The sequence below is a fragment of the Triplophysa dalaica genome, chromosome 6 (assembly GCF_015846415.1).
Source record: "Triplophysa dalaica isolate WHDGS20190420 chromosome 6, ASM1584641v1, whole genome shotgun sequence".
In the NCBI taxonomy this organism is placed as follows: domain Eukaryota; kingdom Metazoa; phylum Chordata; class Actinopteri; order Cypriniformes; family Nemacheilidae; genus Triplophysa; species Triplophysa dalaica.
Window position 1 is genome coordinate 18,029,845 of NC_079547.1, and position 110,799 is coordinate 18,140,643.

General features: G+C 37.2%; 2 protein-coding genes across 2 annotated transcripts in view; both read left to right on the forward strand.

Moving 5' to 3' along the window:
• Positions 1 to 26,383, forward strand: part of LOC130425005 (inactive tyrosine-protein kinase transmembrane receptor ROR1-like) — a 26,641-nt gene extending 258 nt beyond the window's left edge. The window contains 9 exon segments of the mRNA XM_056751035.1: positions 319 to 363; positions 365 to 528; positions 531 to 590; positions 14,388 to 14,412; positions 18,916 to 19,043; positions 19,640 to 19,957; positions 20,360 to 20,605; positions 20,868 to 21,079; positions 24,165 to 26,383. Coding sequence (XP_056607013.1) covers positions 319 to 363; positions 365 to 528; positions 531 to 590; positions 14,388 to 14,412; positions 18,916 to 19,043; positions 19,640 to 19,957; positions 20,360 to 20,605; positions 20,868 to 21,079; positions 24,165 to 25,598 — 2,632 coding nt within the window. The 3' untranslated portion in view covers positions 25,599 to 26,383.
• A 17,353-nt stretch (positions 26,384 to 43,736) lies between these two features.
• Positions 43,737 to 109,543, forward strand: LOC130424791 (VWFA and cache domain-containing protein 1). The gene is made up of 27 exons (XM_056750711.1): positions 43,737 to 44,192; positions 68,879 to 68,941; positions 74,840 to 74,988; positions 82,271 to 82,377; positions 86,419 to 86,545; positions 88,316 to 88,460; positions 88,541 to 88,757; positions 89,559 to 89,708; positions 91,148 to 91,381; positions 91,695 to 91,844; positions 93,150 to 93,273; positions 93,367 to 93,484; positions 93,583 to 93,751; positions 93,873 to 94,015; positions 94,260 to 94,441; positions 94,719 to 94,829; positions 96,210 to 96,332; positions 98,543 to 98,642; positions 98,793 to 98,909; positions 99,131 to 99,291; positions 99,749 to 99,835; positions 100,494 to 100,610; positions 100,877 to 101,028; positions 103,290 to 103,451; positions 104,320 to 104,397; positions 105,548 to 105,649; positions 108,140 to 109,543. Exons 1-27 carry the CDS (start codon positions 43,944 to 43,946, stop codon positions 108,385 to 108,387), a joined length of 3,885 nt encoding a protein of 1,294 aa, XP_056606689.1. The 5' UTR covers positions 43,737 to 43,943; the 3' UTR covers positions 108,388 to 109,543.
• The last annotated feature ends 1,256 nt before the right edge of the window (positions 109,544 to 110,799 follow it).

The window sequence follows — 110,799 nt, forward strand, 5'->3', positions numbered from 1 at the left end:
TTACACACGATATGTAGCGTCTGTAGTTGCAAATGCAGTTTGCAAATGTTTTGACCTACTGTACATGATTTTTTTTCATTAAACAACGAAGGGAAATGTATTTTAAATTATTTTTTTCATACAGTAGGTGAATGTGGGCTGACAGTCACTAATATTTGTGTTTTTTGGAAAGAGGCATACATGTTTAAAAAATGAGTCAATTATGACAGAATTTTAGGTTGCTGTCCCTTACATAATTCGGTCTCTTCTCTTTGGGTATTAAGAATGTATTTGCCACGTTATACAGTATCTCTCAACTTGTTTGTCTTGTCCTTTCAGGTCACTTTTAAGACTGGATGCACCAATGAATAACATCACTACCTCCTCGTCAGACCGCTGAGTTACATTGCCACGTTTCAGGGAACACCGCCCAATGTATGGCTAAAAAAACGATGCCCCCGTGGTCCAGGAAGCGCCGTATCTTACAGGCGACTTCGTACGGCTCACGACTGAGAATTCGGAACCTGGACACCACAGACACAGGCTATTTCAATGCGTGGCTACCGCACTTATGGCACGGTATCCCACAGGAATTCTGTTCGTCAAATTTGGTGAGTTTTACGATACTATGATGATTACATAATTATTCTTGGATGAAAAACAGATCTGCATTTTGATTGCTTAAACATGCTGTTTCATACAGTTGCTTCAATGTTATGTTGAATTATTTCATTTACATTTAGACATTTAGCAGACGTTTTATCCAAGCGACTTACAAAGAGTTTAGGAGCAATAGCGATAGTTCATACAGGAGCCATAATAATTAGGTGCCAATACAAAGTTACTGGTTCCAACAAAAGCTAGACACTACCTGTTGAGATAAAGGGTTAGTATTTTTTTTTTAATTTACAAATTGTATTAATGTTTCTCGGCATTCCTCATGTCTTCATTTAAGCGGGCGTAACACAAGGGGTTTCAGCCAATTTTTATTTATCTTGAGTACCTATAGAGTAGTATTGCATACTTTGTATCTTCGAAGAGTATTAGTTTGATCACTTTTATTATAAAGATAGATACAGCTGTACGATTATTTCCGAAAACATAAATGCGCATGCGGGGGGAGGGGTAGGCTGAACCAAAGCACGTGTGCACCCATTGTCAAAAAACACAGACATCAGTGTTGATCAGGTCCGGCATCTTGTAGCGCTTGGACGGTCCATATATCAGTTTCCAACGATCTCCAAATCCATCTTTATCCACCGTTTTTATAACATTCATCACCCAAGCAATGAACAAACAAACGCCTGAACTTTGCGAACGTATGCTCTCTCTTCTCTTCTCCTGCACACAATGGAAAGTGAAGTTGCGCATGCTCCTTCTCTCTGTGGCCGTGCCGCATGCTTTTCCGCGGAGATTGTCAATAAGGGACTAAGGAAGGTTGTTTCGAAACTGTTTTTAAGTTCCTTTACCTGTATGATCACTGGGGGAGTGTATCGAAAAAAAAATACTACGTAGTACGCCCAACTCGTTTTTGAATAGTTGAGAAGACAGCACTTTAACATTGTAAAGAAGTCAGAATACATTACACATCATTGCAGGGCCGCTTGAAGACAATGATGCCATACAGTCTGTGTATAGATGTGTAAAACTGTGAAAAGGATTGTATTTATTTTTCCGATTGGACGCTTTTATCTGCCACACCAAATTGATGCTATGTGTAGTATTGTTGCACTAATTTATGGATGCCAGCCATTAATGCATTTCAATATTAAGGCGTCAAAAGTACCACTTCCTGGTATTCCTGATCTTAAAATCTTGTTTACAATCCCTATTCTCTTTCACAGATCCAGCTCCCCCCTCTGCCTGGAAGGCCCCAATGTAAGTCCAGTTTGCTTTCCTCTGCGCTGCCCTACATTTAAACCCCCTGTTGTCTGCCATAAAATACAATAAATAAAGAAAATGATAGGAAAAAGTGTCTTTAGGGAAACTGTTAGCTTAAATTGCTCTTTAAGGCCCCGTTAGTTAAAATTGTATGTGGGAGTAAGTATGTATATGATTCCAAGAGAATTGGGTTCTGTTGTTGTTGGGGTTATGTCTCTGTACATATTTTATTTAGAATTTACAATGAGCAGTCCAGAAACCTTTAGCAGGTCTATATGAGGTTACACAGAAAGCATGTCATCTGTGTCTTGATGAAGACTTTAGTAACCATCACATTTGTCTGTTAACTTCATTTAAATCAGCCAGCACCTGTTTGTGTTAAAACTTACGACCAGACTCGCCACATGTTTCTGTTCAGCTGACAGTCGGTGCATTAATATCACACGCGGTGTTTTTTCTGTTAATGTTTGCATATTTCAATTTTAGGCCTCAACACCTATTCGCATGAAACCATATGATAACATAGAACGCTTGATACTTTTTTTAGTGACTTTGGTATGGTTATTTTCTCCTACTGGTGTTCATTTTTTCATTCATGGATTATTGTTCTTTATGTTGAATCAATCTTGTTTGTTAACGTCATGGAGTGCATTCGACTGGGGACGTTGTATTGTTTCGACCAATGTTACAAAATGCAACGTCATGGTTTACCTGATCTTTTTCTAAATCTTATGATTTTGCTATTTTATGACTAATTCTTATAAAGTGTACAAATCTCATTTATGTTTTAAGGTTTGATTTGCTGTGATGGTTAACTGTAGCGGTGAGGTCAGGGGTGGGCTTCCTTATTATTTTTTTCTCTAATATTCGTAATAATTTGCGGTTATGTATAATTTATTAGTCATCCACCTTGTAAACAGTTACAAATTGACTGGAACATACTGTACAAGTTTACATTAAATCAATAAATACGTTTTTTCAACGTAAGTGCATGTCTTCGCTGTCTTTCCAAAACCTCAGATGTCGAATTTTGCTGTTTTCAGGGAAATGTACTTTTTAAATGATTGATTTAGGGTTTGTCAAAGTTGACATACATTAATTATTTTTATTCGATTACAGGCAAAACCTTATTACAAACAAAAAGGGTGAAATAATAATAAAAATGATTTACAGCAAATATATATATATATATATATTTTGTATCTCACAAAATATGGAGATACAAGGTTTTAGAAAGAAAGCAGTAATATGTTTAAACTGCTCTTGGGCGAACTAGTCCGCTCAAAATGTTCATTTAGTTTACATAGTTAGTTTGCCTTCATTGAAATTGTTTAGCGTCATATGTCTTGTTCTATCTTAGTTATCAGTTGACCCTTCATCAACTGACATTTTCTCAAGTAATTGATAAGATTAATGGGAACGTCTGCTCATCTAATGCTCCAAAGTGGTCCAGCATTGGAAGCAAACAGTCGCGTGGTCTTTATTTAACATGCTGACGCACGTCTCAAACTGGTCCTGATTTCATTTCTCGGCACTGTGGGTATTTTCAGTGTTGTTGAGAATCAAACTCTGACCATTTGGCATGACTGGCTGCGTTCCAAATCACATTAATATTGATTATAGCCCGAACCTGCATGTCTGCCTCTGAGCTTCGTACAGACGCAGCGCAGCACGTTTCGGGCTATTTGCCTGCATCGAAGGTATGCATAGAGATCCCTTTGAGCCCCACGATGGCCTGTTGGTAGTCATTACTGTCATCATCAAAGGAAGTCTTCCTGTCAGATTCCATCAAAATGAAAAGGGGTCAGGAAGATGTCTGTTTTCTTTGCTCCCCCTCCTCTCTCCACACCTTTTTTCAGAGAATTATCAAAGTGTCAATCTCTTGTTGGTGCGGTACGTGGCAAACAGGACGGGAAGAGAACCACCCTGGTGACATGTTGTGACTGGGAGTCTAATGAAACTCTTCCTTTAATGAATTACAGAGCAGATATGTATTTTGGAGCCTGGTGTCAATGAACAGACCAAGGGGTCCGGACACAGCTGGTCTTAAGCTGGCCTCAAGCTGGTCTCGTAGTGGGGAGGAGAGGAAATATGAGAAATGTTGGAAGGGGTTTTTGAACTCTGAAGAGAAGAAGGTCACTGATGAGAAAGTGTTGAGGCACAAAAAGGAAAGTTGCTGAAGAAGAGAGAGAAGGAAATGATTGATTGTGATTGGTCTAGAGGTGTTTGTACTAGGGATAGATTAACAGGCTGAGGTTTGCTTATTCTAAGAAAAGAATATGGTAGATATTTTATTTTTTCAACGAGACTAAATAAAGAAACATTTTGTGAATGAATGTGAACTGAATGAAAGAATTGATATGAATGCGACAATTTTTTCCTGTGTCTGTTCAACTAAACATTTTCAAATGGCAAAAATATATATTTTTAAATGCACTTAATTCTGTGGCACTTTCAGCATTATCGATGTGACATCTTCAATCAAAACTTGAAATATAAATCCTCAGAGAATGTATTTATTACCAATATATTAAACTATCTGTTTATATTTTACCACACGTCCAGTTAGTCCAGACATGAGAAAAAATCAGTCCATGCGCGAGTTTTCCATTTTAAAAAGAGAAAAGTTGAATAGTTATGGATGTGACAGAAGAGGTTGCAAGTTTTTGAGAGACAACATACTTTGTAGGATTTCTGTGAATTAAAATTTACAAACCAGACGCAGTAATACCCAACAAAGAGAGAAAGGATGACGCTTAATAGACCATGTGCCCATTTATTAGGAATATGGACCTTTACAGATGTGACAATTCCGTTTGTACTACACTATGGAATACTACTTAATGCTTTAAAAACATAAACTTTGTTTATGTTTTTGTTTAAATACTTATTCCTAAACTTTGAATTCTTATTCCTAAACAGGCCATCCACTCACAAAAATAACGTTTTAATATATTTAATTTAGAAAATTTACTAAATATCTTCATGGAACATGATCTTTACTTAATATCCTAATGATTTTTGGCATAAAAGAAAAATCAATAATTTTGACCTTTACAATGTATTTTGTCTTTTACTAAAAATGTTCCCTTGCTACTTAAGACTGGTTTTGTGATCCAGGGTCACAAATATTGACATTCAATCTATTAGTATGGTAAAATCTTAATCTTAAAGTTAACATTTGCATGGAATTGCCAATTTATATAACATTACATTTATATAAATGTATATTTTCTTTTGTACATGTCTAAGCCTGACTTATATCCATGGAAGGTGTTCTTATGTTCCATTATTTATAAAAAGTTATGGTAAATGGATCATATGACACGGCTAAAATGAATATTATCGTTTGTTTTAGATGTTATGCAATGTGTTTACACGACTTAAGGTTAAAAAACGCTGTATTTTCCACATATCATGGATGTTAGTATTTGCCCCGCCTCTCTGAAAATGTACAGATTTTTTTACAAAGCTCATCTCTCTGAAAAGCGAGGTGTGCTATGATTGGCCAGTTAAACAGTGTGTGGTGATTGGTAGAATACTGCAAGCATGTGATGGAAATGTAGAGCCTCTTACCATCAGGTTCTAAAGCAATTGTACTGACAGGTACACCCACTTTACTGCGTATACATTTGGTCGATCTTGGTACCACAAACTGACATAGATTTGTAGGGGTGTGGTTACACAAGGTGTTTCAGGCAGGTCTGGGTGAGCATTCGCTTTTATATAGAATGCAACTTTTTTCCAGCACTTAAATTTTTGCAATTTTACGTTTCTAATACATGCATGGGCAACTTATAACAAACCAAAGGCACAGAAAAACACGTATTCACGCCATATGAGCACTTTAATGCACAGAACATTTTTAAGCCTGTGACCTTAATGGAGGCACCCTGAGCTTTTGAGAGCAGATGAGATTGTTAAGGTGGTTCTTTGATGACTACAGATTTGGCTTTGATTCAGTGATCTGAGGTTAACTTTACTTTATCTTTTGGAAAGGGGAAGACTTGAATAGGGTAAGCTGGTCTTGAAACAGCAGGTAGGGGCGGACACCCTATACAGTCTCCTGTTGTGACTAGAGCTTCTCGGATGCTCAACACAGCTGCACATTATGATTACTCACACTGAAGACCTTATTCATAAACCTTTTAATAAAAGCAATATGTTTTCTTCCCTCTTTTGTTGGCCTTCACTTTTAACGCTGCCTTCTTTTATGGGGACCACCTGGAAAGGAGGTAATTGAACACCGTGGATGGGGATTGGGCTGAACTTTGAGACAAGAAACAATGGTCACTGTTGTTCCGGCCCAAATGTCAGCCATCCCTTCAGCATCACCTCTCTCTCCCTCTCTCTCTTTCAATATATAAACGTCTTTATTCCGGTGAACACATAGAAAGATATTTTGAAGAATGTTAGCGACCGCTAATTCTGGGGCAACATTGACTACCATAGTAGAAAAAAAAGTTTAGTCAAAGGTGAAACATCCCTTTATGATATTGAAGAATGGTTGGATACCCTACCACTCTCTAATCTGTTGGGTTCTATACTTAAAACAAAACTCAGGGGGAATGTAAAATAGGGGAGGAGTTTCCTCCGAAGCAGTGGCTATTAATAAGAGGAATGTTCTGTTGTACTAAAAGAACAAGGTGAAATATGAATTTAACTACATGGATTTCCACGAGACCATCTGTAATACACTTATAAAGTATGGACTTCTTCAGTATTGTGGTTTACACACTTATGTCAATGAATTTCTTTTCTTTACATCCTGTCTCAATTTTTTATCTTATCCAATTTCTCTCTGTTAGTTTCTTCAAGCTGTTACTTGTCTCTCACTTTTGTAAACATGTTTCTCTTTGCATCACATAAAGATGAGCTTTTTTTAGTGTCTGTCATTTTAAATCCAATATTGTTCTTTACTTCTGTCCTCCGTCTGCCAACACTGGCAAACTAGTTTTCTGACAGAGGATTTGCTTACGTTTTTTTCATAATAGAATTCATTTACTGTAAACAGACATGATTTCTATACTGTGATTATAAGACATTGTAATACACACCTTGCAGTTGTGCCTCAGATCTCCCTTTGAAACATACTAACGCGCTTTAAAAGTAGGCGTTTTGAACTGTATATGGCCCCATGTTTGGCCCCATGTTTCTGTAAGATTGTTTAACATTCCCTTTTCAGCCTGTTTGAAAAGATTAATATTACCATCACTGCCTAGTCAGGAGTGTTTAACTTTCCTGCGACTGGTGTGAAAGGGAACCCTTTTCTCAAAAAAAGTCAAATAAAAGAGAGACTTTTTACAATTCCAGGGAAATCGAAGAGATCTTAACAAAGTCCAGACCTCTGTGCACTTAAGACTGGGCTATCAGGGAACGGGTGCTGGAGACATCCCAGAAGTCCCGGCGCTGTCTGTATGAGCACATCTAAATGGGTCCCACTGCTCTCTTTTTTTGAACAACTACTATAATACTTCAAAAAGTTCCTCAGTTTTTGAAAGGTCGTCATTTAAACAAGGATTTAACGAAGGGTTCTCATAACATCGGCTCTGTTTTCTTTGACTGATGTTAGTGTTGTTTTAGTCATGATGGTATCTGTCTTTTTACAGACCCCATTAAATCTAAATTAGAGTTTTGTGTCTTTTTGTATATGTGTGTTTTAAGCAGTCAGTAGGGCTGGGGTGTTTTTTTTAATGCTGAGAAAAAATAGACCACAGCTCTTGATGACTCATCTTGTAGTTTTGTCCAATCAGATGCTCTCTACAATACAAGTAGCAAATCATTGTTTATGATTGTTTCGAGGGCATACATCAACACGTAGAAAAATATTAAGCTTGTCAGTTGGTTTTATGGGGTCTTTAAAACGTATGAAGGCGTTTTTGGTAATTCCTTCAGAACTATTATTAGATTTTGGTCTTAATGTCGTTGAAAGTCTTAAAGGGGATAGTTCACTAAAATGGAAAATTCTTTAATCATTTACACACCCTCATGTCATTCTAAACCTGTATGACTTTTTCTTCTTTTTCAAAAAAAAAAGATTGTTTAAAATATGTTGTTAACCAAAACAACATTGGCCACTATTGACTTCCATTGTATGGAGACAAAACCCCCGAGACATTTTTTTAAATATCTTCTTTTGTGTTCCACTGAAGAGAGTGTCATATACAGATTTTGAACCACATGAGTGTGAATAAATAATGAGAGAATTGAAAAGCTGTTCAGATTTACTACTGGTTCACAGTCCTCCACTTTTTTTTTTCTTCTTCCTTACAGACATGTTTAATCCAGTGGGACACATTAACCTTAGAACTGGTCACAGTATTTCACATACTGTCTGCTGAATGCGACTGAGCTCTTTAGTTATTGCCGCTTTGGATCAGATACTGCCACTTTCCGCTGCATTTTTACTCCATATTTATTTCTTTCAGTGCAATTTATCTGCTGACCTCAGACGTGAGATAGCAATAGGTTTTGTAGCTCCAAAACCGGTTGCTAATAACCAGAGATAACAGCCCACCCTGCACACACATACTGCAGGGTCGGTCCAGATCACAATCTCTACCTTGTTATGGGACTCTTTTAACTAAGTGTTGATTGACTGAAGATTGGAGCTTTAATATGAGTCTCTTGGTATATGACTTTTGACCCGATACGGTCTGTGGAAGAGGTACAAACTGAAACTTGAGATTGACCTTGCTTCGAAAATTCTTTTCAGTCGTAGGGCAAATGGCGCGGGTCACCATATCTCCCCTGTAACCCTTTGACTGCATATTAACCTCTATTACTCAATTACATCAGCAGACCACACCATCCAGTCAGTGGATACTCTGTTTATCTTTATTTTAGCGGCCCGCTAATACAACCCAGCTGATATCAGCGAACACAAGGTCATTATAGACAAAAATATTGTCGTTCTGGTTAATCAAAGCAAAATTTACTTAAGATTTTATACAACTATTTAAGTATAACCTTTATTGAAGGTGATAACTGTTTGAAGACAAGACAAACATAAAATATTTTCAAAGATACCATGGTGATACCATGATACTACCATGGTATTAATTTAGGTTATTGGTGGGATGTAAATACCATGGTATTTGAAAAATTGTAGTATACAGCACTATGGTAAATATAAAATGACTGATCCTGCTGGAGCAGGGCTTTACGTTAACTTTTTTTTGCACATAGCGTTGGTGCTACAGAGGATTGGAGTTTTGGAGGACAGGCCAAACTGCTGTAGCACAAGTATAAAACGTTTGTTGTAACCATTAAACAAATATGCAAGTGCAGTTCATCACATAAATAGGCAGATAACTGACAAATGATATTTATGTTGCATACAGATGGATAAATTAGGGCCATATAATTTTTAGTTTGCCTAAACTTGTTCCATTTCTGTGTTTTTTTTTACAATACAATAGTGCTATATTTGTTTACATAAAATACTGTAGTATACAATAGTAGCTATTTACTATTGTAAACTTCAGGAAAAATCCTAGATTTTTAATCCTTACTAGTTACTACACTGTTATACAGTTCACTACAAGGGCAGTACTATTTTCTATAGCAAATATTTTAGGACACATTTACATTTAGTCATTTGGCAGACGCTTTTATCCCCCTGGAGCAACATGGAGTAAAGTGTCTTGCTCAAGGACACACTGGTGGTGGCTGCTGGGATCGAACCAACAACCTTTTGATTTACCAGTTCAGTGTTTTAACCCACTAGGCCACCATCTCGACACTTCAGTATTTTTTCGTCTGAGTGTTCAAGTTAACCTGACTTTTATTTAGACAGGTCTTCGGGAAGACGCATGAGGTTTAGTTTGTGTTTGACGGTAGCTTTTTATTCAATCAGCAAAATGCTCATGAAATACTCTCAGAGCAACTCTGGAGATGAAGTTCTTGTACATTTAGTCATTTAGCAGACGCTTTTATCCAAAGCGACTTACAAATGAGGTAAACACAGACTAAATCCACGAGTGTCACGCGTGGTGAAATTGTGCCGCTTATTCACTCAGACCAGCAGAACAGACAGATTTAAATAACAGTATTCCGCGTCCGTGAGTTTGCATCTAGGTATATGGACTCAAGGCAGCCGGAAAACTCGCAAAATAGACTAAAACTATGAAATATAGAGATGCAGCATTGATTAATATCACACAATAACAAGCACGATGACAAATGCACTTCCAAAACATGCAGCTCTGTTTAATGAACCTGCCAAACTGTAACGCACGCGAGCTACGCTGGCTAATTTACTCTTTGGGCAGACAGATTTTTTCGTAGCATGTACGACATATGTCGCACTGCACAGCCCTGTGGAGTATGTTTGTGTAAATGTATTAAAAAGATAGAAATAAGGATTATAGACTGAGGTTATAGAATGAAGATGGTTTGTGTTGCCTGAAGTTAAAGGCGTGGAAACCGTTTCCGAATTACGCTTTAGACAACTGAGTCAGGCCGAGTACCTAAACAACCTTGTAGCCAATCAGCAGTAAGGTGCATAGTGCACAGGACAGACATAAGCCAAGCTGTTCGCTGACAAAAGTGAAAGATTGGTTTAGGGGTGTGTTTGTTTTGGGCAACGCCTTAGATAGCCGGACACAAGTTTTGTACTGTTATAATAAATACTGTGAATAATTGTACTGTGAATAATTGAATGACCATATCTTCTGCTCATTTGTATCTGGGCACTTACATCACCTTCTGTTGGCCTCATATATGGCAAGTAGCTTTTGTTTTTATGAATAGTCTTCAAGAATTTAATTTAATGAATTTGATTATACTTTCATGGATACTGTTTAAGGTCATATGTAGTAATTGGGTTGTTTGACAGATTTGAACAAACAGACTGAAAAAAATGTAATAAGCTTTTCCAAGGATTTCCAGATTTTATCACCAGTGGGAAATCACAGAGCCAAGCAAAACGTTTCTGGGAAGTTCTTTTTGAAAATTATGGAAATAGTTTAAACTCGCATGATATTGATTTTGTTCATTTATTTTGAATTTGTTGGTTTATATATAAAACCAAGAGATCTTAAAATGATATTTGTGCTGTGTGACTGGTTTTAATATTTGTGTTGTTTGTGACAGCAGTGTATCCCTGTAACTGTATCTCTGTTTGTGAGTGGATGAGCTCCCTCTGTTGTCTCTCTTTATGATGTAATGGTGCACATAAAGTTTACTCACTTATTACAAATTCTACTTTTATACATGTGTATGTTATACACAATAGTGTACAGAATACTTTATGTGGAATTGTAAAAGGTATAAAAGTCAAAAGACAACAGACAATATAATTTGGGTGCTTTAACTCTTAAAGCTAATACTTATTAATTATGCAATATATATAAAAAAAACTCATCTAGTACATTACATTTTGACAAAGCCTGATTCTTGCTTGGGTCATTTCTTCGTTTCCTGAACCCCCCTCCCCTACCCCATCATTTCTGTCTGTTCTTTCACTGTCTCAACAATGTTTTTAATATTAAATGCCAAATGGACAAAAATATTTTAATCAAGTCCATTGTCCAGTCTAATCTAAATACCATTCAAGTGTTTGGAGGCACTGCAGGGGACCCTTCCTGTGCATGGGCCCCTTCACGGTGAGATAAGGCAATTATATCATGATTATATTTGCCTACAGCCGTTCCTAAACTAAATAAAAACTACATTCAAGCAGTATCTACACGGTGCGCTTACACATAGAAAGGAAATTCCACCTGTAAAAAGACTTAAATATTTCCACGGCACACAGAAAATAATATATTTTAATATCTATACATTATTCAAATATGACCATGTTCCAACATAAGTCTCTCTATACTGTGCTGTTATTTAAAAATAAAAGTCCTAGAAGGAAAGACTCTGTGGTTACATCCCTGATGTAAATACTCACACATGCCCTTTTACTTGTTTAGACTATGGTATCCCCAATTTCTTTGGTTTAACCACACCATCAGTCCTGGTGTGTTACCCCGCCCTCGGCTCACTCTCTTTCACACCCACTCGCTTCAAGTTTTTCCATGAACAAAGTCTGGCAGCCAAAGCCTTCAGATTTTATTCCGTCTGATCTTGAGGGCACGCATTCGGACACACAACTGTAAATATGAATGAAATTTCAGGGACGCTTTCTTTCTCTTCTTTTCACTGAGGGGAATAAGATATGTCTCTTTCCCATTACTTTTAGAGGGACTCGGGCCCAGTAAATTTACTTTTATTGGGAGAGCATGAACTTTATTCCCAGGGCCCCTCTTAAATGGATAACCCGTACCTGCAGAGCAAGATCCTTTCAGTTTGAATGTTTTTTACAGCTTTGGATATCCTAAAGTTTTGAAATAATGTTTTAGCGAAGATAGTTTAATGATACTGTATATATAATGTATAATCATTTCTTCTGTTGATATAGACAGAACAGATCGCGCCTATAGAAGGCATAGACAGCTGTGTCGAGGAAACCTACTTATTAATATTTACTTTTTTTTCCCAGTCACTATAAAATCACCACACTGGTTGTGTTAAACATGCGTGTTCTTGTCGTTTAAATAACACGTGCATTATGATCGACGCTCTGGCTTTGCAAAATTACAAGGTGAGACGAATCACAAACACTATGGAGGAAATCTTTTAGAAAGAGGCTGTTCTTTACTCCAATTCGGGATTATATAAGTCATGTTGTCAGTTTAGTCGTGCTTTGCCAGTTTTTGGAGCCAACACTGATTACAGCATGAACTTCAGGCACTTTTTTGGCAGACGACTGTAGATCCATGCAGAGCGCAATAACATAGGAACTCATATACTGTGATGTCAGGATTCAATTTTATATGTAACTTTTACACAAACACATGTACTAATATCTGAATAAATTCACTGTACAGTTTGCATTCACTTTAGTGCATTTTATAGCCCAAACACACAAGTCTGATTATTATCATTATGATATTTATAATGATCATTTATATAACATTATTTTTATATAATTAATGTTTGTTATTTTATTTTTATTTATTTAGTCGTTGTGAAAGTTTTTTACCTGATAACTGGTTACTATTACCTGATTTGCATAATTGCAGAAGCTAAGACAACACCGATGGCATGTGCAAATAAACAACTTATCTTAGTGAACATCCCCGTTTAAATGTTGTGTCACACCTAGTCGGCTTGTTAGTGAATGGTTGCTACACACTTTGGCTCAGTGAACAGAAAACAAACATGGGCTATTTTTGCTTCAGTGTACGTTTCCACCTCCCATCTTAAAGGGCCCTCAACACTTTGACCCCTCTGCTCTTTTTGTTTTGCAAATCACTCAAGCGCACAGTGTGTAAGCTAGTCAGCTGTGGGCATTATTGTAGAGATGAATGACTGAGTCTCTTAAGTTTGTGTTTCAGTGGACACAGATGAAATTAGAGCCAACGCTTCAGGATCATTACAGAGGATGTGACGTGCTCAGTATAGTGCAGAGTGAAGAGATTAGGGGAAGCTTCTAGCTTCCGTCAGGTGTCGATGGACGGTTGTTAACATCACCTGAAAAGTACAAATTGATTGTATTATAGAGTTGTGAGGGGACTGTCCATGTGATTTTATGTGAATTTTTTGTTGTTGTCAAAATTCAATAATTTTGTGATGCTTTATCAAAATGGTCATCTGATGCTATCTTTATCTTGCATCTCTTTATCTTCTAAATTAGACTTTTTTTTATAAATTATATTCATACCTGGTCACAAATTGTAATTGCGAAATAATTGAGTTTGCGTTTTTTGGCCTTTTGCTCATAGACTTCTCACAGGCTGGATTTCCACTCACAGACAATACAGTTATGTAAAAAATTACTTTAAAACATTTATTTTTGATAAGAGAATGTGTTTACAGTGTCTTAAAGTAAAAATAGATAAATAGGTACTTTAACCATGTTGTAAATTAATGTGTGTTTGGAGCAGTACAATAAGACTATAATAACAGCATAACATTTGTTAAAGTTTATTCAATGTTGTCTTATTAAATAAAAACAATACTTATACTGCTACGCCTACTACTTCTAATTATAATAATAATAACAAATAATAATAATAATTGTTGTTGTTGTTAGAATTATTAAAATTGTCATTAATACTATGTATTACCAATAATAATAAGTAACAGTGGTAAAAAATAGATCATTATTATTGATGATGATTATTTTTTTTATTAAATAATCAGAATTCTGGTTAAAATATAATAATATTATAAATATAATATATAAATATAATATAATTATTTATTTGAATTCATTTATATTTTGAAGTTTTTTCTGATTGTAAAAGATTTTCAGGCTCACGTTATGAGCCTGGTCTCTAGTTTTCTGGCTCTGTTCTCTGTGTTTCAGGGAAAGCTCAGGGGTCGCAGGGTTGCGTCCTTTCCTTCTATAATAGAGGCTGCCATTGTGGTTGTGTAACATGAGGACTCATTCCCCGTTTTCTTCATGGCTCCTAATGAGAGTCCCTCGGTGGCTGTCTCTCTTCCTCTTTAGATGAAGTCACGGACCACAGGCCCCCCTCCTTCAGGGACAAACAAGTCCACTGTTACCCATATTACCCCCATTGTTAAATATACTGCCAGCGACCCAGGTCAAGCAAAAGTGTACCTAAGGATGAATTGAATCTCTCAAAATACAGCACAAGGCTTTATTTAATGCAGACTCTCTTTTTTTTTAAACTTCTGTTATGCAAGGTTTTACGAGCCCCACTTTTTACATACAAAATGGTCTCAGAAATCTCAATGATTGTGTGTGTGTGTGCAGATACATAGCCAATGAATGCTCTATTTTAAAGACTATCTTTGGAAACTAAAACTTTTCTCTAAAATGTGTTAGAGATTTACTACTAAATATCTTGCAATTGATTTAATGTAATTTCAACTAAATATGATTTTTGAACAATGTTGCACAGAGGTAAACTGCAGATTTAGATAAAACTAGCACTTAAAAAAAAAAGTTTAAAGGTCCAGTTTGTAAAATTTAGCGACGTAGTGGCGAGGCTGCAAATTGCAACCAAAAGGCTCACTCCACCCCTACCTTTTGATGCACTACGGTGGCTGACACAGGACAAAGTTGTAGTCAAGTTTCACTTTTTTGATAAAGATTACCTATTTATGAAACGCGCTCTGTAGAGCAGTTTGTCCATTTAGGGCTACTGTAGAAACAACACGACAGATTCCATGCAAGGGCACCAGTGGTGTATGTAGATAGAAATAGCTCATTCCAAGGTAAAACCAATTAAAACAACGCTTCATTGTGTAACGTCTTTATATACATCTAAAGACATAGTTATGTACTGTGTATTATATTGCATTTCTTTGCATTGCACCTTTAAGTTTTCCTTAAGTCCAAAAATAAAATTTTATAGATATTGGCAAATTTGTTTGCCAGGTACCAGTCTTTGAAACGGACTCATGTTAACAGACTCATGATTTGGGTCCAAGGTTTCCTCTGAACAATGTCTGAGCAAACTGTGCTGTGCAAAACTAGAAAGATTTCCATGACATCTTAAAATCGCATTTATCCATCGTGTTTTCAGGCCTGGTTATGTAGTTTGCCAATATAATTCCCTGTTTTCCGTGACTGTAAGAAGTAAATCTTTGATTCTTTGCAACAATTGGTTCGGTGAATCAAGGCCAGTGAGTCTTCAGATCTGAACTTAGTGGAAATAGTCATTGGGCAGTCACATCTGCTTCAAAATCACAGTTCTGCACGGCATTGCTTTGAAATGCTTTACAGGCATTCATCTCAGTATCTCACTGTCCCGACCCATCAACCTCCTTGCTGCTAATTCAATTGGAGCAACATGTGGAACAGGAGGAAAAGGTCTTGAGGAACATCTTAGGGAGGTGTTTGTAGCTATATAATGGATGATGTGGGAGAGAGGAAGGCTGAAAAGATGGAAGAGGCATCAGGCCAAAGAGATTGGAGATTGCTTCCGGAGTTGGAATATCTTGATACATTTATTGAGCTCCAGGGCGTGTGCAGTAACACTGATGACACAAATCCATTCTCCTTACCGTGTTAGCGTGTAGTACTGACATCTTCATGAGCGTAACGTTTTAACAAGAAAATCTTTCAAGGAACTTTTTGAGGAACTGACATCTTAATGTGGGTTTGATTTTGAGAAGAAAGAAGAGAGCTCTTATAGCTGGACAAGAGGCAGAAATATTCTTTTCGTAACCCTGTGTGTATGTCTAAATGTGTATCTTAAAGTCCTGAGAGATCTAAAAAACTTTGGATTTTCAATTAAATAATAATTACATAAATACAATTGCAAACGAGTTTTAGGTCTCTGTGTACCCAAATCTGACAGAAGTTTCAGATTTCCATGCTTCCAAATAAAGCATGTGTGATTCTTTAGTGAAAGTTATTTTAAAGGTCCAATGTGTAATTTTTTGGAGGATCTATTGACAGAACTGCAATTTAATATACATAACAAACTATGTCTTTAGAGGTGTTTAAAGACCTTACATAATGAAGCATTAGTATTTAAATACCATAGAATGAGCTATTTTTATCTACAAACACCACGGCAAAGCCCTGCAACCATTAAGCAAAATAGCGTAACGGCTAACCCACTGGCTTAAGCTCAACCCAGGAAACTTGAACGGATGATATTTTTCTTTAATGGATGTCAATGTGTTTTGTTCTCCAATTGGAAATATCATACAGATCCTCCCATCTCTATAATAAGAGTATCTTTGCGGGTCCCTAGCATGAAATTCACCATGATGTTTCTACAGTAGCCCTAAATGGACAAACTGCTCTACAGAGAGCGTTTTGTAAATACGTAATCTCTTTTGGCCGAAAAAGCGAAACGTGATGACATCTTAGTCCTGTGTCAGCCACCGTAGTTCTTCGAAGTGATCCGTTGGATGCAATTCGCAACCTCACCACTAGATACCACTAAATTTCACACGCTGGACCTTTGAGAAAAGAATATACCTAAACAAAAAAAAATTGATGGAAAATGTGGAAATCATTTATTTTATTCAAGTGAAATGTTTCATATTATAAAAGTTCTTGATTCTAATTGGTCAATAGCGGTGTTGCATTCACAATCATATCCTATTTATGTAAGCAATACGGTACCTCTTGCTTACATAAATAAGAAAAGAACGGAAAAGAAAAGTGTTTTCACAAGTGCTCTTGGACTTTAGGACCCCACTGGATAATTGAGTGCAAATGGTTTTGGCTACACACCCTCACGAAAAAGACACCCTGAAGATTAAGACATTCATCTTTGTGCGTCCTTACGCATCTTCCTCAGGTTGATTTTGCTGTACTCATCACACAAGGGAGCAGTTTTTATCTGTTCACTCCTTCCTGTCTGAGCTCAATAGGTTTAACAGGACACTTTGAGGAATTCCACAATGTGTCAAAGCTGAAAAGCACATCAAATCATGTTAAACTCTGTGCACTTTTCCTGTTGATACAAATAAATGCTCATGCACGTTCATACAGCTGACGAACTGCTGGCATTGTGTTAAATGTGTGTAAGACAGAACGGGAGACAAAGAGAATGTAAGAAATTGAGCGTTAGAGAGACTTAAGCTAATATTATGCAAAAATAGGTTGTAGTTCTCCACAACAACCTGATTTAACTGGGTTTCTTTTATTCTTCCTTGTCATTTAGCTTTCTGTGGGTGGCCACAGTTACCAATGCATTCTCCTGTGACACACATATTGGAAAGCTGTGTTTTCCAGCATCTTTCATGCCGCCGAATTCTTTCTCTGGTTTTACACGACGCTTGACAGGTTCTCTTTTCCAAACATAAACCTTTCAGATTTGGAAACGAGTACACTGTTGGAAGTGTGTTACAGTGATGGTATCATTTGATATTTTCTGTGAAATATTTTGACTGTGGTAGTCAATGGTGCCCCAGAAATATCAGTTGCGTACATTCTTCTAAATACCTTTCCTTGTGTTCAACAGAAGAAAGAAATGAATACAGGTTTTGGAGCAACTTGAGGTTGAGTAATTCACGATAGTTGTCTTTTTATGGGTGGAGTATCTCTTTAAGAAGGAAACTCTGGATGTGTAAGTCTGTGATTATATCGTAAGACATCTATTATACATGTGTGGAGAAGATAGATTGAGTGTTGGGGTCTGGGTTGACGTACGCTGCTCAGACACTGCTGTGACTTTTGACCTCTGACCTTTCAAACGCCTGCTTTTCATTAACACCACAAATATTTTTAATTGAATCGGATTTTTTTCAATTCTTGTCTTTTTATTTAGTCTGTTCATAACCAGACTTTTTCGTGACTGGGTTCTCTTTAGTTTCATACTTTATTCGAAATCAAATCGTTTTGGTTTACCACACTGCAAGTCCAAGTATTACTCGTACACAGTCCAGCAATGACTCAGTCTTTGCCTATTTCTCAAACAAGCGTGTGTATGGATGACATACACTTTGTGAGAGAACCACACGTTCATATGGTTTAAATTACAGGGCACGACATGTGGACGTGCAACCATGCTGCTTTATTTTCTGTATTATTTATGATATGCTGAACGGTTAAAATAAGTTCTCCAGATCTCTATTGTGTTCTGTTTGAATGCATTTTTCACATGGAGGGTTTATATTGTATTGGTTGATTAAATTCTGTAAAGTTTGGTTCGGCAGTCATTTGTTATATTGGAGTGTGTGAATCTGTATGATTTAGTGACATTTACTGCCCTCTTGTGTTTAGTATTTGAATGACACCCTCAAAAAATACATGTTTTCATGAGTATCTCGTGGGCTTTGTTTGTTTTTTATTTTATGTTTTTGTGCATTATAAGTCTTGTAAAAACGATCGAGTTATGTCCACCCTTTAGGCGTGGGAAAAAGATACAACTTGTGAAACACACTAACCAAAAGAGTGGATGTCTGTCTTTAATTCTGCAAGTAAGCATTTTGTTTGCCTGACTGCCAGATATTCATTTCTTTTGACTTAGATTATTTAAAGGGTCGAACCGAAAAGGTCTGCTGGCTTAAATAATGACCACCATTAACATGCAATTTTCTCGTTTCTATTCATGTTGATGACAGATATGAAGTGGATGAGGATGGTTTCTGTCAGCCTTACAGAGGCATCGCTTGTGCCCGCTTCATTGGAAACAGGAGTATCTTCGTGGACTCTCTGCAGATGCAGGGCGAGATCGAGACCCAAATCACAGGTACATATTCATCCTGAACAAGTCTACTGTACTGTACAAGATCCTAAATGGTTTATGACAAAAAAGAAAAGAAAAACATAAAAATCCTAAAATATAACGTTTAACTTTATTAAAATTACAGCTAAAATAAAAATAAATGAATACAATTAAGAACATATCAGAGGCTACACTACACTCCCTTTGACATCAGCAAAATAAATATACATATATTCAAAATACGAATATAAAAATGCAATTTATATACAACTGATCACATAAGGTCAGGACAATTATTGTGTTAAATATTTAACTTGAAATTCTTGGATGGTGATATTTTCCATGCCTCAACCATTCTTTAGAATTCAGTATTGGTCTTGTTTTCTATGAGACATAACAGATCGCCTCAAACAGACATTCATTGTGGTTACCTATCCGAGTTAGTGTTACAAACCCTTTGAGTCCATGTGGTTTGGAAACACAAAACTTGTCTTCTCAAAAAAACCACAACAATTCACCAGTGGTGAACCCTTTGTTACTTGTAAGTTATATTTTCCCATGGACCACTTTTCCCTTATAAATATAAAAGACTACATATTAAGAGCTGTCTTTCTTTCCAGCGGCGTTTACTATGATCGGCACCTCCAATCACCTGTCGGATCGCTGCTCCCAGTTCGCCATCCCGTCCCTTTGCCACTTCGCCTTCCCCACGTGTGACCGCAGCTCCGGCATAGACAAACCTCGGGACTTGTGCAAGGATGAATGCGAGATTCTGGAGAACGACCTGTGCAAGACAGAGTACATCATCGCACGATCCAACCCCCATATTCTCAAACGTCTCAAACTGCCTAACTGTGAAGACCTGGCCGCTTCAGACAGCCCTGCAGCTGCAAACTGCATGAGAATAGGCATCCCGATGGCTGAGACCATAATCAAAAGTGAGTTTGATGGTTCTTTGTACACTTAAACTTAAAGGTGCTGTGTGTAATTTTTTGGAGGATGTTTTGACAGAAATGTACTATAATATAAATAACTATGTCTTCAGATGTCTATAAAGACCTTGCATAATGCCCTAAATGGACAAACTTCTATACAGAGCAGGCTTCGTAAATACATAATGTTCTTTGGCAAAGAAGCAAAAACGTGACGACATCTTTGTCCTGTGTCAGCCACCATAGTGCTTAGAAAGGGAGGAGTAGAGTCAGCCGTTGGCTGCTATTCACAACTTTACCGCTAGATGGTGCTAACTTTCATACGCGGACTCTTCAAAGAAACCAGAAATGTACGACTGATCAGAATGTTCTTTTATTAAATTTTCACACCATTTTTTTCTTCTGTAGGCCACAAATGTTACAACAACAGCGGTTCAGACTACCGCGGCACAGCTAGCGTGACGAAATCAAGTCGACAGTGTCAGCCGTGGAATTCCCAGTATCCCCACAGTCATACCTTCCTGGCCATGCGTTACCCTGAGCTCAACGGGGGACATTCCTACTGTCGTAACCCCGGCAACAAGCACGACGCTCCCTGGTGCTTCACCCTGGATGAAGGTGTGCGGATGGAAGTCTGTGACATTCCTCCATGCGGTAAGAGGCTCAATATAGCACACACTTCAAAGTTATTTTTATGCATTTTTTAATCCAAAGTGCTTACATTTACATTTAGTCATTTAGCAGACGCTTTCATCCAAAGCGACGGACAAAAGAGAACGTGCTTTACAATATGCTTTTTTTTTTTGTTCAAGCTATACACTCTGTATCAGTATATTTGTTCCTTGGGTATCGGACACACAACATTTGAAACAACAGATTACTTAGTTTGATTTTTTGCTTTTTCCATTGTGTTCAGACTTGCCAAAGCACGGCAGCAGCAGCAGTATGGGGATTCTGTACATCCTCGTGCCGAGTGTGGCTATACCGCTCTCTATCGCCCTGCTGTTCTTTTTCATCTGCGTGTGCCGGAACAACCAGAAAGCTTCACGTCCGCCAGCTCCACGACAGCCCAAACCGGTACGCGGGCAGAACGTGGAGATGTCCATGCTGACCGCCTACAAACCAAAGGTGAGATTTTGACATTTTCTTATTACTTAGATAAACTTGCAGAAAAAATGCATACGCTTTTGGTGACTACAATTAAGTCTTTTAAGTCAATTATGTCTTTTATTTGTACTTTTGTATTATTTCTTCATTGGTCAAATACCATTGTGCCTTCTCATAACGTTTGGATTAGTGAGCATTCCTGCATGACGGGATGGGTTACCGGGGCTATACAAACAAGAGAGATGAGCATATGGAGGCAATCTATCCCAGGCCTAGACAGGAATCTGAATATTATCATATTATTATTATTTGTATTAATATTATGGCCATTCACATTCACCTTCAAATCTCCTTCAAATGAGGTTTTCACTTATTAAAGATACAGCACATTTATGTGCCACTGTGTTTCACACTGTTTTTGACAGAGAAACATCTTTATAAACAAATACTGTATGCATTTGATCAGATGTTTGGTGGTCCATTTATTTCTAGTATAACTCACACTTTGTGATTCCCTTTAGTGCTGTTTGTATCGGGGACACACATGCAGGCACAGCTGCAGGCCAAAGGTCATATAAAGGTCAAACAGGGATGAGACATGTTTACCCTCAGGCAGACTTGACACTAACACAAAACATCTGTCTCTTTCAAAGAAAGACACTCCTATCCTAGCTCACGTGTTCTGCGTAAGATGTTAAATTATGCTCTCTTGTCATCTTTTGCCTATTTTCTCTTTCCCATATGCATCACGTAGCATTATGAACGTAAGGACATGATCATGGATAACCCAGAAATATCAAGGGAAGTGTGAATTCCAGAAGTGGAAATAAACATGAATCTGGAGTTGTGGGAAAGTCATCTTTAGGAGAATCACTATTCAGTGAACATTACTCTTTGAAATTGTGATCTCTATAAACATATTTTAGTTTTCTTGGAAATACAAATGACCGTATACAGTATACCATGGGAATTCATTGGTCAGAGAGTGTGGAAGCCTGTACTTAAATCTTTATTGTTTGTAGACCATGCCAATTCTAGACGTCTGGGGCCCCTAAGCAAACTTGTGAGGGGCCCTTGCACAAATAATTGAAATGAGATATAAAGATAACTGTTAAATATGAAAAATAATAAGTCAATTAACACACTTAAAGAAATTAAGTGTTCATTACACTGACAGTAGGAACAATTCTTTATAAAATGTCATTAAAATTTTGATTGACGAAACACGTGGCTCTGGAAAATACAACTGTCAAAACAAAAAACAGACAGTACACATATAACACGAAAAATGCTGTTTTTACTAACCATATGAGTGATTTACTTAGAAAAATAAAGCATGATAAATACTACGAAAACAAATTCATAATTCTCTAAATGTGATGGTACAAACTAAAAATGACATATTGTCTTGAGCAAATGAAATACAGTGGACAAATAATGAATTTGTAAATCTGTACTTGAGAAATGTTAAGGAATTAATATATTGCATCATTTGGCAAAACTGGATAAGACTTGAAAATAGCACAAATAGTTCTGCTGGAGACTGATAGCTCTGTTTTGAAGCCATGGTCATATGTAAAGACGCATATCAGCACATTATGCGCATGTTATTACCTGCCACCCACTGCATGATATCCTCTAAAATTGTGTTCGCAAGTTATACAACTTATCTTTTTTATATGGTGTTTTTGATTCGGTAGTCAAGGGGCCCCCTGGTCGTGCAGGGGCCCTACGCAACCTGCGGAGTCTACGTACAAGAACGATTAGCTCTGTGTGTAGAACAATATAGACTTTAAAGTAACAGTGACTGTTATTTTTTATCTATGAACTTAACATAGACCGCCTTACCACTTACATGTTAAGTGCATAGATAAAAAAATGACAGTAACAGTATTTTTAGGGCAGACAGAGGGTGTATGCACTTCTGTGGTGACTGGTTTGAGGTTCTAGAATGTATAAAGTCTGAAGGACAGCAAAACTCAAAAAAGGGGAAATCAGTTGACAAGGCTATACATTTTAGAGTAAACCTTGGTTTGCATTACTTTGGTTTTTAGACATGTATTACAAGACACAAGCTTATAAGTAAACAAAGTAAGGTAAATTGGAAAACTTCTTGAGTCAAAAAAAGCTTTTTTCAGAAATGTTCACAGTTAAAAAAAGTTTACCTGAATTTACCTTCTAGCGTGGTGTTTGAAGGAGATTAAATGTTGTGTAAATTAAATTGTATTTAAAGTATATATGTCAAAAAAGGCATAGTTCACCCCAAAATTAAACTTCTTTCATCCTTTACTCACCCTCATGTCATTCCAAACCTGTATGAATTTCTTTCTTCTGCAGAACTTAAAAGACGATATTTTGAAGCACATTGGTAACCAAACTACGTTGACCCTCATTGACTTCCATTGTATGAACACAAAACCACTTAGACATTTCTCAAAATATCTTATTTTGTTTTCCACTGAGTTATATCCCATGATAAATGTAAAAGTATTACATTTACTTCTATACTGGATACTATACTAAATACTAAGTGTACTCACCCCCCTACAAAAAAAAAGTAATTTGTGTGTTTTATTATTTAATTTTAAGTCAAATAATGTTTACAACAACTATAGTCCTACTAAATTCAAAAGTAACACATAGGTGTGTTGGTCTGTGCTCGGATGTTGGTCAACTGTAAGGTGCAAATGAATGATGGAACTGAGGTCAGAGGTCAGAGAGAGGATGAAAGGTTAAGCCAGACCAGACCTTACACTGTCAGATCAAAGTACAGGTCAAAAGGGCAACGACAGCTTCCAGAAAGCTGCCAATGAGATGTTTGGCTATCTTCAGTATCAAAGGAAGGACTGTCTCTTCCAAATCATATGTGTTTCTAACATATCCAGTGACTTTTATATTCTTACTCTACATAATTATTAGATTATATGTAATATAGAATTCAACTTTTATTATATTTTATATTTATTTTAAAGTATTTGTGGGAAAACATTAAAAAGAGAATGTACCTGTCCACAAATGATTTACTGTATGAATTATGTTATTGTCTTGTAACTGGACTTACACAGCTGGTCCCCAAACTTAAACATGATTTTCTTCTCTTATCCAGAGCAAAGCTAAAGAGCTTCCTCTCTCCGCTGTACGCTTCATGGAGGAGTTGGGTGAGAGTGCATTTGGTAAGATCTACAAGGGTCACCTGTACCTGCCGGGCATGGAGCATGCTCAGCTTGTGGCTATTAAGACCCTCAAAGACGTCTCCAGCGCACAGTGGGGAGACTTCCAGCAGGAGGCGTCAGTCCTGGCTGAACTTCACCATCCCAATGTGGTTTGCCTGCTGGGCGTGGTGACGCAGGAGCAGCCCGTCTGCTTGCTCTTCGAGTTCCTGGCCCAGGGAGACCTCCACGAGTTCCTCATCATGCGCTCGCCCCATTCAGACGTGGGCTGCAGTAGCGACGAAGACGGCACCGTGAAGTCCAGTCTGGACCATGGAGACTTCCTGCACATGGCCATTCAGGTCGCAGCCGGGATGGAATATCTAGCGAGCCATTTCTACGTCCACAAGGACCTCGCAGCCAGAAACATCTTGGTTGGCGAACAGCTTCACGTTAAGATTTCCGATCTGGGATTGTCGAGGGAGATCTACGTTTCGGATTATTACAGGGTGCAGCCAAAAACGTCGCTTCCCATTCGCTGGATGCCACCCGAGGCTATTGTGTATGGGAAGTTCAGCACAGATTCTGACATTTGGGCGTTCGGTGTGGTGCTGTGGGAGATCTTCAGTTTCGGTCTCCAGCCGTTTTACGGTTTCAGCAACCAGGAGGTGATGGAGATGGTGAGAAAGCGACAGCAGCTGCCCTGCCCGGAGGACTGCCCGCCTCGCATGTACGCGCTGATGACCGAGTGCTGGCAGGAGGGCCCCGCTCGCCGGCCGAGATTTAAAGACATCCACTCCCGCTTGCGTGCCTGGGAGGGCCTGTCGTCCCACGCCAGCTCCAGCACTCCGTCTGGAGGGAACGCCACTACTCAAACTACCTCTCTGAGCGCCAGCCCCGTCAGCAACCTCAGCACCCCGCGCTACGCCGGGTATATCTATGGAGCACCGCAGGGTATCCCACCCGGACAGATCGCAGGCTTTATGGCAGCACCCATGTCACAGAACCAGCGGTTTATTCCTGTTAACGGATACCCCATCCCGCCGGGCTACGCCGCCTTCCCTACCGCTCACTTCGCACCTCAAGCCCCGCCCCAGGTGGTGCAGCACTGCCCGCCGCCCAAGAGCCGCTCGCCCAGCAGCGCCAGCGGCTCCACTAGCACGGGTCACGTGACTAGCGTGCCTTCCACAGGCTCCAATCATGATGCCAACACACCTTTGCTCTCTCACTGCGTCACGCTGACGCCCATGACAGGGGTGCCGGGTGGCACAATGCAAGTTTTTGGACATATGACACAAAAGGGCTTGCAGATAGACCCGTCGCAAGCGGCTCTGCTCGCTGACACTAACCGACTGTTGTACAGTGAATCTGTTATTACTGCCGATTTTTGAATAAGTGTTTTATATTGATAATTATTGATATTTTAATGTTTTTTTTAGTGTAAATATAAAACAGCCTGAATGAAATGCGAAAGTTTATATTGCGATGTTGTGTAAATGTGTTTGATAGGAAAGGACACTCATCATCTCTTGGGTAGGTGATATTGAGACGATGCAAAAACCTGAAATGTATTCTCTGTGAAGCTTCGTGCCACTTCTGCAGTGACTTTGCGGCAAAACAGAATGTGCCTTTGAATGGAGCCTTTCAACCAAAACTTCAAAATGATGCCCTGTTAGGATTTTCAATGGACAATGTCTTTAGTTTCTTAACTGTTTTTTACCTTTTTACTCACTGACGACTTGAATAACTTTCCTGAAGTCTTCAGAGTATCCAGTCTTTTTTTCCCATACAGGAATCTGAGTTATGGAAATGAATGTAAAACACATATATAATATATATATATATACACTAGTGTTCAGAAGTTAAGGGTCACTTGCTCACTTTTTCATTTTTTATTCAATGTTTTAGAATAATAGTAATGCTCATCAAAATTATGGAATAACACAAATGTGGTTTTGATAACTATGTTCTCAAAAAATAAAAACTGTCAGATCCTCAGCATCCTCGCTGTAGTCATTCTTTGGCTATAATATGCCGAAATCTTCTCTTGGCATTTTATCATCCAGCTTCTTGAGGTCTCACGCTGAAATGTTTTTTTAACAATATTTACGTTTTTCCTATCTAAGTAGAACTCTGTTATTCAAAAGCATCCGTTTAAAAAAAAGATGTTAAAAAAGATGAAATAACATTTTAAATTAATACAGTTAAATAAGTTTAAGGTTTTTGTAATTGAATAGATTCATAGGCCTATATTTGCAGTTACATTTTTATCTTCATGACATGACCAGTTTGAGACATTTAAGTATACGAGTTCAGTTCAGATCAAAAGATTTGGAAGGACAATACACAATTTCACTCAAGTGACCCTATACCTTTGAACATGCGTGTTAATCTGTACATTTAACAGATTCGAAAATGTCACATACAATATATATTACAAAATTGCCAATAATCATGTCATCACATATTTGGATGCATTAGGATCATAGTTTGTATTTATGCAAAAAACTTTCTCCGCTTCTCATTTTTACATTGTGCTTTGTAAATCACACAAAATATTGAAATTACAAATGTATTTTTAAATAGCATATACATAGTATTTTATACAGTATATGTGTGCATATCTTTTTATTGCCATATATCTGATTTCTGTATGGGTCTGTCTGGTCATTGCATATTTTTACTTGATGTATTAGTAGTATTTTGCATAAATTCTAATCTATAGGAAAATTTCCAGAATTAAGGGAATACACATTTCCTAACAACATCACAAGTGTCTTCACATCAAAAATATAAACGGTTTCAAAGTGACAACATAACTAAACATTAGTGTGCATGCATAACTTAACTTCTGATACACATTCGATATTTACGATATTTGTTATTTACGATAACAAGCAAAACAAACCGAGAATAACTGTTTCTTGCCCAAACCTCTCTCCAGTATTTTTTATTTAGACTGCGATACCAAGCTCAACCGCTAGATGTCAATGTCGCACACGATGAAACGGTCTATAACCATGTGCCTGCATTATTTTCTGAATTTACACCTATGATCATTCGGGAGAAAACATTATAACAATCTTATTCTTTAACTGCAGCTTTATATACATAAACTTCACCTCAATTTTATATTTTGTATTGTTATTGAAGTCCACATCTTAACTTCACAAGACAGGAACACATTTACAGTTAATGCGAGTGCCTTGACCAACAGCTTATTTTGGAAATAGTAATTGTTTACTTTACATTTATTTTCGTTCCTGTCTGAATAAGTCATCACCTTATGACATCACTGTTTGGCATATGTGAAAGCAACACTTTAAATAATGCAGAGCTTGTTCTAATGTAACAAGATACTCACTACCTGTAGAATGTAATGTCTTTATGTTCCTCTAGAGGTCAGTGTCGCTCTGACTCTGTTTGAATGAAGTTCTTTATATGTGCTCTTGTGGATTTCCATGTTAATACTGTATGTTCAAACTATTATTCTGTTTGTGTTTTGTTGTTTACTTTTTTTGAGAGTTTGTATCTTGTTTAAAATCTTTGGAAACTTCACAGTTACCGGGATTAAGTAGATTTGATCATTTTAAGCAAGCAGCTGTCATCTTCATATTGGTATGTTGCTATGCAACTATTCAATTCCACGAAACCCTTTCCAATGACAGTCAAGAATTTATAGTTTTTGCGAGGAAGTGATTGCTCGTGACCTATGAACTGCTTTTGGAAAAAATGTCATAATGTGTTACGAGTGTAATGTTTCATGAAAAGACAGTATGCATGAAAACTGATGTTTATATCGATGGTTTATTTTTCTATTATTTTTGTCACAATTTAACACCAATATTGCAGTTTTATTATTGTACATCCGACCATACAGTGTGTTGGTTATTATAAAAGCCACTTAAAGAAACAACACGGATCGTTGTCATTTCTTTAGCTGTGATTAAATGTTATATTATACTACAAGATTTTCTAAGCACGCTTTCACTTTAAACCATTTTCATTATGACGGATTTTATATAAAATACATAATAAATTATTATTTAGGTCTCTAAAATTAGTAATGCCTGAAGTAAACTGCCTCTTCTGTAAGTGCACATCATCAAAAGTAATGTGAAAGTTAACATTAAACATTAAAACACTGTTATTTACAAATCCCAATGAAAGCTTTTACTAAAGCCCATGTGAATTATGACAAACTGTGAAACAGTGTTATTGTCTAATGTTGTGCCTGTTTTTCAAGGTCTCTCATCCCCAGAGAGTGCAGCAGACTATTCCTCTTAGTGAATGCATTAAACTGGAAGAAGACAATATTAGGAATATTTAGAAAATTCTTGACAGTGTAGTTTTAATAAAAAGTAAAATTGTAATAATCATTTGCTAGATCATTTTGTCCTAAGCTTTGTCTATTACTCTTCTAAAATGTGGCTCCTGGGATGGATTTTGTACACCATTTTTACCATGTTTAATCACAAAGTCTGTTGTGAATTTATGTAAAATATTACTTCTGCCACCTTCAGAGGTATTTTTCCCCCAAACCTTAATTACATTTAGAACATACATCTGCCACCAGAAGAGGGGAGTGTAGGAGTTATTTTGTTTGTCATGTTTTTTTGTCGTTTATCACGTCATATCACGTTTAAAACAACCCAAGGTTGACGAAAGTGCTGTACAAAAACACATTATAAACATTAAGAACGTAAAACATATATCAGCAATATAAAAACGATGGTAAGACTTTACAATAAGGTTGTATTTGTTAACATTAGTAAATGCATTAACAATGAATTAACAATCTTTTTTGTAGTTTTTTAACATGTTAAATATGCACCAACTAATGTTAACGGTGACAGCTTTTGAGTTTTAAAATGTTAGTTAAAGGGATAGTTCACCAAAAAATGAAGTTGTTCTAAACCAGAAGAATGTCGTAACCAAAAAGATCTCGTCCCCCTTTACTGCCATGTAGGAAAATAAAATACTGTAGGAGTCAATGGGGGATGAGATCTGTTTGGTTACTGACATTCTTCGTATTCTTAGTGTATGCTAAAGTTAGGTGATGCATTAACAAATAAATATCTTAAGTCTTAATACAAGTTTATATAGCAACTGTGTCTTTGGAAAGTTCTCACAGAACATAAAAATCTAATACACGTGTGTACTGGTTTGGCTATTATTGTAATTGTTTATACTTAATCTAGTAATGTCAACAGGTTACATTTGGGGAGATGCAAAGTATCATTTGTCCGATACGAATACATTCAAGGTGTCCTATAATATAGTGAAACAAACCTGTTGTATGTGCAGTCTTGTGGATGGTTTGCATTATAGAACTACACACACTTCAAAGGTACCTGGAACAATTTTTCTTTTGCACTGGATAAACAAACATGAACATTAAATGAGAGCCTGTCTTTTAAAAAAGGCTTAACAAGTCCTGCATGTTTGCCAAAGAAAAAGAAAAGAAATGGCATACACATGTATAGATGATTACACCCATAAAGACTCAAACTCAACCAGAGAAAAAAGACTCTGACCTTGAACTCTTGATGTAGGGAATGTTTTTGATCAGTTCTGCTCTCTGGTTTCTTATCTGGAACAGCCCCAGGAACGGCCATCCAGACCCTGGCTCAGGAATGCAATGTGAAGAAACAAATCCAAACCGATGCAAGTGCTTTTTTATGAGAAGAATAAACATTACCATATGGCCCCGTAATGTATCTGCACACTTACTCCACACTTTAAATATACAAATGTTTTTGATTCATATAACAATATATAAATCCAAGTGACGTTTATTTTGAAGAAATTGTCAAACTTTGTGGAGCATGTCCATAATAAATGTGACAAATTACACCTGTGGTAGGGCACCTGTGTGAACCAACTTCACATATCTGATAAAAAAAAAACATGGGCATTGGTTTAAATCATTTGGACTAGTTTATTCATGTAGCAATTTATAGTTAGACTATACAATTTTACTATACAAAAGTATATATTTATACTGTGTCCGTCCATACAAACTGGGATGTTAAGAAACCTTGGAATCTCTTCTCCAATAAGATTCCATGACCAGAACTTTTCCATAACACACAACATGTTGTTAGTGAGCACTTTGTATACAGAAGGATAATTGTGACCCTGGATAACAAAACCAGTCTTAAGTAGCACGGGAAAATTTTTAGTAAAAGCCAAAAATACATTGCATGGATCGAACTTATTGATTTAAATGTTATGCCAAAAATCATTAGGATATAAAATAAAGATCATGTCCCATGAAGATATTTTGTAAATTTCCAACTCTTAATGTATAAAAACTTTGTGAGTGGATGGCCTGCTACAGGGCCTCTGATAACAACTTTAAAGGCAATTTCCCAAATATTTAGATTTTTTTGCACACTTGGATTCGAACGTTTTAAACGGTTGTATTTTCCAAACCTCATCAAAAGAAAGCTTTTTTTCCAGACGATGTAAAAATCTACACTTTGAAAAATGTACACATAAGACTAGTTTTGTTGTCGAGGGTCACATATGGTAATAGTGGAATTATTTCTTGCATGTAAATTTCCTTTGGTTTGTTATCAGGTCCTCAGGCACATATACCCACCTCTGCCTCACAGGTGGAATGCCAAGCTTCACTGAATCTTTACACACACACACTCCTCAAGTACAGTTCAACAACCTTTGTCACAGCACAACCCCACCCTGATGAAATATAGATGAAGTCCTACAAGTTTGATAAGCCTCCAAACCATAACTTGTCAGCAAGGGCGTGTTTACCATTTTGGGGGCCCTAAGCAAAGTCAAGACCTGAGGACTGAGAAAGTCTTCTTTCATGCGTCTTTTCATAGCATTGTTTTGCTTTATTCGTAAAATTAGTATTAGATGTATTTTGTTTTGCTTTCATATCTTTTTGAGCACCACTTTGATATGTGCACTTCATTGCGTATATCTAAGTGTATACATCAAGCATCAAATGATTTTACTGCTTGTTGGCATTAAGGGGCCCCAGACTTGTTGGGCCCTACACATTTGGGAGGTTTGCATGGTGGTTCACAAAGCTTCTGCTTGTCAGTCCATTCAGCCTTCCAGCAGTTTAGCAGTTAAGTTTCACAAGAGTAAAAGACCAAGTGCCTGTTATGGGTTAGTATAATTGTGACAAGGAAAAAATTGCACCGTGGTAACAAATGCTACCATTGATGTGTTCTTCGGGAAAAAAAAGTAGATGTTACTGTTTAATATGTAATGTGCTTTAGCTTAAAACTAAAACCAGTCTGTTTTTTACATTTATTTGTTTGATTAGCTGAGATTTATCCAAAATGACTTTAAAACCAACCAGTCTGTCGAGTCTGTGAGAACAGCTCAGACCAGCAAACACTTAATTTAGGGTGTTTTCCAGCTTTTCACCAATTTTGTCATTTCTTTTACATTTACATTTATGCATTTGGCAGTCGCTTTTATTCAAAATGACATTATACTATACATTTGTTTCTAAGTATGTGCAATCCCCTGGGATCGAACCCAAGATCCTGGCGTTAGCCACATGCTGTTTTCTTTTCTGTGTCCATAATCAAAACTATTTTGTTATTTCTCATTATGCTTGTTTATGGCCTTGTGCATAACATTACCCTCAGCTCATGTGTTTCTCATCTAAATGCACACTTTGGTGATGTAATGCCAAATGGATTCTGGAGTTGGTTTGTGTATCATGGCTCCCATGAGCACCCTTTTAAACAATAAAATGACAATTGGGACACTACATAATAGTCTTGTTGACTTTACAGATCCACATAGACAAAGGCCATGAAAGCTTAAGTCCAAAGGAGCTTTGATTTGTGTTTGTTGTGTTTTTATAAAAAAACATGCAGATTTGGGATAGTTCACCCAAAAAGGAAAATTCTGTCATCATTAACTTAATCTAAATGTCAACCCGCATGACTTTCTTCTGGAGAACACAAAAGAAGATATTTTGAAAAAAGTTGTTAACCAAACAACATTGGCCGCCATTGACTTCCATTGTGTTCACAAAACAACTGAGACATTTCACAGAATATCTTCTTTTGTGTTCCACATGTTTTTTAGGGGGAAGGGTGAACTATCCCTTCAAGCCAATAAAAAATACTTTTAGAGATCGAGGACATCAGAATGGGTGTTTGGGGAGTGGCAATATTTGTACGTAAATGTAGTTATGTAGAAAAATAAAATAAAAAATGATGTTCACATATAATATGTTGTTATCATATATTTTAGTTGTTCTTAGAGAATCATGTGGTTTATTAAATCAACATTTAAAGATTAGCATTCCTTCTATGGTAGTTCTTGCTTATGCAAAATGCATGTTTAGTTTTTTTTATTGCAATATCTTTACATCTCATAACATTTCCAGTTTAGCCTTTTTAGGAACAAGCACCAGAAACAAATCTGTAAATAAGGAAGCAACCCTTATGTCTTTCTCTGAGCTGAAAAGCATCTACAGGTCTTGGTTGGTGGTGTATGTTTATGTGTATCCATGTTTGTGTTATCATGTGATGTATGCGGGCGGTTATGATTACAGAGCAACTCATAATTAAAAAAAAGCTGAATAAATTAAATAATATGAAGAATGAAGTAAATAACAGAAAGTAGGAGGACTGTGAAAAAAGACATAACTGTTTTAATAACTTGAACATAAAGGATTAAAAATGGTGCTAATAAAGTGATTAATTAGAAGTATTGAATGTATCGTGGATTTGTATTCTATTCAGCAGTCTAAAGTCCAAGCAGCAGCAATATGTGATATTTCCTACCTCGGTGTTGTGAACAAAAGACCCAAACTACATTCAGGTGCATTTAACCAAAGTGCATCTGAGATCTGACATGCTCTTGTAACAGATAAAAGGCAGAGAGGAAAGAGAGAGAATAAATGAAATACTGGTGTAAAGTTACTGTGTTTTTCCTCCTGCATGGTTCCTCTCTTGCTATCTACTCCCATAATACATCTCTCTCACATTTTCTCTACGTCTCAGACATATTCTCAATTGTCAGGATATGTGTGAACTGTTGTTTCTGAACAGCCGACACTCGACTGACCCCTGGACAAAAGAGTGCAATGTCCAGAACAGAGTGTTCTGAACTTAAATAGTGCAAATTTACTTAAGGTCTTCTAATTTAATCAAGTCTTTTTTATTAAGGCATTATGGATCTAGCAAAGGTTTCAAAATTGGATGCTATCAACTGTAATCAATGTAATGTTTTGAAACACACTTTTTTAATACTCATGAATTTCATAATTGATTTTGAACAGTCTGTGGTTTTGAATACAGTGTGTATTTTAAAGTGAAAACTTCACCTAAAATTTAAATTCTGTCATTATTTACTCAACTCCCAGGTGGTTCCAAACCTGTATAGATTTCTTTGTTTTGCTGAACACAAAAGAAGTTATTTGTAAGAATGTCAGTAACCGACTTATGTCGTCGTTCGGGAAACGCACCCCTGATCTCATCCCTCATTTACTGCCACAGTAAGAAAAATAAATACTGGAGTCAATGGGGAATGATATCTGTTTGGTGACAGAATTGATGGTGGCAGAATTTTTTGGGGGGAACTATCCCTTTAAGGACAAATATTTGCATTCACACAAAAATATAAAGTTCTGTAAATTGTATCTGAATTATGTTCTGCTTTTCTAAATTTACTATTTAAAGTTGTGGTGAGGTAAAACATATTTTTCATTTTGTGAAAATGTATTTATAAATGTATCTATTAAAGCTATTTATTTATTCTGCCTGAAAAAGTTTAAAGAGATTCATTGTGGTTAAATATGAAAAGTAGAATTAATTTAATCAAAAACACTTTGACTTTTGAGATTCAAATTGTGCAAGAAGAGTCTGGTCTCATTATTGGCCTTGGTTTCTAGTAGAACTATTTGAAACTTCTTAAATTACGATACATTTACCTAACAAGAAAAGTGACCTAAGATTTTTGGTCTTGCTTTACTAAAATAAATTTACGCTTAAAACAAAATTGTAAATGAAATTTACAATAAATTACTGGTAAATCTGTTGTAAAATTACAGCAAAGTTTTACAGTAAAGCTAATAAAGTATTGATAAGGTGTGATAAGGGTATGTATTTCAAGGTTTCTCTGAAACAGATTTAAAAGGATCTGTGTTTTTCCCTTACATATAAACCCCAGAAACAGGAATTGCAGGAGATCCGTTTTCTCGGGATATTTGTGATTTGTAAAGCCCTGGGGAATAGAATAAGGATTTTTGCTGCAATTTGGCAGCACAAGGGACCAAGAAGGTATAATGAGGGAAAACTGTTTCATATGAGTAAACAGTCTGAAGAAGGAGAATCAAAGCTAATGAGAACCCTTTTACGGCCTTACCTTCATTGCTGAATCTTTTATTTTAGAGATACCTGTGAACAAACAAGATTATTGAAGAAGAAAATGCATATGTATTGTTAATTTGTCCATTTTAGTCTGTTGGATGATAATGTACAACATTCATGGTTATTGTCTTTCTCTCTCTTTCTGTTTCGTCTATATTTCCACGTATGTTTCCACGTATGTTTCAACTCAGCTCAAAATTCTTTCCAATTCTAAGGCCTCTTCCCCCAGGCTACAAGGAGGGGCCAGTACCTGATCTGGGACCAGTTTCATGACCTGAAACACTGCACTTCTCCAAACTCGTTTCTCTTAAAGGCTAATCTACTATAATAGGTTTAGGTTACAGACATTCTAGGCCAGATTGCAAAGTGGATGCTATGTTTTTCCCAGCTGTGGAGTACTACTGAATTGCTGAAAATTAAATGTTGAGCTCTTTTGTTTGTTACATTTCTTTTGATGAGATTCGGTCACTCAAATTCTGTGATAGCTAAATATAGATTTTTATATCAATATTTATTTACTCTTGCCTCAGCTATTGTCCTACTTGTAAACATGGCCTATAAACTACAATATTGCTTTTTAGCTCCTTGACAAAATGTTTAAGGCTCTTTCATCTGCAAGGGGCTTTGGATAAAATGAATAGATATAAATGTAAATGTTATATTATTGATTTGAATAAAAAGGCCCAATCATGACGTAATATGAATATGTTTTAATTGAACTTATCCAAATCCCCAAACCATCCACTCTGAAATCAAATACTCAGATTAGTTTTACTCGTGGCAGTCTGCCCAGTGCAAAATGTCACCCGGAAAGCATTCTATATGGGGCTCCTTTATGTGTTAGCTTTAAATTATTGCCATGGAGGGACTTTTACACCTTAAAGATTTCACAGAACAGAACACCTGTGGAGAAGTTCTTGTTGCCTCATACATTAACAAGATCCTTAATGTGTTCTGTGTCTATCACTCGCAACATAATTGAAAAAACAGATTTGAAAGTTTGACAGAGTTTGTATCTACGCTGAAAAAAAGTACTGTAGGAGAACACACATCTTGCACATACATTGCCGGACCTCAGTGTTTTACATTCAAAGGGATGGTTCAACCAAAATTAATATTTTGTCTAATAAAGAAATATAGGAAAATATATGTGATTTGTTTATTTGGTTGCCAGTGTTCTTCAAAATATTTTTGTGTGTTTTCTGCAGAAGAAAGAGAGTCATACAGGTTTGGAATGACATGAAAGTAAATTCATTTCTATCCCTTTCATGACAGAGCGTCATTTGCTCAAACTGTTCTGCATGTATAAACAAAGATCTTTGACAACTTTAATATTTAAAATCCCAACATGGTTCTTATGAAACGTTGTCCTTAGACTGAATGTAAGGATTGTGCAAAAAATAATGGTCTTGAAATCTCCAAAGAATATATTTTTTAACATTAAGAAGACTTTTATTATTGATTGCTATCAGGACGTAAAGAGACTTTCAACAAGTAAACTATGACTAAAAACATGAAGAACATTACTTCCTTTAAATAGAACATTTTGCACTAAATGGAAATGTTTTGTTGATGCTCTCTATATCAAACCTTGTTTGCTCAAAATACGCTAATGTTTAAGACCTCAGCACAGCCAGAAATAGAAAAATGGCTTCAGCTGGGAATCGGCTTAGTCCTCAAAGCTCACTATACTGCTCTGATGTTGAAATAGTTTGGGGGGGATGTGGTGCGTGAAGAAAAGTGGAGAACCAGATTCAGTTTCACTTGTCTGTAAAAAGCCTGAAAAAGTGTTGTCATGGCAACAGGGTAGGTTTAAAGTGCCCTAAAAATCCCCCTAAAAAACGGACGTAAAAAGAATATAAAACATAATAGGGAGACATGGTACCATTTATTTTTGGGTGCAAAGCTGTCTGTAACGGTTTGGTCCCTCTCCTCGGTTGTTCAGAGCTCAGCCTGTGAGAGAGTTTAATAATGTCTACTGGAATCACATCCATGTGCTCATTATTCAGGCCTGGCTTTGCGGTCGGTTCAAATTAAAAACTGATAGTGGCTATACTCCCAGAGTTCCTTCTTTGACGTGAGGCCTATGGCTCTTCCAAGACTATAGTGGACTTCTTGGCTGTCAAATAGCCTGCAGACATTTTAGCATCACCCCCAGTCCCTCGCAGTTCACCCTCAGGTCTGTCTTCCATCAAATGTTTGAGCGATCCAGCACAGCCACAAATTATGATCCATATGTGTAACGTTGGCTTGCTGGTTTGGAAGGAAGGGAGTAGCGTGCGCCCCTGATGGACCAGTATCTAGAATCAGTGTGGACTTACATGAACAACATGAAAAGAATTCAAACTTCTGTTTCTCTTCTATTTCTTGATTTCGCTTTAGGCCACACATGTTGCAAAATGCCTCCAACTTTATTTATGATTTTAATTTTTTTAATCATTATACATAGACATTTCACCTAACTGAGAAACATAACCCAATGCAATGCAAATTCAAAGTTCAGGTTAAACAACTGTAAAAAATCAATAGGAAAATTCCTACGCTGTAAAAGAAATCTGTAAAATAGGGCCCTATACTGTATTAATATTGAGGAATTTTATATTCATTTTTACAGTTGTTTTAACAGCATTTTTAATTTTGCACAGCATTGCATTATGTTTCAGCATTAATGGAAATGTCTGTAAAATGAATGGATAAAAACCTGCCGGAAAATATGGAGTAGCTATTTTTTTACATTGTCTTATTTTAACATATTTTTTTACAGTTAACACTTGTATTACAAAATCCTGTAAAAACTGTATTATTGTGTCAACTAAGGCACCAGAAGAAAATGTATTCATGTTATTTTACACCCAACTTGTAAATGTGTTTATTTCTTTAATGTAACATTTTCACGGTATTTCAAAATAAAAAAAGTAACATAAAACAGTAAAATGATGTAAAATTACAATGTGTTCTACACAGAGTATGCATATTCCACATACTCAAATACCTTTAATGTGAGTTTAAAAAATGCAACAGACGTTTTTATATAATGCTTGAGTTGCTAACGTTATCTTATTATTACAGTTCAATTTAAGCCATTTATTATGTTGCAGTTCCTAATAAAGTTACTGTTTGGACAAAAGGTTAAGTGAAGGAATGTGGCCTTTGGGGCCAGAGAAGAAAAGTCAGTGGTTAGTCTTCTTTCATGTATTGGTGCCAGAGCTTCCACTGTCCTATGTTCAGAAGATCCCCAAAAAGCATACATTATTCCTCTTTGTGTTCTGTTGTTCAAAGAAGATAATAGGAAACAGAAATTAAGAATCTCAACCACAGCCTGACATGAAAGCACAATACGAGTAATTGTGCTTGTTACTGCCAGTCTTTCATAATATAAATCCTTTATAATGAATTCAATGAGCAGCAGTATTCTGTTGAAATCATGAATGTTCTTGAGCTCCTTTTATCGCTTCAGACAAGGTGGGTAGTGGAAATGAAGATTAATTAGAATTATGTTAATACAATAATCACAATAATAAGACTATTTTTCTGTGGAACACAAAAGGAGATGTTTTGAGAAATGTCTCAGTGGTATTATGTCCATTCAATAGAAGTCAATGGATGCCGATGCTGTTTGGTTACCAAAATTCTGCTGGAAATTTGAATCGTTATTGCAAAGTCATCCATTTTTCGACCATATACTGTATGACACACCGTAAGGAAAAAAGGATTGTGTTTTTTTTCTTCTTTTTTTGTAGACATTTGCATGAAGATCCATCTACAATTCAAAGTCTATATTCTCGCATCCTGAGCACTATGCTGCAGCTCTGTGTTACTGCTAATGAGACTGGAATCTCTCTCGCTGTCTAATGAAGCTAGAAAAATACAGTACTTGAGCACGTTCTTCGGCTTAACTCTGGCCACATACTAAATTACAACTCGGGCTGGTGTGCACATGGGTATGGACTTGGCAAAATGATTAGCTAGCACAGACATAGAGAGCAACGTGACACTTTACAGTATGAGACATATAAATATATTTCAAATGTATTAGCGTTCGCTGCTATCCCTTGTGTTGGTTATTGCGATGAAATTTTCATCCGAGACACTCCAAGTGCAAAGCATGATGCTCATCTACTGCGATTCTTGTGCTCTGCAGGCATCCGCTGCAGCAGGAGCTGAAACTGCGGGCTGTGGTGATGCCCCTTTCATCTCTTCTGGCTGTGGATCAAGCAGCGCTGCACCCCTCACCCTCACTCCCTCCTCCCGCTTGTTCTCTTCATCTTCCATCCAGCTCCTGTCTGGTAATACAGGCAGTGATGCAGCATCCCAGTGGATTCAATTCACCAGCATAACTATTATTTAAATACAGAGAACACTGCCTTAAGACAGAATAATTGTCCGATGTGAATGAGGACGGACAGTGCTTGCTAATTTGGAGTTTCAGAGATGATGGAATTACAATCACAAATAAGATCTCATTAAATTTCAACTGTTTCATTGAACAATGAGATTACAAAAACAAATGAAGGATTAAGTTTTTTTACCCCAAAGAAATGTAATCTAAGGCGATGTTGACTTCTCATCTAAATATAGGCCTTCAGTATATAAGAATTTTAATATCTTATGAGCTAAATGAGCAACATTTAACCAATACAGTTATTTTTGTATAACGGAAGGCCCTAAAGATATTTTTGGAAGAATGTTGTTTGGATTAAACAACTACAGACTTAAAATACTGCAGTGTTTAATGCGTGAGAGAGCAGGGACCTGACGAACACACCAACAAGTTTTTATTTATACGTTTGGATTACTATGTTGTGTCGTTTTTTGTGTTCAAATGTAATGCTATGTAAATGCAAATAACGTTTAAAACTATTTCTGTGAATAAATATAGGCCTATGTAAAAAGTGTATATTACGTTTAAGAAAAAATGTCACAATTGTATTGCGCAGTTAATGTATTTATTTGGCATTGTATATGCTCAATCTCCAAATACTCATATTTTTAAATACTTTGCATTGTGAATGAACGTCTAATAACTTAAATTCCACATAATACATTAACAATCATTATGTGTCATCTTTTTGTTGTTAAAATATATGAAATATAGTCTATTAATGAAACACCATTTAGGAAAGCGATGGACTGCTTCCGGGTGCATACAAAGGCTTTTTTATTCAGAAGATGAGAATGTTTATAAAATATATTAGGAGCTGAAATTCTGCTAATTTAAGACCTGTCATAAAAACCCACACTGAAGCATGTTAACATCACAAACAGGGTATATTAATTTTAATTAAGTGACCGGCCTAAAAGTGACGATCTCCGCATGTAGATGATGAACACTGTTACCGGAAATGACTGAGCAGCAACCAGGAGAACTCGGAAGTCTACATGCAAGTAGTCCATTTCAAAAAGACTTGAGTAAAAGTCTGATTATATGAAGTGTTGACTTAGAGTATCAGTACTTGAGTATTTTACTCATACTGAATATAGGCTCAAAGCAGCACTTGTCCTCAACACCTTTCAGACATGAGGAGAGCAATGGCATCAAAACTGAACACCTCAAAATGGCAACGTCTATACAAACACCCAAGTCTCAGTTACAATCAAGTGCTCGTAAGGAAACCAATCATACAAAAAGCTCTCTTCAGTAAAACAGATAAATAAAATAAAGTAAAATTACAAAAGTCAATGATTCAAGGTTTTATTTGTCATGTGCACAATTATACAGAACATAATCAGCAGTGAAATGTGAGTTAGGTTCGCTCAATGGACAGTGCATTTTATGTAGCATACACAAGAATATACATAAATATAGTTATAAAGAAAAATGAAAAATAACGAAGAAAAAGTGCAAGACATTATGTTGTTGACTAATAAATAATATAATAATATAGGTCAATGCCTTTTGCACCGGACATGTTGGTTTCGGCCTTATCGCCGGCAACAGTCATGTCCTCTTCCCACATAAAAACACCAGCGATGTCAACTACCTGATAATGTACCTGTATTCGCATAAAGAAGCCATCTTGACATGTTTCAGTTAGTAAGGGCAAAATGCACAAGATACAGTATAGCACCTTGAATATGGAAGCATATATGGTGCAAAATTCAATTTGCAATGTAAAATGCAGTATGTAAATTGACAATGCAATTGTGTATCTAAGTATACATTTGAAACAACATTAAGTGCAAAATGAAAATGAAAATTCAATTATATCAATTACATTTGTCAGTTCCTACAGTAGTTTTAATAAATTAATTAAATGAATATTTTTAACGTTCTTTAAGTTGCATAATTAATATTAAAATAGATTCCCGGGATTGATTATATATGTTTAAGATAGTCAAGCAAAACTGTAGCAAGAAGAAAATTCTAATGTCATTTTCCCTTAATGCATTAACATTAACAGGCTGAACATTTGGGATTCCAAGAGAAATATGACCATCAGACCATCCCAGCTCAGACCACTACATCCCCAACCAAGAGCAAAGACGGACTATTTGTCTTATTAATGCTGAAGTTACAATATTTGGTATTAAATGCTAAACTTAATTCACACACACAATGCACTGTGCTGTGTTCTAACTTATCTGTTTTTCCTGTTTGCCCCTGTAAAGCTGCTTTGAAACAATACACATTGTGAAAAGCGCTATATAAATAAACTTGAATTGAATTGAATTGAATTGAATTGCATTTTCATTTACACACAGCGCGTTGAGTGGTGCAAAATTCAATGTGGACTTGAAAATGCATTTCGAGCTGACCACGCCCCCACCCCGGAACAGCGTCATTGCGTGAAGGCGGAGCCAGCATCGCTAGTTACGTGTGTTGTTTTGAGGTGTTGAAAACATGTTCGACTGCAGAGATGATAAAAGCGTTAAATCGCCTGCACATACACGTTTTCATCATAAACACGTTCAGTATTTGTTGTCTTTGTTTCAGAATGATTATGTTAAGATATTGACTTTCCCAAATGTTCAACCTGGTAATGTTAATGCATTAAGGGAAAATGACATTAGAATTTTCTTTTTGCTACAGTTTTTCTTGACTATCTTAAACATATATAAACAATCCGGGGACTGCATTTTCATTTTAATTTTGCAACTTAAATAGCGTTAAAAATATCCATTTAAATAACATTAAAACTAATGTAGGAACTGACAAATGTAATTGGTATAATTTAATTTTTATTTTCATTTTGCACTTAATGTTGCACATACGTTATTTCAAATGTATATTTAGATACACAATTGCATTGTTAATTTACATACTGCATTGCCATTTTGCATATTACATTGGTAATTTTGCACCACATATGCTTCCATACTTGAATGCCCTTTAAATGGCAATATTGCTTCTTCTGTGGCAGAAATAAAGTGCTTCAGGAAAAGTTAGGTGCCATGCAAAATGTAATGTGTAATTGGATTAGTAATTACTAATGTAGTGGAGTACACATACATATACATATACTTATTAAAAAATTGAGAGTAAACGTTGCTAATATCTTTAATACTCAGTACAACTAGTAGCCAAACATACTTAAGTACAGTAACATATTACATTTACTCCAATACTTTAAACCACTGAGATTACAAAATTTTCATTTTGAAGGTGAACTACTCCTTTAAATTATGCTTTTTCTGAACAGAAATGAAGCAGAAAAAGATACAAGACAAGTGAATGGATGAAAAAAACTGACAGCTCTTCTGATTTCCTCAGGATTTCACGTTGAGAGTGAACTGGGAAATATTATTTAATTCAAATTGAATGTGATTTCACATCTGGCAAACGAGAAAAATTCCCAGAAGCTTATTACAAGCATTTTAACTGATGTCATTCATTATCTCAGCCAGACACTTCAGCTAATTTACTCAATGAAGGCTTGCTACTCACATTGGGAACTGAGGGAAAACTCATATTTAGACACATAATTGTCGAGTTTACAGAGGACAGCTTTTAATTTGACTCATCTGAAGGATTTTGTAGATTGCAGTTAAGGGGTTATTAATTCAGGGCAATTCACTTATGACAATAATAAATCTGCATTGGTAATGGGATAAGAATAAACTGAGCACATCAGTTATGCAGATTGGTTTGTTTTACATAAGAAGAAATATAAATAAATTATCATTCTATTCAGAAAATAAGTGTTGTTTAAATCTTAATTTAGATATTCCTGTCGATGCAGTGTCAAAAACCTCATCAAGTAGATCTTTTAATGTAAATCCATTAAGAGGCTGTTGCTGGTCACAAGCAACTAACTTTCTCAATACTGAGTACCATCAAAAAACAGAAAAGTGCATTCTGAAATTTTACCAACAATCAATAGAAATATACTGACTACATGGCAAATACTGAAAATGTAACATTTTTATAATTCGTCAATTTCAGCTCATTCCAGGTTTTCCAAATCACACAAAATCAAAAATGTCAATCATGTATAAGAACTATACATCTTGTATTAGCACCTACTTATGTATACCACCACTCTTCTCACTAAAAAACAAAGCATGCGTTCATCAAATTGAATTAAAATCTAATTTTTAAGAATCGCATTTTCTTATCCTCATTTTTTATCGAACTATCTTATCTCTTGATAAAATCCAAATGTGCCTTCAGATCCACAAAATAACCGTGTTCTGCTTTGTTCAATTCTTAACCACAGGTCAGACCACATCTTAGCTTTTATTTACATCCTAAATACAGCATTTTAGTTATAGTGTGTATATTACATAAATTAGGTAACATATTTGCTATTTTAACATAGAATTAAAATGTTCTTGTGTGCTTTAACTGTAACTAAGAATAGGCGTTGAGAGTTTCATCTCGAACGTAATGACATTTCATTGAAATCTTCACCTAATATTAAATTTGATAAAACCAAATCAAAGTCCTTCTTTAAACAAGCCTAAATACATTTTTCTTCAGATAAAATTGAAACAATTGCTAAATATTTGATAAACAATTGTTGAAAGAACATTTTTAATGAAAGCAATTGGATATTAGATGACAAACCATAGGGCCCTCCGGGAGTAAGGATCTATAACGGAAGGGAAATCCGCAAACCACGAGGAGTGAATCCCAATCCATCTGCGCTGTTAAATCCACGTCGGTGTTTGGATAGCGCGCCTCCTGCTTTTCACTCCTATTGTGATGCTCTTGCTCACATACACACGCAGACTTTACCGAGCGCCAGCAGCTAAAGAAACTAATGTTGCCCTCTTAACCAACGATCGAGCTTTTAAAACGATGCCCTGATGCATCTTACTGAAAGCGCTGGAATTCGGAAAGTTTAAGAAGTGGAAAGGGAAAGTTGGGAAGTAATTGGTGAAGTTTTTCGGTAATCCAGTGCAGGAGCGCATCGAGCCATAATGGCGAGCCGTGCGCGGACAGGAGCGCTGGCTTTACCTCGATTCTCTCTCGCGGCGTGGAACAGACTCTACCGATCGTACTGGAATAACTTGAAGGTTACTAAGTGGAGCCTGTTTGCTCTGTTCGTGTTTATTTGCGTAGGGTTTTGTGGAGCAGACAGTGAGTTTTCTATCTTGGAGGAGGCTCAAGTTTTGGCAGTGCAGATGAAAAAGCTCTCCACACAGGAGCTGGGTGTCCTCACCATGCAGGTAACAAAACACACCTTTTAAAATGTCAGCTTTGTGCTTTTTATTCAAACCTTCCACGGATCATGTTTACTTCTGGTGTAGGGATCTCAAATAACTTGGGAAGTGTGAAATGAAGTTCGAGTTGTTTAGGTTAAGGTTAGATAGTCGCAGTTGCGTTGCATTGTTGCGCGTCCTGCCTGTTCAAATCGTGTATTTGCACAATTACCGTTTTGATTTGCATGATTTAAATTTGTAATAGAAAGTATAAAGTTGTTCTGGCTTTGAAAAACATGGTTGACATAATGACAGTCGTCACAATTGCATGTTATTGTTGTTCCTACGCTAGTATTCATGTTTGTAAAGGCTTGTATGAATGCAGCTGAATGCAGAGATTTAAAGTCTTTGTAAAGATTTTATATTTGAAAGATCCTTCACTTTTACTTCCTCTTTGTCAGTTTGTTCTTCAGGAATATCATAAATAACATTTGTCTATTAGTTTATTCAGTTAGTTGGAATGAGAACATATCCTATACATTTTACAAATATATACCTGAATATATATAACTGAATATTTGATGTAAAAACAAGCAAATTTCCTGTACATTCGCAGCTTTTTATGTCACTATGGGTGAATGTGTGTTTTTGGGTCTATTTATAAGCAAATTATTTCATAGCCTATGTAAATATATAACCAAACACGTATACGTAAAGACAGGTCGTTAAAATGATACAATGAATTGGCGCATTGTTACGCAATGGCACGTGTGATTTACACTGCATTGTGTGTGTAATTTGTCTACATTTCAGTGAGTGAGTTAGTTGATCTGACTAAAAAAATGAATTTCAAGCTCTGAAAATGAGTATTTATAAAACATTCATGGCATTCCATTGTATTCCCCCCTAAATTAAAAAAGCATAAAATGTGTTTTTCGTAACAAATGGCTAATTTTGCTGTGTAATATGCGTGGAAAAGCGCGCACTTCGGAGTGAGCGCGCACATAGATGGTCAGTAGGGGGCCAAACCCAAATGGCCTTTGATCTGTGGCACATTATACCGCTCTGCAAGCTCCTCCTTTCTTCGTCACACTCAGATGTTAATAATCTCCCTCTCTTTTTTTCTCTCACGCACTCTTCTCCCCCCACCCTGTTGCCTTTGGACATATAATTGGTTGTAATTAAAATGAATGAGTTGCGCATACAACTACATTTGTGAATTGGCAACATCTACCGAATATCTGTTGATGGGATCAATTTTTCTTTCCCTTCAACTTGCTGTGTGTTTGGCCCTGTGCCCATTAAAACAAATGTGACCTCATATGACGACAAACCCTTTTACACCTGCATCCTAGCTTTGATTCAAGGCATTAGAGGTTTGTTGAAGGCCCGCCCCAGTGTTTTAAAAGCTGATGCGTTTTTTTGAATGTGATGGCTTGAGGCTATATATAAATTTCATTTTATGTTAAAGTATGATTAGAATTTATAAGCAATTCAATTTGAGTCCCAAGAATTAAAGAAAACAATTCCACTTATTTGTGTTGCTATCAAGTCACATATATAGGTATGTATATGTTTCTTTAAATGTGTCTTCATAGGAAATTATCTAATTTAATCTAGCAGTATCTCGCCTACATTTTTAAGTATTGCTTGCAAAAATCATCAGCCCTGAGTGTCGTAAATAAAGTTACGGGTAGGGTTTATTTACTTTTTTTATTAGAAATATTACCCTTCGGACTTCACTGAGCACGCTCTGTTTCTCCATCAGGCTGGTGGCTGTGGTTTAAGTAAGGGGCTTTTTGAGCCGAGGCCTCCTAATTGAATAATGATGGTAATTCTTGAACGACATGTGTAAAAAGTAATGGACACCAGATTGATTATGCAGCATCGGTTGAGAGCTCTTGGGCTTTTATATTTGCCGTTTTCACTTCCCTCCCACATAAATGAACTTCATCAATGTCATATATTTATTAGCTGTGTGGCATTGAGACACATTATTGTGGTTAAAAAATTGGCGGTGAAATTCCTTTTTTCCCCGATGCACCTTTTTCTAAATGCTTTAATAGTTGATTGAATCTGCATGTAACTGTAGCTCTGTTTTCAGTACCCTTCAGATTGTGCAAATTTAAATCGCAAATTGTCAGTTTCGCTAAAACTAATGCTTGCATGAGATGTTTTTTCAGTCATATGTAAACCTATACTAAAAATTACCTCTGTCATCATTTTTGAAGTGATTTAAAGCGAGAGAAAAAAGTTATGCTTTAGTCGCGTAACACTGGTTTAATGGAAAGTCCTTGCAGTACTTTTTTGTCGACATTAAGAAAACATTGCGCAAATCTGTAATGAAAACCATGCCATTGCTACTTTTGGATTTGTTCAGTTGTTTCTCCAGTCTTTGCTGGTTTAGTCCTTCGTTCTCCAGCAGAAACTACGGACACGGGTTAGGACACAGAAGAAGAACGATTTAGACACGTACTTCCAGGAAATGCCAATAAACATATTCTATCGCTGTTCTTCCAACCTTTTCAGGTATTTTCATGATAATAAAGTATATTTATAATGATGATGTTTGACGAGTGTTGCATTTTCTAATGCACATTATAAACAATTTAATCTCATAGGGATTTTAGATCGAGCAGTACTTCCTACTGATCAAAGAGCCGTGTTTACAGAAGAGCTGTGCATAAAACACAGAATCGAAACCTTTGCGATTCAGAATAGATTCAAGACAGGTATAATTCGTGTGAATCGCGATACATCGTCCACAGCCCTTCTTTTCACAGTCTCTTGGTGGGATGATATTTGACGAAACAGGCAATTGAGACGACCGTTGCAAATAACCCACCCAGTTCAAGACAGTCTATCTATCAACCTGAGGCTATTAAAAAGAAGTGCAGCCTGATGCCCCACCCATTCTCTTACTGGCTCACTGGTCACACATCTATGGTTTGATATGGAAGATCTTGTAAGCTAATTCAGTTATAGTGGCTAAATGTGTAGTTTTCTGATGAGGGAATGTGTTTTTGTGGACATATTAATTAACTCCGATGTATTTCTGTGTTGACTGTCCACTACGTTATAACTTTGACCTTTAGAACTGCCTGCTCAAGTAGACACGATTCTCTGTAGGAACAGCCACTGATCCTGTCGTGACCTGCTATTAAGCTTCCTAGATTGTGTATAATTAGTTTTCTTTGAAATCAGGTGAAAATTATTATGATGACTCGATCTATGCCCTTGCAAGAAAATATTGGATTAAAATCGTTTTCTCTTTAGTTGTTTGAGGCGGTACACCTTTATAAAAGTTTTTGTCGGTATTAGAGCACACTGATATATCATTGGACAAAACAACACAAACTCATAGCATTTCAAAATGATTGTACAAGATAGTCAATTTGTAAAAAATAAAATTCATGGGATTACAATGGTACTATTTGGAAGTATTAGGAAGTAAAACAGTTCAATAACATCAACAATGTTTTTTTCTTTGAAAACAACAATGTTGTATTGAAAACAACGCTATTGCATTGATTCAAAAAGTGCTATTGGCTGTTGCATTGTACTGGCTGCAAGCTGTGGATGTAACATTTACCAGTAATGTATTTCAGACGTTTGATATAAAACAATAGCGGATTTTGCAGGACTGTTTGATAGCTGCTAAATCTAATCGAATTAAGACCACAAAACATGTGTGGCGTGTGTGTGTTTTGGCCCAATGCATCAGGCCTTTGAACTCGCAAAAAAATCATAATATAATAATGGCGGTTTCTGGAGTCTTTGCAAAACATTATTGTTCAACAATTCCCTTACAGTCAGTGAGTTTAATGCCGAAAGCAATTCCTGTTCTCCTTCTCTGTCCAGCTTTTTCATTTCAATACGTCACAATGATTGCAGACGGCTCCCTTCTTTTGGGTTCTCATATTTTCTGCTCTTTGTTTCAGTCTATTGTCAGCATTCTTTTGTCCACACTGGATTTTCAGTATACTGTTGAAACCCCTCCCGTTGAGATGCCAGACTCGAGTTAACAATCCGAAGGGAACGTTCCTCACCGTCTACGGCTGCGAAACATTTGTACGCTTTGATTGGGCATTCTGTGAGGAAAAAGGCCACCCTCACGATCCTCTCGCTGTTTATCACCATGGTAAAGTAAACCTCAGCGAAGCCATTGTGCCGCATTTTTTAATTCACGTGAAACTTCGCCGGGCCGGCTTCTCATTGCACGGCTGCGATGCGCTTGTTATTGAACGACCTAGTTAGAAAGTCTGCCGCACAGAAGCTTTTGAGAGGGGGTCTTTCATTCACAATCTCCCAGAGGCAAATCCCCCAACCTTTCACTTGGAGAAGAGCCTTCTTTCTGTGGTGCCTTTTATTAACCAGGAGCTGTAATTAACCGGCCTTATTTAATCAGTTTGGGCTCTTGCTCTCACACACACGCACGAAAGAATAGAAGCTTCATGGGAACCGGCCTTTGTGCCGCGCTCAAAAGGGTCTTTCAGCGCGTTCCTGCAGGGTCGACCTGGGATGGGACACAGGGCCTTATCACAGGGTCTTCAATAGGGAGGTCTTCGCACACCCTACCCTGTCCCAAGGGGGATGGGAACGAGAGACTAGAGGCCCCACAGCGCTTTTTAGAAGTGTGTCTGTGTTGGTGTTTGTTTGATGACTATGCGCAGTGGCTTGGTGCTTGTTCACTACTCAGCTTTGGTTTTTAGGACTGTGATGTCCCTCCCCCTCTTTTCTGACATAGACGGGCCCCACATTCACTGTGAGAGATGAGAAGGACCCTTACTGCATTCGAACCAGACTGTTTTTCCATTTCACTTTCTGTGACAGACCCCTTCTTCAAGGATCGAACCATCCTTAACGCAGTCTCATAGTATTGTTTGTCTTTGGTAGTTCTGTACAGCGAGTAACAGAAACTGATTGGATTAAAGAGCTTGATATCATTTAGGGATCAAGTATATGGCCACATTGTAATCCAATAGTTAAGCAAATTTAAGGCGTAATGACCCAGAGATAAAATGTTCACAAATTCACATTTAGAAGATACAAGTATATTCAAAACCTGCAGTCTCTAACTTCCCTAATGCAAGTTAACGTATTTTATGACATCATCCTGCACTTCAGCTTTTCATCAAAATCTTGGCTTGGTGGTAAACTAAACACTATTTTAAAAAGAGGGAGGAGCCATTCTATAAGTCCCACTCTAACTTCCTGTTTCAATATAAGTTTTGTGTTAAATTTAGTCATATTTATATAGCTCTTTTCACAATTTTGCATGTGTTGCAATGCAGTTTCACGTGCATTTTGTTTAGTCAACAGTTACTGTAGTAATGAGATTATAATAGTTATAAAAAAGAAGACACAGAATACATGTTATTATAATACATAGTTACTGGTCCATTTTTAGTTATATAGTTTAAATAACATGTTGTTTTTCAATCAGAAGCTGTTCAATTGTTTATTATTGCATTATATATGAATGCATAAAACAAAGCTGCACATTTCAAGGCTATTCACAGTAGATCTTTATATTAGGAGTAGCTTTCTTTGCACTCGATTGTTATGCATTTTGAATTCAAGAACCTCCTGAGTTACCAATGCCGCATGTATTATGCAGACAAGAGCTAGTTTTACTGGAAGTATCTTGAAACTGGAATTTTTCAGCATGGTAGGAGCAGAGGTTGCGCTAGACCTTTACATTGTCTGTCATTTTGACGGACAGGCTCGTAAAAATCCTTCACTATCAATTTTTACCTGTCACTATGGTGCAAGGTGATGTTACGTACTAATTATCATGTTTGTGACATCATCACTATGTACATGCGTTTACTCTCTGTACTTACTGAACTGAAAACCCAATAAAGTTGAAGTCGTTTCCATATTTAATGTTGCTGTTGTCAGACAGAGAATAATAATTACAGATGAATGTTTCTATTCATATGTCCAGTCAGTAACAGGTGCTTGTAAATGCTGTTTTGTAATCATTCATTCACTTAAAGCTGCTGGTTGGTTATGCTGGTTGGTTATGAATGTGCTGCTTCTGCTGCTCACTGAACGGAAACGACGCAGAGAGACTTTTTTAAGGTTTATCCAAAATGATGCTAGTCGCTATCGCCATTTGAAGGAAAAAAGTCTGTAAACACCTCACTACTGTGTGTATGTGTGAGCACGCGGCGCGGGGGTCTGATTAAGTGACAGATGAATGCATGCATTGCAGAATCAGATCCAGAAACAACGCCTTAAACAACGACAAAAAAATTGTGTTATTATGAATAGTGTCAAAAGATTTTTGGTTTGTTTTGAGACTATGGTGAAACAAATTAGACGCTATTGAGTCATCATAGTGTAATGACTTGTTTATACACGCCTGGCTCCGCACCGCGAGTCTCCGCTGATCCCGCGTGGGTTTTCCTGAATTGAGTTTGAAAGTAATGAATGGGAAAAATGCGCCCTTTTCTCCGGTCACTCGCGATTACGTTCTGCTGAAAGGAAATGATTGGATGCTACCAACTTGACATAAAGAGAATTACATTTGCCATCGTTGTAATCTGTCAAAATGACGGACGGCCTTCAGATCTTTCCGTCTCTGGTAAAAAGAATCCGTCAATGACCGAGAATTTTGGGTTAACGTGACCTCTGGGCAGTAGTAGAACCTTGAACTGCTGAGTGACAGACTGAGTACACAATCTATGCAACTAGACTAATTCACTGTGATATAAATAACTACACTTCATTAATCCTGAAACCCTTGTGAAAGCAGCAGTCATTGGAGCATCTGCTTCACTGTCTTTATTCAAAGCCATTCACAAAAACAGTGCTTATGTATAGCAGATGCTCTTCAACTCTTCCACGTTTGTGAAATGCATAATTTAATCAGGCCTCGTTTTATTAGTTCCAGGGACTGTTTTCCATGAAAGCAAGTTTAACGTATACGTGATAAATTGCTGCATATGGGAAAAATTGAGCAAAATGGTCTCTCTCTGTCAGAAAGGAAGGAGATGGATATGTTTAAGATGGGATAAGAGAAGCCTTTGTGTCTGGTCAGCAGGTCACTCCCTGATTTAAAGATTAAAGAGAGTTCGTAAATGCGAAGCTTTGTAGTTTGCTTCCCATCCAGGTGTATCTGATAACCTTTGAGATAAGAGGGTAGGTGGGAATTCCTCTTTTTTGCTACTTGGGGAACATTTCCATGGGTTCAAGAGAGGCATAGAACGGGCTGGGCCTGTGTCTCAGTTAGGTCTTTGTGTTTACCCAGTCTTCCATGCTGCATGTAGCAAATAATCTTATATATGGAAATATGTGAATTTAAAACTCGGGTGTCTTAAACCGAAATCTTGGGGCCACTTGCCATGTTTTTTTTTTAAGAAGGCCAGTGTTATGACAGATACAAGTGTTTATACATCCATGAGTTCTGTGCATTTGTTAGCATACAACCTAGCGCACATGTTCACACATGTACTCTAGTTATATATTATGTTTACCAGAGATAAAGGAACTCAAAGACTTGACCAAAATGCAAGAAGTTAAAAATTAATTTGACAGCTGGATTTAGAGGAACAGTTCATTTCATAAAAATAAGCATTTACGACTGTTATTCAGAAGCCAATGTTTATAGTTTAAACTGTTAGAAATATAAATCTTTTTCTAACACCAATAATACATTTAATAACATTCTGGAGTTGTATAGATTACTTTTGAGGGCAGTACAACGAGTAGCCTAGTGCGTCTAATCGAAGGCAAAACAAGAGTTTTTGTTTACATAATATATGTGTATGTACAGTGTATAATAATTATGTATATGTAAATACACACGTGCATGTATATTTTTATGCAAAATTTACGTGTATATACATTCTAATATAATATATATTATATATAAATATAATATTTCAGTATTTTTCTTAAAACTATACACATTCATGTATTTACATAAACATTATTACGCACAGTATTATTACAAACAGATATGTTATACAAACAAAACCTTTTATTTTGCTTTCAATTAGACTAATCTTTGTAAGTTATTACTATTATAATGATAGTATGTGCTTTTTATGTCTTTTTGTGGAGGTCCAGTTGTGTAACAAAGACAAGGAGAGCCAGCATTTAAAAAAAAAACTGTTGTAATACTGGGATGGCATTACTAACAAAGTGAGAACATTTTAATGTTTGCCTTAATAAGCCCATTAAAGATAAACTATCAACACCCAAGGTAAAGTGATGATGTCATATCGATATTTAGAGCTATACCATTGTAATGGATGAATACCATATTCATGGTAATTAATTAAAAAAAAATCTAGTTGCGTGTTTTTTTATTTTTTAAATAATACTATACTTGATATTGAAGTTTGGCACCCTGTCCTGCCGCCCAAGATGAAACGGGAAATGACCTCAGATAATATCTGAACTTTTGACACGATCTCTCTTTCGCAGCGTGTACTTTGAAAGATAAAAGGACCTTGACTCGGAGGCCACTAATTGGCAACAAAAAGAGAGCCTTCCCGCTTTGAATTCTCGCAAAAGAAGGAAAGCTACTGGTGCAACAAACAGCAGCTGTGTTTTGCTATGACTCGCTATGTTTTGAGTCTGGCTGCTGCTTGCCAAGGACAGTTACTTCATCTGCCCGGAGCGAATGGTAACGTAACACCTGCTTTAGCGTGGCGGACGAACTTGTATGGTAGGCGCGAGAGCACATTTCCCCTTTCTGATATGTAAACATGACAGGGAATCAAAAATAATTTTCATTGGCCGCGCTATCCCGTTTGCTCCCCGGTTTAGACTATTTACAAGTATTTTCAAAGTAATACATATGACTATTTTTTCGTCTTCCCCAGAGACTCAATATAGATGTTGAGCAGTGTGGTCGATTAGCCGGTCTTGTCTTGCGATTGCTTTAACAGTCTGGAACAATTTACTGGCTGATTTACAAGGTGCCTGTGCATCTGAGAGAGAAACCGAGGAAGAAGTGAGCAAATTTGTGGGAGGGAAAGAGAATATGTTTGTGCTCGATGTGTGTCTGCTCTCTTCTCAGAAAGACCCGGCAGCGGTCTGCTTGGCACTCGTGATAGTGTGTATGTGTGAACTGGTTCAGTGCCAGCCTCTCTTTTATAGGAGTCTTGGGGACAGCGCTCTGGGCCTCTGGTGTCTGTTGAAAGAAAGACTGTGTGCAATGAACAGCTTGCAGCAGTGCACTGTGGGAATGCAGGTGGCTTAGGACACTTGATAATAATGTGTGTTTTCACCCTATTGAAAGGCTTGATGTACTTGCTGTGAAGTTATGTAGCCTGAAACTGTGTATTGGAGTGAATTGTGTTCTGACTCGACAGGTAGGCACTACACATGCCACGGGTTTGATGACAGAGTTTACATTCCAGTTTAAAGCTGGTATTAGCTTAAAGACCCGTTCCCACCAAGAACGATAAGCATTAGTGCTACAGTATAAATTAGGTATATTTTGAGCTTTTGCACCTCAGTTTTACAAAAAGTTAAAGTAATGTGACATGACGTGTGGCCAAGAAAAACAGCATATGCTGGTTTGGTATGTTTTGATGCTGGTCATTTGCTGGTTTAAGCTGGTCAAACCAGCATCAAAACATACCTAACCCAGCACATGCTGCTTTTTTCAACGGGGATACTTGGCCTCACGTCACATCACTTTAACTTTCTTGTAAAACTGAGGTGCAAAAGCTCAAAATAAACCTAACTAATACTGCAGATGCTAATACAGTTATCGCTATTGTTATCGTTCTTGGTGGGAACGGGTCTTTAAACTAATTTCAGCTGTTGAACAAAACAGCATATGCTGTTTTGATGCTGGTTTAAGCTGGTCATGTGCTGGTTTAAGCTGGTCAAACCAGCATCACAACATACCTAACCCATGACATGCTGTTTTTTTCAACATGTATGGAGTCAGAATTTGTGCTCTGCATTTCACCCATCCAAATACAAACAGACAGCAGTGAGTAACACACACCATGTACAAACCCTCGGAGCAGTGGGCAGCCATTCGGTGCCTTGCTCAAGGGGCTCACCTCAGTCGTGATATTGAAGGTGAAAGAGAGCTCATAGTCATGTAGCATTACAGTTTTCTTTTTCTCATACGGTTTTTAAAACCGTAATAGTTATGTACGATAAATATAATTGTGGAACAGATATAGGTGTGTTTCAGAAAATGCAATGCTATCTCTATTTTTTTAACATGAGCAGACTAATCACGGTGCTTGCGGTCTGCATATAATTGACACGATGTTACATTTTTGGAGAGGTGCATGTCAGGGTTCGGCATTACTGTAGACTGTATAAAACATGGACGTATTGTCCGTGAGGTCACCCGTAGGTTTCTGAGAAGCTGTTTAGAAGCTTGGAGTGGGCAGATCCGGCCGTCACCATCTTAGCAGCCAGTCACTCCCGGATAATCGAAAATGGGGAAAGAGGCGTGACGTGGTTAGAGCAGAGGCGCCTGTTGCTGAAACCACTTATCACTCAAGTGGCCATACACCTAATTTGTAGAATTTTAAGGCTTAAAATAAGTTAAACGGGTGAGTTATAAAAACATTTACCCTCCTCAGAGTTGTCATGATGGATAAAGTTAGCTATAGACCAAAATCCTTTTTTTGTACCAAGCTTTAAACATGTTTTTTTTCCTGCTGTAAAGTTGCCCACTTTAACATTGAGCTCAATGAGATTCTGTCGATGAATTGCAGTTTAATTCACTTCCGTGTTGGCTTCACGCTTGGGCATAACGCATGCATACAGCAAAGAAATATAACAAAAACACAATACAACAAATAGATGTTTATGTATTGGATGTGTTATAGAAATGAGTTACCCGTTTAAAATTTGGTAAAAATAGTCATATGAGCCGGATCAGATGATAGTTATACCAAACTCAATTTCTAAAAGGTTTCAAATATAAATGTTGCAAAATGCCAGATCACTTATTTGCGTGGTATTGTGAGTTAATTACTGATTTTTGATATGATAGATTAATGCTGTCTTTTTTAAGCTTAGACTCTTAATCTAGTTATTGATTAAGTCACTGAAATCATGAGCATTCATTTAGGGATTCACCTCAATGAAAATTCTTGGCTGAAGCTTAATAAAAATGAAACACTTGGCCGAAGGGCGAACAACGAACATGGCTTTTCATATCTCATCTATTTATTTGGCCAAATTTTTCACTATTGCATAAAATGAATGGTCAATTTTTTTTCTAGCTTTTCAATATAATGCAATATAATTTAAAATAAATCTAAGCAAAACAAGATGGCAAAAAAAATGTGATTGTCTTTACTAGGCCATCTGTGAATGTAGGCTACTGTACAATGTGCCCCCTACAACAAAACACTTCAATAAAAAGTTTCATACTACATTTTAAGCTATAAATATGAATAAACGAAAACTGTTGTATTATTATTGGCTACACAGCAAAATGTTTAAAGAAAAAAAAACATCCACGCAAGCAATTCTGACGGACAACCATTTCAGTTCACGTCTCTCCTGCAAAATCCGCCCACAATAGCTGACCATTCTCTCAGAAGGTGCTTTCGTGGCCGGGATGCACAGAACATACTTTGACAAGTTGCTTAGTACAGGGAACCATTTGCACGCATCCACTGCATGATGTCGAACTCTCCCTCTCTCTCTCTCTCTCTCTCTCTCTCCCCCTTTCTCTCTCTCTCCCCCGTTCTCTCTCTCTCCCCCTTTCTCTCTCTCTCCCCCTTTCTCTCTCTCTCCCCCTTTCTCTCTCTCTCCCCCTTTCTCTCTCTCTCTCTCTCTCTCTCTCTCCCCCTTTCTCTCTCTCTCTCCCCCTTTCTCTCTCTCTCTCCCCCCCTTTCTCTCTCTCTCCCCCGTTCTCTCTCTCTCTCTCCCCCTTTCTCTGTCTCTCTCTCTCTCCCCCTTTCTCTGTCTCTCTCTCTCTCCCCCTTTCTCTCTCTCCCCCTCTCTCTCTCTCTCTCTCTCTCTCTCTCTCTCTCTCTCTCTCTCTCTCTCTCTCTCTCTCCCCCTTTCTCTGTCTCTCTCTCTCTCTCTCTCTCTCTCTCAAGCATGTACCCCTCAGTAGTGCACAGCGCTATTAGCATTTACTGTATTCTCTTGTACGGACATCTGTAGACAGTCTAATTCTGATGATTATATTCGGCATAATTACCTTATTATTTATATAAATGATAACTTTTTATTGGTTTGTTGTCTGACTCCTTTAATGTTTTATTAGTTTGTTGTTTTTGGCATGATGATGCCCCTAGTTAGCTTCAGCTTTACTTCTTGCTTTGTTTGTTTCAATGTGTGAGTTTACTACAACACAACCAGAATAAGCCCATCAGCTGTATTTGAGTATGGATTTGCCAAGTTATTTGTAAATCTTGTTTTATCTTTAGGTTCCTGCACAGAGGATTAGGTGGGTTTGTTTGTTTGCACTGTCTTTGTGATGCGTTACGGCCAGTGCCAAAATGAAGTGCTGTATTTCTGTATTTACCTGGATTTGTGAAAAGGAGATTTGCATGAACCTGGCAGCATTCTCAGTGGAAATGTCATGATTTAGGGAGCAGTTTCGAAGGAATGTAAGCAGTAACTTGACAGCAAATATATCTTCAGTTGCCTGAGGTGTTTACTGTCTTCACTTCAAGACTTGTGTCCTATGTTTTTCTTCAATGTGAGCTTACCGGTGTGCACGAATGCATATTTGCGAAAGGAAAAGTGATCCATTAGCTATCCAGGTGTTTTGATGATCCAAACTGTAGGCTTGTAACAGATTGGCCTATATATTCGGACAGTATCTGATGAAATTTTCAAACTATTCCAAACATTTCCAAACTGTGACTTGGAAATTATCATATTGTTTCATAGATAGCAGTAGACGTCTGTATATTTTTGGCTCTTTGGTTCCCACCCCAAATGAGACTTTGCTTCATTATCTGATACAAGCTACTATAAAAGTTTTTTATTATTTATACACCCAGTAGCAGTAATGGTTTGTACTTGAGCCTAAGTCGGGGTTCACAGCATAATACCTTGAGTCTAATACAGTGGATATCAGAGGCCCTTGTTCCCCCATCCATCTCCGTCCAGCTCACCGATGCTTGTCTGTAACCAAGCCCCTGTGTCCATCTGAGCGTGTTCACCACGCACCCTGAATTCACATCCGGCAGGCAGCCAACAGAGCCTTTGTCCTACAGACTGAAGCAAGCGGTAGGATTCTGCTCTGTCTTACTGATCCGAGAATAGAGCAGGAACTAACAGGAGATAAGCACTGATCCCAGACTGGAATGATTCTCCCTGATCACTGGAATGTGGTTCCTCTGTTGGCTGTGTATTCACTGGAAAACAACTTTAAATACTCGTTTGAAGTGGTTGCAGTAAATTGATGTTAAGATCAACTTATTATTAAAATGTTCCTTGTTCACTTTGCAGTCCCTGAGCAGACTGCAGTTTTTAATTTTCAAATATGATTTTAATATGTTTTACAGTACGCTGCAGGGAAATTAATGAATTAATTTAATAAAAAAAAAAAAAAAAAATCCTACTCAAAAACATGTAAAACTAGAGGTATCCTCTCTCAAATACTACATGTTCAGTGTGAAAGGAAAACTCCAATTTTCATGATGAAATGTTAGCCCAGCTATCATTTTCCATGACTACAAATAACATCAGGAAGTATTTATTAGGGCTGTCAAACGATTATTCATGATTAACCGCATCCAGATTAAAAATTTGTGATTGAATAATATATTTCTGTGTGAACTGTGCCCGGAGTTATGGTTTTGATTTTTGTCATTTTTGTAATTTATTTTGTTTATTTTTTATGTTGCTATATAATATTAATACACATTTATTTTAGTATTATTTTAGTTTTTATTTATTGTTATAATTTTAATGCTTTAAACTTATTTCTGAGTCAACATTTCAATTTTTCATTTATTTTACGTCATTATTTGATATGATTTTAATTTACAGAAGCGTTTTCAAAGATTTAATTTAAGTAAACTAAAATAACCTTGCTGTGCCTATTAATTTTGTATTAATAAACACATACACACATGCACATAATTAAGAAAAATATAAAAATGTATTCGTACATACTAAATACATCTAAATTCTTCCTAAAAATATGTACAGTACTTGTTTATACATTTAAAATGAATATGCACACTACAAATACATATTAAATGTAAACACAAACCTTTGTTCTGAAAGCCATAAATTGCGATAAATTGTTTGACAGCCCTTGAATTAATATTGCACACAAGACCCTACTATGGTTATGGGCATACAAAATAAAACATTCAGGTATAGACCGCTTTGGAAAACGTAAGAGACGCTGATCCAGCAGAACTTCCCGTTTCAGTTTTTTAACTACACAAACGTTTGAAAAAGGTGCAACAAACAGAACATTTATAACCAAATCAAAACGGCAAGCGATTATCTCCAAGATTCAATTAAATATGCAAGATTAAAAAAATGTAATGCATAAAAATGAAACCGCATGAGTGCTTCTGGACCAGTGTTTTTAACTTGCAAAGTAATTTATAATTGCAAACTTTCCTAATGAATGAACATTTTGATTCAATATTTTGTTTCAAATATAATAAATAATTTTTATTTATTTAGTGTTTTTGTGTAAAAATCTATTTTAGTGCGTTGTAGTTCGTTGTTCTCCTTCGGACTACAATGTCAGAAGAATATTTGTTTCACCTCAGTGATGCAATACAGAAGCATATACCCATGTAATGGAACTTAAACGCTCCCCGGGGACCGCTCTGTTCTTAAGTCTTGCAACACACAGAGCACATTGGTACAGTAATTGTAGTTCGTGTTGGTCAGGACTCGGGCACTGTTTCTTTGAATTATTCTGCATTCTTTAGTGACAGCTCTACAAAGCCTCTCTTCTGAGCCACTGGTCCCCTGTCTCCCGTTCCTGTCACCGCTCTATGAGTAGTGGCTCTGGGTCATCGGGACAAAAAAGAAGCAAGGTTTTGTTAAACGATATTTCCCAGGAACAGAAGATCACTACATGGGGTCAGAGAATGTAATCCATCCTACAGAATCTTCTACCAATGAAAGATATTCAATTTTTAAACATGATTGGTTGACTTCAAGTTTGGATTATGTAACTGGTTGTATGTTACTGATGGTAAGTAAATTGGTAGCTGTATGATTTGCATGTGCAGAGAAATATTTGCAGAAGTGTAAATCATGTTGCAAGGATAAAACAAGGATTTGCATGTGCAGAGTAGGGTTTTCAAGGTTTTGAATGACGTGAGGATAAACCCGTGACAAAAATGTTCATTTATGGGTGAACAGACCCTTTTAGCTGGATGGGTCTGAAATGTTGGCTTCAACAAGTTGGGTGACAGCGTCTGATTATCGTGTTCCCATAAACTCGCACAGACCACCAGGGATGTTTGATCTGTATTGCGTGTTTTTTATGTGGAAAAAGAGATTTGCCTCTCCGTCCAAATCCTGCTGTTGGTCAATGTTTGTTTTGCGTTCCCACATATCTCTCTCTCACCCTTCTTCTGTTTTCTCACTTAAAACCTTAGAATGATGTGCAACACACGGGTGTAATTGTGGGAACAGGTGCCAGATCTGTTGGCTGTGTTAAAGAAGAATGGGCATAGAGGGCAGCTAAGCCTGATTTAGCCCAGACCATCTGTGGTCGTTGTGGATTGGGGTGGTTGGCAAATTGGAAAGTCGCACCACCATGAGTGCCAGGGTAGCTAGTGCATGGACCAGGGTTTGGAATATGACCCACGTGTATCACAATAATTGGAAAGACTCAACAAAATTGTTGTTGACATTCTGGCACACCTGACCATTATTATTGCATCACTACTTGGAGAATTGTAGGCCAGTTGGGTGTCTTGGTTCTGGTGTGATGTTCCAAGAATCTATTCATCATGTGTGCTTTTATGTATTCCTTTGATCTCTCAGTAAAGCAGTTTATTAGTTGTTGAATGGTATTTCAACCTAACAAGGGCCAGGTTTGAAGTTCTAAAGTTTACTTGCATCTTTAGTCGAGCCAAGTTCATGAAAATACAGGCAGAACGATTTCTCTTTCAACAGGAGAAATTGGACTATTGTGGTAAAAATTGATTTATTAGACATTTTTACAAGGTAGTACTTAATTGATGTTCTCCAAACATTTTTATGGCATATTTCAAGCCTTAATTATTCAATTAAGCACAAATTGCTTAACGTTCAAGCTTTTTGAAACGTAATTCAGGTGTGCCGTTTGTTTTTTGTTGTTTTCTAAACTTTCCAGTTGACCTGGTGAAATAACTTTTACGATATTACAATTTTTCTTCCATTTATTTATCCATGTAAATACCGGTGTCCCTGTTTACTGGTGCCGCTAAAATAACTACTCTTCTCAGGATGTCGTTCTTTTCCCTATTAATCACAATCAAATGTGCATGTATGTACTGTATAAGAAAGGGCATCTTGAACTTGGCGCTTCACAGCCAAACACCTAGTTTATCAAACCGTCGTGCCCTGACTTGTGCTGAGGTGTTTTATTTATTTCCATTTTTATTTACCATAAAGACGTCACTGAAGAATAACATGATGCTTATGTGTCGGCTTCTGATCATTTCCCCGGACATTTTATTACAGATATGTTTTTTTTTAAGTAGCAGGTTTAAAGTTAATCCCTATCTGCAAGATAAATCACTGTTTAAATAATGGAGCACCAGAATTATAGTTAATCTAGATATACCGCAAATTTAAACCTGGATCAAATGATATCTTAAATATAAACCTGATTATTTTTAAACAAGGTTTACAGCTTGGTGCAACGGAATTATTTAATAAACTTTAATTTATTCTAGATTTAGGCCTAATCATTGTTGTTTCAACTCACAAGACATCATTATCTGATTACATGAGAAACAAAGGGAACACAATTCTTTTAATATCAGTGTTTTTGGGCCCGTCCCTTGTTGTGTGAGGAACATTATGAACATAGATCTTTATTATGCTGCTGCCCCAGTTAATATTGTCCAATTGGTCGCAGTCTAGAGCCCTGAAACTCCATCAGTTCAGTGTGTTCCTACACAGACCTTTCCAATTTTGGAGGAAATGAAGCGGCGTCTTCATCGTTCCTCATAGATGGATGAACTGCGGGAATGTCAGACAGGGTTGTGGACTTTAAGACCTTCCCCTTATTTTCCGTTCTTCTCCCCCCTCTGCTTTTCTAAGCACTTGCGAACTTGCGTTTGAAGCTCACACTTCACCACTGACAAACACAGTGCTCATCTCCCAAATTTTAACACTCCTTGAGAGAAAAGATTAGAGATTCAGAGTCTCTGTCATGTTTACCTCCAAATGTTCAGTAGAAGTACTGTCTGCTGCCCTATTTATAGCCAGAACAGTCTGAAAGTCTCTCTCATATTTTCTTTTAAGTGTTGCCATGGTGTAAATGAGATCTAGCTTAACTACATTCGAAACATCAAATAGGTCAGGACACTTGATATATGAATTTACTTTCATCTTTTTACTTTTCCATATTGCAAAATGCGTGACTGTGTCTCAAGACTGTGGTGAATGTTGTATCACCTTCAGACTTTGGAATTGAAGTTGATGTTTTCAGTTCAATTCATACCAACGGACCTTTTTGTTTTTTAGTGTTCAAATAACACAGTCATGTAAAACAGATAAAAAGTTTATTAAAAATCTGAAAGCATTACAATTTTACTGAAAGTTTTTTTTTTTCTAAAAAATATTAAATTCTGAAAGCTATGCCGAATGCAGAAAGTCAACGTAATAAAACACTCAGCCTCTCAACTGTTGTCATTGTTTTTCGGGCCCCCTTCACATGTGGAAACCATTATATCCTGTCTGCCGGGCTGAAAGAAAACAGGACTGCCGCGAGTCGGAGATCTGCGAGAGAATCCGCTTCATGACCCCGTCTCTCAACGGGCCCCTCAGTGTTTGCACAAAGAGGTTTTGTTATTGTAGGACCCCAGGCTCTGTCGGCCCCTCCACTGACACTCAGCCCAAAAACACAAGTTCAGCCCACAGCAGATCAAGAACACACGGCCATGATCTCTGTAGTGATTTATCTACACCTTGTAGGCTGGGGAAGGTTTCCTATAGTTCCCTGTTTAGACTGTATGTTGATGGAGGATGTGTTAAGAGTATCTTGCTATTAATACTTCACTTCTTAGACACCCCAGACATCCATCAGACATACTTAGGCTAGTTATGCGTAACCGTTGAAACCGAAGCCATTTTTTACTCCAGGGTTGCTCACTGTCATTACTTTGGTTCTGCTGGTCAGAAACGTCGGAGAGGTTTTGGTATTAAAGAACCATTAAAACAACTTCTGCTCCATTATCCTGATAACTCGGTCAGAGTATATATGGCATCCACCCTTGTGCTCGCATGTGGAACTCATTTTACCCTCACTCTTCTCGTCACCCCAACCCCCTCACAAACACAGAGTTGGGTTTATTCGGATAATGCGAAGCACGTCAGCTGCACCTTTCAGTATCTGTTAAGACGTTGGGGAGATATAAAACATATAAAATGTTCTGGGAAAGTTGTCTGCAAGAAAAGTTGGTTAGAAAGATGTTAAACTTTTGAACTAAAACTGACTTTGCAGGAACTCATTTTGTGCTGTGAGCTTAAAGGAAAATGTATGGTTCATGCTGTAACGTGTTATTTGAGATGGTGTGGCAGAATAAGGACGTCTACACCCTACAGTTTACCTTGCGTCTGAACACTACTGTTTCATGGACATTAGGGCTTGACGCCATATTTCATTTCAAACAAATGAATGCGAGGCTGTTACGCACAGTCCAGTCTATGTTAACAGTTGAAACACACAAGACTCAAGACTATTTTTTTATTATTATTATTTATATATATGATGAACATATGAAGAGTTTGGTTCCAAAAGGAGGGAACCCAGTTTTAAAAAGTCCAAGAATCCCATTTTTATTATTTTTTTATTCGGTTTTGTTGTGTTAGTTAGCTGTCTTTCTTGAGTTAGTATGGCTTAAATCAAAACAAAGTTATCTCATTTTGGAACCAAACTCTTTGTATGTAAATTTGTGTATATAATGTATATAATTAATCAGTTGCATTTTAAATAACGCCACGCTGTTTATTCTTTAGGTGCATGTGAGGTTGTGTATTCAGTGATTTTCACAGCAAACCCAGATTCAGGTGCACATATAAAGTGCAACACTGTGAGACTGGAGGAGGGTGAGCAAGAGAGAACACATCAGAAGGGAGGCAAGCGTGCCTCATTCTGGAGCACAAGCCTTTGTAGTGCAATGAGCACATTGCTTCTGAGAGTTAGAGAGGGGGGTTGGGGGGACGAGGGCGAGAGGGGGTACCTGCGGCAGGAAATCGCAATAGCATCCCAGACTGGCTTCTGTTGTCTGGCCTTTCATCTTCTCTGTTTGTACCCAGTTTCCCTTGTTGCTGCCACAGCAACTAGGTGTTGTCAGCTGTGAGGAAATGTGGGATTTAATATCCGATCGTTCATAAAGCTGCCACTTATTCTAATAAAACACACATTTATTTGAAGGACCGTTTCGGTATGCTCAGGAAGAATGTGATAACAGTTTAAATGGAAAAAAATATTTGAAGTAGAAATGGAATTAATTAGGTGTTTCGGGTGTAAATATGGGCAAACATTTAGCAGTACAATGACTTGGCAATGTTGATTTGGATTGTTATATATAATTTTTTTTCTTGTTTATGACGCCTTTTTGTTTGGGTTCGTAATCATGAATGTGTTGTATAGAAAATAATCACTTTTGTCAACTATTTTGTCTTTCCTATACATCCCTCATGAACTATGAACATTGCAAAAAAAGTTCACAAAAAATTATTCCTACTTTATTTTTTATGGCTGTGTAATCTAAACACATATGGCACCATAGAAAATAGGCTCAAAATAAATCAAATATGACTTGTGCGCTATATACTCGAGTCTTAAATATATATTTTAAATAATCTTAAACATAATACAGTTTTTTTTTTAAAGAACCAGATTTTAAGATTGGTGTCTACACTAGTGCATTTTCAATGAAGTAACTTAGAGAGAGGTTGCTGCGTGTTACACAAGACTGTAAAGCTGCAAAACACGTCTTCGTTTTTAAACTCCTCCATTTTCCTCATCCTCACTACAACACGAAAACTGTGTATTCAAATGTATCCACTTTCAATAACTCAGTTTTCGTTGACAAAAATCCCGTCTTCGTGTGGACGAAAGGCCAACGGAGTGAAAAAGATTTGAAAATGTATTAATGTGGACACGCTTTAGATTAGTCAAATCTTGACATCCACCGCTATCTTTCACTGGCATGTTAATGAAATGTTCAGTATATTGGTTAATACAGTTCACAATACCAGATTTATGCTACTTTGATGAAACACACATTGCTTCTTCTCTAATAAACTCATGAACTTTTGCAGGATAAGGGGCGATTCACATTTCGCATTTTAAAGCCGCATTCTCTGACCGGTTCTATGAAACTCTGAAAAGTTCAACTTTTTCCATCTCGATGCGGCACTGACGCGCCCCGAGACAAATGTTGTGTGACTTCAATTAAAATAACGAACTTGCGCCCGAAAGACGGCAAATGTGATTCGCCCCTAAAGCTATACAGATTTGGAATGCGAAAGAATAAAGCAAATTTTCAATTTTTGTTCTTCAAAATTTGATCTAGTAAATAAAACATTTACTTGCTCTTAAACCCGCATGTATACGTCAGTTGTGGAAGTGGTTGAGGGAGGGTCAGTTCAATGATTCAGACCTTGTAGGCCTTAAGAGAAGATTAGGGCACCTTTTCTGCTCATTACATTGTGTGAGCGCACCCTTTCACTCCCTCGCTCAATCCCAAATTAATGAGGATTAGCTGGATGGGTTCTGGCCTTTGAAGATGACTGAATAGCTAATAGGTTTATCCCCCTCCAACTCGCCATTTTAATGGAAATGTTGCAGAGCAGGAACGCCATGGCTCCGCCATTATTCCGCTCCCACGGCGCGTCAGCTGTTTCCCCAACCAGCTCTTGGAAACCTTACAGAACGTCCAATATTTGTGACGGTCAGGTTTGCAAAATCTTATGAGTAACGCATAGAATTTTCGAGCTACTTTGTTTTTTTAATTGAAATATGGACGCGACTTATTGGTTTCGCATTCTTTTTGGCGGAGGCAATAATTCATCCCAGAGAGATAGCAATCTTGATATAATAAACCACCCTGTGGAGAGCTTTGTTTCAGTCGGTTTTCCTCGCCGTGACTCTGTTGTAAGGAGTGGCGGAGCTTTGACATGCCTGGATCAAAGACAGCGTGAGATTCAGACATTTCAGACATGACTTCAACTGTAGTAGATATTAACCCCTGGTTTGACAAGATTAATAACCGCCCTGGACACCAAATTCTGAGCCAGCCCAGCTGCCTCTTTGTGCCCTTTCCATTGAACGGCGGTGTGTTATTTCTTACAATCCTATAGCATGTCATTCATTTTGATGTCATCTTGTCGGTGAGGATTATATGGTGGATAGTCCAACTTGAAGAGGGATTTAAGATTCCTGTTGCGTAAGGTCTGTTGTGGTGATGAATGAATCTTTTACGTCAACGAGTGTTCACGTTCATGCCCATGCAGTCTCTTTTTTATTTATTTTATTCTTTAACTGCTTTAAAGTGGCTTAAAAAAATATATAATTTTTGTCATTCTGTAATCAATTATCTTACCTAAAAAACCTTCCAGAGTTTTGTATTTCTAGAGACGGCTCTCAGATTACAAGCTGCGAAATACCTATTTGGCCCGGGTAAAGCCGTAAAACCCATCAGAGCAGTTTGAAAAACAAACCGACCGTGCCGGGGAAAGACCTGCAGCGGTGCCCAGCAAGCTATTTGTGTTTACGCTGATGTTTATTTTACAAGAGGGGTCTGAAATGACAGGTTTCTTCTTTCACTTACATTTCAACAGCTTATGTGTCAACAGCTTTATTCACAAAGGTGGGGCTCATCCATACATCACCCACAGTTTGTTTAGCTTTTTAAAAACATGCGCTCGTGATGAATTTCCAGGCCTTTGGTGAGGGCACACATTTGCCCGTTTTGTAATCTTTAATGTGGGCGAGTGTCCTGACCTCAGACTTGCCTTAGTGAAAGGTTCTTCTCTCTGTAAGGGTTGAGGATCGTCAGGACTGTTCGTGGCAAGTCTCCTCATGATTTGTGGATTTGTGGTGGGAATTCATCATGTTGTTATGACACATTCCGTCGTGTTATTCTGTGTCAGAATCGCCACGGTAATGAGGTGAGCGAATAGCAAAAACCTTTATTGTGTGTTACTGTTAAGCGTGTTGACTCCTTTTTGACGGTTTACAGCAGTAAAGTTTGGATAGAGAAAGCGTTTAATCTTCCATGACTTGTTTAGCAAGGAGTTGTAAAGCTGAATACAAAACATATTAACGTTTTATGGAAGCTTTTGTGCAGGTAAATATTGCCGATGTTTGTGGTCTAAGGTTTGTGTTCATAATAAAACGTTTGGTACTAAAATGCTTAAGAAAATGAACCGTGATGAAGTAAAAAGTATTGATTGCTATAAGCAAAGCCATGGTTTTACTACAGTAACCATGTTTTTTAACTGTAGTAAAATCAGTGTTAATTTTCGTAAGGGTATACCATCCTATAGTCTATACTACACTATGATGTAAACGGCACTTCCAGTGTCAGTTTTTATTTAATATTTTTTTTATTATACCTGTATAATAAAATCTTAATATATTCCATAAACATTTTGATTTGGTTATGCACAATGCAGGTCAATAAAAATCCCTTTGTACACATTTTTGGTTGGTTGTATTTTGTTCAAACAGTATAGTGTTAAAAACGTGAAACAGAAAGCTCTTGGACCAGCGTTGGACCAACATTGTTTACGTCTTACAAAGTGTATGAGACGGTACTACACGATGCTATTAGAACTGCACATTAAATCGGACCAATTTATTTTAATACTTGTCTGTAAAGTACAGTTGAATGTTGTAACATCTGAAAGCCAGATGCGCTCTCACGCAGAAACGGTAACTATGCCATGCAGAAGAAGTACCATTACACATGTAAGGTGTGTCCCAAATCATACGCTTATGCACTATTCTACGCCATTTTGTAGTATAAATAGTGCGAGTAGTGCATTCACGTAAAAAATGTGTACAAATGGATTTTTATTGACCTGCATTGTGTTGTGAGATTGACTTCATAACCACACAAACGTCAGGTTAGTATAAAACCATTGCGTATTCCATTTGGGACGATACTACTCATACACATAATACTCATAAATTCAGACACTAGATCAGCCCTTCCCAAAGTCCTGACTCTGGTTTGCTTTGCCGACTCGGCTCATCTTTCTCTTGGTCTATCTGTGCAGCAACCGGCAAAAAACAGAAGCACATTCAACCGACCAAACAAATTGGCGTTTCCAAAACTCTGTCACTGTTACAGACTGCCTGAACATATGAAAATGGATGTAGTTTGTCTGTAAATATTTGCATAGTTTGTTGTCCAGACGGACATTTGTGCTGCAGGATTTACTAAGTTACATTGAAGTACTGTTTCATAGGCACAAAATATGTAGCCTAAATGAGAGCGGCTTTATGGATTTTGTTGTATAAAATTGCAGCACTGTATGTAAAAGTTAAGACCATAAACGCAAGTACGACTAGATGATGCCATGAATATGATGATTAGCATATGAAGAGTTCATAACTTGTACCTAAGATGTTCAAAAACGATCTTAATATTGTGAATTCAAATTAATATCAATGAAACTGCAGTTTGGTTGTTTTGATTAAGTAATAATATAAAAAACAGCTTACTAAGACAATAAAAACATGAGTACATTTTTTTTAAACTCTGCTATCTGTTTTTCTGAACAAACTCTTCACATTTAATTGATTTTTTTAATTTAAAGTTGTTTTAAATGTTTATTAAAGTTTTGTAATAACAATTGTACCGGACCTTTGACGTCGACAAGAATTTTGATTCGGACCTTTGAATGTAAACTTTGAGAACCCCTGCACTAGATGGTTGAGTCCATATTGCACAGTTTAACTGCATAGTGTATAGTTATGTAATTTGGGACACTTTAGTTCCAGAAAATGCCTATGGCCATATTTCTAGCAATGTTCTTCAAGTCTTCTTGGGTATTTTCAGGATTAAAAGTATTGGATGATGTTTGACGGGTGTTGCTTTTTCAAATGAACGTTATATGCGACTCAAAATTGCAATGCTTTCGCATTTCACATTAACTCTGAAACTACGTCATGAAAGTCCTTGAGACGAATTATGTATTTAACTGTTTTAGAACCAAATATTTTTCTGTCACAAACCAGTTTTTAAAGAAAACTGGCTGTAAATCTGGGTGCGCATTATGCAGTATACTATATAACCGTGAAGCGTTTTTGTCGCTTTGCCAGAACTTGTTAAAAATTACTCAATTTTAAATACGAGCCATGGTACACAATAATGTAGTTAGAAGTGTACATTTAGTTACTCCTAAACAGTCCTGTGAAGTCAGATGAAAGATTCAATATGTTTAACAGACGTCTATAAAAAAATCTGCCAGGCGTTCTCCACATCATCTCAGTTTTTCCCTTTTTGTTGTAGTGTTTGTCTTATCAGATTGTAATACATGTGCCTCATTTGTTACTTCTCACTAACTCTTCTCTCATCTTTACCATACAGAGAATCTTCAATTCTTTTGTGTACACGGAGAAGACTTCAAATGGTGAAACAGAGGTACAGCAGGTGAGTTGCTCTCCATCCCTTGATTGCATGTGAGTGAAGTCTGTTTGTGTGTGTGTGGTCTAGAGGGGCAAAGGACATCCATTAAAATTCTATGGTTGCTGTCTGGCTGGCTTTGAAGATCTCTTTGTGCCGTCTACTGCTGAAACACTAATTCCAGGCACTATCGACTGCACCGCGCCACTCCCTATCAAGCCGTGGAGAAATGAGATGCTTGCTCACCATTTAGTTCTAAAACCACAATGCATTTAGCCTCTGATCAAAACTCTCTGATTATGAGCTATTATTAAACTTTATTTGGGAGCGTAATTTGGAAGAGAGCTTATACAATTGCAAACAGGTCTCTGTAGTTGGTATTTACAGATCAAGACATTACTTTAATGTAATTGTTATGTCTTCATGGTTGAAAATCCTGCTTGCTATTAAAATGTATTCTGGTTATAAGGATAAGGTTAAGGATATGTCTCTTATACTCTCTTATAATCCTTGCTCTAATTGCATATTTTGATATCTGGTCATGAAATGATGTAAGCGTGCATCTGTTTCATTGAATACTTTTTATGAATTGTTTATCTACTACATCATAATAAAAGCATTATCATTGTAAACATAACTAGATCCATTAATACACACACAATAGATACGGCGATATCCATTAGCGTTCACACCAACAGACGATAACGGTATGTTTCTACAAAGCTACACACACTGCAGTTTCATATTATAAATGTGCAATGGTGTGTGCACATGACAAGCGAAGCTTCTCGTTCCTCACCTTAGATGACTTGCGGGATTTCTTTTTCTTGGATCACTTGCAAGAATAAAAGCATTGCAATGAGTAGTTTCAAATTCATTGCTGAGTGAAGTTGAAAATTTTCAACTTTCATGGAAGATTCGTTTGAGGCAACTAATGCACGTTCATGGCAATCGCATCACCCAATTCACATCATCAGTGTTGCTATGTGCGAATTTGCATCTATTTGTGTCTTTGCATTGACTTGTATGTTATCTTCTCTTTTAAATATTTAAATTTACACTTTCCATAAAACATTTCAAGATTCAATACCCCGCGATCCCATTTTTCAACCTTTAGTTAGTGTGTAATGTTCTGTTAGAGCATAAACAATATCTGAAAAATGAAAAAGGTCTGTGGCAATCGAGATATTGTCTTCAACAGAATTTGCTTTTCAAGGACTACAGAGAACGGCTGGAATCGGACTACAGCCCTCTACTTCCCGGGTACAGAATGTCACTATTCCGAGTGCTTTTAATAACCTCCGCCCAAAATAATACTCCAAAAAATCGCAGAGGCCTTACTTAGAGAAGAGGAAGAGCCGCTGGAGTAGTGTTGGGTTATCAGAGATCGTAAACATAGACTGAGCTACGCGCTAAACTACTTTCACTTCCATCACAGTCCTACAGCTGAGTTCAGCTACACACATTCTAAGATAACCAACGGTCAAATAACAGCTTCCATGACTTTAACATCGGCTGTGAAAGATATTCTTTGTAATACACTGATATTGTGTGTGCGCATACCTCTAAAACACTTCTATGAAACGTCCTTTAAAGTCCTGCTTGCAAATGTCTCCTGTTCAATCTGCTTGTTTTATTATCCAACTCGGGTCCAATATAAAAAGGCAAAACTGATTAGTGTTAATCAATATAATCGGTCTGACGCCATTCGGTCCGGTGTCATTTCCCTCGCCATAGTAGGAATTTATTTGCAATCTCTAACAAAGATCGATGTATTTATCTTGTGAAGTGAAGTTCACGCAATTGATACTGTTTATTGCTAAAAGCCAAAGTTTATGAATACGTGTGCACTGAGAGGGGCACTGACCAATCACAACGGCCTTAGAAGCGAAGCACTTTAAGCGGGGAACCAATCACGTCAGACGTGGGGCCTCTTTTATAACCGCTGCATACGCACAAAACATGCCCTGAAAGATGCGTACGCCACTTCCCATGCAAAAGATGGGATTTATAAAAACAAATTTGACAGTAAAATTTGCGGTGAAAAATAGACTTGAAATATGTGAATTATAAAGCTTTTTTTTTAATTAGAAACATAAACATCGATTTCATCCAAAACAGCAAATGACTGGCTCCTTTAAATATGAATGGATTTTTTGATTTGCTGTCAAAATTGTATTGTTTTGGTAAAATCTCTCTGAAACTAATCCTAATGTTTCTGTATAATTTCTGTTATTCTTGTGGATTCTCCAAAACTTTGAAAGCGTAAAAATTTTTGGTTAACATCCACTAGTGTGAATGGGTCCCAATTTATCCCGTGGTAATTTTTACTTTAAAAATGACATGCAGCAGCATCAGTCATCCGTCTCGTTTCTAGCGAATCAACGGGGCACTCGCTTTGATAATGCAGGGGTATACAAACTGTGCGTATATATCATAATACCTACAGGAAACCCACAGAAACGATACAATTTCAGGACTTTTCCATTTGAAACCATGGAACACATCTGCCATCATTCAGTTTAAAGACCGTAAGCCTGTCATGCACAAGTCTAATTTATTCTTGCCATGGGCCTCTCTCTTATGCCAACTTCTGTTTTTGCTCTGAGGCATAAAGCGCTCTCGATGTTAATACGCCTGTTCTGACCAGTCTCAAAACAACTCAAAGTGAGTGGCAGCAGCCCGGCAAATGCACACACGCCCCCCATCATTGTGTTTCTCAGCTACACACATGAGCTCTGAGCAAGAATGGACAGGTTGTTGCCCCTTTCTTGGGCTTCCATGCCAGAAGAAACCCTTTTGTGTGAACCACTCCTACACACTGTCTCCCTCACACCTGCAGTTATTTACTGGCTGCTGGTGAGAGATTAGGCCGATCACTGGCAGGCTTTACTAGTGACACCTCGACAGCTAATTGCCAAGCAGGGTTTTTGGAGGTAGACACTGATAAACAGCTCAGCCTGCTGAGGCAGTCGAGACCTGAAAGTGTTTCAGTTGTGAGTCAGGTTGTTTCATGCTTTCATGTTGTTTTATAGTTCCACATACTAATTGGCATTGCAGCATTTGTATTAAAAGGGCAAGAAAATTCAGGCTGACTAGAATTGGAGCGATTAATTGTTTCACTATTTTGAGAGCAGTTTTTTTTTCTGCGGGCGTATTGCAGTGTCATATTTCTGAGGAAGTTGAGACATTTTTCAGTTGTTAAAATACTGCCTAAGTTTTGTTGGGATTATATAAATTGTCTTTTTATTTTATTTTGGGAGGTTAACTGGTTGGCTGTAGTTTAGGGATGCAACAATACGTGCCTCGTTTTTTTACCCACGGTTTTCAGGCTTAGAACATTCAAGTGTTTATTTCATTATTCTATGTTTACGTGAACACTCTTTTTTTTTTATTGCAGTTCTCTTTATTTTACATCCTAAATATAACTGTTTTCAGCTTTTGTATCCAATTGACCTAGTTTTAGTTTAATCAAACTTCGGTTTGGTAGGTCATTTGTTTGTTAAAATAAAAAATCCAGCTATGTGTATTGTGATTTTCTGTAAAGTGTCAAGCCTTGATTGCTTGTTGCTTTGATTCTGCTCTTTTATTGTTTTTATTTGAAGTGCAGCTTCAACCTTTTATTATACATATAGACAAAGGTTATAAAATGGCACGTGTAGAACTGCAAACTCATTATTGTGCGTTTCTCTTAAAAATTTGACTTTCATTAGAAGCTTGCTTGCAGTGCTGTCAACATTTGCCAACTTTGTGCCCTCTATTTGTGCCCACACGTGTGCACACACACACACACACACACACACAGAGTAATGAAGCCCTGGCAAGTTTAAAAGGTACCCCACTGTAAAAACGGCACCAATTAGGATCATGTCCATGTATTTTAGATGCATAAAGACAAAGCAAGTGTTTCTCCTCTCCCTGTGACAATTTTAATGAGATCGGACAAAGTCCCTTGTAAAAATATCACAGCTGCACACACTGAGCTATGAAATAATAACTGTAGCTTGTTTGTATGTTCAGTTGTGATATACATTTTCTTTTTATAAACAATTAATTAAATGGACAAAAATAATGTCTGTATTTAAAGATCAAGTGTATGATGTTTAGCAACATCTAGCGGTGAGATTGCGAATTGCAGCTAATGGCTTACTCAACCCATTCCTGACGAAACACTAAGGTGGCGGACATAGAACTAAGATTTCATCATGTTTTTACTTCTTTGCTGTTGGAGTAAATGTATTTACAAATCGTGCGCTGTAGAGCAGTTTGTGTGTTTAGGGCTACTGTAGGAACAACATTGCGAATTCCATGGAAGTGGACTTGTGGAAAATGTACTTGTGGAAACGCTCATTCTGAGATATTAAAAACATAACGCTTCATTATATAAAGTCTTTAATCACCTCTGAAGAATGTTTTGTATATTATATTGCTCTTCTGTCAATGAATTCTGATTCTGAAAAATGTTTGCTCAAAAAAGCATACAGTGCAAGTCCAAGAACCGAAAACCTTCCAGCTCTTTCCACACTTGGAAGGTTGATTTGATTTTCCGAAGTTAAATGTACCACAGTTGTGGATAATAGTGTTATTTTCTGTACTGACCTGTCTGGAGTGCAAGTGTTTTTCTCGCACATGTTATTCTAAGTTGATGATTCAAGTTTAGTACTGAGCAGCTGGGTCATGCAACATTACTCCATTCCTGTTTCTCCCTAGAACTCCACTCTTACCTAGACATGCATTTATATTTATTTTTATTTTGTACGTCTGCAGGTTTTAGGATATTTCTAGCGGTAGATAATCTGCTCTTATGTCAGTTTATTATGCCCCGAGTTTAGGTTTCTGGTGCTGCCGGTGCCGATCTGGTTGATGGTTTTCTCCAGAGACCATCATTCTGCATCATGCAAACCTGAATTCTGAGAAACACAGTAAATCAGCCATAACTCCCAAAGCTAAAACAACGCCCCAGTTTAACCTCTTTTGGATTAGGAACTCAATTTTCTCCCCGTAGCACCAAACCATTTGCCTGTTGCCTGTGGCGCTGCAGCTGCTGACAATGCACGTCTAATGGTGATCGATTGCTAGTCTCCAAGGTTAGTTGAAGCCCTTTTTGATGTGGAGTGCAGGGCTGGATTTGGTGAATTAAGCTTATTTTACTTCACATGAAACTAATGGAGACAGGCTTCTGGAGGAAGGAGTGTTTACATCAGTGTTGCTGTTGTTTATGCTTTATTTCTGACAGAATGAAATCAACAAGCCATTAAAGGTGTCATGACCTAGGTTTTATACTGTTGTATGAGGTCTACTTATGATGTTCGTGTGGTTTTTACATTCAAAAACATAAAAATCATTAAGTAATAGGTCATTTTTACCCGTTTTTTTAGGCCGGCTCGACAAACCCTCGGTTTTACCCACGTGTGCTGGAACGTCTTTACAAAATTATTTTCAACAACGCATTAATAATGTCGGGATCCGAAGGAAGGTTATGCAGCGACTGTGTTCTTCCACAACCTGGCACTGCACAATATTGTGCGATCTTTAACGGCATGTTTATTGCATACTCGCTCTATCTGGTTCTGCACAACTTGTGTTACTTCAGTACCATCATGCGCGAACCAGTGGGCGCGGATGGGAAGTATTCCTTGATTTTCTTTTGTGGAGGCGGTGTTCAATCTATCTATGACAGGTGCATTCCAGGACCTGCCGTTCGCTGGGCCTGGTGTCAATAACAGTTGTAAATTAAGTAACAAGGGCGTTTTCAGTTCTCACACATACAGTATGTTTGCTTGAATACGATTACCCTTTATATAACAAAAGCTCGGGTTTAAATTGATGTTTTAATTCATTCCATCATTAACTCGAAATGCACATGAAAATTCAACAATTGGGCAAAACAATGAGAATGAATAAATATGTCTCTTTTGTTTTCAGCTTGCGAAGAAAATCCGGGAGAAGTTTAACAGATACCTGGATGTGGTGAACAGGAACAAGCAGGTGGTCGAAGCCTCTTACACAGCCCACCTCACATCTCCTCTCACAGCCATCCAGGACTGCTGCACCATCCCTCCCTCGATGATGGAGTAAGTATCTTTTAAAAAAAAATGCATTTGTCGATCTGACCATTTATTTTTAAGAACATGATTAAAGATTCCTGGTACACAAAGTAGATACACAGCATTTGTTTAAACATGTGTTTTCAAACTTTCCCTGAGAATATAATTAGCAAGCTTTCCCGTGACTCTGTGGTTAGAGCATGGCACTAGCAATGCCGAGGTCATGGGTTTGATCCCAGGGGATTGCACATAGTCAGACATTTTTTTTTTATAATACAATGCAATTTAAGTCGCTTTGGATAAAAGCATTTTCCAAATGCATAAATGGAAATGAATATGATTCTTTACCAAATGACGAAATGCAGCATTAAAGGTGTAGGGCTGAGGTATGATTTTAGGAATTGGTTTGGTTGAAACATGAATTTGTAATATATTGCATTTAATATATCTCTTTCTGCCACAGCACTTTTTTTTCCTTTCTTTCCGATTCACTCCTGCAATCTTCTGTTCAATCTGCTGTCCTGAATTTTCATCTTCTCCAGGCCTTTATCTCCGTTTGAAGAATGTTCTCCATCATTCAGTGACCTTCTCAGCTATCTCTCTTTCATCCTATGTTGTTTTATAAATTTTTCTCTTTACATCTCATCCTTATTGTCTGACATTTCGAAGGTCCTGCCAGGTTATTGCAAACAATGTTTTTTGAAGTTGTTTTCCTCTAAACCCCATAGAAAGTTCAAGGCTGTTTACATCCAGACCATAGTTATTTTTTCCCTAAGCCCTAATTCCTTAGTTCTGTTCAGAAGTTCCTAACTAGTATTGGATGAAAGATCGTAAGGAGAGAGAGAGGAGGATGGAAAAGATGAATATTGGCTCATTTAAAAGTGTGAGCTTTGAGATAAAAGTGCATCGCTAAATACAAAGTGTTTTAAAGAAGAAAGCTCCCAAAGTCAAAATTTGCTTCATCAGAATGTGCCGTTCTCACCATGACCGCTTAAAAAATATATATTTACTAAAGGAATATAAATATTGTTTACAATGAGTCACAGCAATTTATAGTACGTATTTAAATGCACTATTTTGGCTTACTGTCAGGCTACAAAAGAAGTTTAATTCAGACCTTCCAGTATGTCAAACAGTGTCCAGATCTTAAAGTCAAAGCTTCGTAAATGTCATCGCCTGAGGCTTGATTTAAAAAGCATGAAAGAGTCAGGCAGGCACTGCCTTCTCTTCGGAGACAACACTTGGATGTTTTAATGAATGGCACATCATTGGGATTACACCTTCGCACAACTGTCCAATCAGCTCTTCGATCTTTATCTGAACTGCCTCTTCAGGTTTTCTTGACAATGGGACGTATTATATGCCGTCTTTATATTATCATGTTGTACAACATCCTGCTTGGGGGGTTTTGAAAAGCCTTTCCATCATAATGGGATGAAATCACTTTTAAAAATATTTATAGGACAAGTCATCTTCACATTTTGACAAAAGTGCTTTTTTAACGATTCATCGTGATTAATCGCTTTCAAAATAAAAGTTTGTGTTTACATAATGTGTCTGTGCACTTTGCATATTTATTCTGTATGTATAAACATACACATAAATACACATACATGTGGTTTATATTGAAGAAAAATATAAAAATGAATAAATGTTTGTATATAATTTAAATGATATAGAAGTGTATATATATACACATGTGCATCTACATGGATGTTTATAAATACAGTATTAATATGCACTGTATAGACATCTTTTATGTAAAGACAAACTTTAATCTGGATGCGATTAATCGTGATTAATCGTTGGACAGCCCTGTGACAAATGGTGCATAATGATGTACGCTCAAATGGGTTAAGATTCCAGTCAGATTAAGGGCATAGAAAAAGCTGTTTTCCATTTCATAAGGGTGGTCCACCCTGTTGATATCGCATTACCGGCTGAAAATTACTCACTTAATCTCCCATTCATTTTAGCAGTAAAATAAATAAATGCTGTTTTACAAACAGGAAGGTTGGTAGGTAGTGGTAACCAAAAACTTATATAAAAATATATAATGACATTCCAGACAACCGTCATATCTGCCAGCAAAACCAAGTGCCAAATAAAAAAACATTCAGCATGTTTCCTTTACAGTTAAGTTAGATTCGTGCCAGAAGAAACTGGCGTCGAGACCTTCTTGTCTGAAACTCGTGCCTGATAACGTCAGAGGCCTGCATTTTATTAAAAAAAATAACAAACATGGACCAGTCAGGCACAGGCTATGACACAAGATCCACAATTTCAGTCAAAATGCAGCTTTTAAGGTGACAAACATTTTGACTTGAAGATTTCATAAGTAAATAACCCTGGCTTAATGCAATAGAAACACTGTACATAATTCACATTAAATGGATAAAAGTGTGATTTAAAGACGATGTTAATAAAGATTTAATGCTTCCATGTGACATCTGTCCTGGCATTATGTCCTCAGTAAGGCCCAGTTCAGCTGCCATCGCGAAGCCCAGTCACGGCCGAGAAGATCAAATGTTTCACACCGTATCAATGTCACATCCCATCACACATCTCCGCAGTGGCTGTTCTCCCACGAACGCTGACCTCTGCCACAGGAGAATGCTTTAATCAACACTCACAGCCTACTGCTACACGTAACCAGCGATGAAGCCATCTAGAAATAACCCCTTACTTCATGTGATCTCACTCTGTTTAGGGGGATTTGAGGTTCGGGGGAGTGGAGCTACGTTTTTATTGCTCTGAAGATCGGCCTGCACAATTAATGATGCTGGAGCACTTGAGAGGAGTGTGTTGTGATATGGGCATAGTCATTAACAATGTTTTTAAGAGACGTACCAAGGTGTTTCCATGGGATTCTTGTACATTCAAGCACCATGTACAGTAGTGGCGAAAGTGATGGCCAACTTTGGAAAATGTATGTCTTTGTCTCTTATTCTGAAATATTATTTAAGGTGGATAAAAAATAGTTCGCATGTTTGAGTTTGCGCTTATCTTGAAGATGAATTAAAGGAGGCTTGGCGAAAAATACACAGTACAAGACCTGGAAGAATGGCTACAAAATATTACTACAAAAGCAGATCAAGTAATTTTCCAATGCCAAAACTTTAAGTTTTAGTCGACCTTCATTGCTGCAGTAACAAATAAATAACATTCCCGCTGAAGATGAGGGAAAAGTCCAAAGTCTGTCATTTAAAAAAATAATATAATTTTTCAAAATGAATTATTTCAACATGTGTCCTGATTGTCAAAAGATAGATTGCCCCGCCCCAAGTTCATTCCATTGGTTGAGCCCATGCATTTATTAAAATGAAATGTAGTAAATATTTTTATGGCGAGTTCATTGCTACTTTCACAACAACGGTTTTACTACAAATACCATGGTTAATCGATATTTATAGCAAACTTCTTTTGTGATTACCCTGTCGTTTTGGTTTTATTCGTAGTAAAAATTATGGTTTATTTTTGTAAGGGCATTATGTCCGTCAGTTTGAAATACTCAAACAAACAGCAGTATTTTGATAGCTTTGCTGTGTTTATATAGAATCAAACTGCAAATAGCTTGCTTTTAGTTGTCTCTGCATTTTAAGCCGGCAAATTTAAAGTTTTTAGACATTGCAAAAAATACACCCTTCGGCTTAAAATAACATTACACTCCCTATATTTGCTACCCTTTGATGAAGCAGAGTGAGCGTTTCTTTTTCTGTTGATTTTTGTTGTTTATAAACCAGTCATATCCATATTTCTTCACTTGGATTCATTGCTTAAGTTCCATGATTAGGGGCTTTTACCACCATAAACAAACTACAGCCATTTACCCTTTCCTCCCTCTTTCTCTCATTTTCTCATTCCCTATTCGCTGTTAATCCGGTCTGTTCATTCCGCAATCCTTTTGGAGCAGGACTGTTTGGACGGGCTCTGAGTCTCAGTTTATAAAGAATTTGAGAAAGAGAGAGGGACATTGGGAGAGAGAAAGAGGTAGCGCAAAGGCTTAAGTCACCATAAAGGGGTCTTAAACGCTGCTCGGCCGGACTGCATGCTTTCCTAAATCCATACGCGGGGAAATAGGGAACCTCTTTCCCATAATCCCCCTTGAGCCTCCCTCTTAACTCATGGAGACCGCTGTGCTAATGAACCGTTGCTCTGATAGACACACAGAGAGAAAGTGTGTGAGTGTATGTCAGATCTCATACCGCAGTGGTACGTGCCAGACATTTTCACAAGTACCTGAGGTGGAGTCTAAGTCAAGTCTTAGTTCTTTCTAGACCAAGTCTAAATCAGGTTTCAGGTCTTGCTCATGCGTCTAAATGAAATTCCACAACATTTTATGTCTCTGACTCTGTGTTTCTATGTTTCTTATCTCCTTTACATGCATCTTATCCCGCCGCTGACGCCAACTGTCTGCTAGCACTCTATTAGCCTCAGAGCTTAATCACAGAATGTGTTGCTGTCACTATCAAGCATGAAGGCGCATTAAATGAAGAGTTCATCTGAGCATGTCAAGACAGCGCTTCATTTAGTTCGGGTATTTAAGGACATAAATGCGGTTGCTGCATGCGTATGGTATTCATACAGAGATTATTAATAGGTTTGTGGTGACACAGATTCAAGATTTATGCGTAGTTACTGGGAATCGGGGAACAGGTCTTTCAAAAATCATTCAAAATCTATTATAGTCACATTTTCTCTAACAGAGCAAACGTGGTCAAGCTGTTAAGAATTGCGTTTGTACTTGAATGAACATTTTAATACAGAGGCAATTTTTGAAAGAAACATTTGAGGTTTTTTAAATCAGAGTTTATATTAATAAAGGATGCAATTGATTTAAAACAAAAATGCGAAGTTTTAGGTTAGTTTCTGCTTGGTTATTGTTTTAGTTCAGATGCTGTTTCACATTCGCCATGCTGAAAACTACCCAAGGGCTTGTTTTTCCATTTCTTTTTTCCCTCCTTTAATGTTTTTGTCAACATTCTAATTTGCATGTTGAGCCCAAATCAAAGATAGAGGGGAAAATGTGCTTCAAGCTTTTATTAAGTATATTTTTTCTGTCTTATATTTTTCTCTTCCTTCTCGCTCTGTCTCTGTTTCTCTCTCCCCACTTTCCTATTTAGCGCAGTTGCTCGCCCCATTTTTTTCTGATGTGAAATTCAAAGCAGCGTGCAAATTTATTTTTTATCTAGCACATTTGCTTTGCCACCACATGTAAAGTGTGTTGAAGGAGAATTCTAATGACTAGGGCCTGATGGGAATTAAATGTCTGAAGTTCAAAGCGCTTTGCACATCACAGCAGCCGTCAATCAAATGCCAGCCTCTCTCTCTCGCTCTGGCTCTGCGTGCTGGTGATAATAGGGCAGAGAGAAATGAACTCGCCAGTGTATAAGACACTAGATTAGTAATGGGTGATGGAACAGAACATACTTAGTTCTTGTAGCAAATGACGGATGTGCCACATTTAGGGGAGAGCTTTGCATTATGGGTATGTTATGTGAAGAAGGTGAGGAAGCAAGATCAGAAGAGAATCGAATGGCGGTTGATGAGATGAAAGAGATGCAGTGCGTTGAGATCTCTAGAGACCGAGCTCAGATCTGTGCTTGATCAGTGCAGACAGAGACCTGGAGAGAGACACAATAAAATGTCATTCCGCTGAAGAACACGTATCTTGCTGACTATCATTATCCACCTACTCACAATGTGAATGTTAAGTAAATCAACAGGGTTAAGTGTTGAGTAATCAACATACATGCATTTAGTAATCAAAACTTAATTAAGCATATGAATAATGTTATATCACTAATGAAAAAATACCTTTTTTAATGTATTGTTATCAAATCAAATATCGGTCTTAAAATTAAATGGAAAGGTTGACAAAATTAGAAATGTTGCATTGGGGCACTAAAATGATGAACTGAAAATAAATAAAAAGCTAAACGAAAACCAAATAAAAATAGCAATATTTCAGCACCCGAAATGATACCAAAACACTTCAAAACAGCTTCACTATTCGCAAACAGTGGATAAAACCTTGAAAAAATGATATATGAGCCCGCCAAATCACAGAGATGCCGATTCGCACGGGACTAATCTTATCACAGGACCTCAGTTTTTGTCAAAATATGGTAAGTAATTTGTGGGGTAATTTTTACTTTACAAATTACAGACATGGCCGATTTGAACAGGTTTAAGATCACAGACAACCTCTGCAATTATTACAAATGACTAGAGGTACCCAGGTAATACTAATCCCTAAAATGATAAGATTACTGCGCCATTCCTATCGGATCCAATATTGACGACACATCACTGCTTTTTAATTTTAGTATCCACAAATCCAGCATCGACCCCTGCCTTGGTCACAAAGGAATCAGTGATAATGATTTACCCTGGAACGCCTTTAAAAATAAACTTCAACCACGCATTACTAATGCTGGAATCCGAAGGAAGCTTATGCAGCGACTGTGTTCTTCCACAACCGGGCACTGAATGCACAATATTTGGGATCTTTAATTGCATGTTTATTGCTTGCTACCTCTATCTGGTTCCACACCACTTGTGTTACTTCAGTTCTGTCATGCGCGAACCAGTGGGCATGGCTAGAGAAGTAGAGGTTGATATTTTTCTGTATCTATGACGTGATAGAAAGGTGCATTCCAGGACCTGCCGTTCGCTGGGCCTGGTGTCAAAAACAGATGTAAACTCAGTAACAAGGGCGTTTTCAGTTCACTTATATAACAAAAGCTCGGGTTACAATGTTTTTTTCTTCATGGCACCTTTGAAGCTATTGTTTTTTTGTTAGCTTTTTTGTGTGTGTGTTATGCATGTTATTTGTTATGTGTGTAAAATCTCCCACTAGTAGAACAAGATTAATTTTGTATTATAAAGTATAAATTTAAGCTATATATATTTTTCTCTATTTACGGTAGTCTGAGATTTGTGTTTGATTGCGTGAATTAAATAAAAAGGATTCCATCTGCTCGGTTCGCCACCACTCAGCTCATCTCCCCTCAGACCCCATCCCTCCATCTTCCTCTTTCATCTTCAGTAAAGGAGCTGTGCACCTGGTAGAAATAGATATCGATGCAGTCTACCTCAGGGGGTTTTACCTCAGAACTGTTTAAGCAGTTATACGGTGGTTACAGCCAGAAAAACACATCAGCTTGACTTTGTGACTGAGGCCTTGAAGAGACCTCAGAGAAATGCTGCATTAATGTTCTGGAAGTTTGTTATTCTTTTCCGTGCCACTTTTTCGAATTATCCCAGAATTAAATAAATTGATGTTTTGTCTTCTCTCTCATTTCAGATTTGACGGCAATTTTAATGCCAACGTTTCAAAGACCATCAGCTGTGACCGCCTGTCCCCGACTGTCAATAGCCGAGCTTTCAACCCAGGACGAGACCTTAACTTTGGTGTGTATGCATGCACACACACACACAAACTTCAAAAGCGAAAGCCCATTTATACTTACCCAGTTGGTGCCATGGCAACCATTTGCAAAGAACAATATTTCTTTTCTGACGTCAAATCTTCAAACGTTTTTTATTAGCCTTATGAGCGAGACCGATGAACAGGGCTGTCAAATGCCCGACCTTGATCGTTTGCATGTGGAATTACTTTTTCTCTCCTCCCATCTGTTTTCATTCCCCCTCTTTGAATGGACCAGTGCTTTCTTACCCTTTCTATCTGCTCTACTTCACCGATCAGGAAGTGCGTTTTGTTTCCAGTATCAACACTCTTTCGATATCCAGATTGTGATCACCTTTGTATTTAGGTTCATGTTTTGTGGACTGATTTTTTTTAAACGAGAAAACCTATTTTGCTTATTGTTTTCTCATTTACATTTCAGGTTCAGCTCTGAGCACAGTTTTTGCTTTTTGTCTCTTTCAGCCATTTTGTTTAAGACCTCATTTGTCCCTCTTTCTGGCCTCATGCACACACGCTCTCACTCCTCAACATATTATCCCAATTCATCTTCATGCACATGCTTATTTTTGTAAGGTAGACTTTGGGAGTTCATGTTACCGCTCTCCCTCCATTTGTCATTGAATACTGACCCCCGTAACCATGCAGGCAGTCATCAGTTACATTTGATCCATGTTAGTCTAAACATTGATGAAAAGCCAAGGGGGGAGGGAGAGGAAAAACAAAAAGAAACAATTTAGAGAGAGGAAAATCCTGGAGTAAAGAGGAGTGAAGTAGATGTTGTTGTAAGGTGCGATTGTGAGAAATGCATTACCCTGTACTCCCAGTCACATCTTTATTTCCCAGAATTCTTTTGTGCTGTTCTTAAAAGTCATAATTGTCTTAGTGTTTTTGTCTATCATAATTGTCTAAACAAGGTGCATAGTTAGGCTAAACTTTTTCCCCACACTGAACCCAGTGAAATGTGATGTAATGGGGGGAGAGTTGCACAAAATAAGTCGAAACCAAATGGTTGAAAATGTATCGCTCCGAGTCTTTGATTTGTTTGGCTTTTTAGAACAAAACCTGTTTTAAAGACATACAGATGGATGGATGTGCTTGTTGCTTTATCGTGTAATGTAATACTGGTTAAGTTATTGTGTAAGACAGCATCCCAAATTGCATACTCGCAGTATGCATAGTAATAAGAAATTACATACTTGTTAATCGAACCTCGAGTATTGAGAAATGTTAACATACATTTTTTTATTAATATGTTTTCTTACATTTTTTTGCCTTTTTCTCATTATTTGGGATGTGTGTGTTACTCACCCCTGTGTGTGTGCACTTGGATGGGTTGAATGGAGAGCACAAATTGCGAGTATGGAACACCATTCTTGGCCTCGCATCACTTTCACTTTATTTAATCCAAATCAATCATTTAAAACAATGATAAAAAATTCTAATGAAATAAGTAGATATATACAGTATATAAAATAAAAATCATAATCTTTCATTTTATAATCACAAAATACATTTCAGTCAAGTGATCCATAACTTTTGAACCATAGTGTATTATACTTGAGCCCCACAAAACCCCCAGGTTTGTTTCCTTTTACATGTAAGCTTTACAAATGAAGTTATATTCATAACCTTAAAATTAATTTATTAAAAATTGGAAATAGTAACCTACATCCTCTGGGCTCCTTTCGGCTCGCTATCTTAAGTGTACTATGATTTGTTTGTCTGACTAATTCTTAGATCCACATTTCAACCTAGTCGAGACAACACTCACTTGCGTTGTCAAGAAACTCAAATCTGTGTACTTCCTGGTGTACACTGGCTATAAGTAGAGGATTTCCTCTACTTATATCCAGTCTACACCAGGAAGTACACAACAATTCCTATTGGCTGGATGGCAGAAGGTTGAAAACGGTGACTCATGCTGCTTTGACATTCTGAGCTTATTGGAGTTGAAAATAACCCAGGAAAGTGACAGCGCTGTAGTCAAGTGAGGATTTAAAGGGTTGAAAGTTTAGAGGAAATGAGGGACTCTCACCTCATGACTGTGGTTCTCAGCTACTCTAAACACTGGATGTTGGATTAAGCACTCTGGGGCGACAAATGTCTATGATTTCCAAGCCGTCAACATGCTTCAAAGTTCCTGTTTATACTTTGGGTGCAGATTGATGGCCGTATCGCACTAATGCGAGTTTGGGACGGCGGTTCGTGCATGCTCCTCCGCAGGTTTGCTGTAATTTGATTAACTGTGTTTAGTGTGATCGGAATTAGGAATGGCTGTCCTGTGTCTCCGTGGGGCTTAACGTTGACATATACACTAATAAACCATCTCCTTTTATAAGGTTTCATTTTTGACCAGTTCTGTGTGTTCTTTGATTTTAGAATTGTTTGATAGGCAGACAGACTCTATGTCTCTCTCTCTATATGCACTATATGGCACTCCTATATGGCATTATTATGGGGGCTGGTCGTACTAAACAGCTTTGGCTTACTGGGAAAGCTTTCCACTAGATGTTGGAACACAGCTGTAAGGATTTGCTTTCAGACACAAGCATCAGTGAGGTCAGGCACTGATTTTGGGAGATGGGGTTTGGCTCACAGTCGGTGTTCCAATTCATCCCAAAGGTGTTCAGTGGAGTTCAGGTCTGGGCTTCGTCCAGGCCAGCGAGGTTTTTCCTCACCAGACTCTGTAAATCATTTCTTTATGGACGTACAGGGACCTTATAATGCTGAAAAAATAAGCAAACTTTTGAAAACACACAATTCACTAGTATGTCATATTTTTGGCCATGTTGTGTAGATGAGCGTTGCTTGCTTGTTCCACGAAAACAACACCGCTCGATTCAGGAGGAGTTTCTGTGTCATTAATAATACCAAATGGATTTATGGGAAAATGAGCTGTTTCTGAAAAACACATCCTCTGTACGCTGTCGTTTTGAATGAACAGAACATGTACCACCCTGGACTTTTGGTTAAGCTCACTAAAGCACCTCAGTACTTACACTCCATAGAAAGTCAAAGACATTTATCTCTCTATATGACTCAAATTCCTTATTTTACATTCGTTGTTATTGAGATTTAAGTAATCTTGACTCGGGTACATTTTGAACTGATATAATCAGACAAACGCACTTTGGGAATTTGCAGGCACACGGACTTCAGCCGTCATGTGAGTCTCTCGCCCATTTCTAACGTCAGCTCTAATCCCAATAATTCACAGGCAGAATATCTCTAGGCTCAGGTGGGATAACCTTTGTGATGGTTGACCCCTGTAATAATTTCTGCTTCATGTTAGTGGTCCCTCTTGACTGTCGTTCTTCAAATAACATCTCGTCGTTTCCCATTTTCATCCCCACTTTTGTTCCTCTTTTGCCGGCTCTTGTTAAATAAATATACACTTAAATTGATGGCTGCAGAGTGGGGATGGCCGTGTTTCTGAGTGTTTGGAAAGGATCGGCTTCTCTGCGTCTGTCTGGGCTCAAGCCATCACACAGCTGAGGCCTGTTCAACTTAAACAAATCCACTTGCTCCCTGCGTAAGGAATTTAAAGGGACAGTTCCACAAAAAATTTAATTAGGTGCTGGGTTTTTATCCTCATGTCAGTGCAGAACTAAATTATTTTTGCTGCTCTTGCAGTCTAGTAAGTAAAATGTTGTAAACAATGTAAAATGTTCCAACAATGACGAAAAGATGCATGCTTTGAAAAGCATTATTTTGTTATATTTGAAGCTATAGAGACCCTGGTCACCATGATAAACTTATTTTGTGTTTTATGAAAAGAAATCATACAGGTTTAAACACTACTTGATGCAAAGTAAATGATAGCATTTTTTGGGGGGGTAAAAAACATACTTTTTGCATGTTTTTCATGATTTAAATGGATGATTGTTTTTGCAAATTTCTTACTTTAGGTACCAAATTACTGTGTAAATTTACATTTTACAGTTGATGTATTTTTTCACAAGTAGTGTTTAAGGTGACATAGTGTTTAAAACATAATTCTGTTTTTGCTTTCACCTTGATTTTAGTGTTGGCAGACAACCTAAAATCCAATCCAGGGATCAAGTGGCAGTACTTCAGCACAGAGGAGGGCATTTTTACGGTGTTTCCCGCTCACAAGTTCCATTGCAAGGTCACATTTGAGCACAGAAGCAGGTACACAGCTTACACACACACACACACACACAAAGACAAACGTTATAAGTTTTACCATCGAATCATATAAGTGCTCTTACTGTAGCTGCTAGAAAATGTACCTTTTTTAGTGGTCCTCATTTGTTAGGAAAATATTTTTTTAGCAGTATTTAACAGGCATGAAATTATAATGTACAATTTTCCCCGTTTATTGGACTATTTCCAAAGTAAAGAATTCATTTCAGCCCTTTTGCAGTATTTAACTAAAGATCCTACAGCTAAGTGCCTTCCTTGCTAAGTGCTCAAAAATCTGTCAAAGTTGACCACCCTTCCTTCTGTCTATCAAGGATTTGTCATCTTGTGGGGCAGAGTATAAATTCAATTCTTGGAAGTTCTTTAGGTCTGTTACAATAAGCCTCATGCTCTTGACTGGAATACAGCCCCTACTAAAGCCCGCTGAAATCCGCCAGCCAGTGTTGTGGGCACTTTATGCCCGTGCTGAAGAATTGGCGTATTGCTGCTGTTCCCAAACTCTCAAACTTGTAGGATGTTACACAGTAGGATATTTAGGAAATATAGCTTTCATTGTAATGCTTCGCTTGTCTACTTTTTCCGAATGTTAGAGATGAACATGGTGGATTTGCTTCCAAAAGCAACACAATAGAGAGCAGGATTTCTTGCACAAACACTGTGGCGAGGAGAGTAGGAGTTACGCCAGTATAGCTCTTGGCGCATTGCCGGCAGAGTCCAGGAAAAGCAGCTCTGCATTTCGTAAATAAAGGTGTATTTACATAGCCAGCTGGTGGCTGCTCTGTGCCTGCTCAAAATTCAGCGTAATGAGACAATGCCACATGAAATCACAACTGCATTATTCTAGCTCAGCTCAAGGTTTTGTGTAAATATTTACATTTATTGATTTGGCAGGCACGGTTTTCCAAAACAAATTACAAATGAAGGAGCTTTTAACATTTTATCTTAGAAGCCAACAAAACGCATAATACTTTACATTTTCATTTATGCTTTTGACAAACACTTTAATCCAAAGAGATTTACATTGCATTATACTATACACTTGTTTCGAAGTATGTGCAATCCCTGGGATCGAACCCATGACCCTGACGTTGCTAGCACCATGCGCTAATCACTGAGCCACAGGAAAGTAAATACAACTTTTTAATATAAAAAAATAATTTTGTATGCATTTATTTCTTGGTATATCAAGATACGAGACAAATTAACAAATAACTGCATCATCAAATATAGTTTTTTATAGTTATGCTGTGCTTTTACTTTATTTGAAAGTTGTCTCCTATGGTTTAGCGTTCTTGATTCCTGAATTCTTTTGTTACGATTCAGTTTAATTTTTTTGTTACAGTCTTGCTGTCAGTTAACTATTTATTGTTTTACTCTATTAACATTATATTTTTATTTATATAAAAATGTGTGGATTTATAATTAACATTATATGCGTAATTAAGTACTATATTATACAATTTGAATGTACAACTGTAAAAAATGTAAAACATTTGATTAAAAATGTATTGTTTTGTCATGACTTTTATTGTGTTTCACAAAAAAATTACATTACCAGTATTCTGTATTGTATCAATTTGTTTATTGTTTTGAATTTTTATCATTACGTCCCTATTTGTTTCCTATGTTATTTTTATATAACATTTTACATGCTACTTCTGAGCAGATTACGTCTTTATAAATATATCTTTAAGACGCTTTACATGCTTCTTTTTTACCACTCTTAAAGCAACTTCTTGTGTGTTTGTATGTTTACAGGCCTGTATACGTCTCCGCAGTACGGCCACAGTCAAAGCACATAGTAGTTATCATAGACCACGGTGCCTCTGTTACTGAGACCCAACTCCAGATCGCCCGCGACGCCGCCCTCATCATCCTCAACTCCATTGACGAACATGATAAAGTATGGAAGTTACATGATAATCATATAGTGGCCACTGATTTTGTCTTTACTAATAAGGACGTATCATTTCTCTTTCTCAGATCTCTGTGTTGACAGTAGCAGATGCGGTGCGTTCGTGCTCTCTGGATCAGTGCTACAAGAGCTTCCTCTCACCTGCTACCAGTGAGACGAAGAGGAAGATGAGCACCTTCATCAACAACATTAAAGCTTCTGACAGCTCTACCCAGCATGCACTGGGCTTCCAGAAAGCCTTTCAGTTGTTAAGGAACACAAGTAGCGTTACCAGACAGCTCACTAGTAAGAGACAAGCTAATATTTAAGGGTTATTAAAAATATGACGTCTACTTTTGATTAAGTTTTAGTTCTCTTTTGTGTTGTATGATCAAAGAACCTGTACCTTAAAGGGACAGTTCACCCCCCCCAAAAAAAATCTAACAGCTTTTACTCACAATCATGTTGTTCCAAAACAAATTTCTTTGTTCTGTTGAGCACAAAAGAAGATATTTTGAAGAATATGGGAAACCGTACCGTTCTGGGGCACCATTGACTACCATAGCAGTCTATGGAAGTCAAGAGTTCCCCAGAATTGTTTGGTTTAAAACAATCCTCTAAATATCATACTTTGTGTTCAGCAGAACAAAGAATTTTATACAACTTGATTGTGAGTATAAGATGATACAATTTACATTTTTGGGTAAACCATCCATTTCAATATTTGGGTAAAAAGCAATAGTAAGTAAGTAAATACAATAAAATCACACTACCATAGTATTATAGGTCAGGATATAATTTCAGGTTTTCTGGTTAATCATAATTTTGGGGCTGTAATTACTGAATTTGGCCAAAAAATATTTTTGTGTAAATTTGTGTTCATATTTTTATTTAATAAATGAACTTGTGTTCACCTGTTTGTTTTCGGTTAACCAGGTAAAATTAACTGTCAAATATTTGACTAACAATAGTGTTAAAAGTAACTTTCTCTGACCACCCCAATTTTTATTTATCTGCCTTGAAGTCACCATAAGGTCAATGTTTTTATACAGTTTAAATGATTTATCAAATGATTATTATTATTATCATCTTTTTCTCCCCTCACAGACACAGACATGGTGATAATCTACCTGTCGTCTGGCATCACCTCGCGAGATTCTTCCGAGCATGAAAAAAGAGCGACGCTGAGCGTCGTCAAAGAGGAGAACCGCCACCTCAACAACTCCGTCATGATCCTTACCTACGCTCTTATGAACGGTGAGACGTCGCCTAAAGATTAACCTTCTCATTGCCTTTCGTCTCAATGCCCACATGAACAATCATGTTGAACACCTGTGTGCGCGTTTGTGTTTTTCCATATGTGCTCAGCTGTTTTTACGCCCCTTCTTCCTTCTTCTCTGTTTGCGTGCCTGCCGTAAGAAAGCATTCCTATTATTGCTGTCCTCAGATGTTTCTCTCCCTGCATGAATTAGCCTTCCATTAGCATACATTAGTTTGGCATCATGAAAATTAAAACCCGTATCATCGAATAGAAGAAAGAGTAAAAGGACAATACATCAAAGGCTGTGCACATGAAAGAGTGACAGGCTTATTTCTAGCATTAGATGACTCAGATATGATTCGGGTTGATTAGCATGGAGGGGTAGAAGAGGGTGATGCTACTTTGCCCAGTTTTTGTGAGGCTATGAACAACACCCACACATGCTTTGTTAACAAATGGAATCACTTATATTTTTCTGTTTATGTCATTTATGACGAAATTGCTTATATTTTTCTTTTGTGTCATTTAACATAATTATTAAATATTGACTAATTTAAACCTGTCATCCCTTCTAAAATTGTTTATCCATAGTAACCAAAGTTTGTACTTGTGTAGTAAAACCATATTAACCACAATTTAACATTGTTTAATAGAGTAACTGTAGTTTAACTATGAAATTTGTAGTAAAATGGTGGTAATTCAAATGCTAGTCAATCATTTTTTACAGTTGTAGTGTAATAAAACCATAACTCATTTTCATAATGATAATGATAGATAATAGCATTTTTGCAAATCCTAGTAGTGAGCAGAACGATGATTGTGAATGACTGGAGATGCTAACTTTGTCACTAACAAGGGTTGCTAAGCTAACGTGATACTCAAATTAGCACAAATAATGGGTGAAAAATAGTTCGTTAAAACGTGCAGTGAAACATATGTTTGGCCCTCAGAGCTTCTTGCAGTGCATTCTGGGATTGCACGGCACCTTCACATATTGTAGAGCTCATCGCAATGCATTCTGCGATATTGTGTTACAAGGTTTTTATGCAAGGGGTCCACAAAATTGGGACAAAAGTAGTTTGGGAATGTTGTTTAAAGCAATTTCCTGTCAGGATCATGTTGTCACCGCAGGGCTGAAAACTAGTTTCATTTGAAACCACTAATTTTGGAATGGAAAAACAAATATATTTTTTAATAACTCAAATTTGAAGCTCTTTTATATCATTTGTATTGGTTAAATGTTTGTAAAACCTGCCGACAAACATAAAGGGTGACAAATAGAAATATAGAGATATGAGGTTTTCACCCGACTGCAACGATATGATTCTTTAAAATGCTGTCTAGGTTTTCTTTTCCAGAACATTTCTCCTGGCGATCAGTTGACCTTTACAGTTCTTCTTTTCTGTTTTTTCCCTCACACTTTTTTTTGACACAGAGGGGGTAACTGGACTTAAGGAGTTGGCTTTCTTGCGAGACCTAGCTGAGCAGAACTCTGTAAAATACGGCGTTCCGGCTCGTTCCCCTCTGCCCGTCGTGAAGGGCAGCATGATGGTTCTGAACCAGCTTAGTAACCTGGAGACCACGGTGGGACGCTTCTACATCAACCTGCCCAATCGAATGATAGATGTGGCTTCCTTTAGCCTGCCTTACGCGGACCAGATGGGAGACGGTAAGAGAAGATCCCGCTGTTGCTGCGTAAATATTACGTCTGACAACTTTGCGGTCTAAGCACTAAACCTGCCAGTTTCCATGGTATTACATGTGTAAGCAGAGCCAAAAAACACAAGTGTAACGTCTGCTCTTATGAGACTGCTAGACTTGACTTATTTTATTTTTAGTAAGCAGCTGTCTGCTCACCAGTTTCTTACGAATAAAGAGAATTAAATTACATTTAAAGGGCAAGGAGTCATGACATGTTCTTTCAATTTCAATTTGCTAATATGATTATTGAACAAAAAAGCCTTTCTATCATTTCCTTTTAGGCTTTATCATGACCGTCAGTAGGCCATGCTACTTTGGAAACCTGTTGCTGGGTGTAGTTGGAGTAGACGTGAATCTGGCATACATACTGGAGGATGTCACCTACTACCAGGACTCGCTGGCCTCGTATACCTTCCTCATAGACAATAAAGGTATGGAGATGCATGTGCGGATGACCTGCAGGTGATCTCATTATTTGCGCCCAACATGTCTGCCTGTGTCACATTGGATTGCCCTACTGTACAGTTTCATTCAAATCCCTCCTAAATTTGACTTGCTGACTTTACCCTGTTGTGGGTGGTCTTATTTTCATAGCCATTCCATTCTCATGGACTCAAAACTCTGGACAGAAAGCCATTAACCTTTAACAGTCCATTAGGGGAAATTAGCTGGCCCATGTTTGACGGCTCAGAGCCAGCATGGCTGAGATCATGTTCATTTCTTGGGCCAGACACAAAAAAAACTTTTGAAGTCAGTGGATTTTAAGCTTAAAGCAAAAGTAAGCACAAATATTACTAGGGATGTAACGATGCAGTGTGATCCGGTTGAAAATCGATTATAACATGTGACGATTCAAGTCAGTTGAGATGTTAATTGAATCACCATACATGAACAGCAGGGACCGCTGTGTTTTGTCATTTTGTGAAAAAAAATCACATTGTGTCTTCAGTATTGTGAATCAAATCGTATAGTGTGCTAAGTAAATACTTGCATCCCTAAATATTACATTTTAACATAATATTTGTGTATTTTTATATATTTTATATATTCACAAAAGACACAAATTACAATTAAAACTTTTTTGGCCTATTTTATATATTTAATATATTCATATAAAAAAATACAATTAAAACTTTGTTGGCCTTATTTTACTTCTTTGTAGAGTTTTTTCATCATGTTCTAACACAGTGTCTGTTATGTAATAAATAACACGCAACATTCCCAAGTGCCTCTAAATTTACAAAATCACAGTTAACCTCCGATTAATACATATTAAACAAATTCATTAGGTCCCAGAAAACCCACTTTGGGCTAAAAGAGCGTTTTATTACTTATGTAATAAAATAATAGTGATTATGTGTTCCTTGGAGTATAGAGTCTATGCTAATGGCTGGGATAATGAAGTGGCACCTGCTGTCTCCAGCTGTTCAGTGAAGGGATGGGCTGAAAGCCCTGCTTCTTGTGCCGTAGATTTCAGAAAGCAACCAAACATTGACTTGCATCATATGGACACAAAACCGTGGAGACATTTCTCAAAATATCTTCTTTTGTGTTGTTCAGAAGAAAGAGAAAACTGGTCATACAGTATTTACACATCAACACTGGTGTTCAAAAGTTTCTAGGAAAAGTGGGATGTGATCCCATATATACAATCGAAAATTATACTGTGTAGTATTTTGAAATAAAGTTTTGCCTTTGATTAAGATGTTATTGTGAAACTTTTGTACACGTTGCAGGCTACACCCTCATGCACCCGTCACTAACTCGTCCTTACCTGATGACCGAAGCTCCTCTCCATACGGACATCATCCATTACGAGAACATCCCTAGCTTTGCTGCCGTGCGTCAAAACATCCTCAGGTGAGGGATCATGGGATATCTGTCTCCCTACTTCTGTACATTGTTTTATTCCTGATAACAATTTTATATGACATGTTGTGTTTTTCCTGCTAGTTTGCCTCTGGGCAGTCAGGTCATTGCTGTCCCTGTCAACTCTTCTTTGTCCTGGCACATGAACCGCCTGCGTGACCTCAGTCGAGATGCTTACAATGTCAGCTATGCCTGGAAACTGGTATGAAGTTCATAGACATTGGTGAAATTACATTAATTTTGGTATTCTTTGACTTGTTTTTTTGAATATGCTCCTGATGTCACTTCTCTAATTTGCAGGTACAGGACACGTCCTTTATTTTGTGTATAGTGTATGTTCAGCCCGAGATCCCAGTGAAGCAACTAAAAAATCTGAACACGGCTCCCAGCAGTAAACTCCTGTACCATCGGCTGGATCTGCTGGGACAGCCCAGCTCTTGCCTCCACTTTAAACAGCTCGCTACAGTCGGTGAGCTAACATAATATCATCAATATGTTGGGCAAAATGTATTGTCATGGTAAATGAATCATAACCTAATAATTGTTAGGTGCTGATATAATAAGCTGTTTTCTCTGAATTTTTTTCTCAGAGAGTCCCACAGTGATGTTGTCCGCTGGCAGTTTCTCTTCTCCTTATGAGCACTTGAGTCAACCCGAGACCAAGCGGATGGTGGAACACTACACAGCTTACCTAAGTGACAACACCCGTCTGATAGCCAACCCGGGCCTGAAGGTACACACACTCGTCTCAGTGACAGCTCCAGGCTACCAGGGCCTGTGCTCAGCAATATCATTCACAGTCAGTGGTCACCGAGTTTGTTTTGTCATAAATACTTCAGCCTGTTGGCAACGCGCCTCTCCCTATTAATTCTGCTTTTTCATTAGAGTAGATAAATAACCGTAGGGAGTACAGTGAATCAGCCTTTACATTTTTCAGACGATTTCTTAAACACCCCCTCCTATGGTTCCTCTTTTAGTCTTCTGTGAGGAACGAGGTGATGGCCACCAGTCACGTGACAGATGAATGGATGAGTCTTATGGAGATGAGCAGCCTGAACTGCTACATTGTTCGCCGTTACATAGCAACGCCCAATGGGGTGCTGCGGATTTACCCCGGTTCCCTCATGGACAAAGCATTCGACCCCACCAGGAGGCGATGGTAAGATCTGAGTCTCGAGACGGTGGTCTCCAAACTCTTAGTTGGATGGAGATGAACAGATCTATCAGTCTGGTGACTGGGGAAACAAGCTGTTGATTTCTATGAGGCTTCTGTGTGTTGTGTGAAGCTTTAAGCGAACTAAGGATGCATTTAGAGTCGTTAAATATGGCTTTTAGCAATTAATTTTGACAAAATGTGAAGAATCAAATAAAACATCGGAGTCATTTTCACAATTGCTGTATGTGGTGTAATAATAATTGAACTTCTGTCTGTTCAGGTATCTCCACGCTGTCGCCAATCCTGGTCTCATCACTTTTACTGGACCATACCTGGATGTGGGTGGGGCTGGCTATGTGGTCACCATCAGTCACACCATCCATGCCTCTAGGTCAGTTGTTTAAGAGTCAAATTTATTTTTTCTACATTTTTGCTGTCACACCATTAGACTCATTAGATTCACGGTTTATTTGTCAAGTACCCACTACATATTTTCTTCTTGTAGAATATGCATTAGTCGGGTACCAAAATATTATATTGTCTTATTTAACAAGCTTGCAAAATACTGAATGCGATTCGCTCTTTAAAGCTGCAATCTGTAGCTTATGCCTCGCTATTGCCATCTCTGTTAGAAACTTAAAATTTAAAATGCAATGTTTCCCTTGAATTTGTACCTGACAGCAAAAATTATAACACAAGTTATGCTGTATATTTTTATATACTTTTTTTAAAATGTATTTTTAAGCAAAAATGTTACGTATTGCAGCTTTATAGACAAACTACTTTGTGTGTGTGTCTGTGTCTGTTTGTATGTGTGTTTGTAAGCTAGCTGTCTAGCTTCTTTAGAGTGACACAGATTTGAGAACCATTAAGAACAGTTGTATTATATAAATTATTATGACTATAAATGAAATAATAACATAAATAGTTATATCATTAGCCAAAAGCCAGACCTCGGGCCAGGTGAGTGCATCCGATGAAACCCGTTTTATTTTTTATATCTGCTTCCCATCTAAAGAAAGTGTTGTATAAATACTCCCTGAATGTGTCTGTTACATATGATGAGCAGCAGTGTTATCACTGCAAATGGTTTGTGCTTGGTACCGTGCATGTGTGTATAGTTGTGTTTAAAGATATGATGAAACTCTTTGAAACTGGAGGCATTCCAGAATGTCTGGTGTAGATAAAACGTGTTTTGCCTTCACATTTTTCAATCAGTTCACTCTTAAAGGAATATTTGTTCCAGAAATTCTGTCACTCTTTACTCACCTTGTTGTTATTCCTAAAAATCTTAAAATTTCAATAATTTGTATTAAAGTTTTAAAATTTTATTGTGATCAATGCTTTCAAATTCCAAAACAAAAACGCCGTAAAATAGCCTTTGTTGTTGTGGTAATCTTTCTTCTCCTGAAACATGTATATATTTAGTATTCACAACCATAATTCAAGTGATTTATATTCCGTCACTGTATAAATGAAACAATGTTTTTATTTTTTTCAACAATTTTCCGGTCTGTGTTTGGTTACAATATAACAATCCATTTCATATTAAATTAATACTAATATAAATTTCTATGAATATTATGTGGTATATTAAATTGTATGTAATTCTCTACTCTCCACTGTCACGATTCAAAAACTACTCAACAGTTATTGATTCTTTGTTGAGGTCCTTTGGGCCACATAACGTTTGTTTATGTTGTTGACGCTGAAAACATCTATATCCCCTTCCTCGTCACATTGTTCTTATATTTATCCACTCCTTTTCCAGTTCGCAGATTGCTTCAGGTTCCACTGTGGCAGTTATGGGTATTGACTTCACTCTGCGCTACTTCTACAAAGTTCTGCTGGATCTTCTGCCCATCTGCAACCAAGACAAGGGCAACAAAATCCGGTAAGTTCGCCCCACCTTTTATCCCCCAACCCCCACCCCCGAGGCCAACTTTGTTTGTCTCTTCTCAAACCCTCTAGAGAGTATGCCAAGACCCCAGTGTGCTGGCTGTGGTGTCCAGCGTAGCGCCTGAAGCTGTCGATGCCCCACAGAGGCTCTTTAAAGCTCTTTCAAATGAAACTAATCAGATTTGCTTCTGTTGGAAAAGAGGCATTCACTTAGTCTTCTCTGCATGCCTCTAAGCCCTCTCTTTCAGAAGAGAAAGAGATAGACTGAGAAGGATCTGAGGGGATGAGGGAGGGGTAGACATACGGAGAGGAGATAAGAGAGTAGAATAAAAACTGAGATTTTTTCAGTGATACCATAGCATATACAGTTAAAGGTGAATTAAAGGGATATTTTGCCCAAAAATAAACATTCTGTCATCGTTTATTTCACCCGTGTGTTGTTCAAAACCTGTATATTACTTTTTTCCTTCTTTGGAACACAAAATAAGATATTTTGAGAAATCTTTTCTTGGTTTTATATCCATGGTAGTCAAAGGTGTCCAATGTTGTTTGGTTATAAACATTCTTCATACCGATACCGGTACTTATCAATACTGTTATAGATACTACGCTCTATAATTTGATGCAAAAACACATGACATGAAAAGATGTTAAACATTTGAGGTGTCTTTATTACAGCTGAGCTTTAGAACTGCAGTTTACAAATGCTTCTGAGCAAACAGAAAATCACACATAACAAAATGTGTTTGTGTGTTAGATAGCATACCACTTGCGGCACTTAGCATGTGGATAAGAGCACATCATAATATATTTCAATATATTTACTTTATTTAGTTTACATTACTATGGTTATTTGGCTCGTTAAACATATTTCTTTTTTCCTTTCAGGTTTAAGGTCTACATAAATTTAAGTACTATTAAGTACCATTTTTTTTATTACATGTTCTATTTTTTATCATTTTACTAGCACATTCACTTCAATTTACTAAAGTAAGTAAATATACTCCGAGGCCGAATTATTAAAAACAATGTTACAACTTGTTCTCAAATAAAATGACTTTTATTTTGACGGGTTGCCTCAAAGGGGTGTTTGACGGAAGCTTCCTCGTTGTGAAACGCGGACGCTGAAAGCTCCACAAGCGCAACCATGTAACTCTTTCTCTCATAAACACGCAAAACAAGCAGATGAATAATACATTGCGGAAATCAAATGGCCCTAGATATCACACATACGTTGAGCAAACTTCAGCCATTCGGACATCTTTCAGGGATGGAAAATGACAGGCAGCAGCAGGCTCTAATTCGCCATTTAACACCCGAATACACAGAGATAAAACAATGCACGTATAGATAACAATATCGTTTGGCATGAAACTTATCGATACTCTGGTATCGACCCAATTTTGTAACGTTACAGGTAAAAAAAGTACCGGTTCTCGTTACCCATCCCTAACACGCCCCCACTTCCATTGTAACCAAAGTGAATGGTTTACGAAATTCTTCTAAATATCTTCCATTGTGTTTTGCGGAAATAAGAAATTCTTAAAGGTTTGGAATGGCAAGAGGGTGAGAATTGATGACAGCATTTTCATTTTGAAGGTGAACTACTCCTTTAAGGACCCTCAATCCAAAATATGTGCATTAGGAATATAATGTCTATAACAGACCACTAATAAAAACTACTTTAACTTAAAATGGAAGAGGGAAAAAGTGTTTAAGAAATTACTGAACTGACACACATGGAGATAAACAGATAAGAGCTGCATTCCAGACGCATCCTGTTATGTTAGGTGCCAGTAGCCTTGTTTTCCTCTCGCTCTCTCTCTCTCTCTCTCTCTATCTCTCTTTCTCATTTCTTAACTCTGTTTCTAAGCCCTATTCTCATTCTTTCTTCCCCTTTATGCTTTCTCTCTTTATCTGTCTGCGCTGTGGAGTTCTTTGAGTTTTCACCGCTAAGGTCATTATACAGGATTAGTGAGGTGGAATGTCCCAGTATGCCACCCCCATCACAATAATGTGATGTGTTGTGAACTGCAGCTGCTAGACTGTGAACTGACAGTAAACCATCTTAACATACTGTTTTCTTTAAACATCAGCCTCTAAGGTCTTGTTGACACCTGGTCATTGGATTTCGAATGTCAAACACACAGTCTTTTTTTGATTGTTGGTTGATACCGTCTTTCTTTGTAATCTTTCTATGTGAAGTTGTTTCATCATGGAGGACAGAGGGTATCTTGTGGCCCATCCAACACTGATCGATCCAAAGGGTCACGCTCCGGCGGAACAGCAGCATATTACCCATAAGGTAATAAATCATGGATCTAAGATCAAACTTACCACCCTTTTAAATAAGAAAACCAGCCTATTGTTCTGTAATATTCCTTTTTAAATTTGGTTATGAAGCTGGAAAAGAAACCAGGTTTATCAGCTTTTATTCTGTTTTGTTTGACTTTAGGAGCCCCTAGTGGCCAATGACATTCTCAACCATCCCAACTTTGTGAAGAAAAACCTGTGTAACAGTTTCAGCGATCGGACGGTGCAGCGCTTCTATAAATTCAACACCAGCATTGTGGTATGTTGGATGATCAAATCTTATTTGGATTATGAGTATTGTAATATTAGAACGCCACCTAGTGGAGGGTGTACTAATAACAGTTGTTGCAGTCATGATTTCAAATGTATAATTCAGCTATTTTTTATACGAAAGGACTTTAATATTAATTCATTCTGCTGTATGAATGTAAAGCATGGTTCCTGATATATTGTTTACATATGTTTCTTTATATTTTTAAGGGTGATCTGACAAACCTAGTGCATGGCAGCCACTGCTCTAAGTACAGACTCACACGTATCCCAGGAACCAATGCGTTTGCTGGCATCGTGAATGAGACATGTGATTCGCTGGCCTTCTGTGCGTGCAGTACTGTGGATCGCCTCTGTCTTAACTGCCACAGGTACAGTTTGACTTCTGCACAACTCTGCCAGTAACATACATTACATATTTAAAAAAAAATGTATATTCGTATATTTGGATAAAACAATAATGTTTTATTACAATTTTATAACAAAAAATATAAAAATGTCAATTTTGAAGTGTCGTCTATAATAGAAAACTCAACTCTGTTATATTGAATGCATCGCTAGAACAATTATAGCTATTTTTAGAATGATAAGTGTACCTTTCGGTAGATTGGAACAACACGAATCTCAGGAGAAATTAAAAAGTAGGTCATGATGGTTCTGTTGACAAAAAGGGTTGGGAGCCTTCTGTACTGTTCCTAATAGGATTCTTCATTCTTTTGACTAGGTTGTGTCATACAATAAAAGCAGGTTAAACAAATATCTTGCGTATGTGTAATGTTACTGTTTGCTAGCTTTCAAACACTAAACATTTTTGTATATGCTCCTCAGAATGGAGCAGAATGAATGCGAGTGCCCATGCGAATGCCCCCTAGAGGTGAACGAGTGCACAGGAAACCTCACCAATGCTGAGAACAGGTAAACCACTTAAAAATCTTGCATTGTTATTTACATTTATATATTTGGCAGAAGCTTTTATCCAAAGCGACTTACATTGCGTTGACCTATAGATTTATACATGGGTATGTGCAATCCCCTGGGATTGAACCCACAACCTTGCTCTAACCACTGAGCTACAGGAAAGCTAGAGCTACAGGATTTAATTAAAGTTCGTTTAAAACTTGTCATGTATAAACAATATATCATGAAACAAAGGTTTCTCCTTTGTATTTGTAATATTTTTTTATTTTGAAATGAATCACAGACTCTTGACAGAGCATTACAGAGAGTCCAGACTCTCATCAGCACGCACACGAATGAATCTCACTTAGTCACACACTTCTGCCTGTCACTTCATCAAGTTGTTGTTCGTCACAATGAATAGATATCCAGCCACCTGTGTCCTCAATTAGCCGTTCAGCTTCAAAATGTTCCTCAAAAAACATTTAGACGCATTCAGGTTTGTCGTGTTATTCCCAACCGAGAGGTCCCGAGCCATTTGTCTTTCTGTCACCAAGCCACCTGTTCACTGTAGTGAGAAAAAGTTAACTTGAATTTTAATAAAATGAACGGTGTCTGAGCTGAAGTTGCAGTATTTAGAGCCTAACTGATTGTTTTTTTCTTTGGGTGTGTGCAGAAACCCGAGCTGTGACGTGCACCAGGAGCCTTTGTCTTACAGTGTCATCGAGCCCAGTCTACAGGACACTCTTCCTCAGTGTATCAACACCAGATGCAGCCAGCGCTTCACCAGCAGGTACGGTTACATATCAGGTGTAATCAGCCTCCCCTTAACAGGACCTTACAGGAAACACTGACCTCACAGCAGTGTACTGAGTTTGTGCCTTTCACTTAACACAGCTAATTTCACATCATTTATTCACCTGTGACAACCACAACTACTGTAGAAAGTAGTTGTTTTACACTATGAAAGCTGAATGAAATGTCCACTAATGAATGAGAGAGAAACACTTGTGGTGTCGTGTGTGTCCTGTGTAATATGTTTTAATTGTGTGCTTTCAGTGACTGTTTTGGGGTTCTGGATTGTGAGTGGTGTATGGTGGAAAGCGACGGAAAGACCCACCTGGATAAACCCTACTGTGCCCTGCAGAAAGAGTGTTTTGGAGGGATAGTGGGTGCCAAAAGTCCTTATATGGATGGACTTGGACTTATAGGTGAGTACTGCTTCTGTAGTCCTTTAACTGCAGTTTATTAAGATATAGTAGACCAATGATCTCATACGTTACAGTGCCTAACCCCCCCCTACTTGCACCATCTAGTGGTTTGTTTATTTATTTTGGAAGAGAAGTAACAGCAATATAATTGAAGATATCAATATTCAGGTTATGTATTCTATTAGTAAGTATGTGAATACAATGTATTCCACAAAGCATTATAGTGTACAGTATATAGTAGTGCTGCACAATAAAATGCGATATACGATAATATGCTAAATTGTGCTTTATGCAATGTGATAAAATAATCGTTTAACGGCATAGTTCACCCAAAAAGGAAAATTATTTCATTATTTACCTACCCTCAGATAAGTCTAAACCTGTATACATTTCTTTGTTCTGCAGAACACAAAGGAAGATATTTGGAAGAATGTCAGTAACCAAACAGATCGCATCCCCATTGACACCTATATTATTTATTTTCCCTACTGTGGCAGTAAATGGGCCATGAGATCAGTTTGGGTTCGGATATTCTTCCAAATATCGTTCTTTGTGTTCGGCAGAACTAAGAAATTTATGAGTAAATAGTGATAGAATTTCCATTTTTTGGTAAACTGTCCTTTTAAGTTTGTAAACTAAATTGAAACGATATTTAATAACATAACCAACATACATGTTTCACATTGCTATGTACTGTATATTTTTTAAATTATCGATAAAACTTTGACTATACATCACTTTCAGAATTTGAAACTTATATAGCATATATATTTAATCGATTAAACAAATTAATCTGATTAATCACACAATTTTCTGTGATTCATCACGATTAACCGCACATAACATTCATATTTTAAAATATACTTTTACAATCTAAAAATTTCAAATTTTATCATCAAATGAATGTAGAAACAAACAATATCTTTAACAGCATTATTTCATGAATGAAAGCCAGCATTTTGACATTAGTACTGTTACTGATGTCTCTATTAAATTATCATTTTTATTTGTTTTAACATTTATTATAGCCATTCAAAAGTATAATTGAGAGCTATCATGTCAAATAGGTAAGAAATATACAGAAATGGAATAGAAGTTCTCAAACTCAAAAACAGTCTGTAATGCTAAATTGAAAATGAATTCTCATTAAAGCTACAAAACAAATTTGTTCTTTGATTAACATCAGTGACCAGAGTCACAGCAGTAGGTTTAGGAACTACACAGATGACGCAACTCTTAGCATTCATTTAAGATTTCATTAAACACGTTGAAGTCAGTGCTTAAGAAAATGCTAGGCAAAACGGGCTTTCTGCCATAATCTTGTGTGTTTTTTCCATTCAAGCACGAGGTGCGCTGTCTGAATAGAAGTGTGATTATATAATGTAACCTAGACGAAGGATGAGACAACAAACGGATCCTGTGTTAATTGTATTAAATATTTTTAACGTTAATCTGAAAAAATAAGTTGCATGCGTTAACGCGTTAACGTTGACAGCCCTAATATATTTGTTGCTCCTAAGTAACCACCTTGTTTTACTATCTGTCTGCACATTCCTGTTATTTACAGTTTACTTCTATCATAAACTATATATACCTTTATCTTTATACTATGAGTATTTTTCTTTTGTGTTTGTATTGGAGATGACCTGACCAACATTTCACTGCTGGTTGTATATTCTCTATATAACTGTGTATGTGACAAATAAAATCTTAAATGATGAATATTGTAAACCATTATGATATGAATATTGTTATTCAATATGTTATGCAACCCTTGGATATGTTGAAGTTGCATACTTACTTTGTTTAGACTGTTTGTGGATGCCAGATTATGACTTGGTGTGACTTAATATGATTTATAAACTGTGCAATGCTTTTAAAATAATTTGCTTATTGAATAGAATTTTGTTTATTAATGACTTTGCACAAGACTTCACAGTCAAACGATCTGTTTTATTAAACAGCATTTATGTAAATTGTTGCTTTATTATTACTATGTTTATGTGTGTATTACGTTTAGTCTGTGTGATTGATACAAACATGTATCGTAAAAGTTAGATGCTGAATTTATACACTGGAGTCAGAATTATGGGTAGTTTCATGAGTCACACATTTTACCTTGAGGACTTTTCGACAGCGTATATTATGTGTTTGTTATATTATGTTATATGTTATATTATGTTATATTATATTATGGTGTTTGTTTCCTCTAATTTGTCATGTCTTACATTCTTTTTTGGCATTTCTTCATCTCTGTGCAGATGAGGAGGTGGCACCTCTCAACATGATAAAGAGTGCACCAGTGGGACCGGTGGCAGGAGGGATTATGGGATGCATCATGGTGCTGGTGTTGGCTGTGTATGCCTACAGGCACCAGATCCACCGTCGCAGCCATCAGCACATGTCCCCTCTGGCTGCACAAGGTTTGTTACAGTCTGGACACTTGACTTGTAATAACATATGTTTAAAAGATCAGCCTGTAATGTGGTTACTAGGGATTTCAAGACATTTTTGGCCCTAGTGGTACAGAATTACACACCTTTTTTTAAAGCTGTGTAACAATATCTTTCATACTTTCTGAACTAATTGAAAATTACAGTTGGTCGCCAAAGGGAAGATAGATAAATTGCTTCTATTGTTTTATCATTAAAGTATATTCAAAATCTGAATTGCGTTTCTAGCTGTTGACTATGACTTGATGGTCTATTGCATTTTAAATGACTTTTAAATCAGTCTATGATATTCATCTGTTTTGAGGTTACATAACTGTCTGAGATGGAGCACCTTTAGTCTGTGTCTGCATTACTGAGTAGACTGGAATCTTACATTCAACTCATGTGCAGTTTTTTTTCTTTGAACATTCAGAGAATAAAAGCATCCAAAGTAAACTCTATGAAATTGAGTCCTATTGACATCATATTGATTTATAACGACAGATTTTGAGTTAAAGTGATAGTTAACCCCCCCCAAAAAAATTCAGTCATCATTTCCTCACCCTCATTTCAAACCTGTATGACTTTCTTTCATCCGCAAAATGCAAGAGAAGATATTTTGAAGAATGTTGTTAACTGCCCCCCATTGACTTGCATTGGTTTTGTGTCCATACAATAGAAGTGAATGGGGGCCAGTGCTGTTCGGTTACCAACTTTTAACAAAAGATCTTCTTTTGTGTTCTGCGTAAGAAAGTTAGTCATAAAGGTTCAAAATGACTAAATGATGACAGACTTTTTCAACTATCACTTTAACGTAACCCTCGCTGTTCTCTGTTTTTCTAATCGCCTCTCTCTCCAGAGATGTCCGTGCGGATGTCAAACTTGGACAACGAGCGAGATGACAGAGATGAAGACAGTCATGAAGACAGAGGAATAAGTACGATTCCCGTCCGTTCGCCTCGCTGGCATTGAGTAACAAACATAATACCTTTAATGCCCATTTCAGCATTAGTAATTATACTGAATGAAGTAATTATACTTGTGTAAGTACATCAGATCTGCTGTATTATAATTGGTACAGTTAATGCTGTTTTTCACTGATTCAATGCATCAGATTTCAAATGGATGATAATCCTCCAGTCTAGGTGTGTGATGGGATGTTTTATTCTGTTAGAGCAGAGAGCACACATTCATGCTAACAATAGTACCGTTTCATTCATGTTGGCTAATTGCCTGAAACAGCTTTATGGGTTAGTCTGGGTCTTTATTATAATGCTCTCCATTTGTTAATGTTTTATATAAAAAAAAAATATATATATCAGACGCCTTTTAAAGGTCCAATATGTGTTTTTTGGATAATCTATTGACAGAAATGCAAAATCAATGAATATGGAAATAAGATCTTAAATGATTAAAGGAAAGATTTCGAAATGAATGATTTTGAACGGAAATATAAAATACAAACACATGCTCTTAGAAGAGGTCTACAGGAGCATTAAAGCAATGTTGCAATTTCGGTTTATAAAACAATCAAAATGCAATAAATGTCTTTAAATTTGTTTGATTTAATAAAAAGAATTTGGTAACACTTTCCTTGAAGCATGTATGTATAAAGCATTATAAAGAGTAATTAAAGTGTAAAATGCATTATAATTCTTCATAATGTGTGTTGAATTGCATTGTATGTATACAAGAAGTATAACCAATTTAAAATGTTTAGTATAACAATGAATTGCTAAGCTTTATAATGTTTTAACTGTAATAATTAACTGCATTAAAAGGTGCATTACAATGCTTTAAAACTACTGCATTATATATACATGCTTCAAGGAAAGTGTTACGATTTTGACTTTTCCATAAAGTTGATATCCTACAAAGACTTTCAGTTGAGCTTATTGTAGCTGTTGAATCTGAAACATCCTGTGATTTGACCTTTTGAAGTTTAACTCAACACTGAAAGTTCATGTCTAGTATAAACTGACTTTATTAGAAATATCGGTGTTTACTTCATACCACGATCATCTACCGACCCAAGTGTGTTCTTTTTATATGACCGTTTGGCTCCCTTTCTCTGTCTGTCTTTGCAGTTAGCAACACTCGATTCATTGCCGCTGTTATTGAAAGGCACACGCACAGTCCGGAACGCAGGCGGAGATACTGGGGCCGGTCAGGGACAGAAAGTGACCACGGTAAGAATTTCTCTTCTCTTTAACTCTAAAGGAAAAGGAGAGATTTGAAAAGATTTGAAAAGGATCACTGATAAACTCAAAGGTGGGAAACCTAAAATATTGTGCCTTACATAGGACGAGTTTTATTAAAGAAATAAAGCAAAGCCAACCCCGGGACCTTAGTGTACGCTTGTGTTTAACCTCTTTTTCATTGGCATCTCAAGGCTTGGGTTACAGTCCACGGTGCAATGCTAAATCTGCCTTCCCCTCAGGGACGAGGCTTTCTAGAATTCATTGTGTAACCGGCAAGAGGAGAAAGGGCAGCCCTATTCCACGAGGAGAGGTGCAACGTGATAACTAAAGGAATAAAATGCAAAGAAGTGGGTAGATTGAAAGATAGCTGGAACAGTTAGAGATGGCAAAGATCTCGTACAGAAAGTCTATCGAAAGTTTCTATGCTGTATTTTTATTTGGCTGGGTTAAAGGTCACCTCCCACTGGCTGCTCAGTCATCCAGCTTTAGGGGCCGTTTTAAAGAAATATCGATTTGGCTTTTGAGCTCGTGTGTGTATGCGAGAACACAACGTTGAAGCCTTTTCCTGTGTGCTCTGACTCATTGCCGCTCCACCAACACGCAGGTTTTTCGCCACGAGCAACTGAAAGATACGAGCAGCTTTAGATTGAGATTTAAAGCAAACAAGAGATGTGTGTTTTTGCAAGGAACAGATCCTAGATCTACTTGCAAACTTGGCTCTTTGATATGTTTTAGGGATAGATCTTGATCCAGCTTCAAAGATTTTCAGTCAGTTCATACAATTTTAAAGCTGATTCTCAGTTTCAGGTTTATTTTCACAATATCGATTGTTTCAAAGCAGACTGTAATGACGTGATGGCCACATTAGGCAAACCTAATTTAACTTTGGCTCAGTAAAATCGAACAGTTAGTCGGAAACCATCTCCATACCATGAAAAAAATCAACCTACTTAAAGGCATAGTTCACCCAAATATCTGTTCTGGGGCACCATTGATTATTGTAGTGGGTTTTCCTCCTACTATGGTAGTCAATAGTGCACCAGAACTGTTTGGTTACAAACATTCTTGCAAATATCCTTCTTTGAGAAAATCTATATGCGTAGGTTAGAAAGAACTTCCGGGAGAGTAAATGATGACAGAATTTTTTTTTTTGGGTGAACTATTCCTTTAAGAGCTTATTCTTCTGTGGTAGAACACTAAAATGAAAGTACAGGGGCAAATATTTTGAAGTTATATAATGTGTGTCATAAATTTAGACATAATTAAATGTTTAAGATAACATTTCAATTGTTGGGATCATGATTTGTTTATTCTGTAGTCTTCGAAACTGTCTGGCACACATACTGTTTTATATGCTCTCTAAGTCAGCTCATACAAACATTGATCAAAGTCAGGATCATGAGAGGTTTTTGACCTTTCCTTCACCTCTCATCCTGTTTTAAATCGCGTCACATGCGGCTAGACATTTGGCCTCTTGACAGCAGGACAGGACCTTTCTCCACTATATTGTACCTTCATTCATTTTATTCAGGATGTTGTTTAGTAACATACGTAAATTTAACCGATTTAGGAGCTCCTCTTTTATATTGTGTGCATTTAGTTGCAACTGTCAAGTCTATTATTTATTTAATCTATTTCATCTTACTGTCACTTACTAAGTATTGTTTGCTTAAAAGGAACTGTTAGGGTTTTGCAGAAGAAAATTTATTTAGATAGACCTAAAACCACGCCTCCAAAACATTATGGGATAGTTCACCTAAAAAAAAAACTTTGAATTGTTCCAAACCTATATAAATATCTTTGTATTGATGAACACAGAGAAAGATGCTTGTATGCTTATTACCAAACCATCATTTTTAAACTTAAATATGAATGTATTTTATTATATAGATTTATATTTTAGTTTTGCTTTAAATCATTAAACATAATATTTATACTGTATCTGCGGATGGTAAGATTAGAAGCAATTAAAAGATTTCTTCTTTAGTTTAAAAAACTGTTAAAACTCCATGTGAACCGGAAGTTGCGATCGTTTTCCAAGTGAAAAGGAATTCCAAAGGAGGTGTGGCTTGTGTTTTTCACTGCAAATTGTTTGGATGTGTAAAACAGCTGTTGCATTGATTTTGAAATTTGACATTTTTAAACTGGTAGCAGACTGACATTTGAAGGGGAGGAGTTAACGGATGCTCTAGCCAAGCCTACTAATTTATGTCATTTCAGATAAATAGTGAGGGCATGAGGGAACATTAATCTTAAAAAGAAAATGACTCATTGATAAGCGATTTACTATAAACGCTTTAATATTTCATGAAAAAATAAGAATTGTCATTTTTTATTTCACTGGGACTTTAAGATTATAACATTAAAGACTCAAAAGTAAGTTCATAGCATGATTTTAACTTTCTGTTGATTTGTCTTCGCTTTTCTTGTTGTGTAAGTTTCTCGACTTGACTAGGATTCTTGTTTATTTATACCCAGGTTACAGCACCATGAGCCCTCAAGAGGACAGCGAGAACCCGCCGTGCAACAACGATCCTCTGTCAGCGGGTGTTGACGTGGGCAATCACGATGAGGACCTTGACCTGGATACACCTCCCCAGACAGCTGCTCTTCTCAGCCACAAGTTCTACCCGTATCGGCACCCCCACACACACCACCCCCTTCACTTGCACACGCACCATCTCCAGGCGGCCGTAACCGTGCACAGCGTAGATGCCGAGTGCTGATCCCGCCCACCTGTGACTCCCGAACCACCAACCTTGATGCCACTGATCTCCAACCCTCGCTCTATATCCATCACCACAGCTCCAGCCCTCTGGTCCCTGCATCCTCCAAAGAGAGGAGAGAACCAGAACTCCCTCTCTCATGGGAACTTGGTGATGGGTAGTTGATAGTGGGCAATTCGGTATGTGACTATGGGACAAACAGTTGGCCTCTTTAGAGACATTTAGGGAGTGGAGTTAGCAGGTGCATACAAAGCTCCTTAAGATTTCTTTTTCCAAGAAAACAATGAAGATTAAAGGAATATTTTTCTACTATTTATTTAACTGGAGATAAATGAATGGGAAAAAAATGATATTGACTGACTGAATATCATGGCCCGCTGAGTCCTTTTTTAGGATGCGGCCCCAGTTTTTCCCTTCACTAGACTGCGTAGCAGACGTGAAGGATTCGATTCATGGCACATTCGCGTTATACACGTGCCATGAGCTTTTCCTGTGGGTAAACAAAGAATTTCAAGGCACAAAAGACATGAATGCCTGTGCTGCACATCAGAGAGAGTCCGACCATCTGCTACTGGAGTCTTGGAAATGTGCTGTTTTCAGAGGAACTGTCACTCTCCGATTTGCTAGTTCCGTTTGTGTGTATCATTTGTGACGGTGTTTGAAGGTTTATCTTCAGACAGTGCAACATGACCAAGGTTGTCTGGGCCACATGGGTTTAGTCTCCAAACCCAATGACAGTTATTTGAAATATTTTAAAGATGACTGGGAGAGAGACTATGCTGTCTCACCACTGTGTGTATAAGCTCTCATTGTTTTTTTGTCTGCTCCGATTATTTTGCATTCGTTGTGAGAAAGAATGCGTGTTCTTGTTTACGTGATCGTGTGTACGGATGCGTGATGGTACAGACGGATTAAATCCATTAATGTTATTTTTTTAAGTCATTAGTCAGTATTGATGGAATGCCGTGATATTTTTCAAATCCTTCTAAACCCATGTGCACTTTCATTCAGCTGCCTGTCTGCCGAGTGTAGACGATGTGCTTTCATGATTTTAGAGGGACTGTGACTATTGTTTTCAGAATGAAATGATATACCGTGTATATACATCTAAAGTTTAACAAAGTAGCTATAAATGTGTCACACACTACAAACCTTTTATCCTGGCCAGGAGTGTTTTATTTTGTCATGGTTTTATTGAATTCTGTTAATGGAAGCTGTCGTGTTTCTTTATTGTTCCACAAAAGTTCACCCAAAAATGAAAATTCTATCTTTGTTTACTCACCCTCAAGGTGTTCCAAATGTTATGATGAACACAGAGAAAGATATTTGGAAGAATGCTTGTAACTAAACAGTTGGCCACCATTGTCTACCATAAAATGCTTGATAAATTTCCTTCTACAGTTGAACACAAAATAATATATTTTGAAGAATTAAGGAAAGCAAACTGTTCTGGGACACTTTTGTAATGTCATTGTAACTCATTTTCCCAAAGCACACATTCAGAACACATTAGAAGTCAGTTTCATCATTTCTGTTTAGTTCTCTTACAATGGCAGATATCTGATATAGAGGTTTTAACACTGTTTGACAACTATTTTAAAGCAATAGTATTTGTCATTTATTCACCCCGTGCTGTTCCAAACCTGTATGACTTTCTCCTTCGTGTCCATACAACGAAAGTCAAAGGGAGCCGATGTTGTCTGGTTACCAACATTCTTCAAAATATCTTCTTTTGTGATCTGCAGAAAAAAAGAAAATCACATTTTTAACACAACTGTGATTCATCTGGTCATTCATTGTTACTTGTAGTGCTGTCAATATGACCAATAATAACACTACACATGGTGTTTGTATTTACATTCAGCATCATAAATAATATTCTTAATTAGCTTCATTTAAGTGTTTTATGAAATGAATTTCATTACTTAGTGGTCATATTTCAAATACACTTTATATTGTGGTGCTCAATTTACATTTGTTTCAAACGTTTGGGGTGTATTTGAAGAGTTTGGTTCCTAAATTAGATAAATCTGTCTTCAAAGTTGTTAAAAAAAATCATGTTTTTGGTGCATTCCAATTAATATCAATCAAACTGCAGTTGGTTTGTTTTAATGTAAGCCACAATTACTCAAAAATACAGCTAACTAACACAATTAAAAGCACGAAAACATGGTAACATAATGAAAAACAGGATTTTTGAATAATTTCGGACATTTTGGAACCAAACTGATTTATATATGATTATTATATATCCGTTCAGGGTATATACCTTTTACCACCAACACTGCGAAAACTTTTTTTCTGGTCTCTCATGTTGGTTACTGCATCGATATACTAGTAGTGGTAAAGTGTAAAACGAATATCCAAACATAGGCATTAATGGGGCTAGATTAACAAATGAGCCCTATCTCA

Coding starts and splice junctions, on each gene's coding strand:
- LOC130424791 (XM_056750711.1), top strand. CDS start 43,944: ATGGCGAGCCGTGCGCGGACAGGAGCGCTGGCTTTACCTCGATTCTCT. Junction 88,758..89,558: donor CGTTACCAGACAGCTCACTA/GTAAGAGACAAG, acceptor CTCCCCTCACAG/ACACAGACATGGTGATAATC. Junction 103,452..104,319: donor GTCCCCTCTGGCTGCACAAG/GTTTGTTACAGT, acceptor CTCTCTCTCCAG/AGATGTCCGTGCGGATGTCA.